Source organism: Mustela putorius, unplaced genomic scaffold, assembly GCF_011764305.1.
Source record: "Mustela putorius furo isolate JIRA1106 unplaced genomic scaffold, ASM1176430v1.1 tig00003834_pilon_pilon_pilon, whole genome shotgun sequence".
Lineage (NCBI taxonomy): Eukaryota > Metazoa > Chordata > Mammalia > Carnivora > Mustelidae > Mustela > Mustela putorius.
This window is the reverse complement of record NW_025421987.1, coordinates 80,831,808-80,975,986: the sequence shown is the minus strand read 5'-3', so window position 1 is coordinate 80,975,986 and position 144,179 is coordinate 80,831,808. Positions and strand designations below refer to the sequence as shown.

Below are 144,179 nucleotides of genomic sequence, written 5' to 3'. Positions count from 1 at the left end.
ATAAATGTTTTAATATGTGTTTAAAAAAGATTTATTTATTTATTTATTCGAGAGAGAATGGAGGGGAGAGGCAGAGGGGGAGGGAGAGAGAGTTTTAAGCAGACAGTGCAGAGTGCAGAGCTGGACACAGGGCTAAATCTCACATCCTTGAGATCACAATGTGAGCCAAAACCAAGAGTCAGATGCTCAACCGACTGCACCACCCAGGCACCCCACCATCTTGGAATTCTTAATATTGAACAAGGGTCTTGCATTTTCATTTTCACTGGGCCTCGAGAATTATGCAGCCTGTTTTGATTTTGCCCTTGTCCCTGAAAATGGGGCATTATGAATACATGGTTGGAGTAGGGCGAATGCTAGAACAGAGCAGAAGTAAATGCTGGCCACACTAATATTAAATGTCACTGAACATGTAAACTTGCAGTTTGAGGGATAAATGAAGTCCTTGGGACAGTGCAAGGGAGGAGACTCTTAGAAGTAATAAGCTCTTAGGGTGCCTGGGTGCTATGGTCAGTTAAGCAACTGACTCTTGGTCTTGGCTCAGGTCCTGATCTCAGAGTTGATCTCAGGGTCATGATCTCAGGGGCGGGAGATCAAGCTCCACATCCGGCTCAGCACAGAGTCTGCATGGGGCTCCCTCCCACTACCCCTCTGCTTCTCCCCTCCTTGCTCGCAGGCTAAATAAATATATCAATCTTTAAAAAAGAAGAAGTTAAAAGAAGAAGAAGAAGAGGAAGAAGAAGAAGAAGAAGAAGTAGTAGTAATAAGCCCTAAAGGAAAGCTCTAAAAAATACTTTCCGAAATAGGGAGGATGGTTGGGTTGGGATTGAATGGGAAGAGGCAGATGGGAACTGAATAGGTTGATAGTGGTGTTTTACGTCTTGGCAGAAATTTATAGGCATTTTTTATTTTTTATTTTTTATATGCATTTTTTAAAACTCAGCAAATGTACATTTAAAATTTGTGCATTTCATTGTTTGTAAATGTTAAATCAAAAGAAATATTGAACTATAGTTAATGATATGCATGATGAACTATTTAGGAAGTATACTCATGCCTGCAATTTTGATGTTTATATCAAAAAACAGATGGCTTAAGGTAGGATAAAAGGACCAATATATGGATGGATGGATGGATGGATGGATGGATGGATGGATGGATGGAGAGTAGATGAATATGTATGTGATAGGGCCAGTAGAGTAGAATGGTAATGACTCTGGGTGATCAATGTACAGGTGTCCACTGTAAAATTCTTTCGAATTCCTATGTTTGAAATTTTTTATACTAAAATACTGGGGAAAAATACTTTCAAAAGCAATGGACAGCTTCCATTTGTTTTTGAGACTTGCCAGACCCCCACTTTTTTATGGATTGACAGCTACTGTGAGACACAACACCCAAGTGAGTAACTGAATTGTATTTTGCTTAAATTAAAAACTGAGAGATGATCTTTTCAGATCTTACAACCTTAATAAGTTTATGAAGAATGTTTGTAAATGGAAGATTGCTTGTGCTCCTCTTAAAGCCATGTAGTGCCTATATGAGCCTAAGAATTCGAAGTCTTCAGAATGATCTCTAATGTATGGAATGTATGCTCTCAGCAGTGTTTTTCCTCTTTTTTTGACGTCAGTGGCCATTTGTAAGGGTTGCCAAGGTAATGACCAGACACAGCTAAAGACAAGCCTACAAGAAAGGACAGCATGCTTATTTTTTCCCTTTTAGCATCAAATATATTTAAAATTCATAACACATTCAGTTTGATGAAATTCTATTTCACAGAGAACCAAACTTCACAGTACAGAAAAGAACTCTCCCCTCCCTTGTCCTTGCAGCTCTGCCTTAAAAGACAGGATTTGTTCAAAAACTGCACATAGACATTTATATATGCCACAGGTTTTGTTTTTTTTTTTTTTTTTCTGGGAAAAAAATGTGAGGCGTGGTTGTATTTCATAAAATCATCTTGGTAAAGTCAATAGGAAAAGCTAGTTTGGCTCAAAGGCAGGCATGCGAAAATCTGGGATCTGTTCAAAAAGGGAATATTTCACGTCCCTTGTAAAGCGGTTGATTTTTTAAAATGTCTTAAGAAATAATACTTGATGGGGCGCTTGGGTGGCTCAGTGAGTAAGCCTCTGCCTTTGGCTCGGGTCATGATCTCAGGGTCCTCGGATCGATCCCCACATTGGGCTCTTTGCTCAGCAAGGAGCCTGCCCTCCTCTCTCTCTCTCTCTGTCTGCCTCTCTGCCTACTTGTGATCTCTCTCTGTCAAATAAATAAATTAATTAAATCTTAAAAAAAAAAGAAATAATACTTGAGGTTATCTATCCACATGTTTAATTAATATGTTCCAAATGGGATAGATCTGTCACATCATGCTAATTCTAAGTTTTCTATCCATACAAGTGTAAGTTTTACAACTTTACACATTAACAAATATGTTTTCATTTTGTGGCAGCAATAAGTAAATCATTCTGGGTTGAGGAGAAACCCCATTATAGTTAAGCTGAATTTCATTCTGTTTTGAAATGCACTCAATCTGGGGCACCTGGGTGGCTCAGTGGGTTAAGCCGCTGCTCGGAGGGAGCCTGCTTCTTCCTCTCTCTCTTTCAGCCTGCCTCTCTGCCTACTTGTGGTCTCAAATAAATAAAATCTTTAAAAAAAAAAAAAAAGAAATGCACTCAATCTAATATTAGAAAATCAAGCTCTCCCCTGCACTTCAATATTCTATTTCTGTTGGTGGCTCTTTCATTTCAAAATAAGTTCTTACTATTGTATACTCTTAAGAATGTATGTTTTGTTGTCATTAAAATTCGTTTATTTACATTTCAGATGAAATTAAAAACATTGAGCAAAAGTTGTTTTCTAAGGAAATCCTTTGCAAAATGCTGAAGTCATTTTATGTCTGAGCAAATACTGAAAACATGTTTACATTAGATATAGGGACTTTTTGTTCTTGAGCATGCTTGCCTTGAGGATGCCAACCATAGAGGATCAGAAATATATCTTGTCCTCAAACACCCTTAGAATCTCTTAGATTCTCTGTGAATTTGATGATCAAATATATTTACCTCTTTGGGGAGACACATTCTATTTTCAGCCTGAACCACTTCTTGAGCAGAAGATACCATAAAGTTGTACCAAGTGTGTCAGATTGTAGCATACCTCTTTTCAAGCTTCAAATCGTGTGCCCTTTTGGTATGGAGTCTGATGGAAAATTCTGTCTCCATTCACATGGTGCACTCCTTTCCTCACTTCAAGGGCCTGAGTCATACCACTTTCCTAAGTCTCCACCACAGTCCCACGACTCGGAGTCCACACCCCTGGAGGTCGTTCTCTCGCCTTTGGTCATTTTGGAATTTCTGCTTTGGAACTTCCCCAGCTCTGTTATGTTCTCCTTGAAAGCAAACACCATTTCATGGAGTGTGCAAATGGATTTCAGTCTGATTCTCCTTTTTCTTTTTTTTAAGATTTTATTTATTTATTTGATGCAGAGAGAGAGATCACAAGCAGGCAGAGATAGAGGGGGAAGCAGGCTCCCTGCTGAGCAGAGAGCCCATCCCAGGACCCTGAGACCATGACCTGAGCTGAAGGCAGAGGCTTAACCCACTGAGCCACCCAGGTGCCCCTTCAGTTTGATTCTTAAAACAAATGAGTGCCTAGGGGCACGTGGGTGGCTCAGTGGGTTATAGCCTCTGCCTTCAGCTCAGGTCATTATCTCAGGGTCCTGGGATGGAGCCCCGCATCGCATTGGGCTCTCTGCTCAGCAGGGAGCCTGCTTCCTTCCCTCTCTCTCTCTGCCTGCCGCTCTGCCTACTTGTGATCTCTCTGTCAAATAAATAAATAAATTCTTTAAAAACCACCAACAACAAATGAGTGGATAAATATATTTTGAATGGTTAATGTCTTCATGGAGTGGGGACTGCTGGTGTGGGAAATGGGGAGGGAGGAGGAAAAAATACAATTCGAAATATCCACTGGGTTGCATTAGTGTTCTCAAATTTTCTGAACCTTTGTTTTGCTTGAATTTTTTTGGTCAAGATTTAATTTACTTATTTGAAAGATTTTATTTATTTATTTATTTATTTATTTATTTGAGAGAGTCAGGGAGAGAGAAGGCACACAAGCAGAGGGGAGGGCAGAGGGAGAGGCAGGCTCCCTACTGAGCAGGAGCCCTATGTGGGACTTGATCCCAGGACCCTTAGATCATGACCAGAGCTAAAGGCAGACGCTTAATGACTGAGCCACCCAGGTGTCCCTTATTTACTTATTTGAGAGAGAGAATGCATGTGTTTGAGCAGGAGGGAAGGACAGAGAGGGAGATGGAGACACACAGACTCCCCAAGGAGGCTGATGAGAGACTTGATCCCAGGACAAGTTTGATTCTTAAAACACCCAGGCGCCCTGTTTTGCTTGAATTTTAAGGGTAAGAAACATCCATAAGTGAATCTCTTATGGTCACATCTGTGACAGTTAATTGGTCAATGACTACCCATGGAGCCTTGCTTTGGCACCTGGCACCACCCTGGGATATTTCAGTATTTGTCCCTTCCTGGGATTTCCCCAAGTATTAAGCTTCAGAGCCCATGCAAAGAGAACCTGTATGACTCTGATGCCCACACAATCCGCCCCTCCCTAAGTTCCCATCCCTCACAGATTCTTTCTGGCTTTGAGCTTTGGGTTCTTCATTCTAGCTCTTCTGGCAGCGAGCCTGCTCAGACCACCCGTTTTGTTCCACGGACACCAGTGCTGCACCTCCGTGGCCCAGTTGCCTGGTTTGCTCCATTCTGGCAGGCTCTCCTACTAAGAGACCCAGACCTCCTGCTTCTCCCTCTGCTCCTCACCCTGCTCATGCTCTCTCTCTCTTGCTCTCTCGCTCTCTCTCTCAAATAAATAAATAAAATCTTTTAAAAAAGAGTAGAGTGGGAGCTGCTGAGCAGAACTCAGAGCATGAATACTAGAGGCAATGGAGTTGAGAGCTGTGTGAACTTGGGCAATTCACTTAACAATTTTGAATCTGTTTTCTCGTCAGTAAAATAGAGGTGATCGTGTTAACTTCCTTGGGTTACTGGAGGGATTAAATAAGATCATATAGAGAAAGAACCTTTTACATAATGTGCTTTAAAAAAAATGGTAGCTTTTTTTTTTTTTTTTTAATTTTATTTATTTGTCAGACAGAGAGAGAGAGCACACAAGCAGGGGGAGTGGCAGGCAGAGGGAGAAGCAGGCTCCGGACTGAGCAGGACTCAGGACATAGCAGGACTATGGAGGAATCAGTTCCAGGACCCTGGGATCATGACTTGAGCCCAAGGCAGGTGCTTGAGCCCAAGGCAACTGAGCCACTGAAGATGGTAGCCATTATTATTTTGAGATTATTTTTGAATTACTGTGTGTAATACTTGTGTGGAAGCCCGAGTCTAGGTTTAAAAACAACAGAACAGGGCGCCTGGGTGGCTCAGTGGGTTGGGCCTCTGCTCTTGGCTCAGGTTGTGGTCTTGGAGTCCTGGGATCAAGGCCCACATCAGGCTCTCTGCTCTGCGGGGAGCCTGCTTCCCCTCCCCTGCCCCCACTCTCCCTGCCTGCCTCTCTGCTACCTGTGACCTCTCTCTCTGTCAAATAAATAAATACAATCTTTAAAACAAAACAAAACAGAACAACAATAAGGAAATGAATCCCTTTGGCCCACAGAAGTTTAAAGTGAAAAAAGAAATGGGCCATAGCAACTCTGTCTAAGCTTCTCATTTTTATGCATACTCATTCAGCAACATGTATGAAATGCTTTCTTTTTGCTAGGCGTTGTGCTGGCAATAGATAGCTGAGTAGATGTCCTTCTCCTCCAGGGACTAGCATTCTCGCCAAAAAGAGAAACATGTAAATAACCGTTTAGCCATATGTGACAAATACTGAAAGGGTCATATTGCTGTGAGAAACCCTTGACTCTGCCTAGAAAGGTCTGGAAAGACCAAATCCCTGTTTTCAGTTCCCTGTAGAAGCAGTGAGGTGAAAAGAAGAAAACTTTTACATTGTCGATCTAACCAGGGTTGAAAAATGGTGGTTTATGGCCCATCTTAGGACCACAAACTTGTTTTTGTATTGGTCCATGCAGGTTTTTGGTTTTGTTTTTTTTTTCAGATCTATTAATTTATTTATATAGAGAGAGTGTGCATGCCTGTGGTGGGAGGGGCAGAGGGAGAGGGAGAATCACGAGTAGACTCCCCATTGAGCATGAAGCCCAGTGCAGGCCCCCTTTCAAGACCCTGAGATCCTGACCTGAGCAGAAATCAAAAGTTGGATGCTTAACTGACTGAGCTCCCCAGGCACCCTGGTCCATACAAGGTTTTAAAAATCAAGATTGTCTCACATAAAAGTCCAGAACTGATTTTCTGAAAATTTATAAGATCTGGAAATTCTGGACCCAAATCAACTGAATCTTGACTAGTTGCTTTCAGTTTGCTTTATAACCAAACCATTAGATCCCTCTGTTTGACCTATTCAGTCTCTGTAGGCCATTTGAGATTTCAGCCTTTCAACCAGGCACACTTGGGCCAGAATCCCACTTTTACCACTGACTAATTGTATTGCCATCAGCAGTTGACTCTCTATTACTCATCCCTTAAATGGGATCTATACCACCACCTTTTCCTCTTACAGAAAGTGGTTTCTAGAAGGGCATGGATTTGAACAGCATTTTTCAAAATGTGGGCAGCAAACACTGTTTGTCCGTATCACCAATAACAGTGCTTCTAAAAATTTACCGGCACTTGAGTCACGCAGGGACTCTGTAAACTGTGCTCTAAGTCTTTGAGCTGTGTCATCTAGCACAATCCAGTACAGTAGTCACTAATCATGTATGACTCTCAATTTAAATTAATTAAAATTTAGTTTCTCCAGTAGTCACATTTCTAGTCCTTCATAGCCATGTGTGGCTTGTGGCAACTTGACTGGACACTGCAACTATAAGAACATTTTCAACACCATGGAAAGTTCTATTAGGTACTGCTGTAGACAACCTTGTCTAATGAGTCCACCTGAGAGCACCTGATTACCTCAGGGATGTAATTTTGTTTGATCTGTTATGTTTTATTAATTAGGGCTCCAAGTCTTTAAAAGTAGATGTTAGTGGAGAACAAACTGATGGTTGCCAGAGGGGAGTGGGGTAGGGTATGAGCAAAATGGGTGAGAGGGTGTGGGAGATACAGGCTTCCAGTTATAGGATGAGTAAATCCCAGAGATAAAAGGTACAACATGGGAAATACAGTGAATAGTATTGAAACAGTGTTGTATGGTGACAGATGGTAGCCACACTTGTGAGCCCAGCATAACATACAGACTTGTCAAATCACTATGCTATACACTTAAAACTAATGTAACATTATGTACCAACTATGTTTCGGAAAAGCCCTCCAGAAAGTAGATAATGTTCGGGGAAATTGGAAGGGAAGGTGAACCATGAGAGACTATGGACTCTGAAAAACCATCTGAGAGGGGACGCCTGGATGGCTCAGTTGGTTAAGCAGCTGCCTTTGGCTCAGGTCATGATCCCAGCGTCCTGGGATCGAGTCCCACAGCAGGGAGCCTGCTTCTCCCTCTGACTCTGCCTGCCACTCTGTCTGCCTGTGCTCACTCTCGCTCGCTCTCTCTCTGACAAATAAATAAATAAAATCTTTAAAAAAAAAAATCTGAGGGTTTTGAAGGGGTAGGGGGTGGGAGGTTGGGGGAACCAGGTGGTGGGTATTAGAGAGGGCACGGGTGTGGTGCAAAAATAATGAATACTGTTATGCTGAAAATAAATAAAAAATAAATTTTAAAAAAACTTCTCAAAAAAAAAAAGAAAGTAGATAATGTCTAGAAGATTGTTACATTGCAACTTATTTTTGTTCTATAGAGATAAAAATGATTTATGTCCCATAGAAAATAACCCTGAATGTTTGGTTTTATTGCTCTGTGGAACATTAGTCAGTTTTCTATTCTGTATCTTTTGCAATCTTGTCCGGCATCCTTTTCTTCCACTGGTGAGACATGTGCGCGTGCGCGCGCGCACACACACACACACACACACACAATCTTAGATCCTCCCCTTTGAAACAGCTGGTTCTCTCATAAATGAGGTAAGTAAATCTTTCACATTATATGTTTGTATAGAGATCACGTAAAAATTTGTACTTTGACAGGGTCAAACTTTAAATTTATAACCTTGGGCAAATGATTTAACCTACAAAGCCTCAATTTGCTCATTTATAAAACGAGGAATAATTTCGAAAACAGGCACATTCCTCATTGGGTTCTTGAGACATAAATGGGATAACAAATATGAGACAATATAGTTCTTCGCATGTAAAAATGGCTAAATAAAGGTTAGGTATTATGCCTATTACTTAAGAAGGCTTTATCAACAGTATTTCTAGATGTCTAGGCATCTCAGTTCCTACTCTCGTGTAGTTCCATTCAGATCTGGAAGTTCCAAATGTATTCTGATCACAATGCCTGTATCTCCCGACTTTGGCTTCTCTCCATGTGCAGTCAGCACCTTTTCATCCTTTGTGCAGCCACGGGAGTAGTTTTCTGGCCTATATCTGGTTCCAAACTGTGCAAGAAAGTCTTCCAGGCTGATAACAACTAAAAATCCGGTGCCCTGCTCTGTTCTCCCTCCGCCTTCTCTACTCCTTCCTGCCAGCAGAAGTCACTGACTCCCCGCTTCCTGCCTCGCACTATAAACGCTTCTTCCAGCTGCTGCCTGCATTCACTCAAGGTTTAACTATTTAATTGCTAAACGACCCTTTCTCCAGAGCAATGCACACTTAACAGTCTTACCCTCTACATTAGGGAATTGTTCACAGAAGTTCCTTCCCCTTTCCCTTAAACCTCCTTGTGGTTCTACCATGACCATTTGTACCAGTCCTATATAAAAGTAAATTTTGTGATTAATTCTGGGAATGATGCCAAAAATAATTTTCCTATAGCTCAGTTTATTGAGGATCTTTGATGTGTGTAACACTGTAATTTATCTATCCTGTAAGGGACTGGCAACAAGGAAAAGAGAGAGGAAGATTTTTGTTCTCTATTTTTCAAAGTTTATGCAAGCAGGTGAAGAAAACTCAATCTAGAGTACAACTTGACAGGGTCTTGGCCCAGAAGCAGATGAGTTCAGATTTGCAATAAAAATAATACAGACAGTGTTGAGTTAGAGAATAAAATAGAGATGTCCAGGAAAGATCAGCAGACAATTCAAACAGAGCCGTAAAGAGTGGCCCTCCAGGGACCAAAGGGTAGCTCTCAGCTTTGTAGGGTCAAGAAACTCCATTTTTGGTTCAGATATTAGAATCTTATGAGAAAGTTTGCTCAGATATCTGCAAATTTTAGTGTAATATGTTTTCTCTTCGGTGATAATGGAGTGGAGAGAGGTAAGGAAAGCTTGAGTGTAGTTTGAAGCCAAATACAACCTGCCTTTGACTCACACAGCACCTGGTGTTAACACTTAGTTTCATCACAGAACTTATATTCTACTTACATTTTGAGTTGCATCTGAAAATAAACAAATTGTCCTCAATGCATTGTCAAATGGCAATGTCAAATTAATATTAGAATGTTAATATATTGATCGATATCTAGGTATTACATCAATTCCAGTTTATCAGCCTCAGTTCATAGCTATAAAACCCCTGGGGGCAGGTCACTTAGCCTTCCTGTGCTTGCTTTCCTCCTCTGCGAAATGGGCATAAAAATAGTAACTACTTGATGTGATTGTTTGAGGGTTAAATGAATCAATACCTGAGGAGCACTTAGAGTGGTGTCTGCTACATTATAAGTACTCAGTGTTAATGATGTTACTGTTGTATTAATTTTATTGTTATGTTTATTATTAGGTCATTTTACTGAAATCACTCAGCGTGACTTCTGAATATTTATATAGAAGTTAGCATACTCCTATATGATCCTGGGTGGCTCTTCGGGGAAACTGCTTCTCCCTCTCCCTCTGCCTCTCCCTCTGCTTGTGCTCTCTCTGTGTCAAATACATAAATAAAATCTAAAATAAAAAAAAAGAAACATACTGTAAATATGAATGGGGGTGCTCAATATCAGGTTATCATACTAAGTAACAGCAATGGAGTCGCTGTTTAAATGCAGAAGCAAAGCTTGAAGGGGTAAGAACAATTCCATTATTTTAAGATATGACTATTCTGAAGTCCATTCTTTAGTAAGAACCAAGAAATATTTGGGGTGTCTGGGTGGTGCAGTTGGTTAAGCACCTGCCTTAGGCTCAGGTCATCCCCCAGGGTCCAAGGATTGAGCAGCATGTAAGGCTCCCTGCTCAGCAAGGAGTCTGCTTCTCTCTTTCCCTCTGCCTGTCCCCCTGTTCAGGTGCATGCACATGCTTTCTCTCTCTCTCTCTCTCTCTCAAATAAATAAATAAAATTTTGAAGGAAAAAAAAAAAAAAGAACCAAGAAATGCCCTAAACCAAATGTTAAACTCTATGTCTTTGTCTGCTAGGACTGTCTCAACAAAATACCACAGACTGGGAAGCTTCAACAACAGAAACTTTATTTTTTTTCCACAGTTCTGAAGCGTGGAAGTCGAAGATCAAGACGCTGGCAGCGCTGTTTCTGGTGAGACCGTTTGATGGCTTACAGATGGCCACCCCTTTGCCGCTTCCATGTAACCTTTTCCCAGAGCACACACACTCCTAGTCTCTTTACCTGACTCCAGTCCTATTGGATTAGGACCCCACCCTCACGACCTCATTTAGCCTTAACTACTTCCTTAAAAGTCCTATCTCCAAACATTGTCTCACTGGGTTAGAGCTTCAACATATGAATGGGAGGAGAGGGGTTTCACAATTCCCTCTGGCAACACTCTGCCTCCGTCCCTTACTTTGAAACTGAAGGTCTCCTCACTGGCTTCAGAGATGATCCAACCTAATGATGCCTGAGGCTTGCTTCCCACCCTGCTTCCCCTTAAGCTCCTTCAATGTTTTAAACTAAATGCTTCAGGTTTTACTTGAGGCATATTCCTTTTTGTCTGTACTTGTGTAGCTCCCAGCATCTGAGTGCCAGTCTCCATCTTGGTCCACGTCATACCTACATTTCACAACTCAGTCTAGATGCAGTTTCTGCCTGGAAGCCTGTCCCCAACCTCCCTGAAGGAAATTCTCTTTTCTCAGCTGAGCTCACAAAGCAGGGGTTCTCTCTTTCATAATTTTACATATTCTCCATTTTCTATCAGTCCATGGCTCAGTGCCTCTGAGTTCTGGGGAGGCCAGATAGTTCTGATTCATCTACCATCATCCTTTCCCAGTACAGAGCCTTATTCTACATAGATCTACCCCCAAAAAGTGTTGAATTAAAATGTTGGTTTCATGCCAATGACAACCAGGAAGGGGTTGACAGCATGAAGAATCAGGAAGGAAAACACCAAACTTGAGCTGTGGTTATCCATAAGAGAGTGGAATTTCAGATGTCTTCAAACATTTTTTTTAAAGAGGTAGGTGGGAAAGAACAGACTGATGCTGGGAAACATGGCTCTTACACCTAAAGTGCATTGTCTTGTGGCGAAAGTAGTGAAGAAGGAGGACTTTGGCGGCAGCTGCACAGGTATGGACATTTGCAGAATTGTCCTTCCTAAGAAATAATTCATAAGGTTTACAGAATGACTTGATTACTTAAAATATGTGCATGTATAGCTGATGACAAATGCCTTATACCTACTTTATATGGTATTGGAAAAATATTAAGTATGTATTAATTCAATCCATTTAAAAATATATATATGTATATAATTTTTTTTAAACACTGTTTTTTTTTTTTAAGATTTTATTTATTTATTTGACAGAGAGAAATCACAAGTAGATGGAGAGGCAGGAAGAGAGAGAGAGAGGGAAGCAGGCTCTCCGCCGAGCAGAGAGCCCGTTGCGGGACTCGATCCCAGGACTCTGAGATCATGACCTGAGCCGAAGGCAGCGGCTTAACCCACTGAGCCACCCAGGCGCCCATATGTATATAATTTTTTTAAACCACAAATTGAGCCTGCAACTTGCCATTTCTTATTTTTCTCTTCTGGTCTTCACCATCCAATTCTGGTCTTCTCCCAGAGTGCCAAGAGAAAAAAAAAGAGTTGGTTTTTGTTTTTTTTTTTTAAAGAATTTATTTATTTATTTGAGAGAGAGAGTGTGTGTGTTTGTGCATATATAGGGATTGGAGGGGCAGAGGGAGAAGGGAAAGCCGACTCCCTGCTAAGCAGGGAGCCTGACACAGGGCTCCATCCCAGGAGCCTGGGATCATGACCTGAGCCCAAGTCAGACACAACCAACTGAGCCACACAGGCTCCCTGAAAACAGAGATTGTTTTTGAAATTAAAAAGAATAAAGTCTTTTCAGTGATAAATGGGGATGATACATTTTAGTAAAGTAAACAGTAATATGTTTGGGGAAGAAAAAAAAAGTAAAATATATTTCAGAACATACCTTCAGGATTACCTACACAAAGCTGAATTACATACACACACGGAGATTTATGCTCATTATACATAACAATGCATATGTATAGCACTTAAAACGATGGTTGGTTACTTTTACTCTGCTTTGAACACAGCACAGAAATGAGTCCAGAGAAAACATAAAGTGTGCTTTTCCAGAGTCCAGTCCTGCGATCAGACACAGTGAATGCTGTCCTCTGGGAGAGAAGCAAGCCATTTAAATTCAGAGGACAGATCCTCAACACTAGCAAGCTATTTTTAGCTCAAGCTGTAGCTTAATTTGGAATCCAACCAGTTGAGGTCTTGTCTTTTCCTTGGATTGATTTTTTTTTTTTTAATGGCAGGAGATATCTATACATATGGAAGAGAAGTTCTCCAAAAGTAGCATTTTAAATGTTCTTGAAGAATATGTATTCTAAAACTGGTTTTAAAAATGTTCACATTAGACCTTTGAAAGTTTTTGTTTATTCATATATTGTTGTTGTTTTTAAATTCATGGTGTATGTCCTTAGAGAAAAAGAAAAAGGCTCTTAATTGGTTTACTCTACCACAGTTCTGGGGGGTGTGCCAATCTGCCCAGCTACCTTGATAGAGGGGCAACACTGCCTTGATGCCAGGTGTCTGGCCTGGGAGGCCTGACCAAAATAAAGATGTGGGGGAGGAGTTTACTGGCTTCTAGGAGAATGTGCTGCTGGTGCTCAGAAGGATGTTGCTGGGCTTAACGGGCAGCCAGACTCTTGTCAGCCATGATGACTTGGCCGCTGTAAGAATTCCTGCTCCTGACTGGCTGTCAGAGTAGCCCAAATTCAAATTCTAATTAATTAAAATTAGACTAAATTAAAAATTAATTTCCTCCATCATGCTAGCCACATTTCAAGGGCACAGCAGCCCCATATAGCCAGTGGGCTATCGGATTGAACAGTGTGGAGCCTTTCCATCATGACAGAAAATTCTATTGGACAGCACTGGTCCAATGACAGAGTAACATTAATCAGTTTGGGGAAAAATGCTGGATAGGGAATCAAGAGACCCAGAATTTGGCCCTATTCCAGCTTCTAACCAACAAATATGTATAATGCTTACTATGTACCGAGTATTTGAAGCTCTTTATAAATATTATTTAATCCCTATAATAACTCTGTTGGATGGTACAATCATCCCCATTTTCCAGATGAGGAGATTGAGGCACAGAGCCATTAAGTTAATGTAGACACTCCTGAGCCAGTAAGTGGTAGAGCCTGGATTGAACCCAGGCATTCTGCATTCAGAGTCTATGGGCTTAACCCCTGCTTAATGCTGCCTTTCTGAACGCCCATGGGATTTTGAGAAATTGCTTCACCTCCCTCATCAAATAAGGAAAGCAGCGTGGGTATCTTCTAAGGTTCTCCCCACTGGCAAATTGTCTGGGATCCACTCACGCAGTTGAGTACCTCCTCTGGTTGGGGAGTATATTAGGTGCTGGATGTGCATTGGCAGACAAAGTACACGTGGTCCCTGCCCTCCGGGGGAAAGAAGCAGACATGAATCCAACACATCATTATGTGGACAACTGTAATGGGGAGCAGGTGTGACAAAGGATTGGCTTTGGGGGCTGAGAGTGCTTACTGAGATGTGACCCAGTCAGAGGCCAGATCTGACTCTGTTGAGCAGGTGGGATGTGAGCACTGCAGCCCACCCGCAGAGAAGGGAGTCTTACCTTGCTGGCCACTGCCACCCAATGAGGTTCAGCTCTGCCCACCATTCCCCCAGGGGGTGTGTTCACCTGGGTCTCTGTGGTTGGTGGACGGGAATGAGAGGGTAAGAATGGAGGCTGTGGGCAAGCAGGACCACAAAGAAACAAAATTTGCCCTCCCTCAGGGCACTTCTCTCCAGGGTTTGCCCAGATTCGTGTCTCCTGGGCAACCAGTGCATGTGCCTACGTCAGAGTTAAAAATGGAACACAGGCTAACATCTGTAATGGGGACCAAAAATAATTTGGGTTTCAGCCTATGCACAGCTCACACACAGGGGATAGTCAAGTTCATGCCTATGTCAGTAATGTCAGTGTGTGCAAACCGACTCAGCCATAGACAGGAAACTTCTGTTAGAGATTCACTTCAGGGCTTCTGATTACCAGGTTTTGCTTCAGAAAGCATACTGATTCTAAACTCCTTAAGTGGACAATGTTGTTAAAGGAAAAAAGTGAAAAAGAAAGGAGCAAACAGGAACCCCCTTCTGAAGAGACTACTTCTCTACCTCTCACTTTTCTACTGTGGGGTACCCCCCGCCCTCCGCCGACCACTTAGGCTTGGGCCTCAGTTTCCTTCTCTTTGGCCAATTAATTCTATTGCATGGCAGTAACCACCTCATCAGTAGCTGGTGCAAATGCAGATGGGAGGTCACAAAAGGTAGCCTGTTCTGGCCTTGAACCTGGATCCTAGGAATAAAGACTGCCTTCTGAGAGTTAATGACCCAGCAGGGGCAGTGGCTCAGGAGAGTGAATGATCCTACAGAGGCAGCTTAGTACCTATGCTGTTTAGAGCACAAGAATCCTCTTCAAGTAATAGGTGCATGTCGCGTCACTTATGCAGCGATGGATGCCTCAGAAGATCCCGCCTTGACGAGATCAGCCACTGGGATTGCCCAGCTACCTCTGTTCACTCTGGCTTTCTGCTCCCCAAACTACTTTTGCATAATTTGCTCTCCTAAGATCTGTCCACAGATAGAGAATGCAAATATAAATAGCCAGTTTATTTGATAGTTTTACTCCGCCTTCTAAAATAATAGTCATTCTGATTTTACAAATGAACCTTTTTTGGTTAAATCAAGTGCATCCCCCGGGACCTTTTCACCTAAGACATGCTAGGTAATTAAATGACTATATGATGAATTTTGTACACACACACACACACACACACACACACACACGTATCTCAGGTCCTAGATCTGGAATCACTCATTTCTGCAAGGAGCCTTGGCTTCTTGAGTGGGAAATGGTATTTAAAGGCCACAATCTGTGCTGTCATTACATCTAGGCCTTTTCAGTGGTCAGAGCTGTAAAATACGTATTTCTGGAAATTAAAAAAATCACAGGCTCCTACTGATATTTCCAATTCAAATTTAACATTATAAGGGAGATATATATACTACTGTGGGAAATCTTGATTCCTGACAACATTAACATAGTTAACATTTGCTTTATCCTGAAATGTAAAAAACAGTTTCAAAATAATACTAATGTGACTGTTAACAATTAAACTATTCAATGCATGAAGTTCATGCTTTCTTTGCAGCTCTGTTTGTCCCTAGAATACATTCCGCTGACCATATATAGTAAAAATACCGTGTTAATAACTTGAAATCATTATTTTCTCTGTGCAGTTCTAGCACCAAATTGATATGGAGCTAAAAATAATGAAACATGCATTTCATTTTTAAAAACTTACTGGGGATTGCTTTTTCAGTTATCTTTTGGATGTGTAAGATATTGATAAGATACAAACCCTAAGACTGTGTATCTTTGCAGTGTTTATTTTTACGATATTTCTTTTTACAATTATAAGCAGGTAGGTATCTATTTAAACCCAGTCCCCTCACATGATACTGAAGGACGGAGCCTCACATCTCTCTGGTTCCTGCCACTCCATGGTAGGTCAGCAGTATCCACACGTGCCCCCATGGCAAGGTGTTTGCCATGGGTCTGTATGCGTGAGAGTACTGTGGTCCTATCAGAAAATGTCTTTAAGCAATCTGATTTAAAAATGGGCAAAGGACTTGAATAGATGTTTTTTCCAAAGAAGACATACAAATGGCCAACAGGCACATGAAAAGATGCTCACCATCAGTCATCATCAAGAAAATGCACATCAAATCCCCAGTGAGTTGTCACCTCACACCCGTCAGACTAGCTACTATCAAAAAGACAAGAAATAACAAGTATTGATGACGATGTGGAGAAAAGGCAACCCTCATGTACTACCCACGGGAAAGCAAAGTGGTGCAGCCACTATGGAAAACAGTATGGAGGTTTCCGAAAAAATGAAAAATAGAGCTATCATATAGTTCAGCGATTCACTTCTGGATATTTATTTGAAGAAAATTAAAACACTGATTTGAAGAAATATATGTACCCTTATGTTCATCGCAGCATTATTTACAATAGCCAAGATATGGAAGCAACTTAAGTGTCCATTGACGGGTAAACAGATTAAAAAAAAAAAAAACAGGGCGTGGTATATATATACTGTGAAATACTGTTCAGCTATTAAAATGAATGAAATCTTGCCATTTGCAACAACATAAATGGGCCTAAAGGGCATTATGTGAAGTGAAAAAGTCAGACAGGGAAAGACAAATACCATGTGATTTCACTTATATCTGGAATCTAACAAAACAAAACAAGTGAATAGAAATAGACTCATAGATACAGGAAAGAAATTGTTGGTTACCAGAGTCGGGAGAAGATGGGGGTGAGGGGCAAAATAGGTGAAGGGGATTAATAGGTGAAAACTTTTAGTTATAAAATAAATAAATCATGAGGATACATGAGGATATAACATACAGCATTGGGAATATATAGTCAACAATATTGTTATAACTTTGTGTGGTGACAGATGGTGACTAGACTCATCATGGGGATCCTTTCATAATGTATAAAAATATCAAATCACAATGATGTCCACCTGAAAAAAAAGAGAAAATGCCCATATTTCTCTTTTTCCTTAAGATACTGTCAGTAAAAATTCAATATGTATAAAGTCAAAGCATTGGCCCTTTCCTCAAACTAGCTCTGCCTCCACACTTCCCTGCATCTGTTCTCAGCTCCTAATCACCCAGTATCAAAACTGGTTAACCTGGACATCTCCATTCTGTTTAGTCATCATCTTCTATCAATCACCAAGACATTTGATATCCACATTTTTTGAGCATCAACCCTATGCCCTGCATGTAATGGATCAGACATACTGGTGATTCCAAGGAGCTGACATTGTAGTGGGAAGACACAGAGTAACTAATTGATCCCAGTCTAGGAAATGCTATAATTAAAACAGGCAGGAAATGGTTTGGCAGGGCAAAGGGAGTACAGAAATCTCAAACTAAGGAAGACTTCACAGAGGAGGTGATGCCTGAGCTGAGTTTTGAGAGAAAGTGGAAATGGGATTTAATCATAAGAAAGGGATGAAGATGGGAGAAAGAACATTCCGGCAGAGAGAGCTCAGAGGTAAATTAGGATAAGACATGTTCCAAGAACCACAGATTTTTGTCAAAATGTGTGGAGTGTCATAGTTTGGTGGAAGAAGAAAGATAATTAGTGACCTGATGGTGAAGATTTTTGTCCATTCACCATGTTGCAAATTTTGTTGTTTTTATCTGAACTCTCAGTTTAAATTGTATGGTTATATAATCAGAATTACATTTTTTAAAAAATCACCATGGATGCAGGACAGAGAATGAGAACAGAATGAACGAGGGAAAGTCTGAGGGCAGGACTAACATAATAATTCAGGGCAGAAATGATAAGGGCCTAAACTAAGGGCAGTGGTGGAAAAGATGGTGGGAAGTAAACTAACTGGGAGGCATGACGGAGAACTGGTGAGACTTGAAGTGGATGGGGACTCTGGGACACTCTCAGACTTCTGGTTTGGCCACTTTCATGAATAGTGGCCCCACTGACTCAGAATACAACACAAGAGAAGCCACAGATTGGAGGATGGGGAAAAAATCACGAGGGTACCCACATCATTGGAATAACACTATGAAAAACATATTCATCTAACAAATATCTATTAAGCATCTACAACATGAAAGACACCATATTTTCTGGGGTGTGAGGAACAGATTGTAAGATAAGGACAAAGTTGTGCAGGTGTTTATTTAAAAGAGGGACAGGATGAGAGAGGGTGTCCTAAGGAGAAAGGAGACAGAAAAGAACAGAGGGATGAGTGGTACTAGGAATGAGAGTAGGAGCTTGCATTTGAGAAGCATAAAGGAAGTAACTGATCTCGAGGACCCAGACAGTGTGCTGACCTAAAATTGCTTCCATAGGAATGAATGCTGAAGCCCAGGAGAGTTTCAGAGGCTGGGCAGCTGGTTCCTCTCAATTCTGTTTTTATAAAGCTTCTTGCATCTTCCTTTTCCTTCTCATTGCTGTCATCAGAGCTCAGACACTTTCCTCCTATTGCTTTACTTTGTACATTTCTCCTCATTTTTGTTTGTATTTTTCATTTTGCTTGAAAGTATTTTCTATCACTCCAACTCATATTTGATTGGCCAAAGTAAGCAATATGGTCAAGCCTGATGTCAGTAAGTGGTGGAGTATCACCCTCTTACATGGAGAGACAATCACTGGAAACAATAATAAAATCCAATCAGCTCTAAATTCCAATGACACATGTATTTTGCTCATTCTTGATGTATCATCTTTATGAACTAGCTGGATTTGTAGGACATAATTTTAAATAGCTTCTTTTTTTTCACCATCTGAAAAAATATATGCCGGAATGACATCTCCATCCCCAGCGATAGCGATTATCTGAAGGAGATCCGGAAGATTTTCTTAACACTGTGAGGTATTAGCACACAGTCTTTGTAACTTAAAAAGCTCAATTTGATCAAAATAAAAACTGTGATTCTGCATTGAGTGTAAAGCTCCTTCTCTCTTCCAGAACTCTATATTTTTAAGATTTTATTTATTTATTTGACAGAGAGAGAGACAGTGAGAGCAGGAACACAAGCAGGGGGAGTGAGAGAAGGAAACAGGCTTCCTGCAGAGGAGCAAGCCCGATGTGGGGCTCCATGTGGGGCTCAATCCCAGGACCCTGTGATCACTACCTGAGCCGAAGGCAGATGCTTAACCAATTGAGCCACCCAGGTACTCCTCTCTTCCACAACTCTTAATCAGACCCAGGTTTGGACACGTGTAATGAGAGGGTCTGCCTTTCTCTACTTGTTCTACCTCTCCCCCTACCCGTTTAGCTTGACTGGTGTCACAGTGGTATAGAATCTCTGTCCAACAGATGCAGAATTGCTGGCTATTTCTCCCAGGGGATGTTGTGTGGGTTGTTTGAAAACTCCTTGCTAGAGCCACCAGCTGCCCTGCTCTTTGATGTGGGCAAGCATCTTCCTGCCCAACCTGCACCTGCTCCCATAGTGCTTACTTCTGGCTTTACATCCCAGGACTGTTCTTTCTCAGGAGGCCATCTTTTCAGGCAGACAGACCTTCAGAGTGAAGATGCTTTTTAAGACAACTCATGCTGGCTTTCTACTGCCAGGGAACTGCATGTCCGCTCTGGTTCATGGCAATACTCACATTTTTGCTCCACCAAATTCTGAAGGTGCTGGCTCTTCTCACTAATTCTGACCATGCCAGAGTGAGAGCGTATACTCACTGTCATCAGGGGCAGCTCTAGGTAGCCCTTGTCTGTAGACTTTTCGGGTGAAAGTCAGCATCTGGATCCTCCAAACACCTGAGGACACATGGCAAGCTCTCTGAGATGTTCTCCTACTGTTCCTTATCTCAGCAAAGGTGGGGAGGGGATGGAAAGTCTGCAAAGCACAGCACTCCAATAACTGTTTCCAAAAGTGATTCTCACCTCCAATGGTCCTCATCTCATCAATAGGCTGGAGGTGGGAGATGGACTTAGACTCACAAAGTGAATTTTACAACCTCCTAGCAGGTCTTAAACGTTAGGTCAGCACCTCCTTTGGCTTACTACTTGGGGCAATAGCCAAAGCTAAGACAAAATGATATCATATATATTCAGAAAGTATATTTTCCACCTGTCACATACGTTATGCCTAAACCGATTAGCATCAGGCCTGAGGGAGAGATGGCAGAAGATGATATATAAAACTCTACCCCTTTCTCATATCTAAGGTAGCTGCATAAGGGAATTTCACCATTTTTTTTTTAAAGTAGAGATTTGTGAAACCTCAGGGAAGACTAGAAAGTTCAGAATCATGATTAATACAAATGAAAGGGATTATAATACCAGAGGGAAACTTATCTGTTCCCATTTATCCCTGGAAACTGTGATGAAATGGAGGAAAAAAGTACACTTAGAAAGATCTGGGAATTCAGAACTCAGAACCATTCCTCACTTTAATTCAATGTAGCTTTATCTGTTATTAGTCTTAACATGCAAAAGAAAGCAATTTGAAGACCTAAAGTAATATTTCAAATCTTGGCTTCTAGCAAATTAAAAACAGATTGAACATGTTTGGCTTGTGATTCATCCCACAATTGAAAGCCATTGCCCTTTAATTTGATCTTTTGAATGCAACTATAGTAGGTTTGCATCCTTGTATTTGGATAATAAGCCAACCCCCCATGAATGCTGAAGGCTGTGTTTGGGGCTGCTTGCCGGCACTACATAACTCTGAGTGCTATGACATTATGCCTCCAACAGTGTTAATTATAAGGGTCTTAGAATAGAAACACAGAACAGAAAATCAAAGATGTTCTTACTTCACCGTTAGTAAACAAATGGCAGGCCACATATGGCAGAGGCTCTCTTTGTTGGAGGTAACACCACTGAGATATTGACCAGCTATTGAGCCCAGAATACTGTAATGAACTGTGTGGTCGACAATAGGATTTTTCCCAGACATTTTATTATAATAATTTTCAAACATACCAAAAAGTTGATAAAATTGTAACCTCTTACATATTTACCACCTAGATTCTATAATTAACATTTTATTATATTTACTTTATTAGACAGATTATCTAATGATCTCCTAATCTATCCACCAATCCATCTTTTTTTAAAAATGCACTTCAAAACCGTTGCTGACATCAGTCCACTTCACATCTAAATACTTCAGCATGCCTATTATTATTATTTTTTAAAGATTTTATTTATTTATTTGACAGACAGAGATCACAAGTCGACAGAGAGGCAGGCAGAGAGAGGGGGGGGGGGGAAGCAGGCTCGCCGCTGAGCAGAGAGCCTGATACAGGGCTCGATCCCAGAACCCTGAGATGATGACCTGAGCCAAAGGCAGAGGCTTTAACCCACTGAGCCACCCAGGTGCCCCAGGTTCAGCATGCCTATTATTAACCAGAGTTCAAAATTTGTTCTCTTGTGTGTGTGTGTGGTAAAATTTACATGTGGCAAAATAGATCTGAAGTGTACCATTTGACAAGTTTTAACAAATCCATACACCTGGAACATGAGTTTTAATCTCCAGTTAAAATGGCTGTATTTTGGGACACCTGGGTGGCTCAGTTAGTTAAGCATCTGCCTTCAGATCAGATCATAATCCCAGGGTCCAGAGATCAAGTCCCATATCTGGTTCCCTGATCAGTGGGGAGCCGAGCCTGCTTCTCTCCCTGCTTATGATCTCTCTCTCACTGACAAATGAATAAATAAAATCTTTTTTTTAAGATTTTTAAATTAATTTATCTATTTGACAGATGGAGATCACAAGAGAGCAGAGAGGCAGGCAGAAAGAGAGAGAGGGAAGCAGGCTCCCTGCCGAGTAGAGAGCCCAATGCGGGGCTCAATCCCAGGATCCCAGGATCATGACCTGAGCTGAAGGCAGAGGCCTTAACCCACTGAGCCACCCAGGTGCCCCAATAAATAAAACCTTTTAAAAAATTAAAATAAAATGGCTGTATTTTACTCTCAGGACTGTATATTTCATCTTATCAGAAGATTATTGAAGTTCAGGGTTTTTTCCAAAATCTTGAATATCAAAGACCCCCAGAAGGCTAAACTATAGACTACAACCACCCACTCAGTTACTTCTCTCCACTCATTAGACAAATATGCCAGCCAATAGCAGGCTAGAAAACACAGTAAGAACAATGCCATTCCTGACAGCATCCAAAATGCACAAGTTTATAAGAGAAATGTGTGACATAAATAAAGGACACTGTAACTCTTGAAAGATAGAAGGCTTTAATAATACAAAAAATTTTCTTTATCCCTGAGTGGAGATATTAACCATTGTAACACTGTCAGTTCTCCCCAATTTAGTTGATGGGCTTTAGACCATTGAAAGTGAGATATCAGTGGGAATTTCTCTATATAACAAAATGAATATGAAATTTATGACTGAAAAGTTTAAAATAAATAAGTAAATTTTTTTAAGGTACAAACTTCCATTTATAAAGAAAGAAAGAGAAAGAAAAGAAAGAGAGAGAGAGGGAAAGAGGAAGGAAGGAAAGCAGGAAGGAAAAAAGGTAGGAGGGAACAAAGGAACTCAAGGGTGATGCCTATTTTTTTTTTTTTACCTGAGTTATTTTTGGAAATGTGAAAGACATCTCACTAAATACTCGGAGGGAGAAGGAGGGACTCAGAGGTTCGATTTTCAGCTTTTTTTTTTTTTTTTTTTTGATTTTCAGCTTTTGATGCTGAATTTTAGATGCCCATTATATACCCAAGAGGAAACATGAAGCAGGTAATTGGATGTTTGGGTCTGGAGATCAGAGAAGGGAAGGGGCCCATGTTCAGGCTAGAGTTTTAAGTGTAAGATCAGATCACCTAGGGAGGAACTGTGAAGGAAGAGGAGAAGGGGTCTGAGTACCAAGAGCTTCAGAGACAAACACAGGTACTGTCCAGATGCCCCTTCTGTGAAGGACTTGCAGCCCCACTTTTGGGACAGTGGTCAGCAGGAAGCCTCAGTTGTTGTTAACTCCTTTAGCAGCTTCCTCGGCTGAGAAAGCCACCTCAGCCAAGGTCCCACACTTTCTCAGGCCTCCTAAATCCATGAAAGTACAACCATTTACAAACAATTGTAGGACAACTCTAACAAGTAGTATTTGTTCTAGGCACCCCACTGGGTAGACCACAGCTTTGTCGAGTTTGCACTGAAGTTAACCTTTGTCTGCCCATTTCTGCTTTCTCTTCCTTTCTTTCATAGATTTTGAACCCTATGATACATCTACATACCAAATTCAGTGTCTGCTTCTAGAGAACTAAACCTAGAACAGAAAAACAAGGGGAGACCAGATAAGAGAGACCTTGGAGCAGGAGAATAACCAAGAAAAAAAGCAGGGGGAGGTTAAAAGCCAAGAAAAGTTCAAATGCTTATTACATGAAGCCTACTGTATCCGAGATCTCTGGGTGTCCCTCAATATCTGCTCTTCTTTCTCCATTTGATAATTCCCAGCTTTCAGATGAGCAGCTGGCTGTCTAAAATAGAGAGAAAATTTCACAATTTCCCTGAGAGCGAGGTGTCAAGGACACATGGCTGGTTCAGGGAAACTTCCTTATTAAACAAACAAATAAACAAACGAACAAAAAACAAACCAACTGGCAACACCTCTGCCTTTCCCTGCCCCTCCCTCCCTGTTACTTGGAACAGGGGTATCTGAGATGGCTACAGCTCCATCCTGGACAGGGACAACAAGGGCAGGACAGCGATGCCAGGACAGAAGGTAACAGTCAATCCAGGATCCAGGGATGGTAGAACCTCTACCCAGCTCTGGAATGCTTCCATCCAGACTTTTCTAAAAGCAAAAAAATAATGATTTTTTAAAATCGTTTTGAGTCTGTGTCACTCTTCGGCTAATCTAATCCTAAGTAATATGTCTACCCCAATCCTTTTTTACCCCTTCATCCGCCAGGTTGGGCACTCCCTCTTTCTGGCACTGCTGCTCTTTTTTGTGCCCCTATCACAGCACTTTCTTTTCTTTTTTTCCCCCAAGATTTTATTTATTTATTTGAGAGACAGAGCACAAGCAGTGGGGAGAGGGACAGGGTACCCGCTGAGCAGGGAGGATCAATACAGGATTTGATCCCAGGATCCTGGGATCATGACCTGGGCTGAAGGCAGGTGCTTAGCCAACTGAGCCACCCAGGCGCCCACAGAACTTTCCAGAATGCTACTGTTACGATTTAGGTGTGTTAGTAAATGATGTGGGTTTATTGAAATCTGTAAATGGATTTCAACCTATTGATTTGGTTCTTTATTCTCTTATGTATTATTGTGAATTTAATTTTCTTATCTTTTCAGTTAGATTGCATAGACTGTAAACAGAGGAATCTCTTCTTATCCATCTTTGTAAAATTTCCATTTGGTTCTTTTTTTTTTTTTTTTTTTTGGCTCTTCTTTATATTTTCTATTTCTTTGCTGAGAATTTCCATCTTTCTTTTTGTTTCAAGAGTGTTTACCCTTACTTCTTAGAGCATTTTTATAGCAACTATTTTAAATATCCTATCATAAAATACTGATTATATGTCATTTTGGTATTGGCCCTTAATGACTATCTTTTCCCACCAGAGTTAAGACTGCTTCTTCCAGTGCTGACTAATTCTGTATTGTGTCCTGGACATTTTTAATATTACAGGGTCTGGGGTCTTACTGAAATCTTAGGGAGGGTGCTAGTATTTTTCTTTTAGCAGTAATTGACCTGGTTGTGTTCAGGCTACAAATTTTGACCACATTTCTGGGTGTGAGGCTACCTTCAGTTCAGACAAGGGAATATTGAAGGGGTGAAAATTGGAAAGTCGCTGCCAGTTCAGTGGTTCTTCAAGTTCTGAAATTCTTCTCTAATCCATCTTCTACTACTTGCTTTGTCAGAGTGCTAAAACAGCTACTGCTCTCTCTAGATTCTGTAGTTATATTCAGTGGCTGAAACTAAGTGAATTGTGTTTATCTTACCCAGGACAGAACCTTAATAAGTCATTTAAAAAATGTATGCCCTCAATTTCTACAGAGCTTAACTAGAAGAAGTTATCATAAAAATGGTTCTGAGAATATTTCTGAGGGTCCAGTAAAGTCCTTACGATGTATCTGACACTTTATAGGGTTTTAAATGCTCTGTGCCATAAATAAATAAATAAATACTAAACTAATTAATTAAGTGCTGTGTATAAAGTGGCCCGGAAATGTGGAAAAAACTTAAACCTTGGAATTAAGCAGTCCTCGATGTGAATCTACATCTTGTAGAATGGAAAATGGATTAATATGATGCTCACTGAGATGATTAATGCATATCATATATGTAAATTCCCCAGCATACATAAAATTTTAAAATGAACATTAATTCTACTTCCTTTTAGAATTGAGTATCAAAAAAAGATTGCCTGAAGAAATTTTGGTCCTATGGTAAGAATTATGTAACTTGGATCTTCCTTTATTCTTTGGCTCATCGCAGGCCCAGAGCTAAGTGTAATAAGCAATCAGTATGTTCATTTGTGGATTAGTATATTCACCTTTGTACAACAACACAGCATTTGTTTTCTTTAAAAAAAAAAAAAAAGATTTTATTTATTTATTTGACAGAGAGACAGAGAGAGCAAGAACACAAGCAGGGGGAGTCGGAGAGGGAGAAGCAGGCTTCCAGCCGGTGCAGGGCTTGATCCCAGGATGCTGGGATCATGACCTGAGCCGAAGGCAGATGCCCAACGACTGAGCCACCCAGGTACCCCTATTTTCCATTTTTTAAATTTCAATATCCAAATTGTATGGTGTGATTTTTATGGTAAAATATTTTAAGCTTTTTGGATGTATATAGAACATAGCCATAAAAAACTTGTTACTTGCCTTTTCATTATTTTTTAAAAATTTATTAAAGATTTTATTTATTTATTTGACACAGAGAGAGAGATCACAATTAGGCAGAGAGGCAGGCAGAGAGTGGGAGAGGGAAGCAGGCTCCCCGCCGAGCAGAGAGCCCGATGCAGGACTCAATCCCAGGACCCTGAGATCATGACCTGAGCCGAAGGCAGCGGCCCAACCCACTGAGCCACCCAGACACCCCAGTTCCTTGCCTTTTAATTAATTAATTAATTAATTAATTTTTAAAGTTTTTTTTAAAGATTTTATTTATTTATTTGACAGAGAGAGATCACAAGTAGGTAGAGAGGCAGGCAGAGAGAGTGAGAGGGAAGCAGGCTCCCCACTGAGCAGAGAGCTCCCTGAGGGACTCAATCCCAGGACCCCGAGATCACCACCCGAGCCAAAGGCAGTGGCTTAACCCACTGAGCCACCCAGGTGCCCCTTTGCCTTGTAATTTAAATGGTATTACTAAAGGTTTTATATCCTTGGGATTCCTGGGTGACTCAGTCCATTAAGTGACTGCTTTCATCTCAGGTCATGATCCCAGGGTTCTGGGCTGGAGCTCTGTGTCAGGCTCCCTACTTAGCGGGCCATCTTCTTCTCCCTCTTTCTCTGCTCCTTCCCCTGCCAGTGCTTTCTTGCTCATCCACTTTGTCTCAAATAAATAAAAATCTAATAAAAATAAAAATAAATGTTTTATATCTCTTAATTGAAAGTTTTCAGTTGTTTCCTTATAAATCACTTTGAATTAAAATATAGCTATTTTAACGTTATGAACACTTCATCACAGAATAATCACATCTTTTATATTTTATAATTAGAGCTGTAATTTTAAATCTCAAAACCAGTATTGCTCCTCTATGTGACCCATTTTTAAAACATTTCATGTAAGATACTGGTAACACATGAAGAATATTTTTCTCAGCAAATATGAAGTGAGATGCAGTTGTATTATCTCCTTTCCAATGTTATTAGCACATTCATCGCAGTTAACAGTATGCTTTTGTTAAACACTGTAGGAACTGGTTTATCTTCATCTAAAGACATTCAGAATAAGCACATGTTGCATTAAATGACTCTTGTTTTAAATGGGCTTGGTTAGATTTTGAAACAGTGAAGTGTCTCATGCTTCTAATGAAAGCGTTCTCTTTTTTTCTTTCAGATTTTCCTTAGAAGGAGCCATTTTTAAACAGAGTGTTTTCTGATTTCAGACCCAGGGTCTCCAGCCTGATTGATGCCAATATGTTTTTAAAAGAGTGGTTGAATTATGTTGTGAGGCCAGATGTTTAGACAGTTTTGTCTGGCTTTTAATTTTCAGGCTCACCTTTCCCAAGGCAACACAACTTCCTCATGATTGATTGGGAGCTCTTTCTGAGGGCTTAGAATTTCCCTAGTAATTCGGTTCATGGCAGGGCAGCAGAATGCTGAGGCACCCACTTTACCGAATTTGAGGCAAAACTTTGCTTTTTAAAATGAGGTCGCCATTTAAACAGAGCAAACAAAACAAAACAAAAACAGGCTCACAAATACAGAGAATAAACTGGTGGTTGTGAGAGGGAAAGGAGTTCGGGGGGGCTGGAAGGAAGAGATGAAGGGGGTTAAGAGGTGCAAAAGAAATAAATGAATGGATGGATGGATAGATGGACGGATGGACAAATGGACGGATGGGTGGGCTGGCCAGCTTCAACCTGTTCGGATCTCTTTTGGTCTTAAATGTGCATGTAATTTGCCACATCAAGTAAAAAAGGAACAAAACCTTTCCTATGTAATAGAGAATTCTTGAAATTCAGTTAGAATCCTAGGACAGCTTATTGACTTATTGCAGGAGATGTCAGGAATCTACTTCTTTTCTTTCATATTTTCTTACCCTTTGGCTGAAAAATATAAATACTCTTCAACTTTAGGCAAAGATTAATGACTGTAGCTGGGAACTGGAAAAGCTAGATTAACAGCTCTTCAAATCAGGGCACCTGAGTGGCTCAGTGGGTTAAGCCTCTGCCTTCCGCTTGGGTCATGATCTCAGGGTCCTGGGATTGAGCCCCACATCAGGCTCTCTGCTCGGTGGGGAGTTTGGTTCTCCCTCTCTCTCTGCCTGCCTCTCTACCTACTTGTGATCTCTCTCTGTGTCAAATAAATAAATAAAATCTTTAAAAAAATAAAAAATAAAAGCTCCTCAAATTAATATCACAATTTTAAGATGGAGAACAATGCAAAATAAACAGGGAAAGTTCACAAAATAGGGGATTTATTAAGTAGATATGTGAGGTTTTTTAAAGATTTTATTTATTTGACAGAGAGATAGCGAGAGAGGGAACACAAGCAGGGGGAGTGGGAGACGGAGAGGGAGACTTTTTGCTGAGCCGGGAGCTCGATGTGGGGGCTTGATCCCAGGACTCTGGGATCACAACATGAGCCGAAGGCAGACACTTAATGACTAAGCCACCCCGGGGCCCCAATATGTGATTATTTTAAATTATTCAACAGAAGAATGGTTGAAGAATATTCACGGTTAGTAGAAAGAAGAGGGTTACAGAGGACACCTGGGTGGCTCAGTTGGTGAAGCATCTGCTTTCGGCTCAGGTCATCATCTTGGGGTCCTGGGATCGAGTCCTGCATCAGGTTCCCTGCTCCACGGTCGGGGGGATGGTCTGCTTCTCCCCCTCCTCTGTCCCTCTCCTCCACTCATGCTCTCTCTCTCTCAAATAAATAAATAAAATCTCAAAAGGAAAAAAAAAAAAAAGAAGAAGAAGAAAAAGAGGGGGTTACAGAACCCACATCCCAAACCAGCCTCACTCTGACCTGGTGGGCCCTGCGTTCACACTGGGTTTGCAGTTCCTAGACCTGAAATACTGCCTTCCAGAAGAGCCTTCTCACCAACGATTCCTTTTCTTCCCTTATTTGCTTCAAGTTTCAGCTTTAACATTACTTCTTGACCTCTGGGACTAGGTTGGACATTGTTTGCTCTAGGCACTACTAGTTGGCTGCTAAAACAATAGTGGGAGGTAGGCAGGTTAGGTAGTTATTAACCTCATCTAGAGACGAGACGGAGGAGGACACTGAGGCCCAGAGCAATTCGATGATTTACCCGAGATCGCACAACTCCTAGAGTGAGTGATACAACTTGATGAAACATCTTCTGAGGCTACTACAGCAAGTCTTTGAAATTAGCCAAATGGTTCTTCTCATTAACAATACTTCCCAAAGAAGGACCTTGAAACTTCTAAAAAGAAACAAATCTAAGGGGAGTCTTGTAAAAAATATTTTATTTATTTATCAGAGAGACAGAGATGACGAGCAGGGGGTGGAGGGGGAGGAGAGGGGTAGAGGGAGAAGCAGACTCCCTGCCGAGCAGGGAGCCCAGTGGGGCCTCAATCCCAGGACCCTAAGATCATGACTTGAGCTGAAGGCAGATGGTTAACTGACTGACCCACCCAGGTGCCCCTAAGGGGATTATTGTAGTGTGAATCACCAGTTTATATTTGGGTTAGGAGCAAAATAATGGTATCATAACTGTATAACTGAAATACTAGTTTCCCAAATTGTTGGGATAAGAGGAAGGGATTTAAGAGTGAGTGAGTGAGTGAATGAATGAGTAACTATAGTTAATTCATTAACATTGAACTCTTGGCCAACAGCACTCTAATCATGTCTGAATGAAACTTACCTAATACACACGTAAGACACACCATAGCCTTCTCACGCTAGGAACACCTCAGCGTGATGCTTGAGGGCCATTTTAAACAGAGAAAGCACCAACAAAAAAGTACAAAATTGAAAAACAAAACAAAACATGGCACTAAATAGACCACAAAAGGGACACTGAGGTACGATGTGAGAGCTGAAGCAGTGAGTGTCACTTTGCTTGACCTCAGCTGGGAATGGGCACGTCAGACTACTCACATTTGTTGCTGCTCTGTGCATGTCCTCAAATGACCATGAAGGCGGGGTGAGTATTGATTCTGGAAATCCAAATAAATTTTAATGAGCAGGGCAATTTGCAGATATGGAGCCTACAAATAACGAGGATTGACTTTTTATCTAGCAGAAAGCAAATGATTCCTATCCAGTGGAACAGAACCCTGTAGGTTATGATATATGGTCCTGCCAGAGTCAATTTTATACTTAAGACAGAAATCAATTAGATTACCTATATAAATCTAGTTTCTCAACTGCCCTTCGAACCGGTTTTAATATCCTACTGGTTCCCTCACTAGTTAACAAGTTAAATAGGGGAGCCTGGATGGCTCAGTCAGTTAGGCGACTGACTCTTGGTTGCGGTTCAGGTCATGATCTCATTGGTCTTTGAGTAGCAGCCCCAAATGCAGCTCTGTGTTCAGTGCGAGTCGCTGCTTGATTCTCTCCCTCCAGCACCCCCCCTCACTCACACATGCGCTTTCTCTAAAATAAATAAATAAATCTAAAAAAAAACCAAGTTAAATAAAATTTTTGATATTGGTTAATTTTTTAATTTATTTGAGGTTTTTTTTCTTACAATTTGAAAATTGTACTCTCTCCATTTCCAAAAACGAAAACACTGAGAAAATATACCCATAACTACTAAATGAGGAGATGAACTACAAGAGTTCTAAGGTCCTTGCTTTCAGGTCTGAATTCTGCAATTTTAAGAGACTGAAAGGCTTCCGAAAGGAACAGGTAAGGGATAAGTTATTACTATTTATAATTTTCTCAATCCCGACTTTTTACTTCCTATTTCTATTTTACATTTTCATTTTATATATCTTTTGTTGTCAGCCAGACAATTCTGGAATTAGAAGGGAAAACATATTCTTCTTTTTTGTGGAAGGAAGCAGAATGTACACAGGAAAATAGCAAATAAAGGAAAATGTTAGATTTTCATTTGGAGAGAAAGAGAATGAGCCATTACTTTCCTGCAGGCAGAACTATGTCTATGACTTCTCCTATATGGGGACATCATGGTTTTATTATCATGAACCGGGGGTGACCTTGAAAGATAACTGGTTAATGGGTGGTAACAGTCCGTGAAGCCTCAGCTTTTCATTTCAGGTCAGGTCATGATCTCAGGATCGTGAGACCCAGCCTGTATCAGGCTCTTCATTCAGCATGGAACATGGAGACTGCTTATGGTTCTCTCTCTTCCTCTGCTCCTCCCTCCCACCCCAACTCACACTCTCTCTCTTGCTGAAAAAAAAGTAAAAAAATAGGTAACTGGCTCACTAGCTGATTATCACTAGAAAAAGAGCTTCAGAACAACACCTTCTTATACTTGACATGATAAAAAATAGAAACCAAAAAGGCTCACCATTTTTTAGGGTGAAGAAGGTAGGATGCCTTATATCTCAGGACTAACTTCACACACTGAGGCCAGAAAAATCAAATCCCAGATTATACTTTTTTTTTTAAAGATTTTATTTATTTACTTGACAGAGAGAGATCACAAGTAGGCAGAGAGGCAGGCAGAGAGAGGGGGAAGCAGGCTCCCCACTGAACAGAGGGCCTGATGCAGGGCTCGATCCCAGAACCCCAGGATCATAACCCGAGCAGAAGGCAGAGGCTTTAACTCACTGAGCCACCCAGGCTCCCCTATACTTTTTTTTTTTTTAAGATTTTATTTGTCAGAAAGAGCACAAGCAAGGGGAATGGCAGGCAGAGGGAGAAGCAGGTTCCCCATTGAGCAAGGAGCCTGATGCCAGAGTTACCCCAGGATTTTGGGATCATGATGGGAGCCCAGGCATATGCTTAACGACTGAGCCACCCAGGTGCCCCTAAGATATTATTGACTGATTGATTTTTCAGAGAGAGAGAGAGAGAGAGAGAGATTGATTGAGAGAGAGATGTTTAACTGACTGAGTCACTCGGGCATCTCGAAACTTGACCTTTTAAAGAAGCAACTAATGAAAGTAAGTTCGTTTTATCCTATGTTGAACAAATTAGGTTGTGATTGAAACTATGCATGAAGTCTTAGAACGAAACGAGTCTTGGCTTTGTTTTGGAGCAGCTGATGGAAGAAAATATACTCAATACTTGCAAGCATGATTAAAAAGATGATTCATCCAGGGGCGCCTGGGTGGCTCAGTGGGTTAAAGCCTCTGCCTTTGGTTTAGGTCATGATCCCAGGGTGTTTGGATCAAGGCCCGCATTGGGCTCGCTGTTCAGCAGGGAGTCTGCCTACTTGTGATCTCTGTCAAATAAATAAATAAAATCTTAAAAAAAGAAAGATGGTTCATCATTTTATGAATTAAAGCATTCTTTTAAAAAAGCCTACTGTGCTGCTTCTCCCTCTACCTCTGCCTGAGGGTCTGCCTACTTGTGGTCTATCTCTATCACTCTGTTAAATAAATAAAATCTTTAAAAATAATAATAATAAAAATGCCTACTGTAGGGGCGCCTGGGTGGCTCAGTGGGTTAAGCCACTGCCTTCGGCTCAGGTCATGATCTCAGGGTCCTGGGATCGAGTCCCGCATCGGGCTCTCTGATCAGCAGGGAGCCTGCTTCCCTCTCTCTCTCTCTGCCTGCCTCTCCGTCTACTTGTGATTTCTCTCTGTCAAATAAATAAATGAATAAATAAAATCTTTAAAAAAAAAATGCCTACTGTGTTATGATTCTCATCTCATTTCTTTAATTAGCAAGTTTAATCTTCTTAAACTTTGTCAGATCCTCATTATCAAGAACACTAGCTATCTGAAAAATTAGAGGGAACAAGGTAATAATCTTTATTTCTCAGGACTAGTTTTACAAAAAACAGACCTCATGTAATTCTGCCATCTTTTACCAGGACTTTTACAACTTCAGTTTTCAGTTTGCATTGTGTTCCCATTATTTTAGCAGAAGGTTCCCATATCTAAAAATCAGGTAGAGATGACTGACCAAGTTGTAAATGCCATGGGTAAGGAAAGGCCATAGTGTTAACCATGTGGGAGTTTGCGCAGTCATTTCATTAGTGAATATTTTCATGAAATAGTAAGTTGTGCTTCTTTACACTGTATCTTATCTGTGTGGACAATAAACACAAGCCCTACTGTAGTTGATGACAGTATCTAGTTGTGGGTGGGGATGCACAGCCTATGAGATAAGAGCTAAGCAGAAGACAAATTGTTTCCCAGGCTCCTCCTAGAGGAAGCGGAGACCTTGGTAATGACTTGCTGATAATGGAGAGAAGGAAAAATAAAGACAATGAGAGTGAAAGAGAAACAGCCTATGAGAAGGTGCCCAGAGCTAAGGCCCTGAAAATTGTTATTGCTGTTATGACAGGAAAACAGAATATCTGAGCTCAGCTCCAGGCGTATTCAATACCTTGAAGCCACTCGTTTCCACTGGGGACACTTAGGGTTCTTTTTTGAAATGAAGGGTTGGGCTGCATGATCCTTAGGATTTCTTATGGTTCTAAATTCTATGATTCTATGACCTGGAAATGCAATATTTCTAAGGGATGCTCTAGCACATCCTGATATTTTCTATGTCAGAAGAGATAGTAGCTGAGGGTTTTTTTTCCCTAGTATGTATTCATACATTTGGCACTTAACTGTTTCTTCTACCCTTTTTTTTTTTTTTAAGATTTTATTTATTTTCTTGACAGAGAGAATGAGAGAGCACGCAAATAGTGGGGAGAAAGAGGGAGAAGAAGACTCCCCACCAAGCAGGGAGCCTGACGCCAGGCTCAGTCCCAGGACCCCAGGATCATGACCAGAGCTGAAGACAGACACCCAACCATCTGAGCCACCCAGGTGCCCCTGTTTCTTCTACCCTTTTTTCAAGATTTTATTTATTTATTTGAGAAAGAGAGAGAGAGAGGCAGAATGAGAGAGGAGAAGGTCAGAGGGAGAAGCAGACTCCCCATAGAGCTAGGAGCCCAATGTAGGACTTGAACCTGGGACTCCAGGATCATGACCCGAGCCGAAGGCAGTTGCTTAACCAACTGAGCCATCCAGGCGGCCCAGTTTCTTCTACTTTTAATTGAACTAATTAGTTAGCCCACAGGTTGCCTTTATGCGGATTAGAAAATGTTCCTCCATTAGCCCGGAAAAAGTAACAGGAATTTTTTTTTTTTTTTCAACATAGGCACGCCTTCCATTGGCTGTCAAAGACAAATTATACCTCTCCTAGGCTCTTCACCTGAAAAGTGTGGCCCTACGGTCAATAATCTCACTTTATTTTCTCCCAAATACCTTTTCAAGATCTACGTGCAGTGAACATAAAACAATTAAGAGGTCTGAATAGGTTTGGGAGACAAACACAAGTGTTAGACAGGAAATCGGGTGAGTTGGGTACTTGGATACGTGTGTTGAGAGAAGAGAGTTCCAACCATTTAAAAATAAGTGGACACCAGGGATCGTGGAGAATCATTTGCTTGAGTCTAAAATTGAAGTGTATCTTCGTATCCTGTAAATTGACAGTGTTATTGTATATATGCAACTTTATTATCATTTTAAAGATTTCCTGATTCCTAGAAACATACAAATTACCAGGAATGAATCATGAAGAAACAGAAATTCTGTGCAGATTGATGACTAGTAAGCAGGTTGAATCAATCATCCAAAACCTCCTAACAAATAAAAGTCCAGGACCAGGTGGCTTCACTGTTGAATTTTACCAAACATTTAAAGAAGAATACAGTCTTTCTCAAACTCTTAAAAAAAAACAAAAACCAGTTTCCTGAATTATGTAAGTATGTGAATTAAATGTTTATAATTTCTACAGCAGAAACAAGAGCTAACACTTCTTGAGTGCCTACTATGGACCAAGCAGATAAACTGAAGAACAGAAAGTCGCCCAGGGCCCACAGCTCATCAGGGACACAGCCACGATGTAAATCCCAGCAGTGTAACCCCAAGCGTCTCCTTTGTACGGTGCTGATTTTACCATCTGCAATTTGGCAAGAGAAACAGTCAGATTTGGTCTTTTTGTTTCATTTTAATATCATAATCAAGCAGATGTCATCAAAGAGTGTTATTTTTTTTTTCAGTCCTCAATGTGCTGAAACCTCAGCACATTAAAAATTAGAGAAGTTTATGTCAATCAAGAGGCTCTTTTCTGCCCTCTCTCTCCTCCTCCTTCCGCGAGCTAAGAGGATCAGAGGAATTTCCAGAACCTGGTCATTCTGTACAAAGGCGGACACCCAGCACAAATGTGCTCGTGAACTGAAACTGCAACTAAGTGGTTACATTTACAAATCCATAGGAGAGAAGAAAGGATACAGTATAGCAGTCTGAGATTTCTTTTCAAGCCTGGGACTCAAAGGTCAACCATGGGTAATTAGGGAAAAATTATTACCCTGTTTTCAAAACAGAGAAACCAAAGGGACTGGATTTGCCTTTACAACTTAAAACACAGCTGCTCAGCATGACTCTCATTCTGGTAGAATAAAGAAATTAAATCCAACAAATAATTTTGTGTTTAAAAGTTGCTTGGAGAAGAAATTGGGTTGGTTAAGGGCACAACAGAGCTCTCTGTATTATCTTTGTAATTTCCTGTAAGTCTATAATTTTTCCAAAATAAAATTTTTTTAAGTTCCTTCAGTATGGGTAATGAATTTTTAACCTTGGAAAGAATTACTGTTACATTCTTTTTTTTTTTTTAAAGATTTTATTTATTTATCAGAGAGATAGAGGGGGAGAGAGCGAGCACAGGCAGACAGAATGGCAGGCAGAGGCAGAGGGAGAAGCAGGCTCCCTGCTTAGCAAGGAGCCTGATGTGGGACTCGATTCCAGGACGCTGGAATCATGACCTGAGCCGAAGGCAGCTGCTTAACCAACTGAGCCACCCAGGTGTCCCTACTGTTACATTCTTGAATTGAGCAAAAGAATAGGGAAAGTCAGACCTTTGTCATTTTCAATGACTATATTTGTGTCTGTCCATGGAGGGTCCCCTATTCCAAATTGGAGGCAGCAAGTAGAAAAAATTGATAGAATGTTTGATCAAAAAACATGCTCCTTCCTTTCCAACTCAATACTTGAAATCAGAAGCAGTATTCAAGGAAGAAAAACTATATATTTTGCTTTTATTTAAATTTTTTCCCTAATGATAGAAATAATACATGTTGAGGGGCACTTGGATGGCTCAGTTAGTTAAGCCTCTGCCTTTGGCTCAGGTCATGATCCTGGGACCCTGGGATGGGCTCCCTGCTTAGCAGGGAACCTGCTTCTTCCTCTCCCTCTGCCTGCTCCTCCCCCTGCTTGTGCACTCTCTCGCTCAACTAAATAAATAAATAAATGATCTTTTAAAAAAAAGGAGAAATAATACATGTTAACTACAAAAATATGACAAAGAATGAAAGTCATAAATAAGTTAATTGACATTTCTCACAATTTAAAAATGAGTAATACTATTGATATTTTGATGTATCTTTTCATTTTTTTTCTACTAGTAAATAGTTTGGTTTTTTTGTTTGTTTGGTTTTTTGTTTTTTTAATTTATTTGACAGAGAGTAATCACAAGTAGGCAGAGAGGCAGGTGGGGAGGGGCCGGGGAAGCAGGCTCTCCACTGAGCAGAGAGCGGAATGCGGGGCTCAGTCCCAGGACCCTGAGACCATGACCCCAGCCAAAGGCAGAGACCCAACCCATTGATCCACCCAGGCACCCCATAAATAGTTTTAAATACAATTTGGGTCATACTCCATTTTTATTTACTTTTGCACTTGGTATAAAATTTGGCATATTATGAACTTTTCCCAAATTAAAAATAAGATTTTGTTGGCTGCATATTATTCTAATATTCGGCTACATCATAATCTAGTTCATCATTTCATTATTATGTTGAATATTTAAGTTACTTAAAATTTTTCATGAATATAAATAATGGCACAAAATTTTTCAGTCATCAATCTTTCTGTGCATCTTTGATTGTGTATTTTACATGAATTCTTAGAATTGGTACCATTGGGTCAAAGAGTTTTAGTGTTTCCATACTGCCAAATTCTCCTGCAAAAAGGCTATACTAACAAATACCCAACTGAACTTGAAATTCTGCAAGCGATGGCCTCTCCCTTTGATTTTCTCAAAGTCTATTTTACCTGTCCAAATCACAGCTTTTTCAAGAGACTAATACTAGGTCACCCTAAGGTCAGCTATACTGACTAGGAAAAAACTTTTTTTTTTTAAGATTTTATTTATTTATTTGACAGAGAGATAGTAGAGAGCTGGAACACAAGTAGGGGGAGTGGGAGAGGGAGAAGTAGGGGGCTTCATCTCAGGACCCTGGGATCATGACCTGAGCTGAAAGCAGGTGATTAATGACCGCGCCATCCAGGCACCACAGGAACTTCTAATTCTATGCTGCCATTCCTCAGCCTCAGTATAGTGCAAGCGGAAAAGATGCCATCACTTCCAGAACATTCTTGCAACCATATTATATTAGTATGTGGTTCCATTTCTCAAACCCATGTTAGTCCAAATTATTCCTGGATGCTCAAGAATCTCAAGTAACTAAGATAGGTGAAAAGGGAGAGGAAAAAAATTATTTCCCAATGTTAAAGATCTTAGAATCCTCATGGAAAGGACTTTATTTATCAGGGCTTCTCTAACTTTAGTGTACCTAAGAAATACCTGGGATCTTTCTTTTAATTAAGGTACAGTTGACATATATTACATTAGTTTCTGGTGTACAACATAATTATTCAATATTTGTATATAGTGTGAAATGATCACCACAATAAGTCTAGTTACCATCCATCACCATACGTAGAGAATTTTTTCTTGTGATGAGAACTTTTAAGATCTATTCTCTTAAAAACTTTCAAATATGCAACAGAATATTATTGACTTTAGTTATCACGATGTACATTATATCTGCATCATTTATTTTATAACTAGAAGTTTGTGTTTTCACTCATTTCACCAACCCCTACCCCCCATCTCTGCCAATTTGCTCTATCTGTGAACTTGGTTTGTTTGTTTGTCTCTAAAGATTCTACATATAAGTAAGATTATAAAGTATTTGTCTTTCTCTTTCTGACTTATTTCACTTAGCATAAGGCCCTCAAGTTCCATTCATGCTGTTGCACCTGGCAAGATCTCACTCTTTTTTATGGCTGAATAATATTCTATTGTGTATATACATCACATCTTCCTTATCCGTTCATCTTCGATTCCACTTTGGGCTCCCTGATCAGTGGGGAGCCTGCTTCTCCCTGTGCCTGTCACTCCCCCTTGTTTGTGCTTGCGCACTCTCTCTCCCTCTGACAAATAAATAAATAAAATCTTAAAAAAAAAAAAGGAAATTGTCCTTGAAAAATATGAAAAATTTCCTCTGTTTTGAAAGACAAAATAGCTAATCTCTTACCATATGCTGGATAACACTATTTCTTTTCATTGTCTTATTTCTGAAAGATAGTACAAGATGGACAGATTCAGGGAGAAGTGAGCTTGACTTCTATTTGGTTTCCAGTGGCTTTGTTGCTTTAAATTAATACATGCATTGCTCCCTGACTCAGTGAATGCACTATCCACTAAATAAAACTCCTTCAAGAAACTGGAAAATAAAGGCGCCGGGCGCTGAGTCGGTTAAGGGTCTGCCTTAGGCTCAGATCACGATCTCAGGGTCTGAGATCGAGCCCCACATCAATCTCTCTGCTCAGTGAGGAGTCTGCTTCTCCCTCTTCTTCTGCTGTTCCTCCTGCTTGTGCTCTCTTGCTTGCATGCTCTCTCAAATAAATGAATAAAATCTAACAAAAAAAAAAAAAAAAAAAAAAAAAAAACCTATTCTTCTGCTCTTTTCTCAAACACCTTTAACTCATCATTTTTCTGCAAACCTCAGACTTTCAGAAAAAAACTTTCTCTTTTCATTCATTGACCTCTGTTCACTCTATTTCATCTTGAGCACTTTTTTTTTTTTTTTTTGTATATACAAGTGGGATTGGTCTAGGTAGAAGGGATCTTCTTTTTACTTACAATGACTTGCAGAAGAGAGGGGAAGTAAGTCAATTACTTTTACATAGATTTTTTTTTTAAAAAGCTCAGAAAGATAAGTTATTTGTCAAAGTCACACAGCTCATAAGTGAGAGGCACTATGTGAACTTATAGAGTTTTCTTTCTTTCTTTTTTTTTTTTTTTAAGATTTTATTTATTTTTACTTCAGAGAGAGAGCACAGGCAGGGGGAAGAAGAAAGGGAAAAGCAGTCTCCCTGCTGAGCGAGGAGTCTAATGCAGGGTTTTATCCCAGTACCCTGGGATTATGACCTGCGCCAGAGGTAGATGCTCCATCAACTGAGCCCCCAGGCCAAGAGTTTTCTAATCTCATGTATAGCTTCATGTTCTCTCACGCATGCCATGCTTACTCTCAAATCAGAGAGATAAAAGAAGCACACAGATGATTACAATTTAAGCCAAAGTGAATAGTAGTGATGTAAGTACACAAGAGTGGTATAAATCAGGTCCTGAAAAGATCAGAAACAGGGAAAGATTTTTTTTTTTTTTTCAATTGGTAGGATCAAGTGTGGCTCTGTGGATGTGTCTCTGTGTGAGGTGAGGCACTCTAGTTGGTGAGAAAGCATGAGAAAAATGGGAAATCCCAGGACTTCTCAGAAGTAGAAAGAGCCAAGTTTCAATGGAAAATACCACAGAGATAAAAGCTGGAAAGGACAGGTTTGGGCCAGATAATGGAAGATTACACATACCAGGTGAAGCAGAAGTGCATAATTCAGTTAACAACCCGAAATTGTTGTAGATTCTTATCCAAGAAGTCACTTAAGCAGAGCTGAGCTTTAGGAAAATAAATTTAGTTGTATATTGGATGGATTGGGGCAGTAAATGTCAGAAGCTCTCTTTGGTGCCATGAAGGAGCCAAAGGTGGTTCAGACTTGGTTTCTATATTAGGACTCTTCTTACACAATCACTTACTACACAATTACACAAATAACTTCAATAAGAGGCAGAACTTAATAACTGTCATTGAAATGTGCAAAATGACATGGTAGTTGTAGGTTGAGGATGAAGAGGATCTGGAAAGCTACTACATTTTTAGTTGGTCTAGGATAGATGTTTTGACAATCATTGTCAATGAGGATAAAAAAAGAACAGGTCTGATTTCATGGAAAACATTTCAATCAGGGGCATTTGCTTATTTATTTTTAAGATGTTATTTATTTATTTATGTGACAGAGAGAGAGCACAAGTTGCAGAGAGGGAGGCAGAGAGGGGAGAAGCAGGCTCCTACCGAGCAGAGGGCTGGATGCAGAGCTTGACCCCAGGACTCTGGGATCATGACCTGAGCTGAAAGCAGACAGAGGCTTAACCCACTGAGCCACCCAGGCACCTCACAATCAGGGACATTTAAACTTCTTTGAAATTTGTATTTCAGCTCACATGTGGACCCAAACAATTAGCACACCATCTCAAACCAAATAGTTTCTTCCAAATACTAATACTCAAAGTCATTTTAAAAAATTATATATTATTTAGGTATGCAAAAAAGCAAAGTTAAGAGTTTGGTGTTTAACATAAAAAAGAACAAATCTACAGTAAGTTTTATTTTTGGAGCTACTGCTTTATCAACTAGACCAAGATGAAACAGTTACTCATTAGATGACAAGGTTCTTTTTTTCTCCTTAAATTCATTTCTGAGTTAATACAAATCTGACTCATTGTCACCAAAGAGGAACCTTCTTGCAGAGACGCGTGCAGCTGCCCCACAGTCAGTCTCTACAGAAGATATACTTACCTTCAAGTAAAGCTAATAATGTAAAGGCCGGTTAATTGAATTCTGGGTTTGATGATAACGAAGTCAGATTTTTTAAATTAATAAGTTGGACTAGAATTTTCTTTGAAAAAATGAGATTTTTAAAAATGAGGCAATCAATCGTGTTACTTGGGAAGATGCAAGTTCCAAAACACTGACTCATGTGCAATGAGAAAGTCCACGAAATTCTCAGAAAGCAAGACAGAGCAGTATAAATATCTGTAGTGAGCAATAATGCCACTTTGCAGAAAAGGTAGGATTAATGTCATTCTTATTCAAAGCTTTTAAGCTGGGAAATCTATCTGACAGAAGGGATAAGAGCTCAAGTTTATTTCAGTTGAAGCAAAACAGGAAGAGCAATAAGTAGCTAATCCTGATAAGGGAGAGCCAAAAAGGAGCAGCAAAGAAGTTGATGTTCCCAAATCAAAAGAATTTCTGACGTCTCTGGGGTTCGGTAAGTGTTGGGGCAAGTTGGATGAGGGTGCAGTGGCTCAATTCTCCACCTGCCAGGTTTTTATGTACGTGCTACAACTGAAGAGAGAGAAAAACTTCTGAGGTATTCATTAGCAAGAGGTTTTGCCCTGATTTATCTAGAAGGAAATAGAACATTCAAAGTGAAACCTAAGTGAAAGCAGTTGTGTTACTGCTCGGAGGGTAGGCTCCTAAAAGCAAGGACAGAACACAACCACATATTAAGTAAGCCAGGAAGTTCTGGCTCCATTATGGGAGCCCCACCATTTATTGGATGCTTGATTGGCTGTAGGAGGGTCTTAGAGGCATTGCAGAAGGAGGGGCATGTTTAGGAGCTAATTTGCATATCATCTGTTTAAACCTTTTGTTCTAGATTGCACAGTTACCGGGTAGCTTTTTTTTTTTAATAATTTTTTTTTTAACATATAAGGGGCCACAGTAGCTTTAAGGGCTGTTGGAGTTGGGGCTGAGGGAGGCAAAAAAGGCATGCCCAACCCTGATAACCTTTGGCAAGATTTTGCTCTCTCTGAGCCTCCTTTGCATCATGAGAGTAGATATATCTCCTCATAAATCAGTTGTCAATAGTCATTGAGGTAGATAATGTGAAATCTAGTCTCCTGAATACCCAATAAATATAAACCTAAAATATATCAAAGGGGAAATACTGTATTATGACATCTGTTCCAAAGACAGTTGTTTTGGTTAAGAAAAGTCTTAACCCTGCCTTGTTCCTAAAGCATTTTAGACATGTATTCTCAATATTTTGTTCCAGTGGTTGATTCCCCTCTGCCCCCCAATATGTACTTTAAAAGGAGAAAAGCAGTTTTGTTTAAACCATCAATACCCTGCTAATATTCTGGCTCAAATCAAAGGGCTGGGCTTTCCCCTTTCTGTTTTTAAGAGCCCTTAAAAACAGGTGATGATATCATTCCCATTAGTACACTTAGCACAGGCTATGAGAATAGAAGCTGGCTTCTGCCCTGTGGTTTTCTCCCATGCTTGGTCTCTGAGGAGAGTGAATTGCTCCAGAAGCCCTTATCAATCTCTGTCATTAAGATGGCAAAGTGTTAGAGCAGCCCTCTTGCCCCTCCCCACATGACGTTATGAACCAAAATGACATCGAAAAGACATGTAAGCTGCGAAGGTAGCTCATATGTGACCGCAGATGAAGGAAAAGTATAAAAACTGTTCCAAGCCCTAGAACTTGTGCTTTACTTCCACCCTAGCTTGACTTCCTCACCTGTCAGGAGAAGACTCCACTTCCTATAAACATTAATGTTGAATCAAGCATTTTGTTAGCCTGATTCAATTCATTCCTAAATAGCTATGAAGATATCTTTTCTTTTTTATTTTTATTTGAATTCAATTAATTAACATATAGTGTGTAAGGGCCTACTTAGCCAGAGCGACTCCATCTTGATTAAATAGCCATTTTGTCATTTGTGCAGTAAACTTAAACTGACCCTGCCCCCCCCTCCTTAAGGAACTTACTTAGAAGCAAGTCTGGGAAACTAGTAAAATTTGGTCGACCAGTCCCTGATAACAGAGCCTAAATACAAGGACAGGTCAGGTCAGGTGGAGATAACAGAGCCCAGAATACAAGGACGAGTCAGGCCAGGTAGAGACATCCAATCAGTAAAGCACACATACTATCTCCCTACCCACCAAGGAATGTAAACCCCGCCTTTTGGGCACCAAACTAGAGCGCCAATTCTGATCAGAGTGACAAGCTAGTTCAAACAGCTGCTATAGGGTAAACTGTAATTCAATTGGCTACCTGCGTGTGACCTAACATGACTATGCAACTTTCTCTGTGCGTTACAGTCTCATTGGCCAGGCTCAATTACATGGCCTTTGCTCTATAAAAGCTAGTCTGTGAGTCTGGGGGGGTTGCTCTCTCCTAAGAGACAGCCGCGGCTGGTTGGTTTGATTCTCGGTGCTGGTGCAAATTAAAGCTTTGCTTGACCTTCGCTTTGTATCAGTCTTGCTCCTTTGATCACGGACCCTATCATAGTGTATTACTAGTTTCAGAGGTAGAGTTCAGTGATTCATCAGTTGCTTATAATACCCAGTGTTCATTACATCATGTGCCCTCCTTAATGTCTATCACCCAGTTACTGCATCCCCCACCCTTCCCTCTCCAGCAACCGTTTGTTTCCTATGGTTAAGAGTCTCTTATGGTTTATCTCCCTCTCTGATTTCATCTCATTTTATTTTTCCTCCTTCCTCTATGATCCTCTGTTTTGTTTTCTAGATTCCACATATGAGTGATATCATCTGATAATTGTCCTTCTCTGATTGAGCATAATACCCTCTAGTTCCATCCACATTGCAAATATTAAAATTTCATTATTTTTGATGGCTGAGTAGTATTCCATCGTGTGTGTGTGTGTGTGTGTGTGTGTGTGCATGTACACATACCACATCTTCTTTATTCACTCATCTGTTGATGGACATCTGCATTCCTTCCATAGTTTGGCTATTGTGGACATTGATCCTATTAACATTGGGGTGCACGTGCCCCTTCAAATCACTACATTTGTATCTTTGGGGTAAATACCCAGTAGTGGAATTTCTGGGTCTTAGGCAGCTCTATTTTTAATATTTTGAGGAACCTCCAAGCTGTTTTCCAGAGTGGCTGCACCAGCTTGCATTCCCACCAAGAGTGCAGGAGGGTTCCCCTTTCTCCACATCCTTGCCAGCATTTGTTGTTTCCTGACGTGCTAATTTAGCCATTCTGACCAGAGTGAGGTAGTATCTCACTGTGGTTTTCATTTGTATTTCCATGATGCTGAGTGATGTTGAGCATTTTCTCATGTGTCTGATGGGCATTTATATGTCTTCTTTGAGAAATGTCTATTCATGTCTTCTGCCCATTTCTCAAATGGATTATTAGTTCTTTAGGTGGTGAGTTAGTAAGTTCTTTATAGAGTTTAGGTACTAGCCCTTGATCTAATATGTTATTTGCCCTTGATCTAATATGTTATATCTTCTCCCATTCTGTCGGCTGACTTTTGATTTTGTCAACTGTTTACTTTGCTCTACATAGTTTTGTTTTGTTTTTTAATCTAGATGAAGCTCTAATGGTTCATTTTTGCCTGTGTTTCTCTTGCCTTTGGAGATGTGTCTAGAAAGTTGCTGAGGCTGAGGTCACAGAGGTTGCTGCCTCTGTTCTCCTCTAGGATTTTGATGGATTCCTGTCTCAAATTTTGAGTCTATTTTTGTGTATGGTGTAAGGAAATGGTTCAGTTTCATTCTTCTGCTTGTGGCTCCAGTTTTCCCAATAACATTTGTTGAAGAGCCTGTCTTTTTTCCATTGGATATTCTTTCTGCTTTGTTGGAGATTAGTTGACCATAGAGTTGAGGGTCCATTTCTGGGTTCTCTATTCTGTCCCATTGATCTATGTGTCTATTTTAGGCCAGTACCATACTGTCTTGATGATTACAGCTTTATAATAGAGCTTGAAGTCTGGGATTTTGATGCCACCAGTTTTGGTTTACTTTTTCAACATTCTTTTGGCTATTTGGGGTCTTTTCTGGTTCCATACAAATTTTAGGATTATTTGTTCCAGCTCTGTGAAAAAAGTTGATGGTATTTTGATAGGGATTGCATTGAATGTATAGATTACTCTAGGCAGCATAGACATTTTAACAATATTTGTTCTTCCAATCCATGAGCATGGAATATTTTTCCATTTCCTTGTGTCTTCCTCAATTTCTTTCATGAACGTTCTATAGTTCAGAGTACAGATCCCTTGCCTCTTTGGTTAGGTTTATTCCTAGGTATCTGATGGTATTGGGTGCTGACTCCTTAATTTCTCTTTCTTTCATCTCACTATTAGAGTATAGAAATGTAACTGATTTCTGTGCATTTATTTTATATCTTGCCACTTTGCTGAATTCCTATATGAGTTCTAGCAATTTTGAGGGGGAGTCTTTTGGGTTTTTCACATAGAGTACTATGTCATCTGCAAAGAGTGAGAGTTTGACTTCCTTTTTGCCCATTCAGATGCTTTTTATTTCTTTTTGTTGTCTGATTGCTGAGGCTAAGACTTCTAATACTATGTTGAGCAGTAGTGGTGATAGTGGACATCACTGCTAAAGATAGCTTTTCATGGGGCGCCTGGGTGGCTCAGTGGGTTAAAGCCTCTGCCTTCGGCTCAGGTCATGATCCCAGGGTCCTGGGATTGAGCCCCGTATCGGGCTCTCTGCTCAGCGGGGAGCCTGCTTCCTTCTCTCTCTCTCTCTCTGCCTGCCTCTCTGCCTGCTTGTAATCTCTGCCTGTCAAATAAATAAATAAATAATCTTTAAAAAAAAAAAAAAAAAGATAGCTTTTCATTGCGAACTCATTAAATACTTACAAATGAATGAATGATGCTCCCAGTGACTTATTCTCAGTGCTCTAATTCATTCCTTCATTCCTTGATCAGACATTGATGGGTACCTACCACGTGCAGGTGCTGTGCTAAAGCCATAGACACAGTGATAAGATAGGAGTCCTCCAGCAATGAGATTTTGGCCTAAAATAGGCATGGAATTATAAACTTCTAGATCATACAAAAGAATATATTATGCCCTAGATGCTGTAATTATTAGCATAATAATTATACAAGGAGGAAGGTATGAAAATGTAACTTGAATACATCATACACTTGACCTGAACTGAGTTATCATCAACTATCATTAACTATTAACTATCATTAATAATTTCACTTGATTTCTTTAGAATTTGCATGGGCTGGTGGAAGCAGGATTTGCGTATTTGGTCCACTTAGAGAAGATGGATAAAGAAGCTGGAACTCATAAATCTGTTTTCGGCAGAGCAAGATCAAAGTCATCCCTTAATCTTAGAGATTTGTTCTAAAGAACTGGCTCATTAATATTTGTTTTGAGTGATGTTTCTACCACCAAATAAAAATGTTTAAAGCAATAATTAGTTTATATATCTCCTTTTCCTTGTCTTTTTTTTTTTTTTTTTAACCTCCTAAGCAAAGTATGAATTCCAGGCAAAAATGACTTGGTATCAGACCAAAGAAATGTTTCCAACAGAAAATTATTAATGTTATTAAATTATTCTTTTTCAGCTTCCATTGTTAAAGGGAAATGACATATTGATGACAGTTATCAGAACTCTTCATGCTTTATCGGAAAGTTACTTGAAAAATTACCATATCATTAAACTCAAATCTCAAAAATGTTTCAAAAATCTCTCTAAGAGTTTCTAATACAGACATAATATCATTACTACATACTTACTCTTGGTCTTCTAGTATTCAGACATTGGTTAAAGGGATAATGAGTTTGGGGAAGAAAATGTCCTGAGGCAAATGCAGCATCAGGGAAGAGAGATTAACCTTATATCTCAGTTTCTCTCCCCTCTCCAAGGGAGGGATACTAATAGAATAACTTGGAAAGTTGTTGGTCTTTATAAGCAAAGGAGACCCATTCCCCAGCTGGATACCTGCCCAGTCCTGGATTTGCTGAGCTGTCCTGGAGGGTCCTCTAAAAGCCTGGGAGACTGTCTGAGAGAGATTGCTTCGCATTGCATAGTGGTCGTCCAGGCACAGAAGTGCCAGGACAGTCCTTTTATAATTCTTGGGTCTTGAAGGATACAAAAGGAAAAATGGAAGAGCCAGTTTCGGGAACAGCACTGAGAAAGATAAAAAAGGTGAAGAACCCGCTGTCCGAAGAGTGAAAGGGCTGAGTGGAGTGAAAAATAGAGCAAAGTAGTAAAAGCTGGGCCTGGAGAGTTAGGCTGGAGCCAGATTAAGTAAGGCCTTTCATGCCAGGGCAAGGAAGATATATTCAACTCGGTAAATAATTGGAAACCATTGTATGTTCTTTGAGCCAAAGAGGGATCTAATCAGTGCTGTGTTTCAGGAAAATTAATTTGACAGAAATGCATGGAATGGATCTAGGCAGGAAAAGGCAGGAGATAACATGCATGTGTGATGCTGAAGAAGATTCCAAAATAAAGCACTGTTATGAGATACCACTATACACTTAGTTGAGTGGCAAAATATTTAAAAATACAAAACTGACAATATCAAGTGCTGGCAAGGACTCAATAGCATCTGGAACTTCCATACATTGCTGGTGAGTATGAAAAATAAACCATCCACTCAGGAAAATGATTTTGCAATTTCTCATAAGGTTAAACATACACTAACCATGTAACCCAACAATCCCACTCGTGGTATCTACCCTAAAGAAATGAAAACATATGTTAATATAAAAACCTGTACATGAGAAACACCTGGGTGGCTCACCGGTTAAGCATCTGACTTTGGTTCAGGTCATGATCTCAGGGTCCTGGGACTGAGTCCTGAATTGGGCTCTTTGCTCAGTGAGGAGTTTGCCTCTCCCTCTGCCTCTGCCTGCTGCTCCCCCTGCTAGTGCTCTCTCTCCCTCTCTCTGACAAATAAATAAATAAAATATTTAAAAATAAAAAACTAAAATAAAATAAATAAAAACCTGTACATGAGTGTTTATGGAAACTATTAATAATTATGAATTATGAATCCTCAAACTGGAAAGCATCCCAAATATCCTTGAGTAGGTGAACAAACTCTAACTTTCATACCACGCTATTGAGCAACAAGAGGGAACAAGACATTATGGTGAATGAAAGAGGTCAGTCTTAAAAGTTTTACTTACATAATATTCTTGAAAAAACAAAGCTATAGGGATGGAGGACAGATCAGTGATTGCTGGGGGTTAGGGGAGGAAGGTGAGCTAGAACAGTAACAGGAACAACAACAATAGTAATGGGATAGCATGAGGAAGTTCTTTGGGGGTGATGAAACTATTTTGTACACTGATTGTAGAGGTGGTTACATGAATCTGTACTTGTGTCTAAAATCACAGAACCATATATGAAGAGAAAGAGGTCGATTTTACAGTATGTTAATTTTAAAAATTAAAATTAAAAAAAGGAAGCAAAGTCAAACAAACAGATTAACAAGGAAAGCAAGATATTTTCCTTTGTTTGAAATATCTATTGGCTAGAGCACATTAGCATAAATAAGCAAAGTCAATGTTAAATGCAAGGAAGGAATGGAAAAGCAGATTCTTAGATTGTGAGTTTCATAGATTAATCCAAGGTTAGCAAATATGCTTGTTTGTGGCAGACTGTATTTCCCAAAATGGCTACAACATTACAGCCTATGCTGCTACTCCTCCATCAAGAGGTCTGTGTTCCTACCACTTGAATTTGAGATAGCATACACCCAGAGAGTATGGTGAAAGCTGCAGTATGTGCTTCCTAAGGCTAAGTCATAAAAACGCTATGCACTTCCTCCTTGTTCCCTTAGAACACCTGCTCTTAGAATCCAGTTAGTGTATTGTGAGGACTTCCAAGTAGTCTGTGGAAAGGCTTACGTGAAGAGGAACAGAGGTCTTTGTCTACCGCCCTGGCTCACCTTCCAACCAACAGCCAGCACCAACCTGGCAACCCCATACGAGCCACCTTGAAAGTAAAATCAAACTAGGTGAACTGCCCAGAGCTTAAGAGGGTGTCAGCCAATCCTGCCTAAATTGGCTCCTCATGATCAAAGTAAATGTTTGTTGTTGCTCTAATCCACTAAGTTTTGGGGTGGCATCTGACACAGCAATAGAGAGCTAACAGAGTGTCTGTACTCGTCAGCACCAACAGATGAGACCTTCCCGGCATTCCTGGGTTGGGATGAGTTTGGAGGAAGAGAATACACGACTGATGAGTGAGGTTGTACACTGGGCATAGTGCTGAGTGCTGGCATCACTGCTATTTGTCCGTCCCGTCAGATCCAGCACTCTCGTTTTATATTTGAATAAGAGACAGAGTGCAGGTGGGTTGTGATCTGCCAAAGATCACACAGATATTTCATACCAGAGCCAAAAACTCAGAACCAAGTCTTCTGATCTGCAGTTTAGTGTTCTTTTCACTCGGCCTGTCTTTTTCCAGTGACAGATTCCAGGGACCTGAGCCACAGGATATGGTGTAATAAATTCATGCCAGGTGCTTCTCCTTCCCCTTCTCATGCCTATGACAGACATCGTTAGTTAAGTACAGTGCTCTCCTAAGGTCACTGATGAGCATGGAGATTACAGACCCAGACTGTCATTATAAAATCTGAGTAGAACAATGCAAGAGCTATAATTTATTTGTATCAGGAGTGTCAGAAGAATACAACAAAGGCAATCTCAAAACATAAGCTATAAAATGGTTTAATATGGAAGTGCATTGTGCATGAGAAAATTGGAAAGTATTTAGACATAACCATTTGGGGGCAAGGATGTCTGAAGTGACACATAAGTTTTTTAAAGAATTGACTGAGGAATCACTTCCTACATCCTTGAGGAAATCTGTTGTAGATTCTATTAGACTATTTCAATTTTATATTTTATTTTATTTATTTTTTTTAAGATTTTATTTCTTTATTTGTCAGAGAGAGAGCAAGAGCGAGCACAGGCAGACAGAGTGGAAGGCAGAGTCAGAGGGAGAAGCAGGCTCCCTGCGGAGGGCAAGGAGCCCGATGTGGGACTCGATCCCAGGACGCTGGGATCATGACCTGAGCCGAAGGCAGCTGCTCAACCAACTGAGCCACCCAGCTGTCCCTCCATTTTATATTTTAAAACTTATTTTGTGGGGTGTCTGGGTGGCTCAGTCAGTCAAGCATCCAACTCTTGATTTCGGCTCAGGTCATGATCTCAGGGGCATGGGATGGAGCCCCACGTTGGACTGCATGCTCAGCAGGGAGTCTGCTTGGGATTCCCTCTCTTCCTTCTTCCCTGCCCCCACTCTAAAATAAATAAATAAATCTTTAAAAAAAAAAAACATCTTATTTTGTTGTTGGAAGAAAAGCTATTACTTTAGTTCTATAAAATGTATTATATATATAAAATTTGGCCTCATCCTGAATACAATCGACTTGGAATGCATACAACACATTCAATAGAGCAGTACTGGTGTATGGTACAATTTGATGGTTCTGTTCTTCTTAATGCACTTGTCATTCAGAGCAAAGCAGGCTTAGAAAAAAATATATGATTTCTAGGGTATCATTTAAAAGCAGAGGTTATAAAGCCAGGGCACTCTGAATTTTAGGGTATATCCCTGAGAACCAGATTCTCAGATACATTCAACACCGGACTGAGAGCAGAACTTCTTTGAACTTGATTGTAGGAGAAAACACCCTGCAGAAGCAACTGCAACCAAATTCCCAGAAAAATAATGATCACTCTCTCCCTTTCTATGACTCTGAGCGGGGCATGGGAGTAGAGTTAGGTACGAAGGTTATTTGAGTAAACCAAAGTGGCCAAGTTCCTTCCTTAATTCATCTGTTCATCAAGTACCTACTGTGTGCAAGGTCTGCTCTTACACACTACTTGGAACACAAGGATGAAACAGGGGTTTTATCTTCAGAAGTTCTTTATCGCAGATCCCATCCTCCTCTTTTAATAGAGTAAGATGTCAGAACAAGAGCCTAATAAGTTAGAAATCTAAGTATCAGCGAGTGGTACCCAAACACAAGAACACTGAGTTCAAGCATTAGAAGCAGGATACATCCCTGCAATTGTCTACACAAATCAGCAGGTTTCAAAATAGTAATCCAACCCTTTCCATCCCTCCCTCCCTCTCTCTCTCTCTTTTCGTTCTTTCTTTCTTTTCCCCACCCCCCCCCATTTTCTTTTGGCATGGATTACATCATCATTTGCAATATTACTAATTGCTGGATCACTTAGATGCATTACTAGGCTCTTAGGAAATTATTTCTGGTAATGAAATTCTTTTCATCAGATCGACTTTCAGATTTGCAATATAGGCTTGTCCTCTAACAAGTAAGTGTTCTTTTCAGAAAAATATGCGGCAGATGTGGCAAAACAGAAATATAATATTCTTGGAAGTGGGCTAGTTTGGATAACAATTAAACTTTCATATTTGGACTTTATTCTTCTAGTAATTTGTCTGTAGCAAATTTTCACCAAGGTTGAAGTCATCATTTTGTGCAACTTATTCTTAAATCTTCAAACAAAGATCAGTAAATTCTTGTTATATCTTTTCAGATTTTTGTAGTAAGAAGTTGTTGATTTATATTTCCCTCATTCTTTTCTGGAATAGAATATCTCAATAATTTCAACCAGGTTTTCCCAAATATTAGCAACTTGTTATTCAATGAATAAACTTAACCCGATTACTTCTCAAAGGCCTTTAACATCTGTTGAAGTTCCAGGGCACAAGGACAAGACAGAAAATATCTAAAGAAAGTGGGCTCTGAAGTCAATCCAATATAGGTTCCATGTAAGCTCTGCCATTCCCTGTGTGACTTCAGGTAAATTAATCTCACTCAGTCTCGGTTTCCTTATTTATAAAATGGGGATAAAGTGTACATTGTAAAGTCATCATGAGAACTAAGCACAATATAATAAAGCAGAGCGCCTGGTGTATAATCAGAGTTCCTTAAGGAATAATTTCCTTCTGCTTCCTTTTTAAAATGATGGTGCTAAAGCTCGGGATTTATTTTTTTTATTTTTTTTTTTAAAAGATTTTATTTATTTATTGACAGACAGAGATCACAAGTAGGCAGAGAGGCAGGCAGAGAGAGAGAGGAGGAAACAGGCTCCCCAGCGAGCAGAGAGCCTAATGCGGGACTTGATCCCAGGACTCTGGGATCATGACCTGAGCTGAAGGCAGAGGCTTGAACCCACTGAGCCACCCAGGTGCCCTAAAGCTCGGGATTTAATCATTAAAACAATCAGTGACAGATGCAAACCATTCAAGTTTCAATCAACTTTCCTGACACTTTGGTATGTAGAATATTTGACATTTCTCCTTTCTTCTTCATGGAAGAAGCACCCCCACATCAGGGAAATGAAAAAATTGGGGGGAAAAACACCTATAATCTCATCATCCTAGCACTACAACAGTTTCCATTTTTGTCATGGTCTGGCTTTTATACAAAAAGTCCACATGTTCTGCACAGTCGCAAACAGACTGGGCTTCGCATGGCATCATCTCTTTCAATGTACTAATAGATTTATTCCAGGTGATAGTGGGAAGCAGCTGAAGAGCAAGAAATGCAAAGCTGCGGAGGTGTTCAAGTTCTCTCACATCGTTCAAACCTTTCTCCTTCACAGAAACTCCACAAAGAGCTCCTCTGCTGTGTTCGTTACCCAGGGCGGTTTCTTTAAATTGTTTGACGTCAGAGAAGGAATGCTATAGCAACAGTCTGTCAAACTGGAATTAACTCAGAAGAAAGATGGGGGTGGGGAGAGGAAAACTGCTCCCCGGCGGTACTGACTTCAGAGGAAGCAAACTGGGTAGTTGCATTCATTTTCTGACATTTTAAACATTACAAAGAAGAAGAAAGAAAGGAAAAGAAAAGAAAAAGAAAAGGGAAAAAAAAAAACAAAACAAAAAACCTCGGTTGAGATGCATATGATGTTTAACCCCTGCAGAGATGAGCGACTCGCCAGGATCATGTGAAAGGCCTGGTTTCACCAGTAACAACTTCCAAGTATTGGTCATTTATTTAGAGGCAGGCTCTGGGCAAACGGCATCTCATTTGATATGTTAGCACGTTTAGGAGGTAAGGATCATCCCTCTTTGGCCTGTGACCAAGCTGAGCCCCTGAGACGTACGCAGGCACCCGACCAGCTGGGATTCCAATGCAGTTTAGTGTGACTCTGGGCTCCAGTTTACTTTCTTAAACGTAGAATTCCAGGCTGTTAAACCTAAACAGAACGGGGTCTTCTACCTCAGCCCCCCATCCTGCCCACGAGCAAACTGAGGGTTCTGCGGTGCCAGGAAGGAAACCGGCCACACCACTTGGACGCTCAGAAGTGTGCTCTTGCGTCCAGGCGCCACAACGACAAGAAAACGAAACTGCCTGGGAATTAATGCTTTTCTTCTTCTTCTAGCAGGAAACGAGACAGAAAATAGGAAGCAGAAGCTGCGCGCGACGCCCGCCGCCGCCTTCGCCCCCTGTCCCCCTGCTCGGGCGACGCGCGCTCCAGGGTGCGCGCGCGCCCGCGCCGCGTCCCCGTCGGGCCCGCGCGCCTCGTGCCTCGCGCCTCGCGCCTCGCGCCTCGAGCCACGTCCCCGCCCCGGCCCCGGCGCGCCGCGGAGTTGGCTGCTGGGCGGCGCGGGCCTGGGTGTGGCCGGCGGATCTCGGTGGCGCTCGTCGCGGCGGTGCGCTTCGCTCTGCACGCCGGCTCCGTGCCCGAGGAGCTGCTGAGCTCCCCGCGGACTCAGGCAGCGGCCGGTCGACGCGGACCTGAGTCCCTCCAGGTAGGCGGCGATCGCACGCGCCGCGGCTCGTCGGAGCGCCCCGCGGGGGGGATCCCGGGCTTCCCGCAGGGGGCGTGGGGCGCCTCGGGGCCGCCCCGCCAGAACCCCACCCGGGGGTAGAGTGGGGCTGGCGGGGTCGGCGAGCCGGGTGGCGGAGCCTGCCAGGGAGGGACGGGACGGGCGCGCCTTGGTCGCGCTGCGCTCCCGCACGGGGGTCAGCCGCTCGGCCGCCGCCTCGGGCACTTCCTGGGCGGCTCGGACTGCTCGCTCTGGGAAGCGAGGGGGCGGCCTGTAGTCCCTCGGCCTCCACACCCCCAGGTCGGTCCCTACGCCCCGAGGCCTCCCGGAGGGACTCAGAGCGCGAGCTGGTGGTTGCCCCGAAAATAGCGGTTAGTCGGGACTGCCCAGAAGGGTTATTGGGTGGAGAGCTCTGGGAAAGCTCATAAAAGTTTTCCGCTGAGTGCTAAAAATGAGTCTAGCGGTTTCTTGTTAAATTTGTTTTGGAAATGGTTGTGTCCAGTATTGGGGGTGGGTGGGTGGGTAATGGATTATGAATTCTTGTATATTCTGTACATGATAAAATGTTTTTCCTTTTCTTTCCACATTCTTTCTCTGCTTCAAAACACTGCTTCAAAAATGATTGCCTTCTACTTTGGTATTTATTGCCATACGGTAAGGGAAGACTGAGTTTCCAAAAGTTTAAAAACAGACTTTCATTTGTTTATAGAAACGATGCTTTGTTATTTTGCATCTCTCTCTCGGTCTCTGTCTCTCTTCCCTTTTCTCCCACTCCTTCCTTTTCTCTTCTGGTAGAGGATGTGGATGCATCTTTTTCTCTTTTGGCCACTGGCAGAATAGCTCGGCGTGTAGATTAGCGCCCTGCTGGGAAGTTTTCTTAAGACATTTGAGATTTAATTGTTGATGAGAACGCTCTATTTTCATTCCTTTTTAGTGTTGCAAACTGAGATTGTGACTCTGGAGTAGAGCTTCTAGAACTTACAGCACACACTGCTTATTTAAGATGAAATAAAAGTCTTTTCTAGTTGTGGAGGAAAAGGATGGTTTGGATACATAAAATTGTATGCTTTGAGTTTCTTTGCCATTATACATTTTAAGACTCGTTCGTGTGGGACTTAGGGTTATTACCGATCTGTGGCTCTGAAAGTTTATTGTGTATTTCAGTATTTGGCTCAAGATCATTTCAAGATTTTCCGTATTGTAGATGAATCTGAAACCGAAATAGAAGCTTTTAAAATACTGTTTTATTGAACGTGGTTAACTGTCTTGTGTATACACATTTGTAAAATTATAAAATTGGTTAATATGGCTTGCAGTACATTCAGGTGCATGTCTGTGAGCCATCAGCGTTGTTTACGAGGCTATTCTTGAGTCATTGGTCTTTGTTAACTTGTAGAATTTCTTCTTTTGTAATTTTCCCCGGCTTTGTTGAGATATAATTGGCACATAACATGGCATAAGTTTAAAGCATACAACCTGATGATTTGATATTTATATACATTGAATAATGATGACCACAGTAAGATTAGTTAACACGCTGATCACCTGTGTGTGCCAGTGGCCGTATTTAGCCACTGTCAAGTATAGAATACAGTGTTGTTAACAGTAGTAACCATGCTGTACCTTATATCCCCAGAGTGTCCTCTCTCGTAACTGGAGGTTTGTGCCATTTGATCAGCATCTCCCTAGAATTGTTTCTTTTAAGCCATTGGTGCTTTAGTATGTCAGCACATATTTTTACACTTTAAAAATAGATTCTGGGACATTATGAAAATTGAGAATTAGAACAAAGTATCGGACATTTTTTTGCCCTTACCAAGTACTGCCTGAGATGATGTAAGTTCTGGGAGTTTTTCCGGGGGGGGGGGGGGTTACTAAAGTACACTTTGTTACTAATTCTTTACCTTGCTGACTGGCTTAACCTGTATTTGTTCTAGGAACTAATTATTAGACATTTGTTCTGGGCCGGGGGTGATGCTGTACATTATTCTATTTATATCTTACATGGACTTGGCAAAGTAGGCATTATCCAGTTCTACAGGTGAGGAAACTGTACTCCTGAATTCTTAAATGACTTGCCTGTGGTTCAGTTCACTCAATTTGGGATTCAAGTCCAGACCTCTCTGAACCTGGAGTCCACCTTCTTGCTTCAGTGCCACAGTGATTTCTTGCCAGGACATGAGGAATGACCCTCAGTTACTCGTTAGCACATTTGTAGACTTTCCAAGACATGCCAGAGATGTGGATTTGTTTTTCCAGTGTGATTGTTACCATGTGGCTGTGTTAATTGTACACAGATCCTTGAGTCAGCCATTCTCTCACCTCTCTGTTTCTGGTTCAACGCCTGGCTCAGAGTTCAAGACCTCCCTCTGCCCAGGGCAGATTTTCTCCTGTTGACATTAATGGGTAGTGAAAACTTGATTATCCTTCCAAAATAATGATCCCATTTTAATGTGGGTTTTCTAGAGCTATACATACAACTATTTTGGAAGGTTATGAACAATATGGCAGTCTCTTTTTGAATATGAGAACCCTCTGATATTCCTCAAATTAAACCAGAAGATATTTCTTTTGAAGAATTTATTTACTGACAGAGAGAGAGAGCACGAGCGCATGTCTGCGCACAAGCATGGGGAGCTGTAGGTAGAGGGAGATGGAGAAGCAAATTACCTCCTGAGCAAGGAGCCCAAAGCCGTACTCTCTCCCAGGAACCTGACCTGTGTGGAAGGCAGAGGCTTAACCAACTGAGCCACCCAGAAGCTCCTTTGTCTCCCATCTTAAAATTCTTTTCTTGATCTACTGTTCTGCCCTGTGTCTCCGGCTCCACATTGAGAAAGCATTTTTTTTTTTTTGAGAAAATGTAATTTTTTTGATAGAATAAAAATAAATGCAGGAGAGGATAACCAGAAACTAGTAAGTTACTTACAGGAGGTGGGTAGGAACTTAGTAGAAGGCATAGTGGAGGGAATGACACTGCTGTGACTATATCTTTTTGTATAGTTTTGGAAACTTGTTTATGTTTTATATGTTCAAAAATAAAATTAACAAGGCTGAAATAAAAAACGTCCAAAATTGAATACAAACAGCAACAAAGGAACCAACTATGTTTCAATGAATAACATGAACTCTCTGAAGAAAAGAAAAATCCAAGTAAGTTTTTAATACAGTACTTTGACTATCTTCCTTAAATCTAAAGATAGAAAGGATTACAAAAATAAGAAATCTTGACCCCTGTGTGGTAGATATATAGTAACTCTTGAACTATTTTGTATGTGTCATAGAAATAAGCAAATGAGTAAATTCATTGATATTTTTTGAGGTAGAGTTTTTACTGTGGGAAAAGAAATAAAGATGAAATGGAAGAAGGCAGTGAAGCATCTCTGGTGTTTGATTGAATTTAGAGTAACATTTTCTAGCTCTGTCTGATGGAAAGGTCTAGAAGCAATGATACCCTAGTAGCAGTAAGCACAAATAGTGCCCAGGTCTAAATGGCTGACTCCAGGGCTGGGGCAGAAATAGCAGAAGATTAGCCTAGAATACAGGGTAAGGAAGTATTCCCCAAAATGGTGGTGGTACTTCAAAAAGACATAGGAACTAGTTTGAACAGCCAAATCTGGGAAAATTTGAGCCTCAAAATGAATAATGGTAATAATGGGTTACCCATTATTACCATTGAATAAAGTAAGAATCCACAAGTTCATAATAAGTAAAGGAAAAGGAGAAAGCATTCTCAAGTAGACTGTCAATAAAAATGTAGAAGGAGTAATAGAATTAGAAAACTGACTGGCTTGCAACAATTATGGTCTTGTTGGTTCACACCAGCATTACTAATGGAGAAAACTGGATGGGGAGAAGGGTACTAATACAGTTTCCAGTGGTCTCTCCAGAGATTAATGACCAACGGGGAAAAGGAGTACTTCACAGTGAAGAAATCTGGCAGACACCATCTCAACCAACTGATCAAAGTTAACATCACCAGTAGTGGGATAAATAGGTTCCTCTTGGGGCACCTGGGTGGCTCAGTTGGTTAAGCGTCTGCCTTCAGCTCAGGTCCTGATCCTGAGGTCCTGGGATGGAGCTCCGTGTGTGCTCCTGCCCAGCGGGAAGTCTGCTGCTTCCTCTCTCCCCTGATCAAGCTTGCTCATGCTCTCTCTCTCCCCCTCTCAAATAAATAAATAAAATCTTAAAACACGTTCCTTTTGATGTGCTTAATTGGGGACATCATTACTTTTCTGTGGTTTTTCTAAAATGCATAACCAAAATCTACATAGAAGAAACAATTGAGGGACCTTAACTGAGGGCATTTGGGTGGCTCAGTTGGTTTAGCATCTGCTTTCAGCGCAGGTCATGATCCCAGGGTCCTGGAATGGAGTCCCCTGTTGGGCTCCCTGCCCAGGGCCGGTACTCTGCTTCTCCCTTTTCTCTGCCCCTTTCCTCTGCTTGTTTGCGAGCACAAGTGCATGTGCTCATGTATTTTCTCACTCGCTCTCTCATGCATGCTCTCACTCAAATAAATAAAATTTCGAAAAAGTGCTAAAGATTAAATAAAGGAAGTTTAAGAGCTCTGACAAAGTGCAGTGCATAATCCTGGATTGGATCTTGGATCAGAAAATCTAACTGACCTAATAGCATTATCAGGACATTGGCAGAATTTGAGTATGTAATGAATATTAAATAATAGTATTGCATCAATGTTAAGTTTTCTGAATTTGGTCATTGTACTGTGGATGTGTAAGACAACGTCCTTGTTCTTAGAAAGATACACAGTGAATTATTAGAAGTAAATGGTCAGAATATCTTCAATTTACTCTCAAATGGACAAGCAATAATTATTAGACTGAAAAGAGAATGATAAAGCAAATGTGGCAAACATTAACAATTAGTGAATAAGTGAAAGGTCTAAGAGTATTTTTCACCATACTGCTTTTTTCTTTTTTTATACTACTTTTTTCAACTATAAGTTTGAAATTTTAAAAAATGAAATGTTATAAGTAAAACCTCAAAAAATAATAAAGCTACTTTGTGTCCAAAAACAACGACAGAAATCTTGGGAAGAGTCCATGTAGGCTTATCTATTCCTCAGCTCCCCACCTCTCCTCTTCTAAACCCACTACAGAGTGATTGATCCTTCCTGTGCTGTAAAAAAATGATTCTTCTCATGGTCACCAGTGACATCAGTCTTGCCACATTAGGTCTCTTGGTCACCTTTAGCACGGATGGTAGAGAACTCCTTCCTGCTGAAACAGTTTTCCCTTGGCTTCTGGGACATGGACTCTTGATTTTCATCCTGCTTCACTGGTGGTAGCTTCTACTCCTCAGAAGATGGTGTTATCCTCCATCCCGTTGCTTAGGCTGACAGTGAAAGTTATTCTGAAGTCTCCTGTTTCACTCATCCTGCATTTGGTCCCTCATTGTCAGCTGTGATGGCTCCTAACTTACTGTCCTTCCGATTTTGGCTGTTTTTTATTGTTTGTACTGCCACTGCCTTTGTGTCAAACCACCATCTTCCTGGGACCGGACTGCAACAGTAGCTCCTCACTGATCTTTCAGCTTCCAGTCTTAGGCAACAGAACCCATTACTGTTAGATAAAATCTGAAGTTTTTACTGTGGTCAGGAGGCCCACATGATTACATGGTTGGTCTTCTGCCCACCCCTGTGTAATCTCTTCTGCTTTGCTCACTACCCTCCAGTCTCACTATCCTCTCTGCTGTTAATTCAGTATCCCAGGTTAGTTTCTGCCCCAGGACCTTTGGATTTACTGTTTATTCTTCCTGGAATGCCCTTCTCCCATTTAAAGCATGGCTCATTCAATCATTTCATTCAGGCATTACATATTAATTTGTTTAAAAATAGCCTGCCTTGTCACTAACTTCTTGCAGGTTTTTTTCTCCCACAGAGTCCTTATCTGTACTTGAAATTGTTTGTTTATGTGCTTTATTATCTGTCTCCTAGACAGATACAGATTAAAGCTCCACGACAACAGGGCCTTTTGTTTGTTTTATTTACTGCTGAATCCCTAGAGCCTGGAATGTGACTGGCATGTAGTTGGAACTCAGATATTTGTTGAATGAATGAATAAATGCATGAATTAATATTTGCCACCTTTTCTGCTGTATTTTGTCTAATACTGTTTCCAGTTGGGAAGGCGGTCTCAGAGAATCCTATAACGGTAGTGCTTTTGAACTTCTTGGTTGATACTACTAAAGCTTCTTGGGAAGCTAACAAGTTGGTAATTTTCCCAGCTTCATCTTCCTTTTGTCTGCCCTCTGGTGGAGGTAATACTGATAAGCAGCCAGATGAGTATAGTGGGTCACTAGGAAGAAACAAATTATCCACAAACTGGGTAATTAACTTTTTAAATTACAGAGGTTAAAAAATTGTAATTTTTGGTAAGCCTCTAAATTGACCATATTAATATAGGAATGAATGACAAGAAAAAGGACAATAGTTAAAGAGAGATCTGGTTTAGGATAAAAAAAAAAAAATTAGCTCCAGAGTGTTTTGGATATATAAAATAATTCCTGTTTAAGTATACTACTTTCTCTGAAAGTAGTTTTTTAAAGATTTTATTTATTTATCTGACAGAGAGTGAGCAAGCACAAGCAGGAGGAGGGGCAGAGGGAGAGGGAGAAGCAGACTCCCCACTGAGCAGGGAGCCCAAAATGGGACTTGATCCCAGAACCCTGGGATCATAACCTGAGCTGATGGCAGATGATAAACCGACTGAGCCCCCCAGGCACCCCTCTCTTAAAATATTTTTAATATTTTTCCATTTTTAGCTCACAGACACCTTTTTCTAAACTACTCTTTCGGTTAATCTTTTGATTTTTCCATTACAGAGAGCCTTCTAGAATGGCCCAAAGCTATATTTACTTAATTTGTTTTGCAATAGCAGTCATATTAAATGATTTTAATGTGCATGTACTACTGACTTGATAAAATAATTTAAGTTTCTCTTAATGTCCATCTTTAATATTTAAGGCAGTACACAGCTTAATGTAACCCCTTCTCTAACCCAGTTTTGGCTTTAGCAGGGTTGTTTCCTGTGCTGTTTGATTATTACCAAGAACGCTTAGTATATACCTTGCTGGGTAAGGGCATACTTCCACCAAAATGCTTACTGTACAGTTGGGACCCCAAAAGGGAGCATTTGCTCAGGGGGTGTCATTAATGCTGGCATCTTTGCAAGTTTTTAGAGCTCTGAGGTTCTCATCTTAACAACTATGTAATATTTCAGTGTATGGATGTATCATATCTCCTCTTCTGTTGATTTATGTTTGTAATTTTTTGTTATATAAACAGCTGAAGAGTGATGGTCCTTAAACATTTAATTTTTATTTATTCAAAAATACTATATTTTTAGAAGTCTTACTGTTTCTTCTTCTTCATCTAATTTTTTTAATCATTTATATATATTTATTAACATATAATGTATTATTTGCATCAGGGGTACAAGTCTGTGATTCATCAGTCTTACACAATTCACAGCACTGACCATAGCACATACCCTCCCCAATGTCCATGACCCAGCCACCTCATTCCTCCAACCCCCTCCCCTCCAACAACCCTCAGTTTGTTTCCTGAGATTAAGAGTCTCTTATGGTTTCTCTCCTTCTCTGATTTCATCTTGTTTCCTTTTTCCTTCCCTTCCCCTATTATCCTCTGTCTTGTTTCTCAAATTTCTCGTATCAGTGGGATCATATGGTAATTGTCTTTCTCTAATTGACTTACTTCACTCAGCATAATACCCTCTAACTAGTTCCATCCACGTTGTTGCAAATGATTTCACTTTTTCACATCAAAAAGATTTCACTTTTTGATGGCCGCATAATACTCCGTGTGTGTGTGCGCGCACACACACTCCCCCCACATCATCTTTATCCATTTCTTGTTCATCATCTAACTTGTAATACATTTTTAAGTATGGAGAAATTGATAGAATCTGTACTGTGGAGGGAGAACACTACTTTGGCATAGACAAAGATGAGGATGGGGGGGGTCCCTGGCTCAAAGGACTATTAGTCCCTGTGCTTGTGCATAGGGATTTTTGGTAGTTTTGTTATGGTAACATGTAGCAATGGCTTGGCTCATTTTTTTCCCCTCTTCAATTTTTCTGGAGTTCCCCATGTACACACTCTTTTATTATTATTATTATTATTTATTCATTGGACAGACAGAGATCACAAGTAGGCAGAGAGGCAGGCAGAGAGAGGAGGAAGCAGGCTCCCTGCTGAGCAGAGCCCAATGCAGGGATCGATCCCAGGACCCTGGAATCATGACCTGAGCTGAAGGCAGAGGCTTAACCCACTGAGCCACCCAGGTGCCCCCATGTACACACTCTTATCCTGGAATTGTTTAAAGGGTGAAAATTGGGCTTTAGCTATTTGGTAATGTAAAATTAAAAACCCAGTAATATACCTTAAGCTGAATGAGACTGCGTTGTCTAACTGGCTTTCAACATAGATCATACATTGTATTTAGGATAGTTAACAAGGCTTCTAGTGACCAGGTTTTTATAAGGAAATAATTTAAACATTTTTTTAATCTCCTAGACTTCTGTAAATTAAATTATGTACGTAGTAGAGAAATGGACGATAGCTAATTATTTAAGGATTGAAATTCATCAACAAGGGATCCTCATTATGTGTATTACTTATGAAATGAGTCTCTGGGGAAGCTGTTGTGGGAGTAGGACTTAACTTTTTGAAAAATGTGGTTTTAGGGCATCTGGCTGGCTCAGTCCAAAGAACATGAGACTCTCGATCTTGGGGTCATGAGTTTGAGCCCCACGCTGGGTGTAGAGATTACTTAAATAAACATTTAAGAAAAAAAAGAAAAATGTGGTCGTCTTGTCACATGATATAAAAAGCAAAAAAAATTGTTATTTTAAAATTTTTAAAACTTAGATATTTTCATGGTTATATGTTAATGTTTATGAGAACTAAAACTTATCAAGGAATTTCATTATTTTATTAATTAATGTGTGACTAGGGAAGCTTTTGGGGGGAAATTTTTTTTTTTAAGATTGTATTTATTTATTTTGACAGATAGAGATCACAAGTAGGCAGAGAGGCAGGCACAGATAGAGAGAGAGAGGAGGAAGCTGACTTCCCCACTGAGCAGCGAGCCCGGTGTGAGGCTTGATCCCAGGACCCTGAGATCTTTTTTTGTTTTTTTTTTTTAAGATTTTATTTACTTGACAGAGAGAGAAATCACAAGTAGGCAGAGAGGCAGGCAGAGAGAGAGAGAGGAGGAAGCAGGCTCCCCGCAGAGCAGAGAGCCCGATGTGGGGCTCAATCCCAGGATTCAGGGATCATGACCCGAGCCGAAGGCAGAGGCTTTAACCCACTGAGCCACCCAGGTGCCCCCTGGGGGAAAATATTTAAAAACACACACAAATATTCCTTTGTGACTTGGGTTATAAAAAAGAAATGTTGCTATGTAAATTTCATCCATGGTTATGCGCTAGTTTTCAGTGAGGAAACATCTTTGTAAAGTTTTTAGAGATAATGGAGACATGTCCTGAAGGGCTAGTGAAGCATCAGGAATAATGTGTGTTTCCTCAGCAGTGCTGAAGAGCAGTCTTGGTGTATGTGAGAGTGAGTGTTGCTAAAACACTATTCAGGCCACCTGGGAGAGAGAAGACCCTTTGGACAGATGGCTTTTGAGAACCTTAGTGGTGGGGAAGGGAGTTGAGGATGGAGTGGAATCACAGATAGCTAGTGTGGGTTATTAGCTGTTAGTTTAAACCCAAGAAAGCAGTTGTGTGATATTTTGGTAAATAAAGTATGATCCTGAAGTGGCATTGGTGGAAAAGTGTTCATCTCAGACTGATACCACACAGATGCATTTACTTTTTAATTAGTAAAACCTCTGAAGTTTTACCTTCTACCTAGGTATTAATGGCTTTATGTTAGAAAGAATGAGATCTGTAGTGGGAGAAAGACGCTAAGTGATGTACTCTTATTTCTACTTAACTATTGGTAACTTTAAGATAATTTTACTTCTTAAAAAAAAGATTTTTAACTTTTTTTTAAAGCTGTGAACACATGAAGTTGCAGCTACCTTTCCATGAATATGTGATTGGCAAGTCACATTTTGTGCCATGTAGCCAAATTAACAAATAAGCTAGATCGTGATGCCTTATAAACATTATAAACCTAGAAACATTGGATGGGCACTTAACAAACACTTGTTGGGATGAAATTCTTATAGCCACTGTTGTCATATTTTCATCTTTTAGTGGTGGGATTCATTTAAACATTTTTTAGATATAATCAAGAATAATGTGTAACAAATTCTGGTTAATTTAAGGGATTGATTTTGGTTAAAAAAAAATACACACACAACACAAATTATGTGACTTTAAAGTGATCTAAGACTGTGTGATTTAGTGATAGAGAGATGAACCATACTTGGTCCCATAAAAAAAAAAAAAAATCCAAGAGATAGGGGCACCTGGGTGGCTCAGTGGGTTAAGCCTCTGCCTTCGGCTCAGGTCATGCATGATCTCAGGGTCCTGGGATCGAGTCCCGCATTGGGCTCTCTGCTCAGCAGGGGGCCTGCTTTTCCCTCTCTGTCTGCCTCTCTGCCTACTTGTGATCTCTCTGTCTCTGTGTCAAATAAATAAATAAAATATATTTTTAAAAAATCCAAGAGGGGAGTTAGAGAGGAGAAGGGAGTTGGGGGAAGTTGGAAGAGGAGGTGAACCATGAGAGACTATGGACTCTAAAAAACAGTCTGAGGGGTTTGAATTGACGGGTGGGTGGGAGGTTGGGGTACCAGGTGGTGGGTATTAGAGAGGGCACGGATTGCATGGAGCACTGGGTGTGGTGAAAAAATAATGAATACTGTTATGCAGAAAATAAATTTAAAAAAAAATCCAAGAGGCAGTAATACTTGAGTGAAGTCATCTGAGAAAAGACAGTCTGAGAAAGTTAGGATTTGTAATTTATATAATCGTAATTTATTTCCTAATGTCTGAGTCACAAAGTCTTAGAAATACTAAAATTGAGGCCTCTCAACTTAGAGAAGGTAGTTGTAGGACTAAGTAAAAGGAAAAGAGGTAGTGCAGCTAAAAATATAAGCATTCTAGAAACAGTTTCAGTTTAAGGGAGATCCTTAGTATGGTAAGTGCAGTCATATTCTCATGAAACATTCGGTTTTGGTTACATAGTATTTTAAAATATGTGCTCTGTTGCAGCCCTTCTGTACCGATATCAGTCAGTAATTAATATCCGTCAGTAATTACTTTTCGGAAGAAGATAAACTTTTTTGATTGGGGTGGGTCGTTGTGAGTGCCTAGTGCAGGGTAGAAGTTAAAGACATGTTTGTAGTGGAGGCAATTTGGATTTGACAGGTCAGGATAGTGTTCATTTCTTAAATATGTTAAGACTGTTGCTAAAAATAATAGGAATAATGCAGAAAGAAAAATCCTTTTGAAAGCTTTCCCAAATGTTCACTAGAAAAAAGCTAAACCTCTTCACTTTAAAGCTTCCATTTTCTCTCCAGTTCTGTAGGGAGAATACACTAAAAGAATGGAAAACACATGTATTCTACATTTAGAAGAGGCACTCTGCATCTGGTTTTTATATAGTACCTGATATTATTATAATCTTAGGTTTTGTTACTACCTTTGTCTCAAAGAGTTCTTCCCTTTTCCTTGATTTAAAGGATAATTTTATAACTTGTAATTTAAAAATTAAACCTAAAGAATTTATGATGAAACACTCAGCTTTTTATAAATGGCATAGTTTAAAAACTACAGTCGTCACACATTTTATTTATAACACACAAATGTAAAAATGTGTAGGAGTGAAACAAAAATCCGTTTACTTTAAATTCCATGAATACCTTCCTTTTTTTTTTTTTTTTTTTTTACTTTAATGCATGACATTTTATTGGGCCGTGGAATTTACTACCTGAGTTTAGATTTCTGCCACGATGACAAGTCCTGTTCAAAGAGAGAGCCCCTAATTCTTACCCAGAGGGTTCACCCCCAGTGGATCTGTTTATGATAGTCTGGATAAAGAGCTTGTTTTCTTGTTGGTTGATTTCTGTGTGGACTGATTATGTTGTGACTTGTTAAGAAAACTAAATCACAAAGTTCTTTTTTAAAGAAAAAAATTTAGTAAGAGCTACTTTTGGCAGATGAGAATCTAAGTCCCTTTTTTAGTTAATTCCGGAGATACATGAAGGAGTATTGGCAGGTGTTTTCTCACATGCTTTGCTACTTTAACAAAGATCAGTGCATTTAAGTCTTAAATTAAAAACTTTTTTTCAAGCATCTCTCTTTTCTGGTGTCCTAGGTATTTCCTGATAGAAGATGTCCTTTCAACTCTTGAGTTTATTTCATTCTTAGTTTCTTAAAGAGTAATAGCATGACCAAATACAGATTTAAAGAAGGTAGTGGCTGCCAAAAAATTCAAGTTTTTGCCAGATGGATTGTTTCCCTTGAGGAAGGGGAAGATAACACCTGAAATACGTCAAGAAATTGTTAATGATTTCTTTGTAAAAACAGATATCTTTAAGTTGTGAGTGTTTGAGAAATAGAAAATTTATATGGGGAGTGTCTGTTTTTTCTCTTACCATTCTGAAGGCATTCCTCAGAAAAAAAATTCAAAAAATTTTAACAGTTCAGATATGGGAAATAATCCTGTCCTATTAACGACAAAAAAAAAAAACTGATAAGAATGGGAATTTTTTTTCTATAATTGTGTATTCCAACTACTCTGTTTATTTTTTAAAGTATTTAGATGTTTTGTTTGAGCAGGAAGATAATATAAATGCCATTTAGGTTTTTTTTAGGAAACTTTTTTTTAATATTTTATTTATTTGAGAGTGTGAGAGAGAGACAGCACAAGCAGCAGGGAGGCGCAGAGGGAAAGGGAGAAGTCGACTCCCCGCGGAGCAGAGTGAGTCTGATGGGGGACTCTGAGATCCGGACCTGAGCCGGATGCAGACGTTTAACCAGCTGAGCCCCCTAGGAGCCCCTTAATGAATACATTCTTTAACCTTCCCTCAGTCAAAAGGTTTTAGATTTGTTTCCTATAGAACCTAGTTCAGACCTGTGTTTCTCAGACGGTAGGAGGCAGCAGAATGGGGGGGGGGGGGCTTGGCTGGGAAAGGCCTAAAATGTGCTTTTCTAGCAAGTTTCTCAGTGGTACTGCTGCTGCTGGTTCCCACACTTTGGGAACCACGGATCAGGTTATTTAGTGGAATCGTGGTTAGCAACCGTGCTGCTGCTTCCCTTACACACCTGAGGAACAGGGAGGGCTTCAATCTCAGAGTCAAGGCATTGGAGTTGGGGGTTGGCCGCATGCTGGGCTGGGCCCAGTACTGCTGTCCTCCCAGGTAGGTGGAGTTTGAGAAAGGCCTTTACATAATTGCATGTTTTCTCTCCTACCCTCTTTCCCCTTTTGACTCTCTTTTCTCTCCTTACCACTCATTAGGGAGTCCTGGTCTGTATAATAGGGGATAGGGATAGAGTCCTCTCCTTGCCAACAGAAGTCTCCAGAGTTCTCAGGGAGGGATCTTCTGCACCTCTCAAGAAGTTACGGAGAGAACAGAGGGGTTACATGGCCGCACAACTGGGAGGCTGGGGCTGTGAAAATTGTAATAATTGGTAATAATTGTATTTTCTTTTTTGTTTAAAGTATTTTGTATTACATCTATTGATCCAGATACTGATAATGATCTGATCAGTGCTTCTGGTTATATAATGTCTTTGATACTTCCCTTGCTGGGCCAAATTAGCCCTCACTTAAAGTTCCAAGGACATTTTGTGAATGTGCATCTCTGATTTCCCAAACAGTCCCATAGGGTATCTCCACGCTACTGATGTCAGCAAATTGAGACTCAGAGCAGGCGAGCAGTCCTGGGATCACACAGTAAGGACGCTGCGAGTGAGTCAGCAAGCTGTTAGGTTATATGAACTCAGGTATGTGTGGTAAGCTCCATAACCTGTGGTTTCGTCATCTGTGGGATGGGGAAGACACTAGCCCCTACCTTCTGAGGTTGATTTGAAGCCATTAAATGAGTTACTGTGGAGAATTTCGAATAGTGCATGGCACAAAAGTGCGCAATGAATGCTATTTCTTGGTTGGCTGACTCCTACTAATGCCTCAGTTCTGGGCTTATCCTGACTTTGCGCCATGTGATCTTCCTCTTAGGCATTACAGGTCAATAATCTCTTTTCCAGAAATTGGAGATCCAAAATGCTATGCAAATGGCAGGTTTTTTTCATACATCACTTAGTGGCAAAACCTTACACGATTTGGACGCATTTTGTACGGCAACCAGGCCTGATCTAACTTGAAACCTGCTAGTCTGTTTTTCCCCACCTACTTGTGAATGTGCTTATGTTTTGTTACAGAAATACTCCTTAATTATATGGGCTGCTGCCCCAGGGTCCATACCTTTTTAAAATCTGAACACTGCCCAGATCCAAGCCACACCTGGTGTTAGGGCTGTGTATAATGAGATTATGGACCTATGGGAGTGTGCCCCTCAATGTCTGTTTTCCTACTTGAGTGTGAATTCCTGGGGAACTGGAGCTGTCCTATTCATACGTAGCCTCAGGTCTTTGTGCATGATAGACATTCATTAAATGTCCGGTGAAAGAAGGAACCGTGCCATAGCATAGCGGTTAGGTGAAGGGAAACCGACTGAAGAGCGTGAGCACCTTAATTGTTTCCTAGAACACAGACAACACAGACGGCCGGCAGTTCACAAGAGGTGGAATTTTTTACTTTGGGTGCCTGTAAGTGTTCAGTGGGATGAGAAAGTAAAAAAACCTGAATGCCTGTGCTACAGTTTCAGCAGCTCTAACTTGTATTCTTCTGGCTTATCCATTCACCCCCTGCAGTCCTAGGTTTTTAGTTGACTTCTGTGAAAGCCACATGGGAATATCTGTACGTGCAATGCTTGGGGTGGATAGACAAGTGTGCTTTTAAATTCCATGCTAAGAGGGGTGTCTGGGTGGCTCAGTGGGTTAAGCGCCTGCCTTCAGCTCAGGTCATGATCTCAGGGTCCTGGGATCGAGCCCCGCATCAGGCTCTCTGATCAGTGGGAAGCCTGCTGCCCCCTCTCTCTCTGCCTGCCTCTCTGCCTGCTTGTGATCCCTCTCTCTGTCAAATAAATAAAATCTTTTTTTTTTTTTTTAAAGATTTTATTTGTTTATTTGACAGAGAGAAATCACAAGTAGATGGAGAGGCAGGCAGAGAGAGAGAGAGGGAAGCAGGCTCCCTGCTGAGCAGAGAGCCCGATGCGGGACTCGATCCCAGGACTCTGAGATCATGACCTGAGCCGAAGGCAGCGGCTTAACCCACTGAGCCACCCAGGCGCCCAAATAAATAAAATCTTAAAAAAAAAAAAAATGAAGCAAAAATAAATTCCATGCTAAGAATGATTGTAAAAGCTTTAAATACCTAATTCATTATGGGTTTGCAGTTAGGTGTTTTTTTTTTTTTTTTAATTTTACAAAGTATAGGAATTAACAGATTGCCAAGAGAAACGTAGAACATTAGAGATTATAAAAACAAATTTGAATTTTTCTGATGAATAGACTTACTAAGCAAAAGTAGTTTTATGCCTAAATTTACAACCTAAAATATTCTTTCATGCTTTGTGAGCTTTCATGATCAGGATGAAAATTATTAATAGCTAAGAAATAATTCATATTCCTTATTGCATATAGATGAAAATGGCTCTGTTCACTCACACAGCAGTATAATTGTATAGACTACATAATGCCTTGCTTTGGTAAAGATTCTGTGGACGTTTTAAGAAGTGGAGAGGGAAGGCTGAATTACGCAAACAGTGGCTCATTGGTTTTTTTTTTATATGTGTAACTGGCACAGCTGAACTTTTAAAAAAATAACTGATATGCTGCTTTCTTCTCAACTTACAATGCTTTCATTATATGATAGAGTAATTTCAGTTGTGTTAAATGAATCATTTATTCATGTTGAAAAAGAACTTAGTCAAGAAGTTATGGTAACTGAAAGACACTGTGCTTGTATTAAAATAATTTCTGTTAAGTTATTAGTTTAAAATTGCTTTTGTCTATCATTTCAGTACTACTTCAGAGATTGTGATGAACCGCTTCAATATGACCTAGATTAAAAATCACCATTGGTGAAATTTCTTGACAATTACACTGAATCCTTCTGATGTTTTTTGTGTTTTGTTCTTGGTTGTGTTTTTATGTATAATTTCAAAAAATCTTTTAAGACTTTATTTTTAAGTAATCTCTACATACTCCCAACGTGGGACTTGAACTCCTGATCCTAAGATCAAGAGTCCCATGGTCCACCAACTGAGCCAGCCAGGTACCCCTGTAGTTGTGGGTTTTTTGTTTTTGTTTTTTGTAAAGGAATGTAGAGATGGCTCATCTGTATCTCGTATTCCTTTATCTTTCCCTCCTCCTAGGAGGAAAGTTTCTTGGCTAGCTGGCTGAAGATAGATTCTGGGAAATATAAGTATTTAAGTGAATGGGGTGGGGACAGACAGCAAAAAAAAACCCCAGAGAAACAATAGTGAGATACAAGGGGAATCTAGGAAGTTGGGGTCATGAAAGCCATAGTAGTAAAGGGAATGAGGAGGGGTAATATCATTAGTCAGATTTAGCAGAGAAGTTTGATGAGCTGCCCTTTGAAAACATCAGTGTGGCAGGGTGAAGACAGCCGCGTCCCAGACTCTCACACATGTTGGATTCAGTCCCCACCATGCCTCTAATTTTAGGCAAGTTATTTCACCTGTCTGAACCTCCATTTCCTTTTATTTTTACCTCATTCCACTTATTTTATGGTTCCCAGTGGACTTAAGGTGTGGTAAGAGTTAAATGGAGGCATATTAAATATTTACGTTTTGTTTTGTTTTGTTTTGTTTTTTTTTTAGCAAAAATCTATTTGGATTGGGCATACGTAGGGGCAAGATTCTTAGAGAAAGAAGCAAAGCTAGGAAATTATTTGATTAGCTATAGCTATGTGGTTGCCTTATTTGGAAAGCCTAGTTGCCTGTGATTGGTTGTCCTTGGGTTTTACAAGTTTAGGTTTGGGTTTGCTTATGTAGTTTGTTAAGGTATTAGAACCGCCTCAGTCTAAGGGTCTCCTTGTTCAATTTATTATTTTTTTTAAGATTTTATTTATTTATTTGAAAGAGAGAGAGCACAAGAAGGGGAGGGTCAGAAGGAGAAACAGACTCCCCACGGAGCAGAGAGCCTGATGCTGGCTCCATCCCAGGACTCCAGGATCATGACCTGAGCTGAAGGCAGTCGCCCAACCAACTGAGCCACCCAGGCGCTCCTCCTTGTTCAATTTAGTGCAAGAGTTAAATTAACTTATTTATTGTGGATCCACTGTGACTCACTTCTATATATTTGCTTGCTCATTGGTAACATAAACACCCATAAAGCAAACCCAGCTCACGATTCAAAAGTTAACCATTACTTGCAGCTATTGTACTTGTGTGCTTCTTCCTTGTACTGTTTATCATTCCCTTTAAGAATATTTTGTTACATCGGTGTGCATTCTTAGTTGTTTTTGAGCTTTATAAAAAGAATTATGCTGGTATGTGTCTTCTGGAACTTGTTCCACTCCCTACCCCCCCCCCCCGCCCCCACGCTCAAATACTACTTTTCAGATTACTCTAGATTGTCTTTACTTGTAGTTCATTTGTTTTCTTGTGATATAATAATTCATTGTGAAAGAAAACACTACAATTATCCATTCTCCTGTTGGTGGGCATTGGGGTTTTAAATTTCTTGCTCTTACGAGTAGTATTATATGAATCCAGCTCTCTTTCTTTTTTCTTAAAAGATTTTATCTTTTTTTGGCAGAAAGAGAGATCACAAGTAGGCAAAGAGGCAGGCAGAGAGAGATGGGGAAGCAGGCTCCCCGCCAAGCAGAGAGCCTGATGCGGGGCTCGATTCCAGGACCCTGAGATCACGACCCCAGGCGAAGGCAGAGGCTTAACCCACTGAGTCACCTAGGTGGCCCTGAATCCAACTCTTGACACATGAGCACATGTACTTGAGTTTCCTTTAGGGCTTATGTACCCAGAAATGGAATTGAATCTTATTTTTTCTAATAAACTAATAAACTTTATATTTTCTAATAAACTTTTTAAACAGTTTTATTTTATTTAAACAGTTTTATTTATTTTTCTAATAAACTTTTTTTTTTAAGATTTTATTTATTTATTTGACAGAGATCACAAGTAGGCAGAGAGGCAGGCAGAAAGAGAGGAGGAAGCAGGCTCCCTGCTGAGCAGAGAGTCCGATGCGGGACTCGGATCCCAGGATCCTGGAATCATGACCTGAGCCTAAGGCAGAGGCTTTAACCCACTGAGCCCCCAGGTGTCCCTCTAATAAACTTTTTAAACAGTAATCTGTATACCCCATGTGGAGCTTGAACTCATGACTCCAAGATCAGGAGTGGCTGGTATGTCCTACTGAGCCAGCTGGGGGCCCCCAGAAATGGAATTGTCATATTGAAAGATAGAGGTATCCTCACCTTTGTTAGATAGTGGCCAAGTTATTTTCCAATAGATTTCCTACCAGAGTGAGTTACCTTTTCCCCCCAACCTTGCCAATTCTTCTTTTTCTTTTTCTTTTTTCTTTTTAATTTAAGTAATCTCTGTTAGGTGTATGACCAGTGTAGATGAAAACCTTAATTTTTGCCTAGCATCACTTCTTTTTTTTGGTCATTAATTCAGGTGAAGTCTGATGATCAGTGAGAGAGTATGTTTTGGTTTACTCCCTTCATAGGTTGGGTTCTTGAGTATCTTCAACTTTAAGGAAGATTTGGAGTTCATTTATGAGGCAGTTCACCTGGCTGTACCCAGTGGTAAATTTCTGTAGTGGTGGTTGACTATTTATCTTTCTGGTTTTCTTTGTCCTGCCATTACTTTCCATGTTTCTCCCCTACATTCACAAAGTATTATGAACTATTTTGCCATTTTCTTGGTTTTTGTTCTTATTAACTATGGATGTAAAGGATCTAACTACAGGAGGACAAGTAGCTGGAGGACTTTGTTGCTTGCAGTAAAATATGTGCCCCTGGAGGGGCACCTAACAGAAAACAGAGTAGGACTTCTGGGGACTCAGACATAGTGAAAAGCCCCAAAGCTGAAGGCAAAGAGGCATCAATTATTTTACCCCTCCTTTCTTTTTTAGAGCTTCTGACATATGGGAACCAAATCAACCTCAAGGCTTACTAAATAGCCCAATGGTCTGCTGCACACACACCCCAACCCAACTGTTGACAATCATTCTTAACAATATTCTCTCTATATCCCACTATAAAAACTGAGATAAGAGAAGGTCAGCCAGAAGGGCTACCTAGCACCTTCAGGTAGTCTGAATTGGAGCATGCTTTAGTTGACCGTTTGAGGCAGCGACTTACTAAACTGTACCTTATGCCACAATATCATCCTCAGGAATCCAGAGCTTTCATAGCCCTGATACGTCCACAGACCAGGTCAGTACAGGGACTGGCCACTTCATTAGATCCTCCTTTAGACCTTCAAAACATAACTTACTAGGATTTATTTTACTTGGTTTCACCTAGGGGTATCTTTGTGGCTTCATTTTACCCTAGTCATCTCTAGGCTTGTATGGAAGTCATTTATAATTTAGTTTGTGCTCGATGTGATCCTTATTGGTATTCTCAGCAATTGTCAGGTGGGAAGAAAAGAGCAACAAAGTGTGTCATCAAAATATTCTTTCTCCTTAGTGACAGAACCAATCAATTTTCCTTAAAGAGTGAAAAACAAGTTCCTCCTTTTAGCAGTAGGTCATGGAAGGTAGGGGAAGGCAGCTTTAACATTTCTTTTGAGGCATCTGGAGAAAGTTTGCAGTTCTCTCTGTCACGGAGGAAAAGTGATTTTCTCTTTACTTTTCTGAGTTCTTGGCTGAGACACCCTGCAATAAAAGATAAATGAGAAAAACAAGTTTTTGAACATGTTTGTATCCCTCACATATACATCAGAGATTTCCAGGGAGAAAAATGTGTAACTCCCTAAGGTAGCCAAGGCACCAGCTGACAGACAGTCTCTTCAGCTAGAGGAAGAAGAACTGGCGCCTTTGGGAGTGCTGGTGGGGTAGGGAAGGGGACAGTCCTGGGAGGTTATCAGGCAAGGCAAGGGTAAACAAAGGTAAGGTGTGTTGGTGCAGATTTAAATCCTGCACTCTATATTGGTTCAGACTCTCTGGTTTAGAGTCCTTTCCTTCCTAGAACAGAAAGCAAGACACTCTGACAAGTAGAGATTTTCTTTATAAATTTAAATTTCCATTTCAGAGGATAAGGTCTCTTGTTTTTAGTCTCTCCTGTGTCTGCTGTTTCTCTGAATAATTCTGTGTCACATCCTTAAACCATCATTGGGATGGCATATTCTGCTACCTTTCATTTGGTACAAGCATCTCAAGGGCTCTGATTTTGCCACTAGAAACCTTTCTCAGACCCATGCCTTCTGACCACTCCCCCATTTCCATGATGCCTGCTTTAATTTAGCTGACGGCAGCTGGACAGGAGTGAATGAAGCTTGAGAATTCAGAAGTCCCTGTGAAGAAATGGGGTCATGTATAGACAGCTCTGTTTGAGAGTTCATAATGAAGGGTAGAAAAAGGACGGCCCCGTGATAGTGAACTGTAGAGTCAAGGCATTTTTTCTCTCTCTCTTTTTTTAAAGGTAGAGACTTGGGCATGTTTAACCCTGATACAAAGTATCCACTTAAAAGTGAAAGGTTACCCACAGGTGGTGGTTTGCTAGATGAAACTGAGGACTTAAAATAGCCTGAATTGTTAACACTTGAATACCCTCACCAATCTTAGCTTTACAAGGAGCGAATGAACAAAGATTAAGTGTGCTCTGTTTTATGATACCACTAAGTCTGCATGTTACCTAGAACTATTCCTGTCAAACACACTGTACTTGAATATCCTTTAACCTGTGGATCTAACTTAAAGTTTTTGGCAGTATAGAGGATAAACAAGTTAAATGACCATAAGGAAGTAAGCAGAATGCAGGACATTGAACAGGACAAGTCGCTCATTCTGTCCAGTAAGTCAGTATTTTAGGGGGACTATAGCAGGCAATGGATACTTCTAGATGGAGAGATGTAGCAGACATAACCCAGTGTGTTATGTCATCTGTAATTTGATCCTAATTTGAACAGATCAGATGTAAAAAGACATTGGTGGAGTAATTAGGGAAATTTGAAAATGGACTAGGTATATTAGCCCCTGAATAATTACTGTTAATTTTAATAGATCTATTAATGTTAATATGGTTTAATAGAGAAGTGTCCTAATATTTCTGGAGATGAGTGCTGATAGATTTCAGAGTGGAATGTCTTGCTGTCTGTGACTGACTTTAAAATACTTAGGAAGTGGAGACTCCTGGATGGCTCAGTTAGTTGGTCAGGTCATGATCTCAGGGTCCTGGGATCGAGCCCTGGGTTGTTGGGTTCCCTGCTTCTCCCTCTTCCCCCCGCCCCTCCCCACTGCTTGTACTTCTACTCTCTGTCTCTCTCTCTCCAGTAAATATCATCTTTTTAAAAAAATAGAAATTTTAAAAAAATGAACAAAATCAAGAAAGAAATACAGCAGTAACACGAACAATTTATAAATGGTATGGTATGGTATATATATATATATATATATATATATATATATATATATATAAAATGGTGTCCATTATATGGATTTCTCTACCTTTCTATGTTTGAAATTTTCCCTAAAAGACTAGAACAACAGAGGAACAATGAGAACTTGAATGTTCTAGAAGAGATTATTAAGGGAAGTATAAGATTACTGGAAAGACAGTAGGTAGGATTTTTTTTTAAAGGTTATTATTTATTTGACAGAGAGAGATCACAAGTAGGCAGAGAGAGCGAGGGGGAAGCAGGCTCCCTGCTGAGCAGAGAGCCCGACGCGACGCGGGGCTTGATCCCAGAACGCTGGGATCATGACCTGAGCCGAAGGCAGAGGCCCCAACCCACTGAGCCACCCAGGCGCCCCAGTAGATAGGATTTAAATCACAGGTGGAGGAATTGGACCAAAGGACAGAAAAGTCAGTTCCTCTATTCCAAATGGAGGGAAAGGAGAATGTGATGAGTCTGTTACATTTGTATAGTTTTACATATCTATCTGGTGGTAGAAAATTGAAAGAGTTCATGTCTGATGGCTTCTGCTTTCTCTGTGATAGAGAAGGCAAGGTCATTTGTAAGATGGTGTGAAAGGTCAGAAGCTTAAAGAGTTCAAAGGAACTGAGGTAGTTGATAGAGTGAAAGTGATGAGTAAAAAGCTAGGTTGCCGGGCGGTTTTGAGGGCCCAGTTGAGATGAGTGAAATGAATTTGTAGTGTAACTACTATGCGCTGTTTGGCTTTTTAAATCAATGTTTGGTGGCTTGAGTACTGGCCAAAAGAAAATAAGTAGTTGAATTCATACAAGGTTGTGGTTTTTGTCTGTTGAGTGTGACAACGTAAAAGGGTTGGGGAAACTAGGGTTCTGCCAACTCATGTGGGTATATTGCTGGACCTGGAGTCTAATCTGTTGAAGAAGGGGACTCGGAGGGAGAGGATGAAGGAGTTCTGGAGGAGTGCTGCACAGAGCAGTGATTGTCCTCAACTACACGGTATTGTATGCCTGAAAGTTACTAAAAGACTAGATCTTAGATGTTCTCTCTACAAAGAAGAAATGGTAATTGTGTGATGGGACAGTTAACTCTTTGTTAATCGTATTGCAATAAATAAATGTCAAAATCACTTTCTGTAACTAAAACTTACACAATGACTTACACAATGTTAGGGGTCAGTTAGATCTCCATTAAAAGGCAAGAGAAACCATAAACTCCTATTGAACTCCTCTCTCTCATGAACCTTCTCCTTCAAGGGCTTCAAAGTGTCTGGGATTTTCACTACTTACAAGATAGTAAATTAGCCTGTTAACTGTTTCATAGATGCTAGCAGATGTGAGACTCCTTGGTCAGAGACCAAGGACTTTATTCCAGCACAGCAAGTAGCCTATCCTGGTGTTGGTTTGTGCTGATTCCCCCATGTTCCTCAGTTCCTATGGGGTTAACACCAGTAGTGGGCCTAGATAGAGGCCACATGTAACCAGATTTGTGTCGCAGCCCAGAAACACTGAGCTTGGGGAATGTACCACTTTTTTGTAAGTGGAAGCAAACCTCTTCTGTCTTGGCGGGAGACATTGTCTCATCCCTCAAGGTTGCTTATCCAAATACATCCCTGAGAAACAGCTCCGGTGAGAGCAATTAAGGCCTTACAGTTTGGCAGACCCAGGAAAAATGTGTAGGGATATTCAGGGTCCTTGACCTCTCCCAGAAGTAATCCAGGAGTGGAGAAGTAACCACTCCATAGAGTGGTGGTGATGAGGGAACTGCTTTCTCTTTGTCATTTCTGTTCATGGTACTCCATCCTTTTGGGCACCCAAGCTGGAAAATCTCCTCCATTTGGTGCAGATCCTGGTATATCCTAAATAGCTCTTGGTGGCTGTGTTACCTGAAACTGGATTTGCCTTTTGGTGAGTGTTGAGCCAAAAGGCAGAAGCCAAAGTAAAGGAAAAGGAAAAGGAACGGTTTTACTTGCAGTAAGTAAAAGAGAACAGTGGGTTAATTTTTTTCCCCTCCCCAAAGCAGTGTCTCGAAGGAGGACAAAATTGGGGAGCTTTTAAGCTAAGGGTGCATACGTATTCGTGAAGGAGCCTCGTTGGTGGGGAATACAGCATGGAGATGAGGCAAAAGTCGTCCTAAGGTGATGGAATCCAGGTCAAAGTCACGAGGAGCTGTAAAAGCAGAGGCCAGTGTCCTCACCTCTCTAGCTCTGGATGGATGGACTGGTATCTGAGTGCTCAGAGGGTTTAGATCCTGCAATAATAATTCAAGAGTGTGGGTCAGGTGCATCTCCTGGCCTGATGTGGCTGGCTGTTCTCACATTCTTTCCCAAGATGTCTGGGGCCCTGAAATGACTTTTAAAGAGAGCTGGGTCTGTTGATCTTTTTTCAGGAACCCCTTACTGTTTCTGTTTACAGCTCTGCTGTAGAGAGTCAGTTGTATGTGGGTGGCTGTTGGGGTGAAAAGGCAGTAGTCGATGGGTAGGTAAATGGCAATTTTGAACACCCTGAAACAAATGAGACCTGTGATGGACCTTCTTTTTAGTACATCAGCAACTCAGTAAGAGCTTTACACCAGTTTTGCATGCCCAGAATTTTTTGGCACTCAGCAAATAAAGAAGCATCAGAACCAGAGTTTTTAGGATTTGGGGGCCAGTGATATCTTTGGAAATGTCCAGCAAAGGTAATTAAGGTTGTGAATTTAAAGAACCTGAATGCTACTTATTTCATTAGGCAGAATGGTCTTCCAGATTGGCTGTAATCCAACCAGCCTAGTACTCTCTGAGGAACATGCTAAATTATTAAACATAACTTCATCAAGAAATGGCTAAGCCTTATAATGATAAAAATTTGCTGGACATTTAGATAAACAGAGAGCTGTATTATAGTAGTAAATTGGACATGGATTATTAGAATGATGTCAGTTCTTCTTACTTTGTAGTTTAAGACCATTCCAAGCAAACCTAATTAACTTGTTAACTTGACAAAATAAATTTAACCCTAATAAACAGATACTTGAACTACAGTTGAAGTGAATGAAGGCTGACACCAGAAACACATCGTCTCTTATTGGAATCAGAGTCTCTCAAGTGGGAATTTAGAGTTGGGGTAGTCATTTGGACCTCTAATTTTGACCTGAGGAAGTAAAAACTGGGTCTTGTGCTTGGAGAAGCAAAGAAGTTATTTTGTAGAAAGGAGAAAACAAATAGAGAAAAACAGGGCAGGTAGAGGAAAAAATACTACCAGTCTTCAACTTTGGTTTTTTCCTGAGGTGGTAATATTCCTGCCTTTGGGTTCTGTGATTCATCCTAAATCCTTAAAAATTTTATTCCTTTATTAAGCTATTTCACGTTAATTTATTGGAGAGGTGTCTTAGGTGCTAGGGATGTAGCAAAAAAAAAATAAAGTGAACAACGTCCCCTCCTCGAGGAGCTTACATTCTACCAGGAGAAAACCAACAACAACTAAGCAAATACATGCTAGATGGTGTTGTCATGAAGCAGCCATATAGGGTAAGGTGGGTGCATATGGGCTGTCAGCAAAGGTCTGTCTGAGGAGGTAACATTTGAGCAAAAGTCAGCAAGCAATGAAAATACCAGGGGTAAGAGCATTTCAGGCCAAGGGAAGAGCAGGTGTAAAGACACTGAAACTAGATCCTACTTAGTGTGTTCAGAGGACATCAGAAAGCCTTTGGAGTGGCTGGAGCAGAGTGAGGGGCAACATGATGGATAAGGTTAGAGAGGTGTGTAAGGGATTGTGTAGGGCTCTGTAGGTCAAGGTAGACTTAGGTTTTCCTCTGAATTGGAGTGGAAAACCTTGTAAGATTCAAAGGAGAAGAAAGACGATGACTCGGTTGCTATACTTAGGACAGAGGAGGACAGTAGAAGGGAGCCCAGGTGAGAGATGGTGGTGGCTTAGACCAAGGTAGGCAGAGTGGGGGTAATTGGGTTTAGTCAGGTCCTAGATACTTTTCTGAAGGAAGAACTGCAGGTTGTGCTGATGGGTTACATGTAGGGTGTGAACGAAATAAGGATGACTCTCCGGTGTTTGACTTAAAAGGTTGACAGGACTTCCCATTTACTGAAACAGGGATGACCTGGGGGTGGAGTGGGGTTCGGCTTTGAAGTATGAACTCTGTGGTGCCTATAGACACCTAAATTGGGATAAATAGGAATTATGGGTGTTGTCTGAAGTGTCATAGATGATTTCTCTCTGGACTGTATTCTAGTCCTGACGGTCTGTAAATTAGGCTTGACTCTTCAACTCAGGATTTCTCTTACATCCTGGGATCACGTTCTCCGTTGGACCCTTTCAGTGAGTAATTGAGGTCTGTATTTGCTAAGTCAGTTGTTGCCGGATCTTGGAATTGCTAGCTCGCTTGAATTTCGGAAGGATCAAAGAGAAGTTGTGTGTCAGTGGTTTAAAAAGTAGGTTAATGTGTAAATGGAGACCTGAATCTAGCCCGCTGGGTTTTTGTTTTTGTTTTTATTTTTGACAGTTGCTTCCACTTGCTGATTTCTGAGGCAAACAAGCAGAAGGATGAGTGAGCTGGAGCAGTTGAGGCAGGAAGCCGAACAGCTACGGAATCAGATCCAGGTAAGAGCAGAGTTTCTCGTTCTCGAATTTTGACACTTCTGTTTAGTAGCAGCAATGAATAAAATGTGTTCATTATTGAATCAGTTTACAAATACTAAATGCACGAGTCTTGAAGTGGTCAGTTTGTTTTTATCATACCTCTAAAGTACTTTCTAAAAACGATTTCCTAACAAATATCTGTGTGGACTTAGGACCTCTGTGTCCCTAAGAAGTTAATACTCTATATGTAATTACTGTGGAGAGACAAACCTAATTCTTATTCACAGACCTGGAATTGTAGCTTGGTTTTTGGTGTCCTGTGATGAGGCAGATATTATCACGTTGCAATACACTAGAAAAATCTGAATCTCTGAAATATTAGATTGCAGAAAAACATGAAAAATTATTAGTGGCATAATAAACACATACCTGTCATCTTTTACTCTTGGAAATCAACTCAAAACAGTGAAGAACTTAAACAAATACAATTTTTATCTAACCAGAAAATTTAAAGACCCTTAGAACTTCATGCCAAGAATCAAACAGTAATGCATCAAGGTGTGGGAAAACTGAGAGGGACGGTTTTTGCAAAGTGACTAGTACTCCCTCAGCAAAACACCAGTAACCCTCTGGAACAGTGGAAACACGTTTTCCTGGACCAAGAAGATAGAGATAAAAGATGGCATGTCTATTTTCCTTCATGTTTAGGAAGCCTCTTGGTGAGCAGGGTAGAGGAAAGAGACTGGACTGTATCCTTGCCTTGCCTACTTACTGCAGAGAAAGCAAGGTTTGAAACAGTAGGGGATACACAGAACTTCAGAACAAAGCCAGGAGAATCCCTAATGACTCAGAACACTGCTGGCCGCCCCCCTGCCTGTGAACCTTCTTCCGCAAGAGCTGTTTCAGAACTCGTCTGATTTGATGACGGAAGAATCAGAAGAGAGAATCAAGCATAGGATCTATACACAGATATTACAAGAAAAGAGGAAAGGAACAGGAAGAACAAAGGATGGCTGAAGGACACTCACCAAAACAATGTGGATACTGACTGGATTGAAATCCTAATGAACCAAATCTCCTTTCAGGAATTCAAGGACGTGGATGATTAAGATGCAAATAAGAACTCTGACTTTGGTAGTTTAGGTGTCTGACAAAGCTGTCAAAGGAGGGATTTATTTTGCATGGGATGATGAGGGAAGGCCTCACAGAATAATGTCTGAAGTAGATGTTGCCCGCACCAGAAGGGATTCTCTGCCACCTCTGCTTGGTGTCACTTGCTGCAGAAGCTGAACAGGACTGACAGACTGGCTGAGTGCATGGTCCCATGAGCATGTCATTTTAAAAAAATGTTCTCTGTATACACGAGCTTGGATTTTTCCTTCTTTCTTATTTTTTTTTTAAATTTTGGAATATATAAATGAGATCATATGGTATTTGTCTCTGACTTCTTTCACTTAATGCTCACAGTATCCACCCGCGTTGTTGGAAATGGCGAGATCTTTTCTTTTTATGGCTGGATAATACTCTTGTGCTTGTGTATGTACCACCTAGATTTTCTAGTTTTATGGTTTCGGGTGTTAACTTCAAGTGTTTAATCCATCTTGAGTTTATTTTTGTGTCTGGAGTAAGATAGTGGTATAGTTTCATTGTTTTGCTTGTGGTTCTCCAGTTCTCCCCCACACCATGTATTAAAGAGACCATCTTTCCTCTGTTGTCATAAATTAATTAACCATACACACACAGGTGTATTTCTGGGTTCTCTGTTCCATTGATACATGTGTCCATTTTTATGCTAATACCGTACTGTTTGATAACTGTGACTTTGTAATGTCGTTTGAAATCTGAGAGCATGATGCCTCCGGTTTTGTTCTTTTGTCTCAAAATTTCTTTGGCTACTCAGGATCTTCTGTGGTTTCATACAGAGTTTAAAAAGTGGAATGTGTATTTTTGTGGAAAACACCGTTCGATTCTCGATAGGAATTGTCTTGTGTCTGTAGCTTGCTTTGGGTGGTATGGATTAACAGTTTTCTTTCGATTCATGAGCCACAGAACAGCTTTTCATTGATTTTGTGTCTTCCAAGTTTCTTTCATCTTTGTTTTAATAGTTTTCCGTGTACAGGTCTTTCACCTCCTTGATTAAATTTATCCCTAGGTGTTTTATTCTTTTTGATGCAGTTGTAAATGGGATTGTTTCTTGATTTCTTTCTGATAATTTTTAGTGCATAGAAATGATACATTTTTTTTTAGATCTTCTATATATTTTGTATGTCTTGCAGCTTTACTGAAATTTTTTTTGATAAGATTTTATTTATTTTGACAGAAAAACAGCGAGAGAAAGGGAACACAAGCAGGGGGAGTGGGAGAAGCAGGCTTCCCGCTAAGCAGGGAGCTTGATGTGCGGCTCAAACCCAGGACCCTGGGATCATGACCTGAGCCGAAAGCAGACGCTTAACAGCTGAGCCACCCAGGAATCCCCTGAATTTATTTCTTGTGTGTGTGTGTGTGTGTGTGTGTGTGTGTGTGTGTATGGTCTTTACGGTTTCCTATATATAACACCATGTCCTATGCAAATAGTTTTATTTCTTTCTTTCCAGTTTGGAAAAACTGTTCCTTTTTCTTGCCTAATTGCCCACTGAGGACTTCCAGTAATATGTTGAATTACAGTGGGTAGAGTGGGCATCCTTGTCTTGTTACTGATGTCAGAGGAAGAGCTTTCAGCTTCTCATTGTTGAGTATGATGTTAGCTGTGGGCTTGTCATATAGAACTTTTATTATGTTGAGGTATACTTCCTCTATACCCATTTTTTTTGAGAGTTTTTCTCATAAATGAAAGTTGAATTTTGTTGAATGCCTTTCTGCATCTATTGAGATGAGTGTATAGTTTTTATCTTTCATTTTGTTAATGTACTGTATCATTGATTTGTGGATGCTGAGCCATCCTTGCATCCCTGAGAGAAGTCTCACTTGATTATGGTGTAATTGTTTCAGCACACTGTTATATTTGGTTTGCTAATAATTTTTTGAGGATTTTTACATCTGTCTTGATCAGGGGTATTGATATGTAATTTCTTTGTGGTGTCGTTGCCTGGGGTGGTTAGCCAAATACATGGTCGCATACTAATCTCCTTAATCCTCTTAGCAACCCTTTAATGTAGGTGGTTTTGCTTTGTTTTATAGCTGAGGAAACTGATCCTCAGTGAGAATGAAATAATCTGCCAAGGCAACGTGGCTACTAAGTGCTAGCTCCAGGATTCAGGCCAGGTATATGTATGTTTTTAAAGATTTTGTTTATTTACCTGAGAGAGTGTGCGTGCGTGCATGCACAAGCTGTTTGGGATTGGGGTGGAGGGAGAAGGAGAAGCAGACCCACTGAGCAAGGACCCAGGTGCTGGGGTGGATCCCAGAACCTTGACCTCATGACCTGAGCCAAAGGCAGACACTCAACTGACTAAGCCACCCAGGTTCCTCTCAGACCAGTATATTTTGATGCCAGAGCCTGTGTCCTCCTGGCCCTGCAGCCTGTGTTGTTGTCCTATGAGTCTGGGGCCTGTTCTCTGATGATGCGCTGCTCTTTCCCCCTTCATCGCCCTTTTACAAATGGTTTCCTTTGCCTAGGGTCGTACTACCTTGGCTCCAGTTTTCCGCCCATTGACTCCTGTCTGTTGAGTCCCAGTCCTCTGAAAAGCCTCTGGTCTGTTGAGTCCCAGTCCTCTGAAAAGCCTCACCGGAGTCCTGTCCTTGGATTTAGTCTCCTTTCATTGAAAGGCCCGCCGAATGGCGTGGTAGAAAGTGCATGGGCTTCAGCTCTTCCTAATCCTGTGGTCTTGAACAAGTTTAACTTCTGTGACTCTTGATCTCTTTCCTGTAAGGTGAGAATACCAGTGCCCAGTATGTAGGTTTGTGGAGATCACGTGAAATGACGTGCATAGGACTTACCAGTAAATTACGGCACTTTGGGTTTGTGTTACAAGGTTGACCAGAGCTGGCCTCGTTTTATAGTTCCCTGGGGACATTTGCCTCTGCTGCTTATACTCTAATCATTGTTCATAGCTCACCAGCGTCCCAACACAATTGCATGCATAGATGCAGGTGCTCACATTCCTCTCCTGTAATTTCAAGTGACCACGTGTATGTATGGTGCCATGTACTGTACCTCTCAATTTAATCACATCATGCTATATTTCAAGGCCCTCCGTTTGTCCCCCTCACTTCTAGAATATATAATCTAACTGTATACTTCACTGTGGTATAAACACATGACATAATGGAAAGGTATGCAATCTTACGCAGTTGGATTTATTTTAAATTTAAAAAGTAAAGGAAACATTCTTCTTTTATAGTTGTTATTTGGAGTGAGAAATAGGTCACTTTTGCACAAGGATGTCTTACATTTTGGTGGACAATATGGACTTCAGCCTTTAATTGGGAATCATTTTTTTAAAAGATTTTATTTATTTATTTGACAGAGATCAATTACAAGTAGGCAGAGAGGCAGGCAGAGAGAGGGGAAGCAGGCTCTCTGCTGAGCAGGGAGCCCAATGCAGGGCTTGATCCCAGGACCCTAAGCTCATGACCTGAGATGAAGACAGAGTCTTCATCTGAACCCACTGAATCAAACAGGTGTCCCAAACTGGGAATAATTTTATATTCATTTTATAATGGATAAGTGTCCATAAGAATAAATCCTTCTGCATGTGAGTAGAATCTTCGCATGATTTGCAAGTAACTGCTAATTGTATAATGCTTATATTCCAACGTTTTAATTTTATCAATTTGCACTACTCAGTAATTATCATTTACTGTTTAATTGTAGTACTAATATTACAAACCTTCCATGAGGGCTGACATTTCTGGCTTGTCTACTGCTATAACTGTGGGCCCAGGATAGTACCTGACATTTTTTTTATTTGAATGACTGGGTTAAGAAAGGTGACCTAAACAAGGATAGTACCATTTTCACAAAGCTTAAAATCAGAAAACTGTTTCTAGAATTTAGTCTTTACCTCCACCACTTTTGGAACATAGATAGCTCAGGCCATCACCATCATTTCTGGAAATTCTTTTCATTGTAGGATACTGGACTAAATTATTCTTTGCCAAATGAGGCTTCTCAACCCACAATTTGACTAAGAATGAGAGAATCCTATGTTTGTGTAACTACTTGTGAACACCCTTACATAGAAATAGTCTAAGTGTTACAAATAGGTTGAAAGGCAGCTAAAAAAGGTCGTGTGTTCCATCTAGTCTTGGCTGCAAGCGGAGGCAGGCATTTTTCCTTCAGCTGACTGTGACACGCTGCCCATTTGGGGCATTTATTCAGTTACTGTGTGCTTCCTCTTTGCACAGGAGTGTGCTAAGTACAGTACGGAAAATGTGTTGGAGAGGATAGTACCCTGACCTTTGAGGTGAAAAAATTGTTTAGTAGGAAGAATTGTGCTTCTGATTTCCCCACGTTATATGAATCCTCTCAGTTTATTGAGAAACTTGATTTAAAACATCTTGTTGCTTACTAAATGTTATTCGTTATATTGATTTGTTTCACTGTTATCTTCTTTTTGATAAGGCCTTCACTTGTGTAAAAATTTAAGTTCTCTTTGAAAGGCTCTCCTAGAATGCTTAAGCGTAACCAGCTGCTGACATGTAAGGACCTTGCTACTTACAGATCTGACTCAGTATGAGCCATTTCCTATTACAAAAATTGTTTTCCTAATGTATCCTATCTTTTCTTCATTGGACCTAAAATACTCCTAATTGCGTTTACACTGTACACAGATACTAAGCATTTTAAAGAAGTGCTATATATTTATAAAAATACTTCCGAAATGACCTGAGTATGCTATAAATATCCTTCCTATCACCTCAACTTCTAAATGCCAGAACAAACCAAATGGGAACTCTGAACCTTTTTGCTGAAGCTTAGAAACATATAACTCTGAATACTCTGGGCCCATTAAATCAACCTAGTTCATTTTTACTCATGGAGATGCAATTTAAAATCTTTTAATCATAAACCAGAAGTATATTTGTACAATAGAATTGAGAGTCCCTAAATGAACCCATATATCTAGGGCTGATTGATTTTTTTTTTCAGTGAGGATAATACGATCATTTGAGAGGGAAAAAACAATCTTTTCAACAGATGGTGCTGGGACAACTGGATACCCACATGCAAAAGAATGAATTTGGACTCCTACCTTATATCATTTATAAAAATTAACTGAAAATGGTACCTAGATATAAACGGTAACAGTGTTGAAAATTTTAGGGGTGCCTGGGTGGCACTGTCATAAGTCTCCAACTCTTGGTTTTGGCTGGAGTCATGCTCTCAGGGTCCTGGGCTTGAGTCAGCTTGAGAGTCTCTCTCTCACACTACCCCTCCTGCTTCTGCTGTCTCTGTCTCTCAAATAAATAAAATCTTTAGTTACAAAATTTTTACTTTTTTTTAAAACACAAACTGTTAACCTTTGTGGCCTTGGATTCAGTAGAAGTTTAATATGACATGGAAAGCCCAAGCAACAGAAGAAATAGATAAATCAGACTTAATTTAAATTAAAAACTTGCGTAAGGATACAGTCAAAATGAAAAGACAACCTACAGAATGGGAGAAAGTATTTGCCAATTATATATCTGATAAGAATCTAGTGTCCAGAATATATAAAGAGCTCCTACAACTCAACAATAATAGTGCAGTTTAAAAAGGGGCAAAAGATTTGGACAATTCTCCAAAGATCTACAGATGGCCAGTAAGCTCATGTCCAGATAGATATTCCATGCAAAGAAGATGCTCACCGTCACTAATCATTAGGGAAATGCAGATAAGAACTACAGTGAGATACCACTTCACAGCCATGAAAGTGGCTATTAAAAATAAGAATAAAGATGACAGTGTGGGTGAGGATGTGAAGAAATCAGAAAGCTCATACTGCATTCCTGGTGGGAATGTGAAATGGTACAGCTGTTATGAAGAAAACAACTTGCCACTTTATTAAAGAGTTAACTGTAGAGTTACGCGTCACTCACCACTCCTTGGTATATATACCCAGGTGTCGCGGCCGGTGTGACAAATTGACCAGGAACATGAGGGTAAGAGGATGGTAAAAAGAAATTAAGAGACAAAGAGATGGGGGCAGGAGGAGCACTGAGGATGATGTCCAACGGTGCCAGTTTTATTCCACATCTTACAATCATTTATAAGGCAGACCACAATAGGAGGAGTAATACATCAGTATCTATAACAAGTTTACATTAACTACAAGCAAACCTCATGATGCCAGGTAGTCTTGCTAATGCCATTAGCAAGACAATCAACTGGGGAGTGGGTTATGGGAAGTACAGGAACAACAAGGACCAACTAAGAATTCAAGACCCTGACCACGTTGTTCCCTTCTGTAGGGAGAGCGTGTGGGAAGTCATGTAGGCGAGAGCACAGTGCATAGCACAGACCCTTTCTCAGTGTTACTCAACTTTCCTGTCCTTAACCCCTTGTCAAGGTGTCCGGACTTTAAAGGAGACACAAGTCAGGGCCTGGTTTGATCCACGACTCCAACCATGCCATAGCCTCCAACACCCAGGAGAACTGAAAATGTGGATGCACAACTCACAAGGGTGTTCACAGCCTCAGTATTCACAGAAGCCAAAAAGTGGAAAGAAATTAAATGTCCATCAGTTAATGGATAAACAGCATGATCCTTTCAAACAGTGGAATATTACTCAGCCATGAGAAGAAATGGAGTACTGACATTTGCTACAACATGGATGGACCCTGAAAACCTACGTTAAGTGAAAGAAGCCAGACACAAAATGTCCTATTAAAAGATTCCATGTATAGAAATGTCCAGAATGGACAAATCCATAGAAAAAAAAGTAAACTAGTGATTACCAGGGAATGAGGGGATTGGGGGGTATTGGGATTTTTTTGTACCTTTGTTTCTTCTTCTAACTTTTTTTTTTTTTAATGGTAACTGTTCTGGAATTAGTGGTGGTGGTTTCACAAAGTTATGAATATACTGACCACTGAATTTTAAATAAAGACTATGTGGTACAGTGAAAGTTGTATTTGTAAGTCTATGTTTTCAATGAAAATAGTATTTTAAGTCCTATCCAGAGATTTCCATGTTTAAATGTATTATAATCTTCTTTCTTTACTTCAGGATGCTAGGAAGGCATGTAATGATGCAACGCTTATTCAGGTAAAGTTATTTTTCTCTCCATTCATTTAAGTAATTCACATGAAAGAGCTTGATGTGGATGCAAATGATACTCAGATAGTTATTAGTATTTAATTTAAAAAAGTGAGCTCTGTATTTAAAAATACTACAGTTTGTCAGATGCTGTACATGTGCTTTTTATTTTTTTAAAAAGCTTTTATTTATTTATTTATTTATTTATTTGACAGAGATCACAAGTAGGCAGAGAGTCAGGCAGAGAGAGGGGTGGGAAGCAGGCGCCCTGCTGAGCAGAGAGCCCTGTACATGTGCTTTTTAAAGCACACTTGTTCAAATAGAAGACTCTAGGGGGAAAAATATGTAGATTCATATGTATTTTTTTAGGTAACTTCTGATTCATTTTGATATGCGCTGATTTTACTTTTTTTTTTTTAACATCAACTCTTAGGAAGGTTTTATTAGTTTAATATTGATAATTCTTATTAAGGAAATATTTTATGTGCTCTACTAGAGCTTGCTTTCTTATGAGCAGTTAAAAGTATCCATGTTTTTACTCTTTGATCATCTACTATTTGATTTTTATCTGTGGCTTTTTTTCCCCCTAAAGTTAGAAGGTATGTCTATTCTTAAAAGTTAATAGTCTATGATAAATATTCTCACTGGAAGGTGTGCAAATAGGAACATTCAAAGTCCCTTTTTCTTCAACTTACTGATCCTGTAATGGCTCTGGAATTATTTAAAGTACCTTCAGTTGCTATAAAGTTGTCTTCTGTCTTATGCCTCTTATTTCTGCTTTATTGTCTGAGGTATGTCTGACTTGTAAAAAATAACATTGTTGTTGTTTTCTAAAGATCACATCAAATATGGATTCTGTGGGCCGAATACAAATGCGAACAAGACGTACGTTGAGGGGTCACCTAGCTAAGATCTACGCTATGCACTGGGGATATGATTCAAGGTTTGTACCTGCTTTTTTTAAAAAAATATTTTATTTATTTATTTGACAGAGAGAGATCACAAGTAGGCAGAGAGGCAGGCAGAGAGAGAGGAGGAAGCAGGCTCCCCTCCAAGCAGAGAGCCCGATGCAGGGCTCGATCCCAGGACCCTGGAATCATGACCTGAGCCAAAGGCAGAGGCTTTAACCAACTGAATCACCCAGGCGCCCTGCATTTTTTTTTTTTTTTTTTTAAGAGATGCCGAGAGACAAGCGGTAGGAGAAAGGTGAGGAGAGGAGAATCTCAAGCAGACTCTGCACTGAACATGGAGCCAAGGCAGGGATCAGTCCTGGGATCATTACCTGAGCCAAAGGCAGAGCAGCCTAACCAACTGAGTCACCCAGGTGCCTGCGCCAGCTGATTTTTAAAGAATGTATTTCAGGGTACGTGGGTGGCTCAGGGAGTTAAGTGTCCAACTCTTGATCTCAGCTCAGGTCTTGATCTCAGGATTGTGAGCTCAAGAAGATTGTTGCTGCTGCTATATAAATTTCCTGCTAATGTCATTTACCTATAGGGAAGGGATCCAGATGGCTTGGTGACAGGGAGGGGAATGTGACTTTTTTCCCCACTGGATAGCTTTTTAAAAGATTTTATTTATTTATTTGACAGACAGAGATCACAAGTAGACAGAGAGGCAGGCAGAGAGAGGAAGGGAAGCAGGATCCCGGCTGAGCAGAGTGGCCGATGCGGGGCTCGATCCCAGGACTCTCAGATTGTAACCGAGCCAAAGGCAGAGGCTTTAACCACTAAGCCACTCAGGTTCCCCTGGATAGCTTTTTTATATCTTTTGAATTTTATATCCTAGTGAAAATGTCCAGAGCAAAACAAAAAGTTATAGTTAACTAATAGTTGTTTAGTTAAGAGTTCATATTTAACCAGCAAACAATGCTTTCTGCTGTTCAGGCCCAGTCCACTTTTCTCAGCGGTTACACCCATTTCTCACACACTGTGTGCAAGTGGAAAATTCACAGTTCCTGAAACACGTGCTGTATTTTTCTCGTTGTCAATGAACATACCCTCCTCACAGAATGTGGACTTCTACCTTTAGCTTACAGGATTCCATTTTTCAGTATGCGTTCTTTTTGCCAAGACTCAACAAGACTCAACAACAGCATTGATTTTTATACCACCCCTCTGACAACTTCCACTTACTTATCTTACTGTAAACTTGTTGTCAATGCCTTCTCTCTGCCAGATGGTAGAGGACTCAAAGGCAGGAGGCATATATATCCTGCATCATATCCAGAAAGGCTGCCTTGCCTTCATAGGCTCCCAGTTCAGATTTTTAGGTGGAGGGAAATACGTTTTTAAGGTTATATGTACACTGTTATCATTAAGCCTAAGTCAGTAAATAATGAACCAGTCAGCTATTAGCTGTTAGAATCTTGAATAAGAACTAGAATGTTGTCACCATAAAAAGTTTAATCATTTTTTTTTTTAGAAAAGTTGAATTATAACCAGAGACATTTTTAGTAAAAATGTTTAAATTTAGTAAAATGTTTAAATTTTGCTAAATTATGTATCCTACTGAAAACTTTTGGCATACAGAAAAAATTTTTTTTTTAAGTTGGGAAGATAATTATCTGGTATCAAGTTTTTAATTAGAAAAATATTTTTTTCTTAACTATTCTATAGTAATGCAGTGGATGACTAATTTAAGCTACTTTTTTCCTCTGTCAAAATATTTTTGTGTTTTTTCCTCTAGGCTACTAGTCAGTGCTTCCCAAGATGGAAAATTAATTATTTGGGATAGCTATACAACAAATAAGGTAGGATATCTTAGTCATTCTCTTTAATCTTTTTTTTGGTCTGGTGTCCACCAGTGCTTTCCTTTATTCAGTTATTTCAAACTTAAATTTCCTTCAAAGATAAAATTACTCCATTTATTTTACTCTAGATCCTCTGTTTGGGCCTACTATTTGCTTTTAATAATTAAGCCCTTTTATGTTCCCAAGGACAGTGGAAGGACTATCATTCAGTGTATTTTACTTGAGTCTCCTACTTTGTATTTTAGTATTAGAAAAGGGTGTGCATTAGTTTTATACATGGATGGTTTATTTCCTTAAAGTTTTATTTATTTAAGTACTCTCTACTTTCAGTGTGGGGCTCAGACTCACAACCCTGAGATCAGGAGTCCCAGGCTTTTATGAGTGAGTCAGCCAGGTGCCCCTATAAATGATTTTTTTTTTTTAATTACTGATTTCCTAATGGGCAACAACCCTGAAGTTTTTATTTCTAGTTGTGGGTAAGCCACGTTGCTATGGTGAGGGTTTTCTTGGATCCACTGATTTGTGTTTCTGGCTTGCTCAGGAGATGCAGAAGCTTGGAGGCAAATTACAACTTTTTCCCATCTTGGCAAAACCCAGTGGGTCCTCCTAATGTGTCCACTGGAAGGAGTCCTTGATGTCAAAGGGTTGAGTGGCAGTGGAAAACCTTCCACTCAAGAAACTTAACATATGAAATACCTTTTATATTCTGTGTATTTCTATCACTACTATTATATATTATTAAAGATTTAAAAGTTCTGTTTTGTGAAGTAAACAATAACTTCAGCCTGATTGAGATTTTAAAGCTAGCTAAGACAGATTCATGAGTTTCTCTATATTAATTGGCCCATCCAGCATGTCTTTCAGCCATATTTTTCTAGAACAAGAAGAGTTTTTATAAAATATTTTAGGTTTAAGCAAGAGCATAATAGGATTCAACCAGTGTGTTCATTCTCTGGACCATTTAGCCTTGCTGTTCCCATATACCTTAAATTTTGTCACCTACTTGCAAAATTGGGTAAAAAGGCACAGCAAACTATTGCCATTTTAAAAATTTGGGTGCAGAGTGTATATCCAACTATTAGAAGGACACAGTGCCATCTCTCTCTCTCTCTTAAGATTTATTTATTTGATTGAAAGAGAGAGCACAAACTAGGGGGAGAGGCAGGAAGGAGAGGGAGAAGCAGACTCCCCACTGAGCAGAGCTCATGGCAGGCTTGATCCTGGACCCTGGGGTCATGACCTGAGCCAAAGGCAAACGCTTAACCAACTGAGCCACCCAGGTGCCCCCACAGTGCCATCTCTTCCTAGGAGAACCTTTATTTTTAAATTTTTTATGGAAGAAGCATTTTAATTGGCTCTGATACTTGCTTTTGTTTATGTCATATTGGAGAAAATTCCTCTTTTGACTACTGTTGCCAGAACAAAGAATTTTAGTAAGTTCTTTAACATTTGCATTTAATATTTTGAATGGATATATTTATTAGCATTGAAACATTCTACATCCTTCTCTTAAAATAATTCCTGAAAAAAACACTTAAATCCAAATGAATTGGTGATATATGCTAATGTGCCTGTTAGTTTTTCTGTATTATTAGTATTTTATTTTTCATTGTTCATTTAAACCATTGCATTTTTAATTTGGCTTATTTTTAGTTAGATGCATTTAATTTTTAGTCATATTTGCTTTATTGTAAACCGGTTTGAAAAATGGTCTGTTTTTGTAATCTTAGTAATAGTTTCTGTGTTATATTTGTTGTACAGATGCATGCTATTCCTTTGAGATCTTCCTGGGTGATGACCTGTGCCTATGCTCCGTCTGGTAATTACGTCGCGTGTGGAGGGCTGGACAACATCTGCTCTATATATAACTTAAAAACCAGAGAGGGCAACGTGAGAGTGAGCCGGGAGTTACCGGGTCACACAGGTGAGCTGCACTGGATACTGTCCTTTCCTACGAAATAGGAGGACTCCTGAGTGAGCCAGTGAGCTAGAGTGTGTGGCAAATTGTGCTCGGCTGCTGAAGGTTGAGTGTTTATCAGGTGAGAGTAAAAATGACTATGAGTCAGCAAAGCTCCAACTTTAAAGATCTACAAGTGATGACTGCAACCTTATTTTTCTTTCAAAAATAACACTATTTTATGAAAATGACAGATCAATTGCAAAAGATTGAAACAATAAACCCCACAAATACAGGGGTGCTTGGGTGGTCAGTCATTTAAGCGTCTGACGCTTGATTTTGGCTCAGGTCATGATCTGAGAGTTGTGAGTTCAAGCCCGTGTTGGGCTCCATGCTTGCCACGGAGCCTATTAAAACAAAACAAAACAAAACATAATTAGCTGTTTTCTCTGCCACCATATAAGAGTTAATGGAATTTTGGCATCTGAGTTATGTAACTGAAAGTGTGTATTAGATACATAGTGAAAAATACTTCATAAACGTGAGAGTACATTGATTTGCCAGGGTGCACACCATAGAGTGTATTTGATTTTCAGTGTTAATGAGGAATTTATTGCCACTCATCAGACTTCTGCCTCTCTGAATTCTTGGTAGTACTATTTGATGATGCTTTTCATAAAAACCTCTAATATCCTTTTCCTGCCATATCCATTTCCATATTAGGAAACACTGGTAAATTCTGAGCACTCAGGTGACCGTGTTCCATGAAACCGTCACTGAGGTGGTAGTTTCTTACAGTGTTAGTAGAGGAATTCCCAGCGCACCAAACCCAGTCTGCCATAGGTGATAGAGATTTGTGTAAAGGAATCTCTCTCTTCGGTAATCATGGTAGGCAGAAGGGAACTGTGTCCCAAGTTTGTCATTTCTGGATTGTCTAACAGGATATGCCATTGACATGGTAATTACCTGAGAATTTCCTGATAAAATTGAATTGAGTTGCAGACAGCATAGAACTGGAAGTAAAACTATAGGTTATGCCAACAAATATATGTTGCCTACGTATTGGGTTTTAAAAAATGTGTATTAGTATTTCACGTGGTAATTGGGTTATTCTGTTCAGTTAACCTAAAATGTGTTGCTCTCCGTGCTATAGGCTACTTGTCCTGCTGCCGATTTTTAGATGACAGCCAGATTGTTACAAGTTCAGGAGACACAACTTGGTAAGTGTGGTCCATGCCAACACTGATTTGGGGATTGAGGGCGGTAGTTGGAACTAACATAAGGAAAGATCTGATAGCTGTTATTTTAATTTACGTTTAATTACAGTGCTTTATGGGACATCGAAACTGCCCAGCAGACCACCACTTTCACTGGGCATTCTGGAGATGTGATGAGTCTTTCCCTGAGTCCTGACATGAGGACTTTTGTTTCTGGTGCTTGTGATGCTTCTTCAAAATTGTGGGATATTCGAGATGGAATGTGCAGACAGTCTTTTACTGGACATGTGTCAGATATCAATGCTGTCAGTGTAAGTAAATAGCATTTCTAAGGAAACTGTATTCTGGATATAAACTGTTAAAATCTATAATATGGTTATAACAACAAAAACCCCAAACAGGTAGCTACAGATAGATTAGGCCAGATAAGTATTCCGTGTATATGAGCATGAACTAATCATATGTGGTTATTATTGTCCTATTTAGGTCAAATGCTAAACTGTTAAAAATGACTAGAATTTCCAAAAGTACTATGAATGCAAATGCTTTTGTGTATGAGACACTCCTCATTTTGGAAGAAGATATATTTGGGGAAAAAATGTTTCCTGTTTATTCACATATAATAACAAACAAATCCATTTTGGGGGGGCGCCTGGGTGGCTCAGTGAGTTAAAGCCTCTGCCTTTGACTCAGGTCATGATCTTAGGGTCCTGGGATTGAGCCCCACATCGGATTCTCTGCTCACCGGGGAGCCTGCTTCCCTTCCTCTCTCTCTGCGTGCCTCTCTGCCTACCTGTGATCTCTGTCAAATAAATAAATAAATAAAATCTTTTTAAAAAATGAAAGCCATTTTTTATAATTTTGTTGAACATCTAAAAAGTAAAAGTGGTAGAAGATCACTTAAAAGTAGATTGCTGCAAACTGTAGTATACCACAAATTTTCTCGGCAACCACAAAACAGCAGCAAAAACCAAAAACCAACAAAAATGTTGCTAAAAAACCAAGACACGATATTTAAAAATGCAAAATTTTTTTAAAAACTCAAAAAATGTAGAAAAAGAACAAAGAATAGGACAAAAGGCAAAGAGCAAGATGGTGACTTTAAACCTAATACTGTCAATACAATAATCATATAAAATGTAAATGGTCTAAACAATAAAGACAGAAACAGGACTCTTTTTTTTAAGATTTGAGCGAGAGAGCAAGCAAGCACAAGTAGGGAGGGGAAAGGGGAAGGCGGGAGAGAAGCAGACCCGCTGCTGAGCAGCGAGCCCAATGCAGGACTCGATCCCAAGACCCACCCCTTATTATTTGGCCAGCCTGGTTAGAATAGAATTTTAGAGCAGGTATACCTAATCTTCTCCATCTCTGTCTTCTGTCACCTCTCTCGGGTTGATGGTATTCTGTTTTCCTAATTGGTGTAGATTTTCTCAGGGATGAATGGAGTTTATTAAATGCTTTCTCTTCATCTGTTGAGAAGATCATGTGGTTTTTGTTTTTAGTCTGTTATTGAATTCACGTTGATTTTTTTCCCCCCTAATATTAACCCAACCCTTTATTTCTGGGACAAATCATCCTTGGTCATCATACATAATTGTTTTTATATATTACCTTTGATTTATAAATTTGATTTATAAATTTATAAAAGTTTTTATGAAGTTTTATAGCCATATTCATAAAAGTTGTTCTATTTTTTCCTTTCTTCAAATTTTTTTTCTAGTTTGGTATCAGACTAATGTTGATAAAGGCCTTGTAGGCAAAGTTGGGGACCATTCCCTCCACTTCAGTTGTCCAGGGACAGTTTGTGTAGAATTGGTCTTACTTCTTCCTTAAATGGTTTATTTTTTTTGTTTTGTTTTTTGTTTTTGTTTCTTTTTTTAAAGATTTTATTTATTTAATAAATAAATAAATAGAGAGAGAGAGTATAGAAGCAGAGTTCCCCCAGCAAGGACCCTGGGATCATGACCTGAGCCGAAGGCAGACGGACACTCAACTGACTGAGCCACGCAGGCATCCCAGATGTTTGGTTTAATTTCTCTGTAAAAGCTCTCTGGGAGAGTTTTCTTTGTGAGAAGAGATTTAACGATGAATTTAATGTCTGTCTTAGATACAGACCTGTTGAGGTTATCTATTTATCCATCAAGTCCTAACCCCCACTACCTCAAGGTGTGTGACCTTATTTGAAAATAGGGTTGTTGCAGATGTGATTAGCTGAGCCATACCAGATCAGAGGTCTTTTAATCCAAGATGACCAGTGTTCTTAGAAAAAGGGGAAGGCTCCAGACCAACAAGCAGAGAAGTTTAACAGTGTGAAGAGTCCCAGGGAAAAGACTACCAGCCACAGCCCTTACACACCTTGACCTCAGGCTTGCAGCTTCTAAAACTGCGAGACGTTAAATTTCTGCTGTGTAAGCTATGCTGTTTGGTCCTTCGTTACATGGTAGTCCTAGCAAATGAATACATTTGTAGAGTTTCATCTGTTTTCTTTATCTTCTCAAAGAACAATCTTTTGGTTTGAGTGATTTGCTCAATTTTTGTTTTATTTAATCGATTTTTCACTCGATTATTTCTTGGCTGTGTAGTTGGGTGTCATTTTCATTTCCTAGGTGTATAAGGTAGAAGGTGAAACCATTCATTGGAAACTTTTTATTTTTAAAGATTTTATTTATTTATTTATTTGTCGGAGAGGAAGAGAGAGAGAGAGAGAGCACACAAGCAGGCAGAGAGGCAGGCAAAGGTGGAGAGAGAAGCAGGCTTCCCGCTGAACAAGGAGCCGGATGCGGAACTCAATCCCAGGACTCTGGGATCATGACCTGAGCCGAAGGCAGCGTCTTAACCCACTGAGCCACCCAGGCATCCCAGAAACTTTTTATTTTTAAATATTGAAGCTTATAGTGGTAAATTTCTAAACATTGGTTTTGGTGCATCCCACAGGTTTGACTGTTGCTGTGTTTTCATTTTCATGTAGTTAAAAATTTTTTTAATTTTGATCTCTTTGACTCATGAGGTTTTTAGAAGTATGTCGTACATTTTTCAATTATGTGGAGATTTTCTAGATATTTTTATTTTTGTTTTTAATTGTATTATGGTCCATGAATACACTTTGTATGATTTATAGGATTCTAAACTTGAGATTTGTTTTATGGTCCAGAAAATGGTCTGACCTAGTCACTGTTTTGCACATGGAAAGAATCTCTGTTCTGCTGTCACTGGATGGAGAGTTCCACAGATAACAGTTATCTCAAGTTGGCTAATAGAATTATTCAGGTCTTTTTTATCCTTACTGATAACTCAGTTCTTTCTGTTATTGAGCAAGAACTTTTGAAATCTCTATTTGTGTATTTGTTCATTTTTCCTTGTAATAGTTTTTGCTTCAGTGAGTATTTGAAAGCATAAAACTTCAGGATTATTGTGGTCTCTTGGTTGGCTGATTTGTCATTATGAAATGTCCCTCTTTATCCCTGGTAATATTATTTACTCTGAAATTTTTGTGTGATGTTAATAGAACTACCCTGGCTTTCTTTTGACTAGTTTTAGCATAGGCATATCTTCTTCCTTGCTTTTGCTTGCTGTTTATATTTTTATATCCAAAGTGATTTTCTTATAGGGAAGTAGTTGGGTCTAAAGAGTCCTTTTCCAGGGCACCTGGGTGGCTTGGTTAGTTAAGCATTGGCCTTTGGCTCAGGTCATGATCCCACGAGTCCTGCACTGAGTGTTTCAGAGGCTGTACTTTATGATAGGGGAGAAAAATTCTAGTAAATACAGCATAGGATAAGAGGTTTAGACCACATATAGGAACTCAAGGCAATACATGTAAATGGTCGCCACTATTACAAGATATGTTGTAAGTCAGACTGTATGTACAAGAGCTATATCTAAAACAAAATGGCCCAGGAAAGCTAGCAGTGAAAATGAAAGAGGGGGCAAATTATAACCTGAAAGAAATCTGGAGTAATTCTAGTATATTTCTATTATACTAAGTAAAATTGAAACAGATTGCAAGATGAGAAGTTTTATGTTAACAAGAGATGGTGTGTAGTGAAGCTATCACACTGAAATGTACACGAAGCCAAAGCCATTAGAAAAGCGAGGAGAAATGAATCCAAAACACCATTGTGTGGGAGACTTTCATCTACAACTTTGAGATCCTGATGTCCTGTGTAGGCAGGAAAAAAGATGAAGGATTTGAATACTCTAGTTTAAACATTGCACTTTGCACTGGACAGATGATTTTTTTTTTTTTAAGATTTTATTTGTTTACTTGACAGAGATCACAAGTAAGCAGAGAGAGAGAGGAGGAAGGAGGCTCCCCGTGGAGCAGAGAGCCCAATGTGAGGCTCGATCCCAGGACCCTGGGATCATGACCTAAGCCGAAGATAGAGGCTTTAACCCACTGAGCCACCCAGGCACCCCTGGACAGATGTCCTTAATCATAAGAACCAACTACATAGTAGGCCACTAAAGGAATACTAAATATGAAGTGAATAGCTCAGGACTTTGGGGAAAAAAAGAACAGTTCACAGTAGGATAGAGAGAGGAAGGAGCTGGTAAAGAGAAAAGCAGAAATGCAGATTTGAAGTGAGAACCTCTCCCTGAACCAGCGGGTCCACCACCCCCTACCCTCTTGCCCCTTCATGGTGGTCCGTCCAGCCTAGCTGCAAATCTGACATTAAGTTCTGAAAAACAGCCATCCTGAGGGGTTCATATCAGCCTCTTAGGGACTGTGAACCTGTGGTCACCCATGACCCACGCTGCCTCCCTCCCTCTCTGAACTGCCCAGTCCTCCCTTTGCCTCAGTCACACTGGCCTTCTTGCCACCCCTCCAACCTCCCATCCCCCAACCCTGCCAGCACATTTTCTACGGCAGGGACTGTCACCACTACGGACCCCTCTCTGTGTCTCTGATTTTCCCAGCAGAAGCCAGCTCTCACCTCCCGCCTGCTGGTGGTGGGGGGGGTGCTCTTTAGTAAATACAGCTTCTCAGTAAAGCCTTCCCTGGACACCCTAAGCTTTTACCCATAAGCTTTGCCCTTTTTCTGCCCCCCCCATATTTATCATTATCTAACATGCTTATTTTTTATTTGCTTTTCATGTTTATGGTGTGCTTCACAAGAATATAAACTCTATGGAGACAAAGGGTTTTGTCAGTTTGTTGACTTCCATAGATCTCCAGACCAGCATTTAGAACTGTACATGATACAATAGGTACTTAATATTTGTTGAATGAACAAATAACTTAGAAAAATTTATAATAGAAAAACAAAATTTTATAATAGAAAACTGTTAGAAAATTTAAAATTTCAAATACTCAGAAGACTTGACTCCCTAAATCTCTGGTAAACTTAAGAAGGGTAAATATTGCAGATACATAAAATTAAGAATAGTAAAGGTTACATTGCAAACCCAAAGAAACCCAACTAAATGAACAGCCAACATCACACAGACTTTTCTTTAAATGTATCTGGCAGATTTCAAATATATTTAAGTATTTCCTGTAGTTCTGAGGGCCATCCTAAGCTCCCAGTTAAAACTAGTTCATCATAGCTTTGCGCAGTGGCAGTATTGTAGCCAATGAGGTTTATCCGAGGCGTGATTATTGCTAATTGAAAACTAGTTCATCATATTGGTCACGTGAGCTTCTCTCATCCAGCCTAGGAAATGTGAGATTTTGAGTGTGAGAGAATGCTGTTACCAGTTTTGCCTGGGAGAAGAGCATAAATGGGGACGATCCTATATAAAACAGATGTCTGGTCATCCTGTGTCTCGAACATAGACTGGCATGCTGTGCCCCATACACTGAGCTGAAAGGGGTGATCTGATTGGGTGTTCCGTGCTAGGTGTCCTTTACTGTACTATAGCTTCTGTTTTGGTCCATGGTAGAGAACAGGTTTAACCCCATACATGCTGATAAATATATGTAAATGGCATTGTTGGACTTCCTGCAAAGGAACAATGGAGAGTATCTTCCTGGCTGTTAGGATGGAAGAAAGTGGTCAAAATCATTAGCCTCTAAGAAGGCGGTAAGGGTTTGGTGAAGCCTTTCACTTGCTTAAGGACCTTCTTTCTAAACTACTCTGTAGCCTGGGAGGACTAATAATTTGGATCCTGGGTAGATAGAGGAAATTATGGCTAGGGGTTCCTTATGCCTTTTGGGAACTTGAAAAGGTTTGAAAAAAGGTTTCAGAAAGGTCTCAGTGGGCTAAGCCGCTGCCTTCGGCTCGGGTCATGATCTCGGGGTCCTGGGATCGAGTCCCGCATCGGGCTCTCTGCTCAGCAGGGAGCCTGTTTCCTCCTCTCTCTCTCTCTCTGCCTGCCTCTCTGCCTACTTGTGATCTCTCTCTGTCAAGTGAATAAATAAAATCTTTAAAAAAAAAAAAAAAAAAAACCATCTCCACTGGGACCAGATTGAAACTAAAAGCACTAAAATCAGAAGTACTTGCATTTCTGGGACGCCTGGGTGGCTCAGTTGGTTGGACGACTGCCTTCGGCTCAGGTCATGATCCTGGAGTCCCGGGATCGAGTCCCGCATCGGACTCCCAGCTCCATGGGGAGTCTGCTTCTCTCTCTGACCTTCTTCTCATTCATGCTCTCTCTCACTGTCTCTCTCTCAAGTAAATAAATAAAATCTTAAAAAAAAAAAAAAAAAAGTACTTGGATTTCTGAGAATCTGTTACCTTGTTATCACTGCCTTCTTCCACCATCATCCTGAGTGTGGGGGGACTTCTTAACAGTGAAAACACTGGAGGCTTGTTACTTGTATTAAGTAACAAGATGATAATACCATCACCATTATTTAAATGGATCTGAAACGTCCAGCTGGTATAGTTGGACCCAAAATGGAAATAAAAGCTGAATTAGAAAGTAAAACAAATATCATTATTTGCAGGTGATACAGTCTGGCTCTCTAGATATCCCAAATTTCAGTGTGTTTTCTGGGTGACAGAAACCATTTTAAAATCAGTAATTTTCTTACATACACCAATAATAACCAGGAAGAAAATGGAAAGGAAGAAAATCCTATTGGGAATAGCAACAGAAGTTAGGAAAGAGGCATACATTTAATGAGAAATGTGTAGAATCTTTATAATCATAAAATTTTTTTGGAACTTTTTTTTCTTTGTTGTAATTCCATATTCCCTGGATACCTGGCTGGCTCAGTCAGTGGAGCATGTGACTTTTGATCTTGGGCTTGTAAATCTAAGCCCTGTATTTTGGGTATAGAGATTACTTAATAATTGTGGGGTCCCTGCGTGGCTTAGTTAAGGATCAGCTCTTGATTTCAGCTTGGGTCGTGAGTTGGAGCCGCACCTGGGGCTCCGTGCTGGGTCTGGAGGACTCTCTCCCTCTTTCCCCCTACCAACTCTTATGTTCTCTTTTTCTGAATTAAAAAAATAAAATCTTTGAAAAAGTACCATCTTCCTGAATGAAAAGACTACATGTTACAAGCTAATCATTCATCCCTTAACCTAATTTTTAGGCTTAATACAAATTTTGAATCAAAACCCAAGTGGAGGGGTGGCTGGGTGGCTGGTCTGTCAAGTGTCTGACTCTTGTTTTCAGCTCAGGTTGTGATATCAGGGTCATGAGATGGAGCCCTGTGTCCAGGAGAGTCTGCTGGGATTCTCTCCGTCTCCTTCAAAAAACCCCCAAGTGGATCTTTTTTTTGAGATGAGTCAGAGGAATATGAAGAAAAGAAACTTGATCAGATGTCTGTGAAATTGAAGTACGGGGCGGGGTGGAGAAAACAGATTGATTTGAATCAGAGTACCATGAATATTTTGCCATGCCAGATAGAAAAATTTACTGTCAACTTAGGATTTTTTATTTTATTTACTTATTTAAAGATTTTGTTTATTTATTTGACAGACAGAGATCACAAGTAGGCAGAGAGGCAGGTGGAGAGAGACGGAGAAGCAGGCTCCCTGCTGAGCAGAGAGCCCGATGTGGGAATCGATCCCAGGACTCTGGGATCATGACCTGAGTCAAAGGCAGAGGCTTTAACCCACTGAGCCATCCAGGCACCCCTAGGATCTCTTAAAAAAATGTGGTACAGGTACAAGAAAAGAGAGACAAAACTAACATTTTTGTGTGTACACAAGAGTTCAGTGAATTAAAGATGTAACAACAAAATCAGTAAAATGATTATTTAAAGAGTTGGGACAGTTACTTGACTATTAAGAAAATTAAGTTAGATCCTTATGCTGAATGCTGGTATATCAAATAAATCCTGGATAGATAAAAATTAAGATGTGAAAAATGAAATTACTTTAAAAAATTAGAAAAAGATACAATTGAACATCAGCTAATAAGCCTGAGAAAGGACTGTATTCATAAATCAATGGAAGAAATCTCAAATGGAAAGGTAAATTTGGTTACATAAAAATGAAATTTTAGGGATGCCTGGGTGGCTCAGTGGGTTAAGCCGCTGCCTTCGGCTCAGGTCATGATTCCAGGGTCCTGGGATCGAGTCCCACATCGGGTTCTCTGCTCAGCAGGGGGCCTGCTTCCTCCTCCCTCTCTCTCTGCCTGCCTCTCTGCCTACTTGTGATTTCTCTCTGTCAAATAAATAAATAAAATCTTTAAAAAAAAATGAAATTTTATATTTTTAAAAGAAGGTATAAAGAACTATAAAATGTGTAAAAATAAAATTTGCATTCATCTTATTCCTACAAATCAGCAAGTACTAACAGCATAGTAAAAAATAAGCAAAGGTCGTGAAAAATCAGTTCACAAAAATAATACAGATACACAGATGACCAACAGATACCTGAAAAGTCTTTGTTTTATTAAAAAAAAAAAAATCAGTGTTCTGCTAGGTTCTGAGGAAAGGGGATTCACAAACTAATAATGCATAGTTTACTACTACCTGAAGTTTATACCTAGCCTAACTAGGCTGATTTATGTTCTCTTTTGTAAAATCTTTCCTGTTTATTTTCATGATGGGACTTTGGAATGTTTAAGACTGCGTATATAAATTCTATAAACAGTGCCATCTGCTTTAAATCTTCTAATAAGCTGCATGGAGGAACAGAGCCAGTATTTGCTGTGCTGAACCACGGACCTTGAATGTTAGTTCATTCAGTCCTAACCAGCACGCTGAAACTGAGGGCTGCAAGTGTTAAGAATTTTCAGGGCCCGACATTTCTTACCCGGAAGAAGCCAAGTTGGAGTTCAAATTTAGGTCTCATCACTCTGCCTCATGTGGATTTGGTATACTTCTGGGGAATAAATGTCTGTTCCTTTGCTTTCTAGTTTTTCCCAAACGGATATGCCTTTGCCACTGGCTCTGATGATGCCACGTGCCGGCTCTTTGACCTCCGTGCAGACCAGGAGCTATTGCTGTATTCTCACGACAATATCATCTGTGGGATCACTTCCGTAGCCTTCTCAAAAAGCGGGCGCCTCCTGTTAGCTGGTTACGATGACTTCAACTGTAACGTGTGGGACACGCTAAAAGGAGATCGTGCAGGTTGGTAAAGAAGTTTCAGTCGGTTTGGATTTTGTCAGGAAACAGCGACAGGTTCCTGTCGGGTGGTTCTCCCGGCCTCCCGGATGCTATGGAGCCATGGGCAATGGCGCCCTGACAGCTCTCATTCGTAAAGAGTAGTAACATCTGGTTCTAGAATATCTTGTTTGGTAAGTTTTGCTCTGAAGATGAACAGTGAATCTGATTCAGTGTGGACTTCGCTAGATTGCAGTTTCTTCTAACCTGACAGGAGGCACTGTAACTGCTATGAACCCTCTTCCTTCTGGAGTGGATCTTGGCTGGGACAGGACACAGGCCCACTCTCCCCTTAGCCCCATGCTCGGACTTCTCCCCTGTGGCCTTACAGTCCCACTGTAGACTCATGAATAACACCTTACACAGAGTGATTTTAAGTATTTCTTACAATCAGTATTATGCATAAGGAATCAAACAGGTACATGGCTTGTTACCAAAGCAGCAGCCCTCTGGCCCCAGCTGCTATTTCCTGTTCCCAAAGGTAGCTCCTAAGTATGTACTTCCGTATCTTTAAATAACACGCCTTTCCTGCTCTCCTGCTAGCACTCAGTTTGTGTGTGTGTGTGCACTCCCACATGGTTTATTAGGAGCAGCAGGAGAGATGTTAAAGCTGAACACTCAACAGAGACTTGAAGTTTTAAAACAACGATTTGAATGAATCATTGACTTTTTTTTTTTTTTTTTAAACTCGGCATTCTCTGTTGAGGGCTCAGCTTTAACATTTCTCCTCCTGCTACAGCTGCATCCTTCCTGTCTTCTAATGTTTCCCACATAGAGTGGATTTTATTTAGAACATCAGTCAGTGTTTACACAATTAGGACTTTTGTTTAAAGAGGTATTAGGCGTTTTGCCTGGATTGAATCAGTTAGTATCCATAACAGATCAGAATGTGTTTGTTTCCCATAATTTTTGGTTTCGTTGGCCCAACTGGATACTCTAACGGTAAAAATTGAATGGCGACTTGTGAATTGCTATCTCATTTTCCTTTCCAATGTGACTTGGAGTATTTAGTCACAGTGCTCATTTTCTGTTACTTCAACCCACGATTGTACATTTGCCTGTTGCCAAACATTGCTGTGCCGGAGGGACTACAGGGTCTTAAGAGTTAGATGAGGTTATGTTCCTGCGGTTGGGTGAACATGATTGAACATGATTTTGCTTCGTTATAGATACTGCAGACTCAGAGTTTATTTAAAAAAAAGTAATTCTTGAATTTGATATAGTCCAAGTTTGATTGTAGATCTTCATGATTCTCATTTTCCTTGAAGTTACCTAGCTTACCCCTCACACCCAGGCTCCCCATTTGGAGCAAGGAGCCTCCTCTGACAGCCAGGTAGCCAGAAAAATTTTTAAAAGGCAGATGTCCACTTCAGTACTGACGGTCTACGTTATCCCGGTGTATTGCTGAAATAGGGATGGGGATGAAATAAAACCTCGTGAACAGATTTCTTGCAAACGAATACTTCTTGAAGCTAAAGGCAAAGTCATTCCTGAGACTGCTTTTGGCAGTAGTTACTCAAGATGTGGATATAGTGAATATATAGGTATTCTAGACTCTTTCTGTCTTGTTGATATTCTAATGAGTTTTAAGTGTTCTGTTCTCTGATTTCCCATACCATGCATACCGTTTCTTTCCAGCTCTTTCGTCCTCACAATTGTTTGTTGATAATTGTTTCAGAAACCGGTGAACATACACTTAAACATGCACAGTACGCCTTGGAAAATAAAGGATAAAGAAAAGATTTGAAAATGAAATACGGTGTTTTGAAAAAAATTTTTAAAAATACCCTTCTAAATCTTGTATGCACATAATTGTTTAATTCTGAAAGTTGGCTCTTGTTAACTTTTTACTAAACTTCTGCTTTTCAGGTGTTCTTGCTGGTCATGATAACCGTGTCAGCTGTTTAGGTGTAACAGATGATGGCATGGCTGTGGCAACAGGCTCTTGGGACAGTTTTCTTAGAATCTGGAATTAATAGTGCATACATGTTTGCTGTTCTCCGTTGCTATCTGGAGAAATCAGTGCTACAGCCTATCGCTGTGAGAAGAAAATTCTACCTTATATTTGCAGGTGAAGATTTTTCTATTGAGATTGTTATATACAAAAAGATTTCAGTAAACTACAAAACAAAACAAGGGGGGGAGAAGGCAAGGGTGCTGGCTGAGATTGAAAGGACAAGTGCATTAATTTGAGGAATTAAGCTAATTGAACCTTGATGAATTTTTGCTTGTACTCGAAATTCTTTATTTTGTGTAGGACAGAATGTTCACATTAGAGCGGTTTATTATGTTTGATTGTGTTTTTTAAGACTTAAATTTTTAACTTTCTATACATAAGAAACATCACATTTTTGAGTTTTGTAATGGAGGAAGTAGGCATTGTAAGAGATGGAAGTGATCCCATATGTATGTGTACTTACGTTTGAAGAAAGTCTCCTTGATTTCTGACCTTTTAGCTCCTTGTTGCTTAATGTTTAAGAATGCTAGCAGGCCTAGATCTCTCTGAGGACAGTCCCTGTTGAATATCGTTAGTTTCTGGGTATCCTTCTGCTGTCCTGTGAATTTAAGTAAGGCTCACTTTCAGTCCCTGGCCTTCCCTGAAGGCCAGGGAATCAAGGAAGGTATCATTCTGAAATTTTAGACATACATAAGACATTCTTACATAGTTAGCAGTGATTGCATAAAAAACAAATTCTAAACATTTTAAAAAATCTGGTTATGATCTAATGACGCTTTGAGTAGCTCTCTAAAGAGCAGGGCTTTCCTAGTGATTTCATATTCTGAAACAGAGTTTGTAGGTTACCCTCATTATTTCAGATTAACATTTGGGTTGTCCTTGCATCTGAAGAATTTTGTCCAGTATTCTCCATTGATAGACATGTAGATGGGAAATACAATGTGATGGCATTACGCTGTTGAAAGAAGTGTTAAAATCTAACCTTCACTAGACTTGATCAGTTACAATTGTGTAGCAAGGTGGCTTTATGAGTTTGTGTTCAGTTTATATCAATTCCGATTTCCTATTATCGTGACTTAAATTTGAAAAAGGAAACATTCAGACTTTTCGCTCTTCTGTGATTTTTCTCTTGGCACAAAAAAATGGTTTCTAAGTGATTTCGCCAAAAGGAATACTTAGATCCATGTGACTCCACTTTAAAGCCAAAAGAAAAATTCCAGAAGTCCTTAAAGGAGTCAGAGGAACATTGCTTAGTATTTTCCTAAGCAATTCCTACTTGTCAATGATATAATGTGTCTATTACTAGAATGCCCCCCTCAATTTAAACAAAGATACTTTCCCCCTATAACTAAAGCCAAATGATTGATAATACAAGATTATTAGCCTTGATTGATGAAGTCATGGATTATTCTTAATACAGAAGTGCATTACTTTTGTAATTTAGTAAACCATGTCTGTTTCAACTTAGGTTTCAACTTTTGATCACATGTAACCCTAATCTAAACGCTTCCCAAATTTTACTTGTGAATTTTCATTTTTATATTGTGAATATGCTAGTAAGTGCATCAACCATAATGAAGTCTGTTACCAGTTTTAAGATCAGCTGATGATGGTGAAAAGAAAATGGATAAAGGAAGAGTAAGATATAGGACCCAAAACAGACTATTTTAGATGGCAGGCATGAATGTATATTTATAAACACGTAAGATTTCTATGAACTTTTTTTGGAATTAATGTTTGTGGACTGTCATTTCATAAAGAATAGCTCTTTAAGGTAAGGCAAGAATATTTTAAAGGAACGTATTCATTTCCCAAAAAGGTGAGGGTTTGCCATGTAGTTCAGCAGTTCATTCCAAATTCCTGTAAGAAAGCCCTTCTGCCATGTGCAAAAGCATCTCCTCTACCTTGACAGTTTCTCTAGCAACAAGATACTTTTGCCAGAGGGGCACCAGACTATAAGAATTCCATGGTCTTAAGCATGTTGATAGAAACAGTTGAAATCTTTGTAGATAAGCTTAAAAGTAGTTCCCATAATTAAATGTGTACTAGGCAACTAAGACCCAATCACTGTTGTGCTATTTATACATAGACCAAATGGTGACTTTATTACCACACTAGCTAAATCTTTGCTCTCCAGTAATACAGGTTCCAATTGCTAGGTATATTTATTTACTGCAGTTTGAGTTCAGCTGATAGTCTCAAGTGTTGTGCACAAGATTTCTAACCGGTAAGAGTAATACAGTATTTAAGAATTTGCATCAAGATTGTTGCATTTATTTGGTGCCTGTTTTCTTTTACCTTATAAGAAACATTTTAACATAATACGCCTCAGCATGTTTATTTATAGATTAATCATCTCAGAAAGTGTCCCCCACCCCCAGATCTAGCAAGAATAATTTAAGAGAACATACTCTTTTTTAAAAAGAGTGATGATTGCCATGTGGTTCAGCACATAATCCCAAAAGCTGGTAGCAAAGACCTCTCTACTTTGATGGACAGACAGTCCTCAGTTTTGGCACCTGTACTAGAGGTTTAGACTGAATATCCAAGGTCTCATCCTTCCCTCCTTCCCTCAGATTTTTCTAGCTTGATCCGTTGGTTCCATGCACACCACACAGAGTTCATCTTCACAGATGCAAAAGTTTGGGTTTAATACTTCAATTTTAAGAGTCTAATAGGCCATTCTCCTTTTAATGTAGACTCAGCTGAACTGCTACTGCATGATAGTGAACTAGTATCCTAGACATACAGATATAGGTGCTTCTGGAACATGTTCGGCAGTCTTAAAGTTAACCTGTTAAGAGAAATGGATCTTGCCTTCTCCAGGTGACAGTGAAATTTTTATTGCTAAAATATACTGTGCCAGTATTATAACTAACCTTCTCCAACACTATTGAAGTCTTAGATTTAATAATTTTAACCTTTCTAAAAGTGACAACATTCAGGGAAATTTATGCTTTGGTGTTACTGTTGAATGTTCACATTTTAAATTACAAGGCAGGTGAATGCCTGTGGCTAAAATCTGTTGATGTTTAAAGTTAGGAAACTGATTAATCAATCTTAGAAATGGGCCTATCATTTTCACAGTATTCTCTCGAGAGTCTTGAGGGTTTAAGTCAGGCTTAAAAATTTCTGCTTTTAAATCAAGTACTGTGTTCAGCTTCAAATTTCCCTTTAGCCATTGTGGAAAGCAAAATTTTAAACTGTCTTATCTCCTGTTAGAATTTTTTAAAGCACCCACAAGGTTAGACCATCTTTCTTGTGAGAAAGAGTAGCACAATGAAAAAAAAATTAGTACTTTAAATTAGACTGTTTGGGTGAATTATGTTTCATATTTACTAGTTTTTCCTCCTGCTCATTTTGAGTTGCCTTAAATTCTGTGGTATATCTTAAAATAGGTACTCATTAAAATGGTTCATAGTTGAATGTCTAAGCTAGCAGTGTATCTTTTAGAAGTTTTAGTCACAGATTGATGGTACACCTTGTATTTAGCGGATTTATTTGCATGTTGATAAAATTTCCTTTTTTTCTTAAATCCAATTACTGATCCTATAAAATCCTATAAAATAGTTAAAATGCAGCATCATGAAAAGGCAGGTTTTGTGTTTCAACTGGTGTTAAGTGTTCCCAACAAAATCTTACATCATGTAGTATTTATTTTTTAATTGAACTTCAGTGATACTTGGTAGATATTTCAAGCCTTTTTGTTTTTTACACAATGGTGCTCTATTCTATTTGTTTTGAAAGCATCTGAACACTTGGATTCACGTATTCTTATCCAAAGGCATCCACACAGAAGTGGTTTTTAAAGCTGATTAAATTGTTTTCCTTCACCTACAGTGGTTTCTACAAACTTGTAGCCAATAGACTTTGAATGTCAGTAACATGACTATGGGCAAGGTGAACGTAGTAGATTAAAGCTCTTAGAAAAGCTTTAAACCAAACTATGGACTTGTACCATGACTTAATAGTATTCTTGGATCTTTCTTGCACAATGATTCATTATTTGTACAGTAGCTCTGTGAAATGTTGCTGTGAACTGATATTGTAATCAATAAAGTGCTTTTAACCAGATTTCATGTAATGTTTTAATTTTTAGAATCACACTAAAGGGGTGCCTGGGTGGCTCAGGGGGTTAAAGCCTCTGCCTTTGGCTCAGGTCACGATCCCAGGGTCCTGGGATCAAGCACCACATCTGGCTCTCTGCTCAGCAGGGAGCCTGCTTCCTCCTCTCTCTCTGCCTGCCTCTCCCCCATTTGTGATCTCTGCCTGTCAAGTAAATAAATAAAATCTTTAAAAAAAAAAAAAAATCACACTAAAAATAGGTGCCTGGGTAGCTCAGTCAGTTAAGTGTCTGCCTTCAGCTCAGGGCATGATCCCAAGGTTCTGGGATTGAGCCCCGCTTCAGCAGGCTCCCTGCTCTGTGAAGAGCCTGCTGCTTTCTCTGTGCCACCACCCCCCTCTTGTACGGTCTCTCACTCTCTGAAATGAATAAATAATATCTTTGTTTTTTTTTTTTAGATTTTTTATTTATTTGACAGACAGAGATCACAAGTAGACAGAGAGGTAGGCAGAGAAAGAGGAGGAAGCAGGCTGCCTGAGGAGCAGGAGCAGAGAGCCTGATGCGGGGCTCGATCCCAGAACCTCGGGATCATGACCTGAGCTGAAGGCAGAGGCATTAACCCACTGAGCCACTCAGGCACCCCATGAATAAATAATATCTTAATCACACTAAAAATTAAGCCTTAGAAGTAAACTCCAAGCCTGGTATTTCATGCTTGGCCCTTTTTCCTTTCCTTAACCACCTCCTCACCACTGTGAATGCTACCTACTGTTAAAAGGCTGAAAAGTTACTGCTTTCATTTCTTTGTCCTTCAAGAATGAATTGGAGGAACTTTTTCTTGGCCAGGAGAATGAAATGAGGGAGTCTCTTTTCTTGGCAGGGTGCATGGGCCAGTCTACTACATAAAGATTAAAACTCACTGCCAGCATAAATGCTACATTTATCAACTATCAGGCAAACAAGTTTTATTTTCACCTTGCATACTTATAAAAATGTAGTTCTATATAAAGTTTAAGGCTATACAAAGTTATAAATAATCCTGCAAACATACAGAGTAAACCAAGTATGTGTAACAACTTTGAACTACAGCTGTGAATTGACATACTTCCTGTATAATTCATGGCCTTAGAGGGGCACATATCTCTAGGCATAAAGGTTGGGTTTCATTACTTCAGTGTTCCATTTCCAACATTCATGCATTTTCACACTTGATCAGGTGGAACTACAGTCTAACTGGGGATGGAGAACTTAACTGTAGCTTCACTATACCAGAACCACTATTCTGGCAGTTCCAACTTAAGCATGCGTGAGGATCACCTGGAGGGCACGTGAAAACAGACTGCTGGTTCCCAAACACTACTGGATTCAGTAGGTATGGAGGAGACCCTGCAATACGCTCTTCTCAAAAGTTCACACAAGTGATAATATACTTAATCCAGGGACCAGACTCTGACAGCCACTGTACTTTTACTAAGGAGGTGATACCAAACCACTATGCTCTTTCAAAAAGTTCAAGTACTTTCATATAAAGATTAAGGTCTTGAACTTGTAACCTAAGTTAGTAGTAGTTTTAGACATCAGTTTTTCATGTGGCAGTTGCTACATTTGTTGGTAGCATGTGCTATTATTTGGTTATAAAACAACAACAAATGCTATAAAGTAGTACTTAGATTTTAATACTGCATCCTAGTATCTGATCTGCATAAAAATACATTTTTGAAAGGCTTCTGTGACCTAAGTAATGTTATTTTCTCCTTAAAATATCCTGGAACATAATGCTGCACCAAAAAGACTTGAGTAGCATCCAGGAGCCTTAAAGGCACAAGAAAGGAAATACCAAAGATAAAAGAGCCTAACATGTTATCCCTCTGTGGAATAGCAGAAACCATCCCCGGCCAAATGCACTGTCATGATGCATCTAACAAAGCGTCTAGATGCTGGTGCTTTGGTGATCCTCAAGACTACGTTTTGCATAGCAAACCCCCAGAATGCCATTTTGTATGTTTCCGTATTTGTTTCTATTAGTTTTTACACAGAAAGAGACACAGCACTCGAACTCATAAACATTTCATTAAGTTAGAATATCAACAGTGCCCTGGCAAATTCATACAATTAAATAAAAGTAAAAGCCACCTGGGGGGACAATCCAGCAGTATTCCCAGCAAAAACCTTCTGAAGAATAGCATTTGTACATGACCGTAACCACTGAAAATTCAGAGCTCCCATATCTTGGGCTATTTTTATCACTTCAAACTTTATTCCTAAAACTGAGATAGAAAGGTTTTCTTGGCCATAATCATAGCTGAAGCAGAAAATACTTCTTTAGAAACAGATCAGGCAACTATTTATTCAGACCCAGATAGTTTTTAAAGAGACTTTATAATAACAAACCTTTATACTATTTTACATCAGTTTTAATGAGAAAAAAGAGGGAGTAAAAACTGTGTATTAGTGGTTTACATACCTGCCAGGATGGCAAAAGTGATTGTAACTTGCATCAACAATACACTCAAGAACATTCCACACTCCTCCTCGATAGAGCAATACAGTTTATAAAACAACAAAAACAAATGACTACTCCCATTAAGGTGGGCATCAAAAATTAGTTTTGAGAAAAGATGAAAGGAGCATTCTCTAACTCCTGGATGCCAGGAAGCAGAGTTTTTCAGAATCAAAAACAAAGAGAGCCCTAATTAAGAACAAGGCCCCACCCCTCAGGGGTCACATAGTTGGTTCTGTTGCTTTTAACTAATTCATCATTTTTAGCACAATTTAGCCTTTCTTTACCCAAAATTAAAATTAAAAATACATCACAACACTCTTCAGAAATGCAAACACCCTGAGATAGATAATTACCAGAATCTACACAAGGATTTGCTATTTAGGTACAGTTAGTATAATTCATATTTAAAGTCATTTCATAAACAACTGTCCCAATCTTCCAAGTTCCATTTTCTCCTATGATGATCACCAAAGCAATCTCTACTGTTAAGATTCTTCTTCATTGCTTGAATGTAGAAACTGCTTAGTAAAATTCTCCAGTTCATTTTCAAGTTGAACGGCTTTATTTCTAATTTAGAAAAATGAATAAAAAACCAATCTAATTATCATAAAGTCCAGTGAGAAAAAAAAGTGCATTCCATCCAATCTTAAGAAGAAAACCACTAGTCAGGTGTTGCTACATTTATCTGAATGCAGATAAATTATTACCAACCTTTTAAGAGTATGTATATATGCTATTACTTTGCTGTAAACACAGAATCCAATGTCCAGAACTTGAAAAAGGTACACTGAGATAAAAACCAAAAACTTAAGAAAAGCATAAGAGACAAAAGAATCCTATTACCTTACATGGGAGTTATATCCAAAGTCTTTGAATTCCCTTTAAGTTAAGCATAAAGTATAGAATAACTGGTTTTATGTATACATAAAGTAGCTGTCAGATGTCAAAAGACCATGGTATACCAAAAGTTTGGTTTTTTTTTTTTTTAATACTAGGATTATACCTGATATAGCTAAGTATCCTAAAAAGAGGAAAATAGGAACACTGACAGAGGAACACAGATTGTGTCTCCCATTCTCATACTATGCCAGGGCGTGCACATACTTGAATGAGTTTCTCTTTTCTCTTGGTCTTGTACTGTTGCTGGGTGCATACTGTCAAGGTCATGTACTATAGACTCCACTGCGTGCTGCTTCAGGCTTCTGCTGAAGCCTGAGGTAAGTTTTATCTGAATTACTAATCCTAATGTAGCAACAATGGAGATTCTAAATATTATGGTATTTGTTATTTTATACTTTCCTGTTAGAAAAAGGATGAGCAGATCATAATTATTCATACATAAGTCAGTCTGGCCAAAATAAAAAAGCTACAGTAAGTGCCAATAATATCATTTACATTTTACTCTAAACAAGATGAAACACTACTAAAAAAACTTACCTAAGTCAAACACACACACAAAACCTATTAAATGTAATCTTACTAAATTTGAAAGGCTGTATTTGAGATAATCTTAAATCAGGCAGAACGGAATAAAATTTACTTGGCTGTGTTTGTATGTATAAGGAAGTTAAGGTCTAAGTGATGGCAGTCTTTTTCAGAGATGATGAAATTGAGGAGTGATGACAATGTCACTGTACATCAGATTAAGACATCGTGGACAGACTTAACTGCAAGTGTTTTAGCTGTACGTCCCAAAATTTAGTTCACAAGGACAGCCTCTATAATTTGGAGACATTGCGAGCTGCTCTTGGATGAGCAACCATATGAGGCACATGCACTGGTAAACGGCAGCAGCTATTAATTGCTGCTTAATGATAACTTGTTAGGTGAGCCAGCTAATGGGTAAAAGGTGAAAGTTAGGGACTACCAAGAAGTAGTTTCTTCTACTACTCATCACTCATACTCCTGGTCAAGTCCCCAAAGGCAAACTTTACTTAGATGCCACAAAATCCATGATAAGTTGTATTAAACCAGAATTGAACAAATTAGGATGTCTTGTTTACTTCTGTTGCTTTAAAGTTAAGTACATCCAACAGTCCCCCAATGAAAATGGAAGTTAAGGGTCTTGAATACAGAGGACTAAAAACTCGCACTTTTGGGGCACCGGGGTGGCTCTATCAGTTGAGTGTCTGGCTCTTGGTCTCCACTCAGGTCATGAGCTCATGGGTCCTGAGACTGAGCTCCCGTGTTGGGCTCTCTGCTCAGCAGAGTTTACATGAAGATTCTTTCCCTCTGCCCTGCCCCTCAACTTGTACAGGTGGTAAAAGTGTGCAAGCATGTGCCCACTCTCTAAAATAAATAAATCTTAAAAAACAAAACCAAATCTTGCACTTTTAATTACAAAACTTCTGCTCTGAATGGGGACTAGTATGGCTTAATAGTTTTAGATAAAGATCTAAAAAAATCCTTTTAATTTTTTAATTCAGATTTTCTTTTTCTTGTTGAAATTAGGTTTCACTGAAAATGAAAAACAAATGGAGTATGGAAAATAACCAAATGTAAAAAGTTTTACTACAAATTCACTAGTTATTTTATATAATTATACTCAAGTAACGAGACCAACAAATGTTCACATTATTGAGAAAAAAGATTCAAATACCTTAAGAACTTCGAATTGTTTTGTATTTTCTCCAACTGATCTATTTCTTTGGATAATCTAGCAATTTCTTCTTCCAGATGTTTCTGTGTAATATCAACTTGTTGGCACAGGCGAGCAAAAGTGGTTGCCATTTCCCTTAAAATAAAAAAAGCTTTTTTTCAGCAGTCATGAATGTCTTTTAAAATGAATGAAGCTTTAATTTAAAGCTTATACTGAAAGACTAAGTTTAAAATATACCTAAAACATAAGATATCAAAGAACACTTTTAAGAATGCTCTGAAGGAGGCTATGGCACTTGTAGCCTTAATTTCATCTGGTCTCAAGACAAATGCTCAACAGGCAGTATCAACCTCTAATGAATATGAATAAGCTATAAAAAGGCTGAAGATGGGTGTATTTCTTCAGAAGCATAATAAGCCTTACTCGTCCCTTGCCTATACAAATAACAATTACTGAGCACAAGCAAGAAAATTTCATAAGCTTGTGACTTAGACAAAAAAATAATTTAAATCATAGCAACACTGAACCATGTTTCCATAACTAAAGGATTGTATTTAATTTGTGTGCCAGTTAATATGGTAGCTTTGGCAAACATGTTATTTTTGCAACTGGGAGCATGCCTAGTAGGTGTGTATACCTCTTTCCATTTCAACCCATCTCACCAAATATCAATATTAAGACAAATAAGAATCTTTCATTTTTTTCATATTTCATTAAATCAATATTTAGCGAGTATTTTTTAACTGAGTAATATATCGAGGCTGCCTCCATTAGGATGTAAAGTCTTTTAAGAAAGAGATCAAGTTATCTCTATTTCCTATAACCACCATTAGCATAGATATTGGCACAGTTATTAGCACATGGTAGGCAATTAACAATTGATGATTAAATGAATGAAAAGCTTCATTTTTTTAAAAAGCTTTGTTTTTACATATGTAACCTCAGCTGATTTCTTCCGGAGGTCTAGGTACCTCCATTAGAAAAAATATCTTCCTTAATATAAGTAAAATGAAAACTCTTGTATAAGACAAGAGCTCAGTAAATATCTGGCAAATATCCTCCAGTCTGTGCCCTCATTGTTTCTATTCTCTGCAGCTCTGTGTTAGTACAGGCTTTGAGCTTGTGTCTGAAAGTTTAATCTCCCTTTAACTCTGGTCTCCTCAGCCTAAACCATTCAATACACCACACCACTGTGGTTATTTTTATAGAACTAATACACCACACCACTGCAGTTATTTTTATAGAACTAAATGTCAATGACATCAACTTCCAGGACGTCCAAATATCCACGCTCCTGTCCTAGTATTAGGTTTATACTCGAATGTACCCCACTCAAATACACATCTGCCATACTCAAATTTCTCATGTTTCTGAACACATTTCTTCTCCCACTTACTTTCTTTTGGTTTGGGGTGTTTCCCTCTGCCTACATCTTCCTATTCCACACATTCAAACTTGGTAGGCTACTCTTCCTTGTGGGAAATCTTTTTTTTTTCTAAGATTTTATGTATGTATTTGACAGAGAGAGATCACAAGTAGGCAGAAAGGCAGGCGGCGGGGGGCGGGGGGGTGGGAGCAGGCTCCCCGCTGAGTAGAGAGACCGATGTGGGGGTCAATCCCAGGACCCTGAGATCATGACATGAGCCCAAGGCAGAGGCTATAACCCACTGGACCACCAGGCACCCGGGAAACTACCCTTCATGATTTAAGATTCTAGAGCCTCATATTATGAAGCTTACTTATCACTTACATTACTTACCACTTTTCAACTTTTATTGTAATTATCTATGTTATTTCTCCCATTAAATCACAATTCTCTTCAGCTCAGAAAACAGTTTAATTCAGCTCTCAGCAGCATCCAAATACAGACTATTATGCATTAACTTAATTGCAGTTCTAGATATTAAATCAATGAAACAAATTTTAAGATATATAAAAGAAACTAGTGGACCCAGTATAATAAAATTCTCTTCAGGGGCACCTGAGTGGCTCAGTGGGTTAAAGCCTCTTTAACTTTGGCTCAGGTCAGGATCCCAGGGTCCTGGGATCAAGCCCCGAATTGCGCTCTCTGCTCAATGGGGAACCTGCTTCCCTTCCTCTCTCTGCCTGCCTCTCTGCCTACTTGTGATCTCTGTCTGTCAAATAAATAAATAAAAATCTTAAAATAAAAAATAAAAAATAAAAAAAAATTCTCTTCAATTCTAAAAGAATTATGCCTTTAAACTTGTAAATGCAGTGGGGCACCTGAGTGCACCTGAGGGCTCAGTTGGTTAAGCATCTGCCTTCAGCTCAGGTCATGATCCCAGGGTCCATTGAGTCCCACATCAGGATCCCTGCTCAGTGGGGAGTCTGCTTTTCCCTCTTCCTCTGCCCCTACCCCTGCTCCTGCTTAATTCTCTCTCAACAACAACAACAACAACAAATCTTAGACTTGTCAATTTCGGCTGTGACAGTAAAAATACATTACACATGCCATCATGCTTTTTTTTTTTTGGTGGCATTTGGTTCCCAGACTATTTTTTTCACCTTTTTTTTTTTTTAATTTTTGAAGATTTTATACGTTTGACAGAGAGAGAGTACACAAGCAGGGGGAGGGTCAGAGGCAGAGGGAGAAGCAGGCTCCCCCCTGAGCAGGGAGCCCAACGAAGGGCCCAGGACCCTGGGATCATGATTCCAGCCAACGGCAGACGCTTAACCAACTGAACCACCCAGGCTCCCCTTTTCTTACCTTTATTGAGATATAATTTACATACTATAAAATCTGCTCACTTAAAATAATACAATTCAATTTTTAGTATATTCACAGAGTTGTGTGACCATGACCAAAATAAAATTTTAGAACCTTTTATCACTACCACCCCACAAAAAATCTCATATACATTACCAGTCATTACCCTTTGCCCCTTTCCCAACCCTTGGCAAATAATAATATGCTTTCTGTCTCTATACATTTGCCTACTCTAGATATTTAATATAAATGGGACCATACCTTATGTGGTCTTTTGTGATTGGCTTCTTTCACTTAGTATGTTGTCAAAATTCATCTTGTCTTGGAGCGCCTGGGTGACTCAGTCGGTTAAATGTCTGTCTTTGGCTCAAGTCATGATCCCAAGGTACCAGGATCAAGCCCTGAGTGCCATCATGCAGTTCTGAGCATGTCTGATACCCTTGTTTTTTTTCACCTTGGTGGTGATTACAAATGTGTTTATACTGTGGTAATTCTTTTGAGCTAAACTCTTGTTTATGCATTTTTTATACATATCATACATCAGTAATGCTTTAAAAAAAAAAAAAGACATCTTTCAACTTACTGTTGTACTTGATGGCTACAGTTTGCACTGGTGAAACTAACAATCATCTGCAGTTTTTCCGTTGCATAGTTCACAAACTGCTGTTTAAAGGCTCTCTCCTTGGCACGTGTGGTCCAGGTCAGCCTCTCATAAAGATACAAAGCTCCATACATACTTAATGAAACAGATATGAGTTTCCACCCTACAGTTTTCCAGATCTGTAGGGATAAATTCACAGGTTATTTCAAGAAAGAATATCACTACTAGGGAGACTGTACATTAAAGCATTTTAACAAACTCATCAGCCCCCTTTGACTCAAATCCGTATTTTTAAAAAAATGTATATTCCTTCTCTGTTAGAAAATCTGAAGCTACTGGAAATCAATCAAGATGAAAAAGGAGCTATACATAAATACCAGGCAAGAACTTTTATAACCTGCCAGACATTTACTAACTTGATATATCTCAAGAAGACATGTGAATTTTTTTTTAGGTCAGAGATTTTATTTCATTTATTTTTAAAGATTTTATTTATTTATTTGACAGACAGAGATCCCAAGTAGGCAGAGAGGCAGACAGAGAGAAAGGAGGAAGCAGGCTCCCCGCTGAGCAGAAAGCCCGATGCGGTAATGGATCCCAGGACCCTGGGATCATGACCTAAAAGGAAGGCAGAAGCTTTAATCCACTGGGCCACCCAGGCGCCCCAGGTCAGAGATTTTAAAAACCAAAATCTATGTTGTTAATGATGTGAAAAAAATTTTAACAGTTAAAAAGAACAACTAAAAAGTAATCTTGAATATTTTAAGGCAGATCCCACTGGTATTCAGAGAAGTCTACATAAGGGACCTGAATAATTCCTGTTACTCCAAATTATAAATATAATTTATGTGCTGTGAAGTGAAAATAGGAAGCATTGTTTTAAGGACTAGCTAGTTGGTGGTATTTTTTTCCCTAAAGAGGTATTCGTTAAAAATGTATACTGTGGCAATCATTTTGCAATATATATACATCAAATCATTATCTTGTATGCCTAGAACTAATACAATGTTATGACAACTATACCTTAATTTAAAAATAAATAAGTCTGTATTTTTAAAAACTTAAGATTAGACCTGTGAAACGCATCTTTATTCACTAATTTTAGCCAACAACTTTTCATGTCATTCTACAAATTATCCTGGAAATAAAAGTAAATATACCTTTCTTTTCGTGTCTAGCAGACAGCTTTGCAAAACTCCAATTTTAATTATACTAAAAAGAACTTCTTACCACTCCTCCAACAACTATGATGCCCATAGAAGTTCTAGATGTGAGAGAAGCTAATCCTGTTATTAAGGTGACCATGAGTTCTTCCTGTGATGCACTGTCTGGAGTTGCTGGATTGGTTGGAGCAGTGGGAGTAGAGGCTAAAGATCTGGGAAGCTGATAAGGTTGGGGAAAAAGGATTATTATAATTAAACAACTACAAATGGAATAGTTACATTTATAAGTTCTATTGTATTTCTTGTATAATTACAGTAGTAAATCTATAAAAAGAATGAGTCAAATAATGAGTTTACTATAAATATATGAAGAAAATAAAAAGTCTCAAAATTATTTTCTATGACTAATACTGAATTTTTATACTATATGATTCTACCTTTAACAGTAGGCCCTCAACTCTCAAGTGGAATTAAAACTGTATTTTAACATTCTCACATGAAAGACACAACCTTAGAAAAAAAATTTTTTAATTACTTAAAAATTAAAATCTTCTACACTTCAAAATACACTATACGAAAATTAAAAGACAAGCCACAGACCAGAAATACATACTCTGAAATCATGTATCTGACAAACAACTTGCATCTAGAGAATATATAAAGAACTTCTACAATAAGAAGCCAAATAATCCATTAAAAAATGGGTAAATGATCTGAATAGACATTTCACAAGATACACAAATGGCCAATACAAGTACATGAAAGATGTTCAAAATCATTAGTCATTAGGGAAACACAAACTGAAACTACATGAGATACCCCTTCACATCCACTAATAAAAAAGACAGACAATAACAAGTCTTGATGGAATGTTGAGAAACAGAACCTTAATATACTGCTGGTGGGAATGTAAAATGGTGTAGCTGCTTTGGAAAACAGTTTGGCAGTTCCTCAGAAAGTTAAACATGGAGTTACCGCATGGCCCAGCAATTTCATTCCTAGGTATATACTCAAGAGAAATGAAAACAGATGTCCACATAAAAATAGTACATGAGTGTTCATAGCAGCATCATTCATAATTGCCAGAAAAGTACAAACAACTTCAGTGTCCATCATCTGAATAAAATATGAGATAATCTATAATGGAGTATTATGCACCTATAAAAAATGGAGTACTGGTATATGCTACAACATTCATGTACCATCATGATGAATCTTGACAATACTCTGCTAAGTGAAAGATGCCCCAGGGACAAAAGGGCACATTTTTTATTATTCCGTTTATAGGAAATGTCTAGAAAGGGAAAAATATGACAGTTACAGAAAGCTAACTAGCAATAGGGCTGGAGGTGAGAATGATCACCTGCAAATGGACACAAGGGTACCATTTTGGGGTGATAAGTTCTAAAATAGGATTGTGGTGATGGTTTTAAAACTCCACTGATTTTCTGAAAAAGTATTGAATTGATAAATTCAAAAGTTTTTTTTTTTCTAAATGCTTGCATTTACTCTAGTTGAAGTCAAAACTTCAATTTTATTTGAAAACAAAAACTTTTAAGGAAAAAACTGTTTCAAAAATGAATGTGGAACAACTACAACAGTACTGAATGAAAACGCTGGAAGTGCCTTTCCCTTTGCACAGTATAACTAATTCAGAAATGGCTCTATGTGATTGGTATTAGCTCATAACTATGCAAACTGGACACAACTAGTTGTATTAGAGAAATCACATAAGCAAAGTAGAAATATTTTTTAAAAAAGAGCAAGAATCTCAACTGGTAGAATCAAAGATAAATAACTGTGTAGTAGAGCAACAACAAAATCAAAAGCTTACTCAAAAAGAAAAAGATACCTGGAAGATGGGTTCTGATAATCCTAGCAACACCCTCTGAGCATTCACTGGGCCCAAGAAACGATGGACAAGGGAAGACCAGCCCAGGGAAAAACGAAATACAATATCCTCTTGAAAATCTGAACATAACTTGTGGCAATTTAGGTCATAGCTGAGATCAAATTTCTTGCAAGGAATCAGTGTATGTAGTTTATTTTGTATACCAGTTGGAAGTAATGGCTTCAAATTTTCTAGATAAAACAAAATAATGGTATTTAAGAAACAAGAGTAAATAATGTTTTACTTTTTATAAAACACCTCAAGGAAACTAAGTCCTTTTCCAATGAAATAAATAAACTACACATGAACTTATAGACGTAAATATTACCAATTATTTCTTGCTGGGACTGAAGCATTGAAGCATTGACTTCATTGGTACACCGATCCGCCAAATTTCTTCCCATACCATCTTCTATGTGCTTATTTAACTCCTGTTAACATGGTACATGTGCCCATTATTTTTTCTCTAGAACATGTACAGATTTTGCAAAATCTTAAGTGTAGTAAATGGTCTTATTTTAAGAGAATATTTTTGTGGTACTTTATATATAAGATAGTTTCTATTTATTACAAGAGTGCACAGGGGCTAGAAAAGTTCAATCATGTACTAATTGCCAGGAAGACATTAAAATGGCTAATCCACTAAATAAAAATGTAGAATAAGGAGAGGAAACTGAGCAAACTTTTACTTTTAACAATAATTTAACTTACATTTTTATATACTTTCAATACACTTGGAGTAGGATGAAACTCAGAACAAAATTCATCAACTAAAACGGAGAGTCGACAAATTTCATCTGTCATTGCACTGGAAACCTGAAAATATGAAGTTAAAAAAAATTAACCAAGATTATCAACTAGTCAGTCAAACTGTAAAAAAACTTAATAAAATGTGCCTTTAGGCTAATGGTGATAACATTTTTAGGGTTACCAAAAATATTTTCATTTCCAGAAATTTATTTTATTTAAAGATTTTATTTTTAAGTAATCCTACACCCAAGGTGGGGCTTGAACTCACAAACCCAAGATCAAGAGTGGCACACTCTACTGACAAAGCCAGTTTCTCCATTCCCAGAAACTGTAGTCATAAAGTCACCAACTTACCTTGTTTGCCACCTCTTCTGTAACTGCCCTGATTTTTTTCTTAACATCCAGTGTTAAAAGATTCATCTGGTTTCGGATAAAGTCCAGTCTATCAATTTGATCTTCCCTCTCTTCCATTGAATAAACCCTATTGTAGTAGGTAGAATAATTAATTCTCAGGAAATACTGAAATCCCAAAGCAATTAAGCTAGGGCATTCACTTAGGTAATGAACCATCTGCTGGCATGATACAGTGGCAAAAAAAAATCCAAAACTTACATTTCACATCTAAAATGATTCAAATAATATTTCATTTACAAAGTATTTTCTAGAGGATCGAATATAAACTACTTTGTCTGTGCATGTAGCATCCAAATCCCAAATAAGGACTCTCCAAACACAGATACGAACAGTCACAATAAAAATAATGACTTCATTTAAAAAACAGGGTCAGCAAATGGCATCCTGAAAGCCAAATCCAGCCAGCTGCTAGTTTGTGCCATGCCATGACCATTCATATGCCTCATATGCCTATCATCTGTATGACTACCTTTGCCCTAAAACTGCAGAACGGACTAGTTGCAAAAGAGAAAGTACAACTCACAAAGCCTAAAAGATCTACTATCTAGCTTTTATAGAAAATTTGTCAACCACTACAGGATCTAGGAAAACAAAGACCTGAGCATTTTAAAAATTATCTTCAGCTAAGAGAGTTCCCAAGACATGATTATATAAACCATTCTCAAATCACATGTTCTTTGTGCTGTGTATAGTTCAATGTCCTGTTTTTTTTTTTTTTTTAAAGATTTTATTTATTTATTCGTCAGAGAGAGGAGCGAGAGTGAGCACAAGCAGACAGAATGGTAGGCAGAGGCAGAGGGAGAAGCAGGCTCCTGGCTGAGCAAGGAGCCCGATGTGGGACTCGATCCCAGGACGCTAGGATCATGACCTGAGCCGAAGGCAGCCGCTTAACCAGCTGAGCCACCCAGGCGTCCCAATGTCCTGTATTTTTAAAATCAGTAATATTAAGGTCAACTGGTGGACCAAATGCTCACTCTGGCTACTATGATAAAACAACTGAGCTGAAAGAGGCATAAATAATAAAATAATCTCATAGAAACAGTGCACAGGGCCCGAGATCAGACTCTTGAGTTCTCACTCTTGTGTTTCATTTATTAGAAATTCTCTCATTTTGTATATGATGCATTCCAGGAGAAGTGTCATAATTAGGCAAGAGATTTAGGTGTATTTGTTCCCAGTAAGATCAGATGCATTTAAAATTCCCAATTTAATGTCCTCTTAATCTCTGATGCTTTGTATCTTTCCCTTGATTGGCTTAAGGCCACTAACTGTTCAATTAAGGCTTAACATTCCGTATCACATCTAATACCGGGATCACATCTAATAACCTCAGCTTTGTTTCAAGTGTACCAAGTCTGTGAGAACTAGCCTTTTCCTCAGTGTTAGCAATTTCATGAATTTACTTTCATCTTTATGTCATAAATGGAGTAACAGTGCAGTACAATGACATATAGGGTAGTGCTTACCAAACTGACCTACTGGCTGGCAGGTAATATCGCCTTGTTTACCAGTTGATAAAAAAACCACAACTGGCATCAAAGAGAGATTTCTAGGTATCAGTGTATAAACATGAAAAATGGGTCATAGGTTGAATATAAAAAGAGGTCCACCTGCTTTTTGGATTTCTTCAAAATATTCCACTTGTTCTTCCACTGCCTTAAAGATATTTTAAAACTATGAAGCACGTTAAAATCATAACTCTTGAGAATAATGGGTTCCAGGAAATGCAAATGATGTTAAGGTTGTAGAATAAATATTTACAATTTCAAATATTCATTTAAAACCATGCAAGTAGGCTGCTGACTTAAGTGCTAAAGTATTTAAAAGATAACAATTTAAAACCTTAGTTTAAGGAATTTATACGGACATGAACTGACATTTTTATTTTGCAATAAAATGAATTCATACCTTTTCTCTGCTGCTGCCACGTTTACTGAATCCATTATGTTTTTCACAGTATCTAGTATCTGTTTAGCTCTGATAGTGTGCTGTTCAAACTTTGTTTTCACTGCTGACTGCGAGATACACTCCTGCGAGGGCCCAAGCCATAACACATTACTGTAATTCCATCCCAACATTTTCAGGAATTTAAACACAAAAACTTGCTGTTTGTAATGATAACCAAAACATAAGGGCAGAAAATAAATGCATAATAAAAAGAACTTAAAATAACAAAGGTTAAAAAACCTACAAGAAATCAAAAGTAAAAAGGGTATTAACAGCAAGTTCATATCTTTGTGTAATTTTACACAGTAATGTGCAATGGTTTTTTGACTATATTTTTAAAAATAAATGAATAAGCAGGGTACTGTTGTCAATGTTAAAGTTTTCTCCATTAAAATTACTAACTTTATTGGGATTGCCTTTAATCTATTTCTAGTCTGTCTTAATTTTTCTCATGCTTACAATAGATAACCTAATGAAGTTCTTAACTGAGTTATGAATGAGAATTCCACATTTTAAGAAATCAGTTGATGATAGAACATAGTTATTAGAAATTAGGACTTGTATTAAAACTTGAACATGAAAAAAAGTCTTTAGCAACAAGCAACCGAAATAATAATATTGTTTAAAAAATACCTACAGCTATTTCAAAGATAATCCTATTATTGTCCTTGCTCTATAGTTTGTGCAAACAGGTTCGAATGATGCCCTATCTTATTTGTTTCATCTTTAAGCTAATTGTAGCTCATAAACCATTCACAGCTGTACAAATCTGGTTTCATGACCACTGTTTTTTTTTTTTTTTTTTTTTGTTTTTAAATGAATACGGTAGAATGCATCACATATAGTAATGGACACATTTATACTATAAAACTTGTTTCAATTTCAATACATCTGAATACTATTATCTAAAATATTTACTCTGAATTCATCACTGAAAACTTACAAAATTATATTAAAACTCATTCTTACTTTATAGAAAGTTAAATTCTGCACTGACATAACATCTAAAAACAACTACAAGTGTTTACAGAAGAAGGTCATCTGGTCTTTGAACAATCACTTGTCTGTATCACAGCAGCAGTAACTACAATAGGTGTTTCGTAGAAGTCACATTTATTCCCTGTGATAAATTTTTTTAAAAATTGAGAATATACCCCAACTTTCCATGATTTCCATGAATTCATCTTCTTGAACCTCTTTTCACTGCAACCAGTATAAATTGTGTTAACTATCTTTCATCACAATAAACAGCTTTCAAGCTTTAAAAAGTATTCACTTAATACCAAAGTATTTATTTTGAAATCACTAGTATGTTCATTCAATACACTATTTATAACCTAGAGCCTTCACATTTCTAAAATGATTACCTATTCAATTCACTAAGATAGAAAAAACTTTTATAATTTCTTCTGCCATTTTAGCTGTCCTCTGTGGTACTATGAGGTATGAAATAAAAACAGATTCACTTCTTTAGCTATAGGACATTGAGGGTAATTCATTTCCTTAACACTTTATAAAACCTTAACTTAAACCTATGACTTTCTTCCACTGGATAGCCTAACTTTTGTTCATGGTTAAACTTATTTATACATCACTCAACATCACTAATCCTGAAAAGATTAGTTGTAGGAAGTTATGGTATTCCCATTCTCTATGTGCCTACAGAAAAACCACCAATAAGTACACAATATTAAACAGTTAAACTGCTTATTTTTAACAACCAAAACAAAGCTCTGATTTTCTTTAAATAACTGCACCTCATAAAACGACAAATTAACCTCCATAAAAACAATAAAAGCATAAAAATATTTTTAAAAGAAAAAAAGGTTAAAAGAAATCCTATATTCCTCGATGAAGCAGATCTAGATATCAGCAATGAAGACCTAAATTTATAGGTAACAGCACAGTATTAGAGCTAGACCAGAAAGAAATATTTTCAAAAGTTATTAGGCAATATAAAAGTCACTCCTTGATTTTAAAAATATACAATAATGTCATGAATTAACAGAGAGACATAAACTACTAGTTAATATAAATAACTAGTTAAAATAATAAATAAACAAACTCCTTCTAGTTTAGAAATGGGTATCTTACACTGATATTTCCACTGATCACAAAAATATCAAGTCAACCTGCAAAAGAAATACTCTATTCTGAGGTGTGAGAAATGTTAATTTAAATATGGGTTTTTAAAACTGCATTATTTCTCAGAACTCTCACTACACTAATAAGCTTATGAATCCCCACAGGAACATACATAGTGAGCAGCAGCTTCCAGACTTACTTTATCAGGAACTCTAATTTTCCAAGAAGGTTAAAATACTGTACCAAACCATTTTAAATCCCAATTGTATCTCAGTTAAGATAGTTTTCTAACTTACTTTTTTTGTTTGTTTTCTAACTTTCTAATAATATCTAAAGAAGCCAGCTGGTAGTTAATTATAGTCATAGATTTATAGATATTAATACTTATATATAATTAAGACATAAAATTACTGTCAAATCCTCTTAACAGACCCCAAACACCCAATAATATGCTATTCACCACTCCCAACTTACTATTTTTAAAGATTTTTAAAAATTTTATTTATTTATTGGAGACAGGAAGAAAGAGATCACAAGTAGGCAGAGAGGCAGGCAGAGAGAGAGAGGGGGAAGCAGGCTTCCCGCTGAGCAGAGAGCCCGATGCGGGGCTTGATCCCAGGACCCTGAGACCATGAAATGAGCAGAAGGCAGAGGCTTAACCCACTGAGCCACCCAGGCGCCCCTATTTTTAAAGATTTTTAAATTGAAAGGGCAATGCAAGAAAAAATACTACTATACAATATACCTCTCCCATCTGTCTCCCTCTCCATACAGATATATCTATATAGAGAGCTATGCATATATTTTTATAGATATTTTTTTCCTGTTGAACAATCTGACACTTCTTTGCAGACACCACAACTTCACTACTAAATATATTAACATGCCTTATTAGGAATGGGATCATTTTCCTATACGACCAAGAAACAATCACTGCATTCACTGGGACAGTAAATACTATTAACCTAACATACAGTCCATTTTCAGATTTCACCAGTTGTCCCAGAAGGTCCTTTACAACTAAGTCACTGACATTTTAGAGTAGAATTATCTTATACCTGTTTTCCATCTTATAATCAAAACTATTAAGAATAGCTAATGGCCAAATATTTGAGCAAAGGTATTTAGATTTCTAAATTATCTTTAGAATATACACTTGTTCAAATACAGGTTTAAAATAATAAGAAACATGCTGACAGAATTAACACCGATTTTGATTGATTTTAATGGATTTAATTTTCAAGCCTTATTTTAACTTGATACTCCAAATGTTCCTATAATGTTTTGCTCCTCAAGAACCAAATGAAACCCAAAAAGTCTATGGCAAATATCAGACCACTAAAAATGGTAAACTTGGTGCAATTTTTCTTTTCACAAAAATCATTTTCTAAGACTCCAAAAAAAGTGAATTCTAAAAACAAAGAGAAAATACATATGTAAGACACATTCTGTGACCACAATACAAAGAAAACAAAAATAAATAACCAAAAGTTGGATGAAAAGAATCAAAACATCTTATTCTGAGCAACTCCTGTATTGAAGAGAAAATGCCAACAACTGTAATTAAAAACTATTAAAAACAATGAAAACTAAACTGGATACTGAAACCCGTGGTATATGTCCAAAGTTACATCACAAATTCACAGCCCTAAATTCTTCCCTAAAGAAAAAAACAAAAAGACAATTCCACTTAAAAAAAAGTATAAAAAAGTCAGGAGAAACTATGTTTAAAGATTAACATAGAATTTAATGAATAAAAACCAAAACCTGCTATTTATGAATGGAAAAATTAACTAAAAGCTGGGGCTAGGTGTTTGGAGGATAGAGCAGAGCAGTTAAATCACTGGGAAATCCAATTAAGGTTAGACTATATACATGTGGGGGCACCTGAGTGGCTCAGGTGTTGAGCATCTGCCTTTGGCTCAAGTCATGATCCCAGGGTCCTGGGATCAAGCCCTGCATCGGGCTCCCTCTCCTAGTACCCCCTGCTTGTGTTCCCTCTCTTACTGTGTCTCTGTCAAATACATAAATAAAAATCCTTAAAAAAAGGAAAAAAGAAAAAAATAGAATATATACATTACATGTACGTATGTCTAAATAGATATGAGAAAAAATACAGAAGTTTTAAAAATGAACAATTTTATCCTACTAAATTATAAATTCTTAAAAATGCCCCAATTTATAGAAGTCTTAAATTATGAAAATTGATTTAAGAAGTAACTAATTTCACTCTGGAAAAAAAGCTGAAACAAGTAATCATCAAAAAATGCTTTGGCCACCAAGACAAGACTTTCTGCCCATCTATTTATTTCTTTAGGTAAGTTCAAATAATTTCTAGCTGATTCTTACATTAAATCTATCATACTTTTAATTGAACAAACATTTCAAATTCTAAGGTCTGATATTCTCTATGACTTTATGTAAAGCTCTTGCACATGGTTTTTTCTATACATAATTTTTAGACTCCCAAATGAACTATTACAATAAAAAACTGCCAAATTTCTTCTAAAAACATTAAAAACAGTAATTCCTAGGTCTGCCTGATTATTGCCCTCACTTGGGGAGCAAGTGAATATATACGGATTGCTAGGTCCATCCCATGCCCCACTGGATCGTCCTCTGGGATAATTCAGGCAGTTCTCTAAAGCACCTCATGTGATTCTCATGATCAGCCAAGGTTTGGGAACCAGTGTTCTACAGCATAGCTTTTTATTCTTCTCATTCCCACTTCTTCAAGGAGATACTCTGTCTGGGTAGCAGGAACCAATATGAAAGAGGTTATAAATGCATATGAGAACAATATGATTTAGTAGGAGAAATCAGTGACAAATATCTAATACACATAGAAAGAAGGAAAGAAAGGTCAATAAGTAAGACAAAGGGAGACAGAACAAAAGATCCTCTCCCCAATATTTTTCCCATGGATGAAATAATTGAGAAAGGTGAGGAGAGCACTGAATCTTGTGAAAGAAAAAGGAAAGAACATAAACAATGGTCTTGGAGTGACTGGGAATTCATGCAATCTATGGTTTAGCTTGGGATGACATATGCTAATATCTCAGGAGCTCTGACTTTAGAGACATCTTACCAAGGTCTCCACTAGTGTGGACTTTCCTTCTCTACGTATGCTGTCTTCATCTACTTAATAGTCTATTTCCAACTCACCAAATTAAAGATGGGGGATAGCGACCAAATGTTTAATTTAAAAAATTCTGCCAAGTACATTCAACATTTTCACATCCTTGCTATTAAAGCTGTTACAACTTAAAGGAAGAATTACAAAAGAAGTTTTTCTTAGTTCTGAAGTCTTCATGTTCATACATGGGTGAAAAGGGGATATGTAATCTAAACAGAGCTAGATTAAAAAGGGCTAAATAAGAGCTTAGAAATTAACATCTAAAGAACTTTTTTCAGTTAAATGTAGGATGAGTTTTAATGTCTCTGAATAAAATGCCTGCACCAAAATAGAAATAAGTGTCCTTCCTTCCCAGTGCTGCAAATACATTAGCTATTTGTGTGCCCAGTAGTTCCTACCAGATTCCTATACTACAGAATACCCTGTATCCTAATTATTTTTGTACTCATTTGTTTAGGACATTTGACATAAAATGTGGAGAATAAACAGGTAATGACACAGCTTAAAATGTAATAAATTCAGTAAAATGACATTAACAAAAGAAAAACATGATCTTCACTTTGCTCCATTACGCATTCCAATAGCAATTTCATTTATTTAATCTTGCTTCAAATTACTGAATAAAGAGAATTTCACTCACTGCACAACACATGCAATATTAAAAAAACAGTTTCCCGTTTGAATACAACCATATAAGAAAAAATGAGAAATTATAATCTTTAATTCTCAATTCTTACAGATTTTGCAGGGACTTCCTTTCTTCAAACTTGTTTCACTTGCTGTAGCAGTAACTATACTAAATAACAGCAAGCAAAGGTTATTTGACAAAGATAAATAGAGGAAACAGAGGATTATGATCATTCTCCAACCAATGACAGGGTTTTATATTAGTCAATACATACACAAAATTCCTACCTCGAAGATTTGTTCAAAATTCTGAAACTCCTGTAATCTCGCCTGAAATCCTTCAGCAAGTGCCCCACCTGTAATATTTAGGTGAAGAGTTTAAAACCTAGGATACAGCAAAGTAAGATTTATAGCAGTTATTTCTACAACTATTCTTGTATTTCAAAAGACAATCTATATTAATACATACCACCTTCTGGCATTCCCTGTGCTTTGTGCTTTCTAGCACTAAGAACTTCCTTTGCAGAAACAAAGAAAATACGATTCTGTGCCTCTAAAGGATCCACAACTTTAAGCTCCTCCACCAAGAAATGCAGACATCTTTCCATGTGCTGTCTACGTACCTAGAGAAAACAGGGTACCGAAGTAAACAAATGTAATGACTGCTACAGGCCTTTACTAAGCTCCATTTATAGTGATATTATAGTAGTATCTCCAATATACTTAAGAAACCCAAAAATTCTAATAAATGAAGTTTGATACTTGCTGACAGAATACTTTCTCTTAGAGTAATGATCCTTCTTTGACCACTTAAAATTCTGATGGACCAACAAATACCATGATGCCATTTCCAAACATAGTATTGACAAATAATAATACTTACTGCCATGGGAAAATGTTCTTATTTCTGTATTATTGACATACATGACTATACTACAAAGAAGAAATATGTATATACATACTGTGAAAATTAATAGTTGGCATGAAGGCAACAACCACAAAGCAGGTGGGGCATTTTTATTTATTTCTTATGCTTGTTTTCCAAATATTTTTAAATGAAGCTATTAATATCTCTGATATCAGAAAATAAATGCTACAAATAATTTGCTACAATGAAGCTATTTTTATTGCAAAATCAGAACATGGTCTATTTTTCTTTCAGTGATTGTTTTTTAAAGATTTTATTTATTTATATGAGAGAGAGAGAGCATGGTAGGGGGGTCAGAGGGAGCAGCAGACTCTCTGCTGAGCAGGAGCTCCATGGGGGACATGGCCCGGGCTATAGGCAGTCGCTTAACCAAGTGAGCCACCCAGGCATCCCAAATAGTCTATCTTTCTTAAAACACTGAGAATTAAATTTGGGGAGAATGCATTAGCTAGGGATTAGGGTTGCAATGTTAGGTTTAAGATTAGCACTTAGGTATTAAAATTAGGATTAAGAGGGGTGCCTGGCTGGTTTAGTCAGTACAGTATGTGACTTGATCTTGGGGTTGTGAGTTTGAGCCCCATGTGGGATACAAAGATTACTTAAAACTTTAAAGAAAATTAAAAATTAAAGAAAAAATAAGACTAAGAGTAAAACTAGTTAGGGTACAGTACTAGCCTCTAGCATTGTGCCTAAGATAAGGGAACTAAGCTAAATAAGAATGGAAAAAAACAATCTGTGGATGATATTTCCTAAATCTCTGATGATTAAATGAGACCCCAATTTGCAAAAGTATGACCACATGCGTTAATAATAGCAGGATATATAAAGCTTCATATTAAACAAAATTATAATTCTGGGGGTAGGGGAAAGAATGAAAACACATAATCAAACATGTAAACAGTGATGGGACTGTGTAAATTTTAATTTTTTTGTAAGTAAACACAAATCGTGATTAAAGTCAGAAAAAGAAATTATCAGGCAAATTAAATATTATTTATAGACCACAGACCAAATTCCAGATACTCTATTCTTTTTAAAAAGAAGTTTCTAGGGATGCCTGGGTGGCTCAGTCGGTTAAGCATCTGCTTTTGGCTCAGGTTATGTTCCCAGAGTCCTGGGATGGGGTCCCATATTGGACTCCTTACTCTGCAGGGAGCCTACTTCTCCTGCCACTCCTGCTGCTTGTGCTTTCTCTCTCTCTGACAAACAAATACAATCTTAAAAAAAAAAAAAAAAAGTTTCTAAAACCACCAGCATGACTAAAATTTAAAACAACAAAAAAATACAACTGTTGGTAAGGATATATAAATCACTTGGAACTCTCAATCTGCTTAGGAGTATAGACTCGTACAAGCATTTTAGAAAACTCTTGGGCTGTGTTTACTGAAGCAGCATATTCTCTACCAGCAATTCTACTCCTAGATATATACTCACAAATTACTGATCTCTGCAGTACTGACATTTTGGTTGGGAGGGTTGTTCTGTTATGGGACTTTTAACAGCTCTTAGCCTCTACCAAACAGATGCCAGTAGCACACTCCCAGAGCTGTATCAATCAAAAATATCTTCAGAGATGGCCCAATATTCCCTAGAGATCAAAACTGCCCAACCCCTCAGACCGAGAAGCACTGGAATATACCCAACAGAAATATATACCTATGTGCACCAAAGACACACATGTAAGAATATGTAGAGCAGCACTACTTATAACAGCTAAATCTAGGAAGTTTACCCAAATGCCTGTCACTAGCAGAATGAATAAATCAAATGTAGAAATTCAAAGGCTGAAATACTATACAGTAATGACACTGCACTTCAACCATGCCCAAGAGTATGGATGCAATAACAAATGTAATGTTGAGCAGAAGAAACCTGACACAAAGCAGATACTATATGATTCCATTACATAAAGCTGAACAACCAAAAAACTAATCAAGGATGTCAGAAGTCATGTAAGTGCTCATTCTTATGAGATAGGACAAGACTGGAGGGGGGTGTTGGCAATGTTCTGCTTCTTGAGCTGGATCCTGACACAAACTGAGGTTCTTTCAATTCCTGAGTTTGAGTTCTGTTTCTTGAGCTGGGTCCTGACACAAATCGAAGTTCTTTACAAATTGAAGTTCTTTCAATTTGTAAAGTTCACTGAACTGGACACTTAGGATCTACACACTTTTTTGTTATGCTATACTTCAAAAAAACTACAACAAAACAAAGTTTCATTATCTAAAATGATTAGATAGTACACTTCTATAACAATTTTCCTCCAAAGTAGTTTAATAGTCTGGTCTTGATCACTAAGTCTTTTCTCAAGTAAAAGAACAGCTACGTAGGATATTCTATAAGGTATACTGTTTTCTCAGATAACAATGTACATGACTACAGCTCATAACTTAAAAGAAAAAATAACTTACGTCTTCCATATACTCTGGCTCTGATGCAGAGGCATCCCAACGATTATTCAAAATGAAAATATTAGGCTTGGAAAGTCGTTCATTTACCTTGTGAAAAAATTGCTTTTCCTAAAAAACATCAAATACCCAAGATATGTTTACTTTTAACAGCTATTTTATATTTACATTTATAGTTGAAGTTCTTCTAATCTTAAAGTTTGAACCATTAAGACAACAGTGGATTCATACCCACCGATAAAGGATCCCAAATCACTGAATATTACACTTCTCCAAGATGAGAAAACTAAATTGTAAGATGGCAAGAGTGAAGATTTTCCTGCTCCTGCCATGAGTCTTTTCTGAAATTCAATTTAATAAATATCTATGTCTCTACTATTGTGCAGAGCATAACAGATACTGCTGGATATTATAGTCAACATTTTCAAAAAGCTACCTCAAATCTTTTTGAAGATTTAGAATAACAATGTAAGACCTATGCACATAATAATAAACAACAGAGAAAGGTATGTGCCTTAAATGCTAAAATACATACTATGCTTATTTAAAGGAAAGAGACACCATAACCAGCTGGAATTAGGAAAAGCTCCATAAAGAAGGGAGTGATGATAAAGATGTGCTTAGAAGTACTGATAATGGCTTTCTGAAAGATAAGCTGGGAGTAGAGGAAGAATTGTGGGCAAAGAATAGCATAAACAAAGACACAGAAGTCAGAATGTAATTCAAATGGCGTTATTCTAACAAAGATTTTAAGCATTTATCTGTTTCTCATATCATGAGATTATAAACAACTGTCCATGTTGTCATAGCAGCCTGGTCCATGTGATATAGATCAGGTTATACAAAAGCTAGTAGCAGTGGCAAACCAGAGGTCTTGCTAGTAACACCTAGGTTATAATGGTGTTTGGCCATTTATATGCTTTTGAGGAATGACAATTTTTAAAAACCATACTATAGTTTTAGATATTAGATATCTATAAACTCTGGAGTTTATCTGGGATGAGTATGGCTCTAGACAGCCTGGATAAATAATCGAATCTATTAAATCTGACAGTGGCGTATAACGGACACAGGTAAGCCAAAACCTAGAGTACACACAAGTAAAGCTGGGAAGGGTTGACAAAACTAGAAGTATGAAAAGCCTTGCCTGCCAGATGTGGGGACTGGGGGGAGGGTGTGAGATGGGAGTGTTAAACTTTATTCAAAAGACTGAAATCATCACCCTGACAATCTGGTGCCCATTTCTTCTGAAACCGGCAAATAACCACAATCAATGTCAATACCACACACATATCACACCTTGCATTTAATTAAAGATTCACTAGAAGTGAGAGACATCAAACCCTAGATTCCCAATGGGAACACTCAAGAAGGCCAGCAACAACTTTTCCAGTCCCACGGAAACACAAATTCCTCTGTTCACCCTTGATATTAGAGGTTCTTTTTAATCCATGATTTGGATTTCCCTCACTCTTCAGAAAAGACACCATCTCATTTCCTACCACTCAAACATAATAATATTATTTAACCTACCGTGTTCATTAGTGTTGATTCAGAGTTTGCTACCAAAACGAAGACATCAGCATCTAAGCAAAACTTATCAATCCAGCTATCCAGCTCTGTAGTGACATCTGTACCGGGACTAATGGGAATAAGATAATATTGTATTTTATATTTTTAAAAAAAGAAAATTTGATTATAAAAGACATTTTATAAAGCTTTTATAAATTGAAGTCTAAAGGCCAGGATTTCCACCAGTTTTCAGCACAAAGCCCAAGAGATCTACTTTTTCCACCTATAAAAAAAACACTTGTGACAAGCTGAATCTGTGTTTTATAAACTTCCATATCTATTCTGCTGACAAAGAACTCCCAGAGCCTATTCAATTGAAAACTTAAACAAATGCTTTAAAAAAAAAAAAAAAGTTGTTTACTAGAAAGAAGTAACCTTGGGCACCTGGGTGGCTCAGTCAGTTACAGTCTGCCATCAGCCCAGGTCACGATCCCAGGATCCTAGGATGGAGTCCAAGTCACTGGATCCCTGCTCAGTGGGGAGCCTGCTTCTCCCTCTCCCTCTGCCCCTCCCTCCTCCTTGTGGGGGGGGGGGCAGACGACAACACACGACACACCCTCTCTAATAAGTAAATCTTTAAGATAAAAACAAATAACCTTCTGATTTTTGACAAAGTAAGTAACATAGTCAATATTTTAATCTTCTAAATCCTTATGGTTTGGAAGGATGAAAAATAAGTGCTAAAAAACCCTCCAACCCCCCCCAAAATGGCTAATATATACCAAAATCAAAGATGTAAGTAGCTATGTCCAGTACAGCTGAGAGAATATTTAAATGCTCATGAGCATAAATAATAAAACACCCTCTGCTAAAACCTAAGTTTAATATACTATACAATAAAAATTATAATATAACTATCTACCCACTGTGACAATGTAGAAAGATGAGAGGTTGGGGTCATGGACATAGTCTGGCCATGAAATAAAGCAAAATTAAAAGCCCATCACCAAAACCAAAATGGTTTCCACACAACACTGAAATTTTAACCAAAGAAAACAAAAGAGCATACCAAAATTTTGAAAAATCATTTAACTACTTTTTTTAGTTAAGGACATTGCTTAGCAAATGTGCATTATCATTTTACTTAGCACCAATATAGTAAAAGAACATATAATAAATGAAGACTCATCAGAAGAGTTGAAACAAAATTCCAGAAGTATTCAATTAATTCCTGAACAATTAAAAAATCTATGTAAACTGTCCATTAAGCTATTCTGGGAAACTTGGGCCTTAAGCATTAATTTATTATGCCTGGGTGACTCAGTCAGTTAAGCGTTGGACTACTGGTTTCAGCTCAGGTTGTGATCTCAGGGTGGTGACAGTCTTGCATTGGACACCATGCTTCGGTGTGAAGTCTGCTTGAAATTCCCTCCCTTTACCGTCCCCACCCCACACTCTACGTCCCCACCCTGTCCCCACCCCATCCCCACCCCACACGTCCCCACCCCACACTCTATGCATGTGTTCTTTCAATTCTTAAAAAAAAAAGAGGTATTACTAGATAAAAAGATTTACCTAATCAGAGGTACCTACATAGTCATTTAGAATTAGGCAATCTCTAAGCCCCAGCTATTTATCCAAACTACAAGGTAGAGGGGGGAGAAAAGTGGCTATCCTTGAAATTTCATCTAATAGAATTAGACAAAGCAACTGGCACTTTATATAACCAGTAAAAAACATAAACCAACACCTTTTCTGTTTCTTAACAATCTAACAAGTGAGAACAAAGGAGCAACTAAACATTTAAATCTTTATGTATTATACTTTAAAACAAGCAATACTATTCTATCAAATAAACTTTTACAAGGAGAAAATGCAATTCATATGTAATTTTACCTGTCCACTAAAACCAGGTCATCTCTCAAGAGGGCACATTTTGCCTTTGGCCAAAATACATGTACAAGACAGCCAGCTTTCAAGTCTTTGTCCATATGAAGGGCATGAGCCAGCTGATTAACTGTCTAAAGTGGAAGGGAAAGAAATGAACAAAACTCTGCTTGTAATAAAACTCAATAAAAATGAAAAACACTATGATCTGGTACATTTATTTTTGCAAAACATATACAAAAAGCAGAACTTTAAATAACTGTAAATAAAACTATTTCAGCAATCTTGAGAAATTGAGTTTTAGAATTACCAAGAAGGGGGAAAAAAGATACTCTTAAAAACAGTTTAGTCATCCACTCTGCAAAAATAATCAGAGCTAGTAACATTTTAAATGCCCAATAAGTGAACTCTGGCAATGGAATGCTATGTAATACCCGATATTGATATTGTATGTATGAAAGCAAATTTACAATATATTAAGAAAAAAAAAAGGCAAGTAAAAAAAAATAACACACATGAAACCATTTTGTTTACAAAATACAAAGAAACACATTTAACTCTATACCATAAGAATTTTCCACTGGTTTTAGGAAACATGTGAGTTTTGAAGTTTCTTTTTGCCCAACTGTATTTTCTGTCTCTTCTAAAACGCACTGCTCAGTAGTTAAAGGGTGGAAATAGAAGAAACATTACTAAAATAGGTTTAAAAACACCAGAGTAATAAGACCAAAACAATACAAGAGAAGCTCAAGACATATTCTTTTAATAAAGGATTTTTTTCACTAGCTGGTTATTTATTCACATAAACCTACTTGACATCAATGACTATGCCTTCTCTTTCCATCTGAATTCACTAAAATATTTCTATTTCTCAAGATGATTTCTGACATATGCTAATTTATTAATGTGTTACTTTAATACTATTCATGTATGTGTTAAATATACAATACAAAGAGCTTAATATAAAATTAATATTCAAGGAACGGACACCAGTACACATACAAATGAGATGTAGAGGTATCAATTTTTAAAGGGAAACATCTATTTTCAAATGGGCACAACAGTCCTGATCACGGCTGAGGTAAATCTCCATAGTGACAATGTTATTGTCAATGGTTTTATTTTTGCTTGCTTTCATAAACTTTTTGACTGAATTATAAACTTGTACTAAAATCTTGATGCCTGGTCTGTAAAATTAAGATAATAAAAGCACCTATCTGACAGAGCTGTGGTGAGGTTTGAGTTACTGTAGGTACTTAGAATATTGCCTGGTACTTAGTGTACAGTGAAATATTAGCTATTACTATTGCATTTCTTTTACTAAGTAAACGACTACAGCATGAGACTCCAAGTCTATACCTTAAAGCAGGCCTCAACTTGAGGTAAACAAATTTAAATTCTGGAGTAGGGGAGAGGTGCAAAAGGGCATGAAAAGGAAGTGGACTGGAAGTAGAGAGTACAGACCAAGAAAGAGGAGATGATTACTTTAAAATATCATAGTACATTTTACTGAGGATCTAAAGCCACCAGTAGTTTAAATTTGGATTCGGTAAAAATCCTGATTAAGAAGTGATTCCTTCGGGACGCCTGGGTGGCTCAGTTGGTTAAGCAGCTGCCTTCGGCTCAGGTCATGATCCCAGCGTCCTGAGATCGAGTCCCATATCTGGCTCCTTGCTCCGCAGGGAGCCTGCTTCTCCCTCTGACTCTGCCTTCCACTCTGCCTGTGCTCGCTCTCACTCTCTCTCTCTCACAAATAAATAAATAAAAATCTTTAAAAAAAAAAAAAAAAAAAAAAAAAAGTGATTCCTTCATTTGGATAGGTTAAAAATCTGAAAATATTTTCATAAACATCACCTCCTTTATTCCCCATAACTAATCTGAAAGGTATTAGGCAGATTGAGTTACCTGAGCTAAATCAAACAGTAAACTCACAGAACAATAACTACACCAGTGAATTCAACTTAGTTTTGCAAAAACTAATATGGGATGGATTTTAAACACTGAACTTCTGCATTTGTGGGAGAGATCTTAAGATTTAAGAGAAAGTGTTAATACTGAGAAACACTTTTTTTCCCTCTTTTGGCTGAAGGAACTAGTGGCACTGGGTTCCTTAAGAAATTTATGAAAAGGGAGCCTGGGTGGCTCAGTGGGTTAAGCCTCTGCCTTCGGCTCAGGTCATGATCTTAGGGTCCTGTGATAGAGCCCCACATCCGGCTCTTTGCTCGGCAGGGAGCCTGCTTTCCCCCCTTTCTCTGCCTGCCTCTCTGCTTACGTATGATCTCTCTCTCTCTGTCAAATAAATAAATAAAATCTTAAAAAAAAAAAAAAAAAAATTTATGAAAGGTAGGGAATTGTCATTGGCCCTTATCTGAAAAAACTATTAAATCTATTCATGAATGTTCTTACTAAATACTCCAAAGATAAAATAGATTCTAAAGGCACAGACATGCATCAAAAACATTCCAGAGCCCCATTTTTTAAACAAAGTTTTCTTTCAAAAGATGAAATCAGATTTGAGATTAAATAGCAACAATACACTTCAGAAATGCTGTTTTCACTGGGAACATTATTTTTTAAATGTAACAAACTTTTAACTCCAATTTATTTATTTATTTTTTTATTTTTTATAAACATGTATTTTTATCCCCAGGGGTACAGGTCTGTGAATCGCCAGGTTTACACACTTCACAGCACTCACCAAAGCACATACCATCCCCAGTGAACTCTAATTTATTTTAAGGACAAGTTTTATTCTTCTAATAAGATATTCTTCTAATATGGTATGCTTTAAGATCTATTCTTCTAAAGATTTAGCTCTGAAGCAAAAAAAATTTAGAGAATTCAAAATATCAGTGATGGCTTTAAAGCTACAAATAGAAGTATTAATAGTTCTTTTATGTCCAGCAATATAGACATCCTACAAATTAAAAAAAAAAAAAGTTAAGGACATTATTTCAGATACATTATGCTGCTAATAATATTATACCTTCACACTCTTTTTTTCATCTGATCCTTCTGTCATAAGATAGGCTTTATCTCCATCAGTTCCTTCAACACTCAGGAAGCAATTGGTTGTATGGCCAATCCCACTAGGGAGGACTTTATCCCATAACATTGCATTGATAACAGAGCTCTTCCCACTGCTTGTCCTGAAGAATGATATATAAAATCATGAAAATAAAACATTCACAGTAAAAACTATTCTTTCACTGGGTCTAAGGCCAACCTTTTTAGAATTCAAACTTTGATGAAATTTCATCAGATTGCATTTTTTACAAAATCTGCCAACCTGATTTACACAAATATTAGGAAAGTACATATCAGAAAAACAAAAGAACACAAATTCCACCTTTCTCATATATCTATCCTTGCCTTTTTATCTTGTGACAATTTGACATCACAATTGCAAATTCTTCCCATCACAAACTGTGGTCTAAAGTCTGCATCTCCGTAAATCTGGGTTGGATCTTTTCCACTTCCAAAGATATTACCTATCTCTCCTCAAATAGGACAACGGAGTCATCACCTCATAAGAAGGCCTCTTCCTTTCCATTTCCACTCCACCCTAATTTGAATTAGGGCCTATTTATGGACCTACCTCATGCTAGATTCTGTAAGGCCCATAAGGTGAAGCAGAAGTGGACCTAAATAAATAAATAAATAAAACAGCACCGTGGGAAAGGTTTAAAGGGCATAAGTGGGGCACTTTAGAAGAGAATAACTGAGAAGGCATACTTCAGACAGAGCGGTCAGAGAAGATTTGAAGTTGTAACACTTAGGATGAGATCTGAACAGTGAGAGTCACACATAGATAAATCAAGGCAAAGGGAATTCTAAGTATAGGAACTCACAAGTGCTTGAAAAAAAGCTCTAAGATGCACTTAAAAGTTAGTTTAGCGAGTAAATCCATTTTCTGTTGACACACAACACATGATATGGGCCTACTCATTTTTCTTTGCATTCCTACTGCCTATCAGAGTGCACACTACACAGGAAGTTAACAAATTACTCTTTAATGAACATGAGCTATGTCACAGATTGCTCTATCACTTGAGATAGTTAACAAATGGCACTTTCTACTCTCCCTCTGGAAATCGTGGGGCTCAGAATCCTTTTGGAAGGCACACCTGATAATTAAGAGAAACTTTAAAAAGTCACAGGTTACACATATCATTTATCTGTATTTCTATTCTTTGGACTGGCTAAGAAGCTAATTCTCAGAGATCAGCATCCTTAAAAAGTAAAAATACAAATGACCTTTAGAAAGCTTCGTTTTATACCAAGAAGTAAAATGAACAAATGCTTTTTCACGCTAATAGCTTTAGCATTTAGCAAAGGGAGAAACTCTGTGGGGTAAAGGGGGAGGAATATCACTTGCTGAAACATAAGAAACGAGGTTGGAGATATGATTTAGAAAAGCTGATTTCTGGAAACTACCCTTGAGAGAAACAATAAAGGATTACCTGCCAAAAAATGCCACTTTCATATGTCTCCGAGACAGCACCTCACCAATGATGGAAAGCTTGTTTCTATAACCCTGTATTTCTATCAGATCATCCTCAGTAGCTACTTGATCAAGTTCTGGATTCCTGTATGTTGCTAGAAAATTGAAATGGTGTTAGCAAAAGTGATAAAAATGATTATTAGGTTAGTCATACAAAGGAATACCTAAGATACGCACACATTTTGCGTATTTTGGCTTTGCTCTATATTAACATGGCCATTTGAAAAGTAAAAATGCCACAGTATCTGAATATTTGGTAAAAGGTGAATGCCTTGTTGCAACAGGTCATAAGAATCCCGCCCCTAAATTCCAAAATTATTAAAAATTACAGGGGCTATCCTCAAGCTAAAAATCTGGTGAGGGAGGAAGGATAAGGAAAAAAGTTGGACTCCCAACTGTTTCCCAACTGTCACTGAAGAAGTATATAGAATCCCTCCTTTTTCACTGTACCCCTGACAGTCATGTAATCTTAAGAACCAGAAAAGATTTTAACAGTTACCTCCAAAGCAGTATTCCCCAGTAAGACATTCCTCACCAACCTGTTTGAACAGTGACACTCACTCTAAGAAAGCTTCTTTTGCTCTTTCCCCCACCACGGTCCACCCTCGTCTGAGAAGATAAGATAGGTCTGAGATCTAGACTGACAGCTGACTTGGGGAAGAGATAAGTATAATGGCTTAACTGTGGCCTGCCTGATTTTTAGTCCGGACATTTACTAGCGAGGTGATCTTGGGCAAGTTGCTTAAATTTTCTGTGCCTTGGTTTCTTCATCTTTAAAATAATTGCAATTAGGGATGTGTGGGTGGCTCTGTCAGTTAAGTGTCTGCCTTTGGCTCAGGTCATGATCCCAGGGTCCCAGGATCAAGTCCCACACTGGGGTCCCTGCTTCTCCCTCTGCTGTTCCCCCTGCTTGTACCCTCTCTCTGACAAATAAATAAAATTAAAAAAAAAATACAATAATTGCAATTAAAATCTGTCCCAGCATTGATATAAGGATTCAAAGCATTAATAACATAATAAAGTGCTTACAGGTATCATACATAAAACTACTTATATCTTATGTTATTAATACCACTTAATCTTCTTCCTTTGGAGGGCAGAAATGGGTTTCATTTGTTATGGCATTTCTCCTAGACTATAGAGCAATGCCCTGTATACGTGTTCCGTAACTAAGGGTGAAAGGACAAAGCTCCTGCATATACTTTCAACCGTATTATTTTAAAAACTTAGAGAAACTAACCTTCAACAAAATAGGATCCTTCAGTAACAAACTCCAGTAATTGGTCGAAGATTGTAGTAATTGCCCTCTTAGCCAGCACAAAGTGCTTCAGTGGAGAAGCAGTTTCTGCCATTGTGTTACTGGGGGAAGAAAATTAAAGTCAGAAAAGCACAAATTAGGGGTGGCTGGGTGGCATAGTTGGTTGGCATCTCAGGATCCGGAGATCCGGCCCCCACGTCAAACTCCATGCTGGGGTGGGGGAGTCTGCTTAGGATTCTCTCTCTCCCTGCTTCCCCCCGCAACTCCCTCCCTCTGTCTCTCTCTAAAATAAACAAATCTTTAAAAAGAAAAAATAGGGACGCCTGGGTGGCTCAGTTGGTTAAGCAGCTGCCTTCGGCTCAGGTCATGATCCCAGCGTCCTTGGATCGAGTCCCACATCGGGCTCCTTGCTCCGCAGGGAGCCTGCTTCTCCCTCTGACTCTGCCTTCCACTCTGTCTGCCTGTGCTCGCTTTCGCTCACGCTCTCTCTCTGACAAATAAATAAATAAAATCTTAAAAAAAAAGAAAAAAGAAAAGCGCAAGTTAAACTATATGATAAAGACATGCAAATTAATGACACCTTCCTACTGCATTAACTCCCCAGTGAAATAAACTAAACTGCCAAAAGACTTTTGGATAATTGTTTCCTGAGAAATGTTTTAGACAAGCTATTAAAGACTTTTCAGTGGGTAGTCCATTAAAATAATTAACTATGGGAAAAAATCTTGGTTGCAATTTCTACTTTTCCTTTATTTCCCTTTGGAGAAGATGAAACTAATTGTGGCAAACAGTGACTGCACGTGACGCTTAGGAACAGGGTTAGTGAGATGGAACAAGTTCGGGAACAAGAAGTTTCTCAACTTGGAGCTCTAGACGGTGGAGGTGGATACCCAGTTAGGAAACAAAATTCCAGTATCATAAAGTAACTCCGACGTTTAAAAAAAATTAGTTCTCATCACAACAAATAAGCAGGCAACGCTTAAAGCGATCATTAACGTTACCAGCCAAAGCACCAAGAACTTCGAAGAATAGAAGTTAAAACAAATTCTCTTTTCTGGCAAGTTCTCATGAAAGAGACACCAAACAACCGATTACACGCTAGTCCAGTCCCGGTATGCATGTGTGTGGAACGGAGCAGAATGGCCATAAAGCCTTCCGAAGGGTCACGAAATGACTCAGTGAAGGAGCTGCGTGGGAACAGCGGGGTGAGGGCAAGGACCCGGTTCTACCGGCTGCGAACACCTACCTTCCACAGGAAAGGCCTTCCACACCGGGCGCTGGAACGCCGCCAGCAGAGCTAGGGACCGGACCTCACCCCTGCCCCGCGAGCGCCAGCCCCAGACCGGGCTCCCCAACCCCGGGCTCCAGGCTCCGGCCTCGCGAGCTCCGCGGGCCGACCTGGCCGAGGGCCCCCGCTCGCAAATCCGCTCGCTAGCTCCGTTCCCGCAGAGCCGCGGCGGCGCCTCGTCACAGAGCTCCGGCGCACGATTCTCCGCCCCCTGTCCCTGGCCGCCCGAAGGTCACCGCGAGCGAAGCGAACCGGCCAGCGGCCGAGGCAGCGAGCACTCACTCTGTCCCGGCTCCGACTTGTCACCCGGCAACCGCAAACCAGCCACAGCCCCCAGGCCTCCTCATCCTCCCGGGAGAGGCTGGGAAGAGGAGAGGAGGTGGGAGGAGTGTCAAAAGGGCGGTCACTTCCGGTTTCTTCTCCGCCCCGATTTTGTTTGGCTCCGTGGCCGGAAGTGCAGCTGCGCCGACCGCCATTTTTCCTAAGGGCAGAAGGCTGGGTTTGTTGAGGCTAGGGAATGCGACCCGAATGGTTTCTTTCCCGGGCACCCTCCCCTCCCCCCACCCCGGATACGTCTGCCTCCCATCTCTTCTCCCATCAGAGTCTCCAAAGCTCTGCCTCCTTTAGGCATGGCTAGCTTCCACTTTAGTGAGGGAGATCTCAAGAAGGAGGTGGGTTGAACTGGGCTGAGGTGGGGTTAGGGCTGCCAGACAAAAGGGATTTATGATTGCCGCAGGAGGGGCAATAAAAAAAAACCTTTTGACCGCTCCACTACCACTAATCTTTTCTGTTGTGTGACTGGCTTCCTGGGCT

General features: G+C 39.1%; 2 protein-coding genes, 1 long non-coding RNA gene and 1 pseudogene across 6 annotated transcripts; 3 read left to right on the top strand and 1 right to left on the bottom strand.

Moving 5' to 3' along the window:
- Positions 1–8,036: 8,036 nt before the first annotated feature.
- Positions 8,037–11,630, top strand: LOC106006193. The gene is made up of 3 exons (XR_001180132.2): positions 8,037–8,102; positions 10,551–10,599; positions 11,472–11,630. It is a non-coding gene; the product is annotated as an uncharacterized LOC106006193 (long non-coding RNA).
- Positions 11,631–52,983: 41,353 nt separating this feature from the next.
- GNB4 (G protein subunit beta 4) lies at positions 52,984–109,148 on the top strand. 2 transcript variants are annotated; one of them, XM_004756629.3, is made up of 10 exons: positions 52,984–53,343; positions 79,496–79,593; positions 87,723–87,761; positions 88,589–88,695; positions 90,438–90,501; positions 92,263–92,425; positions 93,552–93,618; positions 93,725–93,926; positions 102,868–103,084; positions 104,987–109,148. In XM_004756629.3, the coding sequence occupies exons 2-10, from the start codon at positions 79,537–79,539 to the stop codon at positions 105,091–105,093; spliced, it is 1,023 nt and encodes a 340-aa protein (XP_004756686.1). In that variant the 5' UTR covers positions 52,984–53,343; positions 79,496–79,536; the 3' UTR covers positions 105,094–109,148. The 2 variants fall into 2 exon arrangements, with proteins under 2 accessions (XP_004756686.1, XP_004756687.1); XM_004756630.3 differs by lacking the exon at positions 52,984–53,343 and adding an exon at positions 53,468–53,732.
- On the top strand, positions 99,158–99,327 carry LOC123394678 (annotated as a pseudogene).
- A 2,040-nt stretch (positions 109,149–111,188) lies between the features above and the next one.
- On the bottom strand, positions 111,189–143,776 carry MFN1 (mitofusin 1). 3 transcript variants are annotated; one of them, XM_004756627.3, is made up of 18 exons: positions 143,649–143,776; positions 142,061–142,179; positions 140,780–140,915; positions 139,303–139,465; positions 136,326–136,450; positions 134,451–134,559; positions 132,921–133,028; positions 130,051–130,204; positions 129,870–129,937; positions 123,695–123,816; positions 121,727–121,853; positions 121,334–121,438; positions 120,951–121,053; positions 120,584–120,813; positions 118,799–118,951; positions 117,551–117,747; positions 114,240–114,374; positions 111,189–112,207 (listed from the first exon to the last, which is right to left on the bottom strand). In XM_004756627.3, the coding sequence occupies exons 2-18, from the start codon at positions 142,170–142,172 to the stop codon at positions 112,126–112,128; spliced, it is 2,229 nt and encodes a 742-aa protein (XP_004756684.1). In that variant the 5' UTR covers positions 142,173–142,179; positions 143,649–143,776; the 3' UTR covers positions 111,189–112,125. The 3 variants fall into 3 exon arrangements, with proteins under 3 accessions (XP_004756684.1, XP_004756685.1, XP_012913798.1); XM_004756628.3 differs by lacking the exon at positions 143,649–143,776 and adding an exon at positions 143,325–143,629; XM_013058344.2 differs by lacking the exons at positions 111,189–112,207; positions 114,240–114,374; positions 117,551–117,747; positions 118,799–118,951 and adding an exon at positions 119,458–119,740.
- Between the last annotated feature and the right edge of the window lie 403 nt (positions 143,777–144,179).

Coding starts and splice junctions, on each gene's coding strand:
- MFN1 (XM_004756627.3), bottom strand. CDS start 142,172: ATGGCAGAAACTGCTTCTCCACTGAAGCACTTTGTGCTGGCTAAGAGG. Junction 136,451..139,302: donor ATGAAAAAAAGAGTGTGAAG/GTATAATATTAT, acceptor CTTCCACTTTAG/ACAGTTAATCAGCTGGCTCA. Junction 130,205..132,920: donor AGCCAGAGTATATGGAAGAC/GTAAGTTATTTT, acceptor TGTTTTCTCTAG/GTACGTAGACAGCACATGGA.
- GNB4 (XM_004756629.3), top strand. CDS start 79,537: ATGAGTGAGCTGGAGCAGTTGAGGCAGGAAGCCGAACAGCTACGGAAT. Junction 87,762..88,588: donor ATGATGCAACGCTTATTCAG/GTAAAGTTATTT, acceptor TGTTTTCTAAAG/ATCACATCAAATATGGATTC. Junction 90,502..92,262: donor ATAGCTATACAACAAATAAG/GTAGGATATCTT, acceptor TTTGTTGTACAG/ATGCATGCTATTCCTTTGAG.